The sequence below is a fragment of the Schistocerca piceifrons genome, chromosome 4 (genome assembly GCF_021461385.2).
Source record: "Schistocerca piceifrons isolate TAMUIC-IGC-003096 chromosome 4, iqSchPice1.1, whole genome shotgun sequence".
Lineage (NCBI taxonomy): Eukaryota > Metazoa > Arthropoda > Insecta > Orthoptera > Acrididae > Schistocerca > Schistocerca piceifrons.
In genome coordinates this window covers 291,034,788-291,178,966 of record NC_060141.1, presented here as the reverse complement: position 1 = coordinate 291,178,966, position 144,179 = coordinate 291,034,788, and the positions used below count along the sequence as shown (strand labels likewise).

General features: G+C 43.3%; 1 protein-coding gene across 1 annotated transcript; it reads right to left on the bottom strand.

The window, feature by feature from the left end:
• Nucleotides 1-39,672: 39,672 nt before the first annotated feature.
• Nucleotides 39,673-124,639, bottom strand: LOC124795802. Its single transcript, XM_047259883.1, has 6 exons — nucleotides 124,510-124,639; nucleotides 85,999-86,272; nucleotides 59,586-59,613; nucleotides 54,341-54,437; nucleotides 40,201-40,260; nucleotides 39,673-40,119 (listed from the first exon to the last, which is right to left on the bottom strand). Exons 1-6 carry the CDS (start codon nucleotides 124,637-124,639, stop codon nucleotides 39,773-39,775), a joined length of 936 nt encoding a protein of 311 aa, XP_047115839.1. The 3' UTR covers nucleotides 39,673-39,772.
• Nucleotides 124,640-144,179: the final 19,540 nt, after the last annotated feature.

The following is a 144,179-nucleotide window of genomic DNA, read 5'->3' as shown; positions in this document are numbered from 1 at the left end:
AGGAATATTATTTTATTCGCGGCTGTAACTTTCAGCAGCTGTAGTATTATTTTTTCATGATAACTTCAGTCATCAGTTGCAAATATTTTTTTTATTGTCTGTAACGGTTTCTCCAAATTAATTTGTCATTCTCTGAAGCTTAGTTTAGCAGAGAGTCAAGCAGATAGGCAATTTCTTCTACACAGAAGAGCAATGCCACGGTATGTTCAGAAATTTACATATCGTATGTGATTATTTTAAACTTCGTTTAACAATTTGCAATAACTCAATCACGTCTACGTATCTGTTGTATATATCAGATACATAGGCGCGATTCATTTGTTGTAAATTGTCAAACGATTTTAAAAATACATACAGTTTGTAAATTTCTGAACATACGCTAACATGATCCTTCTGTTAAGAAGATGGTTGGTTCAAATGGCTCTGAGCACAATGGGACTTAACTTCTAAGGTCATCAGTCCCCTAGAACTTATAACTACTTTAACCTAACTAACCTAAGGACAGCACACAAATCCATGCCCGAGGCAGGATTCGAACCTGCGACCGTAGCGGTCGCGCGGTTCCAGACTATGCGACTGTTACTTTCATCCTTAACTTGTGCACACCATTGTAGTGTCGAACATCGGCGTCAGTATGAGGAAGAAATATGTTAAAATGTACGTCTGGAGCACATCATTGTTTGTAAGTAAAGTGTGGACTGTGGCAAAACCGGAAAAGATCAAAGTGTTTGAGATGTGGTGCGATACGATGCTGAAAATTAGGTGGACTGACATGATAAGAAATGAGGAGGTTGTCCGCAATTTTGGCGAGGAAAGGAACATACCGAGAACACTGACAAAAAGAGGAGACAGAGTGATATGTCACGTGTCAAGATATCAAGTAATGATAGGGAGCTGTAGCATAAAAGCTGTAGGGGAAGAAGAATACTGGAATGCATCCAACGAATAACTGAGGATGTTGGGCGCAAGTGCCACTCTGAGGTGAAGAGGCTGGCACAAGAGAGGAATTCCTGGCAGGCCTCAGAGGACTCATGACCCAGGAAAACGTAATCAAAACGAATGTAAGCTGTGTGGAAACCATACCAGATATGGGAAGCAATAACAACGAAACCTACCAAAAATTACACTGAATTTCTTCGGAAAACAAATGACTCATTCCCGTCCTGATTCATATTAAGATAAAGTTCTTAAACGCAACATGCTTATGTAAGAGAACTACTCTCCGCCTTCACCACTACCTGCTGGAAGATATGAATACCAGTGTTTCAGATGGCGCCTTTGGTCGAGAGGGCTGTAGTATTATGAAACAACGGATATGGCCGACAGCCTCCTACAACCCAAGGGCAGCGAGATGCGAAGTATCGACATTTAATTTATGTATAAATTAGCTTATGATATATACTTACACGCTTATATTAATGTTTGTCATATGGCCTAAAGTGTCTCGCAAGGACGAGAAATAAAAGTAATAAAACCGCGACAGTTACTGACTTGTTACACACAGTGAAATAATTGCAACAGTTACGGAAGTAAATAAATCCGTCAACTCCCCATACTCAGATTCAACCAAAGGCATCAAACCTATGCTTATGGTTTCCAGACATTAGAGTGTAGTGTAGTACCATCCTGCATATGCAATAATATGCATACTCCCATGACTTTAGAAATATTCGAAATACACTGTGTATATTTCTTACGTATTGATATTTCTCCACTTATTTTGTCCGAATGATGTCACATAGTTTCTCGATATTACGGTCATTTATGACCATGTTTCTTTCGCTGAACGAAAGCGTGACATATTATTGCCACCTTTGCTAATCACATGCACGCACAAGATACATGAAACCAAGCTCATTAATCACTATTGGAAGGGGAACTTGCAAAGAGAATATAAGAGCGTCATAAAGTTCATATTTTCAAATACTGAGATTTGAAGTTGTCAGCCAAATTACTTTCTGATTCTACTGCGTAGGTCGTTAGCGAAGACAAAAAGATTTTAATCTAAAAACAAAGATTTTCGTATCACCAGTCTGCTATGAATAGTGAAGTATTTATATCCTCTTGCGAGACATCTCTTTGATCTTCAGTCATATAACATGACTATTTTGAAGACGTCATAATCGTATTTTCACATTGTAACGCCGCATGAAGGGAAAATATATTTGTGTAGTACCGTTTTGGGTCGAACGTAACAAATGTGTGTGAGATCCCGCTGCCCAGAAAACTGTAAAATTAACTGCCTATTAGAAGACAAATAATATGTCGGAAAAATGCTTCGTTGCTGCATTAGTTTATTCAGATCAAATTTAAACTAATTTCATTAGTTTTTCTCGTCCTGGCTGCGCTGTCGAAGCTATACTGCTATCATTACAAAGGTAGTAACAGATACAGAGGATCTAAGGAATAACCGGAATGTTCCTTGTTTTCAAACAATCTTATTCTATTAATGAAACATACAAATGCAGATATACACAAATAGAAACGAATAACATCGATTCAACAAGCGAAAATTAAGTACATAATCAAAGCCGAATTAAATCTGTACATGCTTCATGAGTACATTCCACAACTTGTCATTTTAAACACACATTAATTGTAATATTGTTCTACACATAAACATATGCTACAAAGTAAAGGTAGTACTGACTGAATGTGTTACATTCATTACGACCTGTTCTATGAAACTGCTTGATATTAAAACATTTTGGACTGTTTCTTTGGTGGGGCGAGGCATAAGGTAAGTGCATCTAATCAGTCTGTTATAAGGAGCGTTAGTTCAGTGAAGTTGCTTGTTGAGAGTAAGCTGCTTCTCATATATATTCAAAACATGCCACAGAAGTGCGACTGAAAACTCCTTTAATTCCTGCAGAACTATCAGTCTCTTCAATTTTTTTTTATTTCCTTAGAAATAGCAAAGGCCTCTTCGATACTAAAAATTAATTTTCAGTAAATTTCTTGCTTATCAAAATTGAACATATCCAAAATGTCTTATTATGAGCAGTAAGTCCAATCTATAATACTTTGTTGTATTACAAATAACACACTTGTATACACATAAAGCATTCCAACTTGTATACACATAAAGCATTCCAACTGGAAAGTTATACGGGAAATTTCTAAAACTATTAAACACACATATAAAGCGTCATTATATTAAGTATTAACATAGGAAAAACTACACAATTTAAAATTGTTCACTAAAACGACAGAAAGGATGTGTGAATGCTGCTGCTAGCTGTCTGATTCACTCTTATTCTGTTTCAGTATTCGCACTCGTCAACAACAACACAAAGCCTTTGAATTAGTTATGAAACTTATAGGTAACGGCAAAATCGCATTTGCAAAATACCTATAGCGCTGTCAATGGTATTGGAATATTCAAATTTTAAATTAATGCTGCATCAGAAAGAGTCTCAAAAAGCTTTGCCGCAAAATCACATCGCTATGATGCGTAATGTAAAGGGAATGAACGTAGCTCTTCGATTCGATATGGGACTTGTGCGTATATAACAGACTGAAAACGGGTTTCCACTTCACAGACTGTCCAAGTGGAGGACTAATAGACGGGAAATGAAAACCACGTTTCGACAACGGAGGTTGAGGAGTAGAGAAGAAAAGTGCACATGGCATCTCAGTTTGCCATAGTTTGAAAACTTGGCAAAATACTCGTGCAAGCAGCATTCATGTAGGTTCACAGCCCGCATATGAGCACAGTTGGACCAGCAAATTGCGCGTCGTTGGTGTCAGGGAAGCAACGGCGTCACTTAGCTGCAAAGGATACTCGTCTCGGTCGGAGGGAAAAGCCAGCATTAGAGTATGACGCCGGAAACTAGAAACAAAGTGGTATATTAGCCAATGGAAAAGTCGTAGAGAATGTTATATTTTGTGCAAAATCATAGTTAAAAAATTTTCTCATCGAATTATGTTTTCTTTCAAATGAACTGAAAGCCCGTAGTCCATGAAACGAAGAGTAAACATAATATCTCTCTTTTAGCAAAGTCTAGAGGCTTTGGTAGAGAGAACTGGTGGTTTCAAAAAAGAACAAACCAAATAAACCTGTCGCTTACGAATCCACCCCATCATATATGCGGTATTCCCATTCCCCAACACACAAAAGGAACTCGACGGCTTCAGCGGCTCGTGGCACAGTTAAGAAATATTAGGATTTTTTTCTGTTTAATTATACATGCTGTCCGATTGTCTCCTTTTGCAAAAAGATTTTTCTCTGTTTTCTTTTTAAATTTAAAATTACAAAAGGAAAATACTTGGATGAAGTGAAAAGTATCACGCAGTCCATAGGAAACAGTTAAGACCAAACTATCGTGGGTCTTCTATACACATTTAAAACATCTAGTACAACAATCACGTATTACAATTCGTAACTATTAAATATATGTGGGACCTGCCCTCAGATATATGAGACCTAAATCCATATTGATACATATATGTGCACCCTTGCACACGGTTATACACACTCACACACACACACACACACACACACACACACACACACACATACACATATATATATATATATATATATATATATATATATATATATATATATATATACATGTATAATAGATATATGTTGTATAGGTTATGCATCTAGAACATTAAAACGACTTCTCTTTGTCAAAAATACTCTAAACACATCTACACAACAACACTGAATATTTACTTTCGACAACTAGCACCTAGCTACAGCAGTAACATTTTCCACTTTGACATTCATATTATGTTGGTGATCTCAAATGAATTTGCAAGCATTTTTACGCTAACTTTTCTGTTCAACCATACAGGCGTGAACAACTAACTGTACAGATTTGTCCTTTCAGAAGTACTGGTTTCGGAATCCCTCCGGAAACCACAATGGTAAAAATAAAATCAATAATATAACTTGCACGCATATTATAAGGGGTAAAATTTTCACGCGTGAAACAGAGACTACAAGACTGCATACGTTCTTCCTCGATCTAGTCATCTTGACATACACACACACACACACACACACACACACACACACACACGCGTACACACGCTTCTTACGCAGTAAAGTAGTGACAGTGAACAGTCGTGTCACACTGCTGCCGTCAAATTGCTCCGTACACGCTACACATTCGGCCTGGCAGCGAGATCTGACCGTTGCGTTCATTGCAGCGGGTGACGCTTACCCTGTTCGCCGAGAGTGGCGTCACCACCAAATTGGCAGCTAAAACGCTAAAAATTATTTTCTCTTACAAATTCGTGTGCAGCGTTAAGCTGAACCATTTGCGGGAGGCCTGAAGAATTCGTTTTGAGAACTCGCCAGGCCTTCGCAAATGTACATATCACTATATCACTTCCCGTGACATTCAAGCGATTGTGCGATCGAAAGGAATCGCATTCTCTCTGTCTCTCTCTCTCTCTCTCTCTCTCTCTCTCTCTCTCTCTCTCTCACACACACACACACACACACACACACACACACACACACACACACACGTACATATTTGTTATTGGGAGCACTCCGAGAACTGTATTACGGCAAAGTTTTCCCTTTAATTACAAAGGTCACAAATGCTGTTAAAAGCGACACACTGACTTGTCTCGGACTCAGTGGCGCTGTAAGTGAGGCGCTGAAGTGTCCTCCAAATATCATCCGCAGAAATGAAGGAGATCTGCACCAAAGAAGAAGTGAATGCTCTAAAACTAATCGCTTTGGTGTATACAAAATTTTTGGTGAACGTTTCTTCATGTATTTGTAAGCGTTTAATGTTTTATCGCATGTCTTAAGCGGTGATTCTCTTTTTAAATTTTTTTACAACAGTATAAAAACATAAGGCTCACTGGTATACAAGAGCTACAGTTAGAAGCTACACAAATTTTCAAACATATGAGGACATTCTGGTATTAACTAGTGGTTTTGTCAAAAACTAGAAATATTCCTCTTGCGTTAAAAATGAAATAAAAAATACGAACAATCTCACCTGTAGAAATACGTCTCTTAATATCAGTGCTACAGATTTGTATTAAAAAAGTTCTGTACAAAAAGTCATTGGTCATCGTCAGTTTATGTGCTATTTAAAAATTTACATCGAATTGCCGGCCTGTAGGAGGCTGCGTTCTTCGGAAGTGTCCGAGGAACTGGGAGTCGAATTTCCTGCCACACGAGCACCAGGTGATGCCAGCGTCTGCTTAAGGGAGGGAGGGAGGCAGGGAAGGAGGGAGGGAGGAGAGCTGCTCGGCGTCGGGACGGAGGGCGTCAGCGTCGTTGGGGCGTGCGGTCTGCTCCAGAGCGCCACCCCACTGCCTTCGGAGCGGCTCCCTGGGTCAGCCTCTGTCCCCGTTCTGCCTGAAACATCAAACCACGCACTCTATATGCCAACATTTCAGTTCTGTCTTGAACGAACCTTGGGAATATAAACTGAAACAACAAGTAACTGTAACCAGTCACATTTATTATATTTTCGACGGTGGTTCCAGAGGGTTATACCACTGTACTTTGATAGAGTTATGCCAAATACAAACCCAAGCATTTGTCGTATAGAAGATTTTTGGGGAAGTTGGGTCACTGTCTAGCAGTAATAGTGTCAACCCTGGGTTACTAAGGTGAGATACTATATTTCCCACTCATTTTGCTTTTAAATATTTTTGCTCGTAACAGATCTCAGCGCTTTGATACCTGAGATTCCAACTAATCTTTTGACAGACGGTGACTTACCCCACAGTAGATATACACCCGTATTAAGTGGTTTTTCACTATCAGAATTGTTGGCACTCCACGTACCCCAGTGTAGTGTTACTCTACACACTTTCTACTTCTGTTTTTATGAGTCTGTTTTAATAACGAAATAAAACTGTTCTAGTGTTCCAATAACAGTCATAATGACAATAATTTTCCTAATGATAATAAACTATTCATGATGAAATATAAGCTGGTCAGAATAGAAGTAGGTGAAAGACAGATTATTGAAGAAACTAGGAGGACCCAGGTGAAACTTTTCCCCTTTTACAGTTTTAAGTAATGACAGTATTTGCAATAAGTGTATTCTTCAGAATAAGGGTAGTTGTGGGAATGAAAAGAAAACATCTTTAAAAATGAACCGAACGGGATGAAATAACAATCATGAATTTATGACACATCCTTCTATATACATTTATAAACGTCCAAAAATGGGTTTAGCAACTGAGATGCATGTCGCGGATTGTAAGATGGGCAGAGATTAGCGAATCTCAGTAGGGCCATATAACTTACAACTTTAACTCAACAAATATTTTCGGTTACAGAGCGCATGTTAGGCCGTAGTAGCAATATGTAAATCACAATTTAAAGCAGAAATGACAAATATGTTTGCCGTTTCGGGAAGCATATACGTTAAGGAAAGTTAAGTTGTGTAACAGACAGACATAGTGGATTATCATAGTGCACACGGTTATTATCTTTGAGGATGCTGTATAAAAATTATCCAGTTAATAAGTACTTTATAATTGGTATTTTCAATAAGATAGTATGAAAAGGGAGTCAAATTAGCTTTGTAAAATACAGGTATGAAGCTGGGCATCCATGATGTCCTTTTTCCTATGATAGTTACAAGACTCTTTTATGTTAAAATTTTCCGGAAATATTAAGTCTTAGCGCAGAATCGGTATGGAGTGTCAGAAGCTGGTTAAAAACTTTCTAATGATACCTCTTTCATCCTTGCACGATTAATACGCGTTGACAAAGAAGGATGATGACTTGAGAAATAATGTATATGACAATCGGTGCAATACCATAGATGAAGAAGAAGATATTTAGGAAAACATGGAGAAATTTTCGCTAGTAATTGGAAAGCAAAAATTAATCTTCTCTGAACATATTCAAATAAATGAGAACAGCCTAAGAAATAAGAAAAGAAGTAGGAAGAAACAACATCAAAGAATCGGAAATAACAGAAAGAAAATATTCCTACACACACGTGCTAACGAATTCACTCGAAAAAGTCTTGCCTAATTAATAATACTTGCGATCTGATTACAATAACAACACAATGATGTATTTTGCTCTGCAAAATTTCTTATCATGCCTGCAAAAAAGAGTACTTCAGAATCCATCATTAAATTCTCCATTTCTGCTGCCACATTGTCTTTGTAACTAAATAGAAATACGCCACTACCATACCAGGTACAGAGCCTGCTACAAAATCTACACCTGGGTCATTGGGAATGCCTTTGACATTAGTTCTAAGGGACACATTGCGGCACGGAAATACAATATAAACCGCTTATTGTTTAGAGACCAACTTAAGTAGGAATGTCGCAGGCCAAGCTGAACGGAAATGGTATGAGAATCATAAACACTAGTACAACACAGACAAACATATGTACTCTTTCCCTCCATTTCACCTCTACATGCCCCTTCCTCCCTTCTCCATCTCTGTAACATGAAGTGAACACAACAACCGGCAGTCATGTTGGCAACACCACACACAACTTAAGTAAACATTATCAGGGTACTTTCTAATACTTTATGTCAACAAACGAGTAATGCTACAATCAAAGTGAAATTAGGATTTAGAAAATCAGTTTCAAAGGCAGAAAAGACGTGAAAATATTTTTGCAGACAACAGTTCGAGGTGTGTGCGGAAATAAGACAAAATGCTGTAAGTAACCATCACATTTAAAAACGTTTTGAAACAACCTGTTGTTAGATCTACAAGCAAACAAAAACTCCAATTATATTTAATTACAGACTGTTAAAATTCATGGTGAAACCTTCAGCTGTCATTTCATTTGCACAATTCGCTACTAGTTTTGGTCAATGACCTTTATGAAACTTAGCTGGCATAAACTGACATAAACGGCAGAAAAGTAATCGTACAAAATAAATGAGAGCTGAAAGTTTCACGATGAATTTTAAGACTTATTTGGCAGCTGAATATCCCCACCTGCAAACATACATAATTACAAAACTTTGACGAAGTTTTAAGTGAAGAAAACAAAACATGCATGCCAAACCATATATGCCGTTTTGGAAAGCAATTGCAAAGATAGATTTGAAGTATCTTTAGTAACTATAAAAGAGCTTGGTCATTTTACTATTCCAGTCGTGATCTGCTATTCTGCCTCTAACAAATGACAAGAAATAATGATGATTCTAGATCGCCATTACGCGGTTACGAAAACCCGTCAGCATTGATTATGTGAAATCAGTCTACGTACAGTACATGTGAAAATAAATTAAATATATTTGTAATAAGTCAAAATTATTATTTTGTATTGTTAGTTTTCTTACTCTTTACACAATATACAGAAGTATACTAAATACGGTGCTCAAGATAGGGGCAACTGAACCGATCATGATTATCTATGCACTGGTAATGTAAGTTCGAAAACGCGCCATTGCAGAACTGCCGCCATAAGTAGCAGTGATTGCAGAAACGGTCTCGTAGGGGTTTGAGGCTTCATTCTGATTTGTCCCAATGTATAAAAGCTTTACAATTATTTCCCGAGTTACTTATATTCGGCAAGTTTAATTTGTTACTTCATTATTTAATTAATAATACTAGATGGCAGACGTACAAGAATGGACTTTACTGTGATAACAGATCGGTAAATGGAATCTAAAGCAGTGACACAAAAGAAAACAAACTAATTGTAAAATACTCTTATGTTCTATATATACGGTGTCTGTTGTTTTGGACGTGTGCGAAAGAATGGAGACCATTTTGATCCTCCAGCCACTATGCATCAAGACACAAAGGAATTAAAGACGTTAGCTGCCAGCTGGCATTCATTTATATGAACGGGAAAGTTGAAAATTTGTGTCGGAGCAGGAATGGAATTCTGGTGTTCTGCTTACTAGGCAGATGCGCTGAGCGCTGCAGCATCCGGACACAGTGGTCACTGCAACGGCACGGACTGCCCGTACGTGCTTCACGTCAGGCCCAAATTCTCAACTTGCACCACACACGCTACTGATGTAGTGCCGCTGCTCATTAGCCTCGTGGCATCTCGCCTATTCCCGTAAAAATTCTATCTTGATGTGCATCTGCACTGAAGGGATCAATTGGGGTCTGTTCTTTTGGACACGTCCGCAAGGATACACACCACATGCACGAGTATAATTAAGGCGATGACAGCCAATCATATATGTGGTGTGTGTTCGTCTGGACATGTCCGAAAGAACTAACACCATATATATGATGAAAACGATCACGGCCAATGATCCCTTGAGTGCAGACGCGCACTAAGCTGGAACTCTCAAGGGAAGCGGTGAGATGCCACGAGTAATAAGGTTAATGAGCAGCAGTAGTGTGTGGTATCAGTTGAAAATTTGGATCTGATGGGATCCATGCAGTTCCGGTTACCATTGTGGCCGGATACCATAGCGGTCAGCGCATCCGCCTGGTAAGAAGGAGACCTGGTCCGGCAGAAATTTACAACTTGCCTCATTGTTGTAAATCAATGGCCACTGGCAGCCAATGTCTTTAATTGCTTCGTGTCTTGACTCTTGTTTTCATTTATTGAACCACGGTAATGTTGGCTAAGCTCCGTATCTTTGGATCAAGTTGCTTGAAAGCATACAGAAATCGGTAATTTTGTGATCATTTATGCTAAGCCCGTTTCGCATTTCTCCCGATCTTGCGTAATAGTGTTAGATATTCGTCAGTTTTTGTTTCTTGTCAGCGCTATCTTGAATGCTGGGACTGCTTTCTAATTCGTATTCTGTAGCTTCTTGTTTCAATATTATGTACGTAGGGCATTCAGAAAGTTTGCGACAGATGTCATACCACGCTAAGATCACTGCCCACAAGAGTGGTGTATTGTGAGAATGAAGCAGGAGAGACCAGTGCACATTGGCCGTAGGGGCACGATGGCCAGTTGTAATTATTTCGTTAAACTGCCGTTAAAATACATCACAGACCACGGAGGCTGGTGGCAGTAACGCCGTCGTTTCACCACAAACGCTTCAGTGCAGACAGAACGACGAGCGAACAAGGGCACGCATATCGTTTTCTTGCTACTGAAAGTAAATTTCCCTTGTTCAAGATATTTTATTGGGTATCTTAACAGAACGTTAGTACAACGATTAAAGGCAATAAAGTAAGAATTAGTTTGACTGTATATACGGCGAAAAATGTCTGAAATTTTTTCGTAAACGAAGTAAAGTAAATGCAGTATGACAAGGGGTACAAGGGGAACGCCGGGTAACTTGGTCAGACTGCCCTGCTGTGTTTTTGTAAGGAAGTCTTTTATTTTCATTAATTTTTTTTGATACAATGTAGTCAAACTCTGGATCACATCCAATGTAACTTTTACCTAATCATATTGTAACAGAAGTAGCTGAGTAGCACCGTTGTGTAGTGATTCTATTACTAAATTGTTGCATGGATAGTCGAGAGTTCAAAATTCATCTCAACTGTACAATTTTAATTTCTATATTCGGTTCGAGTACGTTCTAGAAGTATCCACAAATGTCAATAATCAGTGTACTGGAATGTTCTGTAGCTGTATATTTACTGTATGTGTTCTGGCCGGAGGCTGTTCGCTCCGCGCTCTTGTATGTGCAAGTGCTGAATAAACCTTCTTTAAGTGAAGTTAGTGTTCGTCATTCATCTAATTACACTTCTTCAAAAAGACGTTATTCTGGTGGAGGCGCCGGGTATGGGACTTGTGACAGTGCACGTTATCGACGACACAGTGGCTCCCATCAGGTCACGACAGAACCGCCGTTTACGTGGCGAGAACCCGAGTTCAAGCCATATTCAACAGATCGCAGTCCATCGGAGACAGAAGAAGAACAGGACGTTACGATGACAGCAACTTTGTGCCACCACATGAGACATCCTTCCGGGTTCTCTGGTTACGATGGCCAAGATCCAAACAAGTGGTTGAAGGTATATGAGTGTATTGCGAAATTTAACAAATTGGATGACACCGTGTGTTTGGCTAACGTACTTTTCTACTTGGAGGGCACTACCAAGCAATGGTATGAGAACAACGAAGAAACGTTCACGAGCTGGGAAATAATCCAGTTGGAACTGCGCAAGTATTTCTGCAACACACAACGACAGAAGTGCAAGGCTGAATATAAATTAAAGTGCGGGGCACAGCGCACAGGACAAACTAGAGCATCCTACATTCAAGACGTCTTGGAGCTGCGTAAAATAGTAGATCTTAGAATGAAGGAGGAAGATCTGGTTGAACATCTCACGAAGGGTGTTGCTGAGGACATGTATCAAGCCCTACTCCTGAAGGAGGTTTCGACAGCAGACTACTTCATAAAATGGTGCCAGTATATCGAGACAATGCATCAAAAAAGAATTACACGCAAGAAGTTTGAACGACTTCCAAACGTGGTATCGATGTCTTTGATTGAGGAAGAAACTGATTTCACGAGTGTTCTTTGTTAGATAGTGGGGGAGGAAGTTCAGAAGGCACTTGGATTGCACGGCGAGCACAAATTCGAGAGGCTTCAACAGGTCATAACAGAGGCAGTGGAACAGACATTGAACAAAATCTTTTGTCCATCATTTCCTTTTAAAATGGTGAAAAAGTCGAGACCCAGGCGAAGTTATGTTCCTACAATGCCACTTGAAGAACCTGATTGGCCTCCAAGAAAGACTGACCTCTGGAGGACCCAGGACAACCAACCAGTATGTTTCCACTTCGGACGACCGGGACATGTAGTGCGCTGTTGTCGAGAAAGGCGGCGGATATTTGATGACGCCCGCGCCAGGAGACGGCAGACCGATCTTAGCCGACGCCAACCCCGGAACGACGTAGATGAACAAGAAGATGTGGGTGCAGGACGACGTAGGTCACCATCGCCGCAAGCTAGCCGCTAGAGAGGACGCTCCCCAACACGCCGATCAAGGTCTCCACCGCCGTTTAGAAGCTCCAGTAGATCACCTAGCCGGCGCAACCTGGAAAACCAAAGGGTGCGACCTTTCTTGGAGGTATGGCCGCTGAAGAGAAAAACTCTCCGCCGTCGATCACTATAAAAATGACAGGAAACTAAGTTGATATCCTCATGGATGGCCGACCAGCCCAAGCTCTTGTGGACTCTGGAGCATCATATTCAGTATTTCGGAGAAATACCGTCACCAGTTGCAGAAAACCGTATTCGTCGACAGCAAAACATCTCAGCTGAAGGTGGCTAATGGGAAATATGTAAAACCTACAGGAAGATGTACCATTCGTGTGTATATAAGTGGCCATACACAGCCCTTAGAATTCATCGTCTTACAAGAGTGTAGTCATGACATCATTCTCGGATGGGAGTTTTTGAAAGCTTCTCAGGCAATTATAGATTGTGGTCGCTCGAATATTATGCTGGACGAGATGAGATACTGTGGACAGGAAGATGCGCATCCGAATGTGTGGAGGCTATGTGTGCTGGATGAAGTGATCATTCCTGCAGTCAGGGCTAGAAAGGTAACTGTCACGTGTCATGCCATGCATCAACCCATGGATCTTGTAGTGGAATGTAAGAGAAGCATACCACTGAAGAATAGCTTGGTCATCCCAGCCTCTGTCGTCTCGTTTAAGAACGGATTCGGTGAATTGTGGATAGTTAATTGTCGCCGAGAACTGCAGATCCTTCCAAGATGCATGTGCGTAGGAAACGTGAGCCTTTAATTGAAGAACAGCTGAGCGTCATAGAAACCTCCCATGCCGAGTCTGTGGGCGATGTTAGCGCTACCACTACGAGACAAGATTTTCTAGCTCGACTATAACCAGATCTCTCTAAGGAACAACAGAAGAATCTGCTTGCCATTCTCAAGAGTTCTCTGAATGCTTTAATCCACAGGTGAAGAGCAAATTAGACAAGTCGACGGTGAAGCACTGGATTAGCACTGGAGACCATCAACCAATAAGCCAGAGAGCATACCGTCTGTCAGGAACGGAACGTCGATAATTCGCGACGAGGTAAAGAAAATGATGAAGAATGACATCATTCAGCTTTCGCAGAGCCCATGGTTGTCACCAATGGTCCTCGTCAGGAAGAAGGATGGCAGTTGGCGCTTTTCTGTTGATTACAGGAAGCTTAGTAAGATAACTAAAAAGGACGTTTAGCCTCTTCCACGAATTGACGATACACTATATTGAAGGGGGCTAAGTTTTTCTCACCCATGGACATGTACTCGGGATACTGGCAAATCGAAGTAGATGAGGCTGATCGTCAGAAAACATTCATCATCCCTGAGGGCCTGTATGAGTTTAAGGTAATGCCGTTTGGTTTAGTTAATGCACCAGCAACTTTTGAGCGGATGATGGACAATCTTCTAAGGCACCTGAAGTGGACGAAGTGTCATTGTTATTTAAATGACATTATAGTGTTCTCAGAGACATTTGATGAACATATAAAAAGACTGAGGGCCGCCCTTAAGTGTCTCCAACAAGGTGGACTGAAACTTAATCCAACAAAGTGTCTCTTTGGAGCAAAAGAAATCAAAATTCTTGGACACCTTGTTTCAAACGAAGGTATGCGGCCAGACCCAGGAAAGGTGAGATCTATAACGGAATTTCCTTTTCCAAAATTTTTTGCGATGTGAGAACCTTCCTCGGATTATGTTCTTATTACCGTCGTTTTATCAAAGACTTTTGTATGAAAGCCAGGCCACTCCAAGAGTTGTTGAAAGCTGATGCTAAATTTATCTGGCGTGGTTCTCATCAAAATTCTTCCGATGTGCTGCGAAAAGCTCTGACGACTGACCCCGTACTTGGTCAGTATGATGAGAGAGCACCTACACAACTACACACAGATTCCAGCGTGTATGGGATCGGTGCTATTCTGGTGCAAATTTCGGATGGAAAAGAGTAGGTTATAGCCTATGCTTCTAATACACTTACAGAAGCCGAGAGAAACTACTCAACTACAGAAAGAGTATGTCTTGCTGTGATCTGGGCCATGTGCAAATTTCGACAGTATCTCAATGGAAGGCCATTCACAGTTGTCACTGTCCATCATTCACTTCGTTGGTTGACAGGTCTTAAGGATCCAACAGGATGACTCGCCAGATAGACACTACGTTTTCAAGAGTATGACATTACCATAGTGTACAAAAGTGGAATAAAACACCAAGATGCCGACTGTCTCTCAAGAAACCCTGTGCAAGACCACCAAGACTTTGATGAAGATAATGACGGTCTCGCTGCACTCCAGGATCTCTCTGCTGCGCAGAAGAAGGACGCCGAGATATCTCAAATTATGCTTGCCTTAAATCAGTCAGACGATGTGAAGGGACAGTTTAAGGTAGTTAATGGATTACTTTGCAATAGAAACTTTGATCCGTTTGGAAAGAGGTGGCTACCAGTGATTCCTAAACAAATGCGCTTAGATGTTCTACAGAAATTCCATGGCACACCGGAGGCCGGACATTTAGGATTTATTAAGACACACGATAGAATCCTCAAGAGATTTTTCTGGCCAGGTTTATTTAGGAGTGTCCGTCACTATGTGTCGCCCTGTCGAGAGTGCCAGAGGAGAAAGGCAGTTCCTCAGAAACCACCTGGCCGACTCATGTCAGTTCCACCCCGAAACGCCTTTCCAGCCTGTTGGGATTGACCTTCTAGGACGATTTCCAACGTCTGCTAGTGGCAATAGATGGATTATTGTTTGCACTGATTATCTGACACGCTATGACATTACAAAAGCCGTGAAAACAGCCGAAGCATTCAAAGTAGCCAGATTCATCGTGGAAGACATTGTATTAAAACATGGTGTCCCAAGTTCGTTAATTACGGATCGAAGAAAGTTTTTCAATCGAATCTTGTGACAGAGATAAGTCGTCGGTGCAACATTACTCATCACATGACGACTGCCTACCATCCGCAAACTAACGGGCTTTCTGAACGCCTTTATAAGACCTTGGCCGACATACTGTCAGTGTTCGTCAATGTTGAGCAGAGCAACTGGGATGAGGTGCTACCTTTGATGACGTTTACCTACAACACCGCCAAATAAGACACCGCAGGATTTACGCCATTTTTCCTGGTGCATGGGCGTGAGGTGACTACGACGATTGACACTGTGTTTCCGTTACATCCTGATGACGTGGACGACGACTACATCGGGCAGGTGTTAACCAGAGCTGAGGAAGCTCGGCAGTTAGCTCGACTCCACACGCTGCAGGCTCAAGAAAACGATCGCCGAAGGTATGACGCAAACCACCGCCCTGTGGTCTACCAGGCTGATGACCTAGTCTGGATCTTCACTTCTGTTCCGAAGGATGGTCTCTCTGAGAAGCTCCTCGGGCGTTACTTTGGACCTTATAAGGTTGTAATACAGTTGTCTGATGTTACTTATGAAGTTGAAGATTTAGATCCCGACACAACACGACGAAATATCAGAGATACGGTCCACGACCTTCGACTGAAGCTCTATCAGGATCCTGCCACCCATAGTAAATTCAACGCTCCAGCGACAGGTAACAAGCGGAAAGGTGACGAAGAGCGTAGAGCAAAAGAAATTCAAAGATCACCGCCAGGGCGAGAATAGGTCATCGGGAGTCGGAGTATGCAGGACCGATGACTCGTTCCCGGACTAGGGAGACGTAACACGGAGACGCTGTTCTCTTAAGGAGGGAGCAATGTCACACAGAAAGCTGAGTAGCACCGTGGTGTAGTGGTTACGATACTACACTATTCCTTAGAGGGTCGTGAGTTCGAAACTCCCTAAAAGTGTACAATTTTAATTTCTATATTCATATACATTCTAGAAGTATCCACAAATGTCAAGAATTAGTTTACTGTAATGTTTTGTAGTTATATATATACTGTATGTGTTCTGGCAGGAGGTAGTTCGCTCCGCGCTTTTGTACTCGTATGTGCAAGTGCTGAATAAATCTTCGTTGAGTGAAGTTAGTGTTCGTCATTCATCGAATTACACCTTCTTCTACGTGTCAATATTATGTCCTGCATTGATTTAAAAACTTGCAACATCTATGCGATGTTTAACTTTTTTTCATTCGAAAACCTGTAACTTCTATTCAGAAGATGACGTAAACAGACTGTAATATAAACTGAAAATTATTAATTAAGGGACGTGGCAGGACATACATTTTCAAGTAACAACTCTATGTCTATCTAATGTAGTATTGTCTTTACTCTTCATCTTTTTCCCTTTTTGTTTTTACGATAGTTCTAAACTATAAAAAGGGGATGTTTCCGAAATAGCTGTAAGATCGTCAGTGATAGATGTGAAACGGCATGAAAGAGCAGTCAGGGAAATGAGCTGAGAGGTTTTCCTAGAAAAACTTTACAGAAGTACTAATACCAATTCAAAGATTTAGCACCAACTAAAACGCCAACAAAATCCTCGGACTGATTTGGCTTCGAAAGAAGATTTCATGTGAGACACTTCTTTGTTTAGTAGGATTATACTTAATATTTTCGCTGTTTTCATGACAACAGCAAATAAAATCAAAGTAATATATAAAACTATGTTCGCTAGTAACTTAATGTACTTGAAACATACGTGAGGTGTAACTTACTAAAGGTATTGACATATACTTCGGCCTTTCACCAAAAGAAATTCGGCAGTTTGCCTGCACCTATGCAGTTGCCTGCCAACGTAAAGTACCCCAATTTTGAATTGACTTTGGAAATGCAGGACGAGATTGATTTTCGGGATTTCTGCAACAACATACTTTCTCCATTCGAACTGCTCAGGAAACTAATTTGTCACGATGCATTAGCTTCGACAATCATAAAACTACCTTATTTCTTGACAACCTCAACAACGTTTTTACAAGACTGAAACTGACCGGTTTCTCGCAGTAGTACAGGTGATGAATGGATTCGATGCAAAATGTGTAAGCGGTGGGCACATCTGCCATGTGTTACAAATGACTCGAAAGGACGTTTTGTTTTAATGAATGTTTGAACTGTGAAAATCCGATCAAATATTCAGACAAAGATGGATAAAATTTTTGACCCCCTTTTTTGTAAACTGTTATTATAACAATGGTAACAGAAATTGTAATTAATGTCGTAAAGCTGTAGGAATTTGTATCAAAGTAAACAATGAGTACTGAAGTCGATATATTTTCAATTAAATAACCGATTTCGTAACTAATTAAGTGATAAAATCATGAAGGCCTAGTTGCCCCAACTGCTTGGACAATTTACCCGATGGTTCGGTTCTTTGCCCAAATTGGTTTACTCCATTAAATATTTTATCCATATTCATACTGGCAGAAGGCTTAATTACTTCCTTACAGACGTGGTAAAATAATGTAAAAATATTTCCACATAAAAATATCAATGTACACATGTAAAATACAAGCAGAGAAATTCAAGAAAACTGTAGGTCAACTTGCTTCGTTATCCCCCAATGTTCCGGCCTTGTTGCAGGCTCAGTTCTACTACGGTACGCATGACATGTGCATCACAGTCTGCAAATAAAATGGCGCGCAAATGTAAACGTACGCCAACATAGAGTACGATTCTTGTTGGCGAAACGTCTAAATTTGACGATGCCCCAGGGACAAAGGTGGTGTTGATAGGGTAGTCTAGACCTTCCACCATGCGTTTTCCACTTTTTCGGTAAGCTGAATGAGTATCTGGGGAGGGAAAGAGATTTTTTAAACGACGCCGACGTGCACAAGCGCTTTTGCAAACACTCCGTGACTAGGCAGCTGATTTATATTGTCTAGGATACGAACGACTGGCTCGATATTCTGACTGTGGTTTACTTGTTTGCAGAGACGTATTGCCTGTGTAGAATAATAGTGTCGCGTATCTGTGTCAGCTTGAAGTGCAGTGTAGCACTCAAAAAATGTGACTTGGCCTACCATAAGCGTATCTAGCATCCTATTTGCAGTCCTCTCATACGCATGCACCCTCATAAACATATAATGACGAAAAAATTCGCAATATCGAAAAATAATTATTCTACAGTAATGAAATTTCGGGAGTGCATTTGTCTAATAAACATAGGCCTATTTAAGTGATTAACATTGCAATATCACACGTTTATGTACTCTTGAGATAAGCCATTGCAGTTGTGAAATGCTGGTACATTAATAAAAGGTGTAACTGCCAGAATGTTGAATGGATGCATGCAGACACGCATGCACTGTGTTTTACGGGGGACGGATATCAGTTTCTGGAATGTAGCCCCATGCCTGTTGCATTTGGTCGGTCAATACAGGGTCAGTTAATGCTGGTTGTGGATGACGTGGGAGGTGTCATCCGATGATGTCCCATACGTTATCGATTGGAGACAGATCAGGTGATCGAGCAGGTGAAGGCAACATGTCGACACTCTATGAAGTACATTGGCTTGCAACAGCGATATGTGGGCAAGCGTTATCATTTTGGAATACACGAACTAGAAAGATGTTCACGAATGGCAGCACAACAGGTCGAGTCCCAGATTTGCAGTCAGGAAACGTGGGATTACCATAATAGTTCTCCTGCTGCCGTATGAAATCGCACCCGAGATGATAGCTCCAGTTGTAGATCCAGTGTGTCTACCACGCAGACAGGTTGGTTAGAGGCCCTCAACTGGCCACCTTCTACCCAATTCACGGTCATTACTGGCACCGAGACAGAACCAGCTTTCATCAGTAAATACAACACACCACCACTCTGCCGTACAGTGATCTCAGGTATGACCCATTGGTGATGGTTTGGAGTCAGTGGTATGCACGCTACAGGGGTTGTCTTGTTAGGAGCCGTCCTTGAAGTAACCGATTCATAACAAGTCATTGTTCCACTGTGGTGCCAACTGCTGCTCATATTGCTGCTACAGATGCAGTACGTTGCGCCAGAGACATTCGCCGAACACGATTGTCTTCCTTACGGTAGTGCCACGTTGCCGTCCGGAGACCGGTCTTCTTGCGACCGTGCATTCTAAAGACCACCGCTTCCTGCAGTCATGTGCAGCGGCTAGACTTCATAACGTGTCTCTGCAATATCGCAGAAGTGGCTTCCAACTTCTCGTAGCCCTATTACATGAACTAGTTCAAATTCAGTGAGGTAATGATAATGGTGTCTGGATCGCCTTACAAGCATTGTTGACGAACATCAACTCACCACGTCTAACGTCGCAGTTAATTAACGCTCACGATTCCTACACCTTACATTTAAAACAAACGTGATTTGGATCATCCTAGTGGAGCTCTAGTACCTCTCTTATGCGACTGGCGCAACGTTTTAATAGACATTAGCTTACAGATGCAGAAACACGCCTACCAACTGTCGTTTCTGTCGCACAATTCATTTTGGGTGGTGCGATTTCTTTTCCCGTCGATGTATGCTGTTGTAGAGTAGCATTTGCCTTAATGCCGAAAAAAGGAGCTACGGGATACGGAATGAAAGGAAGATACAGAGTTCAGAAAGCAGACGACAGGAACTTATTATTGGTGAATATAAAACTGTTTTATGCTAATTGAAGGGGGGGGGGGGGGAGGGGAACCCAAAATATTTTGGCACAACAGTGAACAGTTCAGTTATAGGGTGGTTCTCATCTGAGTCGACAGCAAACCATCACCGACAACGATAGTTTGGGGATACGTGTCGACGTCGCAATCCGAAGATGAAGAGACAGAGAACGTATGTGAGGATAATAAAGGTAGAGCTCCAACAGGGGGGGAGGGGGTTAAAATGCGGTTGTATGGGGAAAAGTGGAAGAAAAGAGAGAATTTGGACTTGTGTTAGGAATGATAGAGGAGAAAGACTAACTGAATTCTGCAATAAATTTCAGCTGGTAATAGAGAATACTCTGTTTAAGAATCACAGAAAGAGGTATACTTGGAAAAGGCCGGGAGATACAGGAAGATTACATAACGGTCAGGCAGAGATTCCGATATCAGATAGTGGATTGTAAGGCTTACTCAGGAGCAGATATAGACTCAGATCACAACTTAGTAGTGATGAAGAGTGAGCTGACGTTTAAAGTACTAGTCAGGAAGAATCAGTGCGCAATGAAGTGGGATACGGGAAAAGGCATGCTTGAAGTTCTATGAGGCTGAAGCTACGATAAGGAATAGCTCAGTAGCCGTTTCAATTGAAGACGAATGAGCGTCTCTAAAAAGGGCAGTCACAGAAGTTGGAACGAAAACCGTCGGTACCGAAAAGATAAAGGAGGAGAAACCACGGGCAAAAGAAGAAATGTTTCGGTTGAGCATGAAAGAAGGAAGAACAATAATGTTCAGAGAAATTCAGGAGTACAGAAATACGAGTCACATAGGAATGAACTAAATAGGAAGAGAAGGAGACTAAGGAGAAATGGTTTCATGAAAAATGTGAAAAAATCGAAATAGAAAGGGCTAATTCAGCATATGGGAAAGTCAAAACAACCTTTGTGGAAACTAAAAGCAAGGACCTTAACATTAAGCGCACATTGGAAGTATCACTGTGAAATGCTGAGGAGAGAGCGAATAGGTGGAAATAATACACTTAAGGCCTCTATTAGGGGGAGGACTTTTCTGATGACATGATAGAAGAAGAAACAGGAGTCGATATAGAACAGATAGGGGATCCAGTATTAGAATCAGTTGTTAAAAGAGCTTTGAAAGACTTCAGATCAAATAAAGCTTAAAGGATAGATAACATTCCACGAAAATTTCTAAAATCGTTGGGGGAAGTGGCAACCAAAAGACTATTCACTTTGACGTGTAGATTCTCGTAGTATACCACCTGACTTCCGGAAAATCATCTTCCACACATTTCTGAATCTCCTAGACGTGTAGAATCTCGTAGTGTACCAGCTGACTTCCGGAAAATCATCATCCACACATTTCTGAAGATTACAGGATTCGACAAGTGCAGGAATTATAGCACAGTGAGCTTGACAGATGACGCATCCAGACTGCTGACAAGAATAGTATATAGAAGAATGGGAAACACAATTGAGGATCAGTTAGGTGACGATCGGTTTGGCTTTAGGAAAGGTAAGGCACCACAAAGGCAATTCTGACATTGTGGTTGACAGTGGAAGCAAGAGACAAGAAATATCAAGACACGTTGATCGGATTTGTCGACCAGGAAAAAGCGATCCACACTGTGCAATGGGGCAAGATGTTCGAAATTCTAAGAAAAAGAGGTATAAGCGATGGGGAAAGACCGGTAATATATAACATGTAAAACAGCCGACATGAAATAATAAGAGTGGAGGATCAAGATGGAAGTAGTTGGATTCAAAAGGGTGTAAGACAGGGCTGTAGTCTTTCCTCCCTACTATTCATTCTATACATCGAATAAGGAAAGAAGGAAATAAAAGAAAGGTCCAGGAATGGAATCAAAATTCAAGCTGAAAGGATATCATTGATGAGATTCGCTAATAACGTTCCTATCCTCAGTGAAAGTGATGAAGAGTTACACTATCTCTGAATGGAATGAACAATAATGAGTACAAAATTTGGACTGAGAGTAAATTGAAAAAGTCGGAAGTAATGAGAAGTATCAGAAATGAGAATGGTGAGAACTAAACATCACGATTGGTGATCTCGAAGGAGATAAAGCTAATGAATTCTGCTACCTAGGCAGCATGATGGACGGAGCAAAGAGGACAAAAAAGGCATTCCCGGCCATCCAGAAAGCACTAGTATTAAACACAGACCTTAAGTTTAGGAAGAAATTCATGAGAATGTACGTTTGGAGCACAGCATTTTATGGTAGAGAAACATGGACTGTGAGAAAACAGGAAAAAAGAGACCCAAAGAATTTTGATTATTAGGTGGACCGATAAGGTAAGGAATGAAGAGGTACTCCGCAGTATCGACGAGAAAAGTAATATATGGAAAACATTGACAGGAAGAAGGGACACAACAGTAGGACATCAATTAAGACATCAGGGAATATCTTCCATCGTACTAGAGAGTTGTAGATGGCACAGAAGAGTAATTCGTGGCGCGCCGTATCAGACCAGTCAAGAAAACTGGCGACTCATAAAAAGTATTAAAAAAAGTATGCTTGTTCGACTTTTTAAGTAACATTTGTTCTCTCAATTCGTTTATTCCTACAGGTAGTGCTCGAAAGCTTTTCTTGCGACATGTCTACAAAACCAGTATAACCAAAAGATTTCATGACGCTTCAATGGCAACTGACGTGAGGCAGGTTATGGGCTGAGCTTATCTCTGGCAGAGTCGAGGTATCTGCTGGAAACAGGAAAGTTGCTGGGAAAGTACATTTAAGACGTGAGTGCGCTTGTGTAGAACAGCTGTTGGGCCCGTATGAGCGAAGTATTAACGCCACGAGGAAGCCTGTATGCGCCCGGTATCGGTGGGGAAGGTGCTACTAACAAGGGAACCTCCCCATCTCACCCCCCTCTGATTTAGTTATAAGTTGGCACAGCGGATAGGCCTTGAAAAACTGAACACAGATCAATCGAGAAAACAGGAAGAAGTTGTGTGCAACTATGAAAAAATAACCAAAATGCGTAAGATAGGCCATATCAAGGCTAGTGTAATCTTAGGAGCGCCGTGGTCCCGTGGTTAGCGTGACCAGATATGGACCGAGAGGTTCTTGGTTCAAGTCTTCCCTCGAGTGAAAAGTTTAATTTTTTTTTATTTTCAGAAAATTATTACTGTCCGTTCGTCCGATGCGAGGTAACTGCGCCGTAGTATGGGTTCGGAAAATATTCATTGACCTTGTTACACTCCTGGAAATTGAAATAAGAACACCGTGAATTCATTGTCCCAGGAAGGGGAAACTTTATTGACACATTCCTGGGGTCAGACACATCACATGATCACACTGACATAACCGCAGGCACATAGACACAGGCAACAGAGCATGCACAATGTCGGCAATAGTACAGGTTATATCCACCTTTCGCAGCAATGCAGGCTGCTATTCTCCCATGGAGACGATCGTAGAGATGCTGGATGTAGTCCTGTGGAACGGCTTGCCATGCCATTTCCACCTGGCACCTCAGTTGGACCAACGTTCGTGCTGGACGTGCAGACCGCGTGAGACGACGCTTCATCCAGTCCCAAACATGCTCAATGGGGGACAGATCCGGAGATCTTGCTGGCCAGGGTAGTTGACTTACACCTTCTAGAGCACGTTGGGTGGCACGGGATACATGCGGACGTGCATTGTCCTGTTGGAACAGCAAGTTCCCTTGCCGGTCTAGGAATGGTAGAACGATGGGTTCGATGACGGTTTGGATGTACCGTGCACTATTCAGTGTCCCCTCGACGATCACCAGTGGTGTACGGCCAGTGTAGGAGATCGCTCCCCACACCATGATGCCGGGTGTTGGCCCTGTGTGCCTCGGTCGTATGCAGTCCTGATTGTGGCGCTCACCTGCACGACGCCAAACACACATACGACCATCATTGGCACCAAGGCAGAAGCGACTCTCATCGCTGAAGACGACACGTCTCCATTCGTCCCTCCATTCACGCCTGTCGCGACACCACTGGAGGCGGGCTGCACGATGTTGGGGCGTGAGCGGAAGACGGCCTAACGGTGTGCGGGACCGTAGCCCAGCTTCATGCAGACGGTTGCGAATGGTCCTCGCCGATACCCCAGGAGCAACAGTGTCCCTAATTTGCTGGGAAGTGGCGGTGCGGTCCCCTACGGCACTGCGTAGGATCCTACGGTCTTGGCGTGCATCCGTGCGTCGCGGTCCCAGGTCGACGGGCACGTGCACCTTCCGCCGACCACTGGCGACAACATCGATGTACTGTGGAGACCTCACGCCCCACGTGTTGAGCAATTCGGTGGTACGTCCACCCGGCCTCCCGCATGCCCACTATACGCCCTCGCTCAAAGTCCGTCAACTGCACATACGGTTCACGTCCACGCTGTCGCGGCATGCTACCAGTGTTAAAGACTGCGATGAAGTTCCGTATGCCACGGCAAACTGGCTGACACTGTCGGCGGCGGTGCACAAATGCTGCGCAGCTATCGCCATTCGACGACCAACACCGCGGTTCCTGGTGTGTCCGCTGTGCCGTGCGTGTGATCATTGCTTGTACAGCCCTCTCGCAGTGTCCGGAGCAAGTATGGTGGGTCTGACACACCGGTGTCAATGTGTTCTTTTTTCCATTTCCAGGAGTGTATTTAAGTCGCGAGCTATATTTGCTGGATTCCTATTGACCACGGAATACATCTCACCTGTTTAATGCACTCTCGTCCAAAGTAGCGAACAGTCAACTGCCAGCCAGGGAGCCTCGTTAGCACGAATAGTCTCTCTTCCGTGCGCTGTAATCGACTGACGTCGTGTGTTTCGATGTTTGTTTAGCTGTAGCGTCCCCATATTACGGGGCAGTTACCTCGCATCGGACGGACAGACGGACGGACAGATAATAATTGTCTGAAAATAAAAAATTAAACTTTTCTCCCGAGGGAGGACTTGAACCAAGGACCTCTCGTTTCGCAGCTGCTCACGCTAACCACGGGAGCGCGGCACTCCTGAACTCGCGATCTCCTTGACGTTGCCTATGTTGCGCATGGACTATTCAGTTTGTACATTCTGCTTATTTTTTTCATAGTTCCACACAACTTCTTCCTGTTTTCTCGATTGATCTGTGTTCAGTTTTTCAAGGCCTATCCACTGTGCCAACGTATAACTAAATCTGAGAGGGGTGCGATGGGGAGGTTCCCTTGTAAGCCACAGAGGGTTGAATATTGCCAATGGCTGCAGTCGTTGGAAGCAAGAGTTGTTGGGCATCGAAGCAATTATGGCGAGTGGCTATATGTGTCGGAGTTACCCGAAAGAGTTAGATTTATTGTTGTCCTACCGGACATTTTCGGCGAGAACTTTTCTGTTTTCGCCTATGATTAGGAAGTGCTAAATCTTGGTCAATTTTTTTAAATCTGTAGCGGAATATAGTTTTAGAAGTTCTCACTGAAAATGAAGGGGTTGGTCCGCTAGCAAAATATTAAATCTAACTGTTGTACCTTCATCGTATTTGTTCGCGTGTGCCTCAAGTAAATTGTATGGCATGTCGTGCGGCCGTTTTAGGTGCCGCCTTTGTTCAAACAGCGAGTGACTGTGTACTTGCTTTGGTATACTTCACTGGCTTTACACGTGGTTCTACTGTACCTTGTGTCAGGATCTTATTTAAATTTTTTTATGCTCGTTGGTCTTCAGTAAATTGTTTGCTAAGGCGTGTGGCTGCTGTGAGTGCTTCCCTCTGCAGCGTGTTCGGATTTGTATAGCGAGCGGCAGTGTAGTTTTATTTTTCTTATTTAATACTGGCTCTTTACACGTGAGTTGCAGTTGCTTTACGGTACGATCAGCAGAAAACTCACGCCTTATTTTTTGGCTTCAACTCTTGTTAGTGAAGAAGATGAAGCACTGGAAACTGAATGAATCTGTAAACAGCAGGGTCTCACACCAGGGAGAGCACGCACGCGGCAATAGAAGGTATACACCCATGCCCGAGGCAGGATTCGAACCTGCGACCTTAGCAGCAGCGCGGTTCCCGACTGAAGCGCCTAGAACCATTCGGCTACAGCGGCCGGCCTTAGTATGTCACTCTGTCTGGATACTGGTTCGGTGTTGGGATGCTTACTTAAAACTAGTACTTGTATTTCGGTGCTTAAGCGATGGCGTGTTAAATGTGGGGACGCCTGTTTGCTCCTGATTTGGAACATGGTAGACGTCCGTTACCATATTGCTTCTAACGTGCCTTGAGATTTTCAGTGTGTTTGCATTGATGTGTAGTTCTTGGTTTGCGTTATTAAGGTTGTTGTTTTATGCACTGTCTTACTACTAGGTATTTGTCTTGGTCTTTGAGCTACTTTCATGTTTCTTAAGTCCAGGTCTTTGTGGCCGTTCGAAAGACGCTTTACGTGTAGAATGAAGGGCGTCCCTTCTAAGCACTTTGGTGAGTGGAAACTCGACCATGAGTTTTGTTACCTCGAGGAGTGTCCCGGCCAGATAATTACATTAAAGTTCGTCATACTGAAATTCTTTTCACACGCTCCGGCGCCAACGCCAAATGTGGGAAGTTGTAGTTTACTCTTACTGATCACTAGTCAAGCTTTCAAATAACTTCCGGGAATTAAGCCAGGTAACACTTTCAGCGACCGCCGATATTTCGGCGGGAGGACACCTCGCCATTTTCAAGGCAAGCTGCAACGGACAGGCGACGTACATGCAAATAGACAGATTGAACGTGCGTTGCGCTATCGACCAACTGTACATCGGGTGATTGATGATAGTTCTGAGTCAACACCTAAGTCAACTGTCTTTTTGCCTTAAGTAGGAAACACGTCCAACAAGATCGGTCGTATTTTACGGAAATACGATGTGAAATGTGTTTTCCGGCCTCCATCTAAAATTAGAGCGCTTTTTAGTTCCGTTAAGGAAGATCTTGGACTGCGTAAGGCGGGTGTATATCGTATTCCTTGTAGCTGCGGCGTGGCACATGTTGGTCAATCTACCAGGACCGTGGAGGACCGATGTACTGAGCATAAACGGCGCACACGGTTACAGTAGCCAAGTAGATCTGCTATTGCCGAACATTGCTTGGATACTGGTCACCCCATGTTGTATAATAACACCGAGATATTGGTATGCACGTCCAACTATTGGGACAGTGTTATTAAGGAGGCAGTTGAGATTAAATTAGCGAGCAACCTCGTTAAGAGGGATGGAGGTTTCTGTTCAAACTCTGGAATCCGACTCTCTCCGTTGTCAAGAAACAGAGAGACCGAGTCAATGCTACCTCACCTGTGAATTCGTAGTCTCACTATCGATAGCTCTGACTTGTGTCATCTTTGGTGGCACTAGTGTTCAGTGTGTGTGTTGTCTTTCCTGCTTCAGTCCGAGAACCGAGGTTTTAAATTTGTATGTACGTTCCCTGTCCGTTGCAGTTTGCCTTGAAAATATCGGCGGTCGCTGAAAGCCTGAATTCCCGGAAGTTATTTGAAAGTTGTATACGCCAGGAGAAACTCAGGTCTCACTGGTTAAGCTGTTAGCAACATGACGTAAGTATTATTGTAGTGTGTTGGTTACACTGAGAATTGTTGCTTTGTGTTTGAGATTATGAATATTACGGACTTGTGTTAGCCGCTCCTGTTTCTTTACCGTGTTGACTATGGTAATTATTGTTGTGTGGATTGGGTTATTTGATCGTTGTGTCTCCAATTATACAGCCGTTAATTACTGTAGTGCTGCTCCACCTTTTAAATGTTCCTATTTCAAACAAATTATTAAAAATCTGGTGAAGTATGGACGCAGTATGAAGTTAAAGTGAGACTTACTTTTACTTTTTTTTTTTTTTTTTTTTTTTTTTTTTTCTGCTGGCTGCATATTTGCTATCTGAGATATGTGGACCTCTGAAAAGAATTTCTGTTTTCCTGAAATTGTTAATAAATTTGTTGGTAGCCTTATACTGTGTTTGTTTTGGTACCAGCATCTTGCCGCTGCAAAACTACGGTAGCTCACTAACGCCAAAGTGATAATACGCAGTTCGGCAATACCGCGTAGCTTGATACACCTAGTCTGGTCGGCATACCAAATGAAGTTCACGCACCCTTTGCTGGTTTCTCCTTTTCCACGATGGTCTTTCCACAACGGTGCATTTCTCACCAAAACACAACAGACCCTCCGCTGCTGACGAAGAGAATGAAATGATGGGTGCATGATGGTAGATAGTATGGAATCAGCTCAGTAATGTGGGTCGACGTAGAAACATTGCCGAATGACAAAAGGAAGCCATCGTGTTTGGTCGTACCCACGACCACACAGTGAATGGAGCTACCCGATTTGTTGGTTCATCAACAATGTGTAGCAACGCTGTAGGACAGTGGACGTAAATGCTTATAATCGACAGGCGGCGAAGACGAGTATCTCTTTTCATATAGACATTTTGTGTGGGATGCCTGATGAAAGGAAACTGAATGTCTTCTGTGGGTCAAGCAACAGAGATGTTGGACAGCTGCTGGCTGGAGGCGTGTAGTGTGCTGCAATAAGCTGCCAATTCACCTCTTTAGACACTCGGTATTCAGGTTCCGCCGAGACTGGAGCACTTTCATTGCGGGAGCCCTCACTTGGCTAAGTTGAAATCCATTGTCCCTGTTTATTAGATTCTCATGCAGCGGCATTTCCATGTCCTTCTTGTGTACATCGTCCCAAGAGTGGGATGTATTTCGCAGAATATTTGTATCTTCGTATTTCATTTCGTGGTTTGTTTCACGGCAATGTTGAGCATTTACTAATTTTGTGGACCACTGGAGGTCGGTTTCCTACTAGTGTTCCGTGTACCTTCCTTCAATTGCGCAATGGTTTGCCCGATATCTTCATCCTGCATTCGCATGGTATGTAACTCATTACAGATTTCCCGAGTCCCATGTCGTCTTTTAGTGTCTCTAAAAAGGAGGAGGAGATATCGCACACAATGTCGAAGTTACCCGTCACCACTATCCATCGTCGGTTAAGACAATATCGAGTAAAATCACGATTTAACGTAAAGAAAAACCACGACCATCACGAATTTACCGTATTCACACAATGATAGGCCGGAGGACAGGCTCTCCAAGCCGTTACACACACTCATACCAGTTTTCAGAATCCCTGGTCAGCTAAGCGGAAGACAAACTGTCACAGGATGCTGGATCTTCCTAGACAAAGAAGTGAAAACCCAGCCAATTCGGTCAACAGTAGAAACCTGATGATGACGGGAAGTTACGCCGTCTAAAATTCGTCCTGGAACGATCAATCAATCCGGCTGCATGCTCGAGTGAATTTCAAACAGCATATTTCCCGGGAAAACCTACCAACACATGAACCAGCACGTTTATTTCTACATTGTCGTCGACCATAATTTGCCCTGTAATACTGCAGAGCGTCACGTAGCTTCAAACGTGTTTTCATAAATAGCAAGCAACTGTTTCACCTGCCAAAGTGAAAAAAAATTGATACGCTTCGTCTTAATTGAAGCATTATCTATTGGAACCACATGGTTGATTAGTGTGTTGCCTATTCTGCATAATTAATTGCAGTTTCATGAACATATAAAGCTAAATTTCTGTTTGGTGTCAATTTCAATGACATTTGTCACGTGAAATACTATTGTGGATTAGTTGCACCTTCCGTTTCGTTGAATGCGAGATAAGCTAGATATCATTGCAGCGTGAAGTCACTTCAAAAATTAACGGACAGGAAGACTTTCAAGAACGGAAACAAGCTCATCATGATTTTTATATCACGGTATAATTTAGATGATGATGGCTTTAAAGGTGGGGCGGCAACACTTGAGATAGGGAGCATAGGTGATGGAAATGTATGGAGATAGTAGTTGTTGAAAAAAATGGCTTCATAACTGCTTAATAGAAGGACAGAAAATGTAACTTGTTACTACAAGGCTCATATATAGCACTGGTCCAAATCCCGCAGCCAGTAAATATTTATATATCCTTCGTAATTTCAAGAGCGATTGCGAGAGCATGTAATAACATGTGTTCTAATATCAAATGATACCAACAGACATTTGTACCTTTTTTGTCACCGGAGTGAGTAATAGATCCGTTATGCCGTCTCTGTGAAATAACTGTGTTCGTATTTTGGCAGTTAACAGAAAATGTAACTTGCTACTACAAGGCTCATACATAGCACAGGTCCAAATCTCGCAGCCAGTAAATATTTATATATCCTTCGTAATTTCAAGAGCAATTGCGAGAGCATGTAATAACATGTATTCTAATATCAAATAATACCAACAGACATTTGTACCTTCTTTTCACCGTAGTGAGTAATAGCTCCGTTATACCGTCTCGGTGAAATAACTATGTTCGTATTTTGGCAGTTAAGAAAATGTTTATTTAGTGAAGCCAACATGATATGAGCAATTACACAGGTCAAACTACCGCTGTAGTACAACTTTGATCCAGAGGAATTCGTTATTAATTATTATACGTACACTTGGCTACAAGCGTCAAACAAATCTTTAAAGCAATATCGGAATATGCTACACCACATAGGCGTTAATTGTCATTTGCAGAAACAGGCTAAGTATAAACCAAGCAAATGACTTATATTCCAAGTTTTGGCGTACAAATGAAACAGCTAATGTCGGAAAACATTCTTCACTGACATTTGTTGACTTGCTGCGAAAACAATCTTTTCCAGTGTAAGACACGGGTCATGTGACACTGTCAACATCAAGGCTATGTCAGTTAGAGCTCAAGTACAATCTAAGGAAAACAAAAAAAAACGACGCACCACTAAGGAATTATCGAAATTTCACGGATATCGCTAGATCGATGTGCATTCACAGGGAAACAAATGATTACAATTGTAGAAAAATCAGGTGATTTATTCAGGAGAAAGACCTTCAAAAACTGAGAGTCAGCAATGGGCTGGTCCACGTCTGGCCCCTGTCATCTGGGCATTAATTGACAGAGCTGATGGATGTTATCCTGAGAGACACCGTGCCACATTATGTCTAATAGCTGCGTTAGATCGTCAAAATGCCAAGCATGCTGGGGGGCCCAGCTAATAATGCTGCAAGCGTTGTCAGTTGTGGAGAAATACGGCGACCTTGCTGGTAAAAGTATGGTTTGGAAAGCACGAAGTCAAGGTGTAGAAACTCTCACCGAGTGAGGGCGGGCATTATCTTTCCGAAATGTAAGCCCAGGATGGCGGGGTGTACAATGCCGTCAACGTACCGGTGTGCTGTAACGCTGCCGCGGATGACAACGAAAAGTGTCCTGCTATGAAATGAAATAGTAATTCGGAACATACTCCTGGCTGTAGGGCCATACCGCGGGCGGCATCCAGCTTGGTGCGCAACAACTCTTTGAGCTTCTTCAGACATGTCTTCCCTTGTCGTGGGGACTCCATTCTAAGCTGGACCTAAGGACATCACAAACACCCATGTCCGAGGCAGGATTCGAACCTGAGACCGTAGCAGCAGTGCGTTTCCGGACTGAAGCGCCTAGAACCGCTCGGCCACAGCGGTCGGCTCGTTGGTTGCCATCCGCGGCACCCACTAAGCGGTGGTACGTCGGTGATGTTCTACGCTCCTTTTTGTTGCCTTTCATAGCCATCCTGGGCTTACATTTCAGCAAGACAATGTCCGCATGCACATGCGGGTGTTTCTACTGCTTGTCTTTGCGGTTCCAAACCCTATTTTGGCCAACAATGTCGCCGGAACTCCCGCCAATTGAGGACGTTTGCAGCGTAATGGGCAGGGCTATTCCATCAGCTCGGGATTTTAACGATCCAGCACGTCAATTGGACGGGATCTGCCACGATATCCCTCGAGAGGACATCCAAAACATTAGCAATCAATTCCAAGCTAAATAACTGCTCACATGACGCTTAGAGATGGAGTAACGCGTTATTGACTTGCTAAATTTGTAAAGCTCTTTCTCTTGAATAAATCATCTATTTTTTTTCTAGAATTGTAATCATTTGTTTGTCTGTTCATGTACATCAAATCTACCGATTTCCATCCCATTCAGACATTCGGATAATTCCTTCGTGTTGGTTAGTCTTTTTCTTTATTTCCCCTTAGAGTGTATTAATACTGCACGTTGCCGACCCTTCCCCTAAAATTTTTTTTGTAATCAGATTTACAGAAGTAAAACTGTAGCACGAATAACAGTATAAATTCATATTTACAGAGTCATAAACATTAACAGACACCTCTTACATATTATATGGCCAAAAAGTGTTCAAAAGTGGCACAACAAAATAACTATACTATAACTAAAAATCAAGTGGCTCTGAGCACTATGGGACTTAACATCTGAGATCATCAGTCCCCTAGAACTTAGAACAACTTAAGACTAACTAACCTAAGGACATGACACACATCCATGCCTGAGGCAGGATTCGAACCTGCGACCGTAGCGGTCGCGCGGTTCCAGGCTGTAGCTCCTAGAACCACTCGGCCACCAGCGGCCGGCATACTATAACTGGCAATTAATTATTATGAGATGCTTGCAGTAATGAAGGGGGCAGTCGAATGAAAACGAGACATATGGAAAAAAGTAAGTAAAATATTTGGTATTTCAAATATAGTCACCAAAACTGTTAATATATTTATCCCATTGTGAGGCAAGGCAGTCATGCCTTCATCGAAAATTGTTTGCGATTGCCTACGGAACCACTATTGTACATAGCCGTGAACCTCTTCCTCCGTCCGCAGCTCGTGGTCGTGCGGTAGCGTTCTCGCTTCCCGCGCCCGAGTTCCCGGGTTCGATTCCCGGCGGGGTCAGGGATTTTCTCTGCCTCGTGATGACTGGGTGTTGTGTGTTGTCCTTAGGTTCGTTAGGTTTAAGTAGTTCTAGGGGACTGATGACCATAGCTGTTAAGTCCCATAGTGCTCAGAGCGATTTGAACTTCTTCGTCCGAAGCAAATCTATGGTCATGAGTGTCTTTCTGTAGGACTCCACAAATATGGAAATCGCGGGTGGAGAGATTGAGACTATGTGGAGGGTGTATAAGTGCTTCCCAGAGGAAGTTCTGCAGCGTAGTCGAATCAACCTTGGCAACGAGTCGGTCCGCGAGTACATTCATGATTCCAGAGGCCACTTAACAGTTGGATGAATGTATTAACAATTAATGACGATTACATTTGAAATAATAAACGGTTTACTTTTTTCCACCTGTCTTACATTGTTAAAAGCTTTCACGAGACAGCCACAAGTAATTGTTAAAGCTACGAAATTACAATTGTCCTGGCCAGGAAGCTCACCAGATCTCCCTCCAGTTCAACACATATGGGACATAATTAAGGAGGAACTTACTCGTTCTCCACTGCCTGCGATACCAGTTGCCGAATTGGAACAAAAGGAGGAAGATGCATTGGTCAATCTATCGTAGGATGCCATTCGCCATCTTTATGATCGTTTACATGCCAAAACCCATGCCTGCGATCCCGACAGAAGCGGTACGCTGTGCACTAATGGGACTGTTTGAGCGCCTTTTACCGTGACCTGTCTGTGTCATTTGACCTGCTTTTGTTACTGTATAGTCATACAATGATGAACTACCCATCGCTTCACTTGTCAATAAAATGTCCTGGCCCCTCAGAGAGCTGCATTTTTTTCGGCTGTATATGATACTCGAGATCTCTTGATTCTGAATAAAGTCCATTATTTTCTTGACATCTATTTTCTGTTGTAGCAGATACTGTAAATACATGCGCTGTAGGATGTGAAAAATCTGCGCACCAGCCAGCACGAGGTAAATACCATATGTCATTCCACTTCGGGGATAATTTAAAATGACTGGTTATGTGATTACAAATTGGAGGTTTTAAAGAAGACAATGAGTACGGGTTCAAGGGGCTGAAATCTCCATATAACTTTTTTTGATAAGACATTAGCTTTTTTGCCTTGTTGCGGAAATTTCTTGCATTTATCATTGTTCTGACATTGACTAACATTTATTGTGGGACAGATAGTTTCGTTAAGAACTACTGTTTTATGTTATGTATCAAATTTGAATCATTATAATTACTGGGAGTTGCAATGTATAACTACTTTTAGCGTTACATGGAATGGAAGTATGAGCAAACTCCATTCCCACGTCATCGGTCGTCAACCCCTTCACTGCTACCGTCCGACACAGAATGAGTTGGCGTCGCTTCAAATATTATATTTTGTATACCGTATCAATTGTTTAGGTGGAACATTTAGGTTCCCTACAATTGTTTCTGGTTAGGCTGTGTCAGGGAAGCATGTGTAATATATTTTATGTTTTTTTCATTAAAGTTTAGTTACATTCAGTTTTGTTGTTCTTTTGTAATGTTGCGTTAAATTAAAAGCATAAGTTTTCGTTTTCTTAGAAAGTTTATTTCTCACAGACATAAGAATATTCAGATTTAAGAAAAAAATCCTTTTCTTTAAGCGGCAGGATAAGTAAGGTGACCATATCCTCGGAGATCTCAGGTGTCATCTCATATTTTTATTAAAGCACGGATGATTAAGGAATTCTTTGAATATCCACATTGGGGCTGAACTCAGTGCCCCTGTAATAGAGCTGTTTGATCATAAAAGAACCTTGAAGAAAAGAAATTGTACAGAAGAAGATTACATGCTTTGACGACTACGGAAAAGGCGCATGTTTGTTGCTTTGTCGTTGTCAATCCCTGCGAGTTTCGTATATAATTATGACGTGCAACGCAGATGGGTGTACCCGGCGGAAATGACACCAACTGACTGTCGATCAGACAGTAGCAGTGGAGGGATTGACGACGGATGGAATGGCAGTGTGAGCAGGAGAGTCACCACACAAGGAGCGAGGCACTCAACTAGGGCTTGTGGCCATCTTGAAGGTAAAAAAGAGCTCATTATTCTCATGCTCCAGTAACCATGTTTTCAATCATAGAAGATTGATCATGGTACACTTTGAACAAAAGACTGTGGGAGTCAGTGCTCAAGTATAAATACTGGACGTTGGAGATAATTTCACTAATATTTCATTCTGCTGTCAGATTAGACAACACAGGATTAAAACCGTTGTCTGAATAAAAGTAAAAACTGACATTTACGGGGTTGTAAACAACAACAGACAGTTCTTATACGGCAGAACAATCATTCGGAAGTGGTGCTATTAACTAAATATACTACCATGGCCAATTTTGCGTGCGCGAGATTCATGCAGCAATACTATACATGTCTTACCATGGCAAATAACGATACAGCAACCAAAAATCATTGTAAATGGAGATAAACTATACTGATTACGAAAACCTGACTGTCAAGAGATAGAAAGAAATCGATCCTGCGTCATTGGTGAAATCTAAACATTAATATCCGCGCCGAGCCTCCTGGATGGCTTACCTTCACACCTCGAAAGGGCCTGGCACCGGATTGTCCGGCGATGCTGTGGCGTCAGGTGAGAATGCAGCTCTTGTATTCTGCTGTGATGCCAGGAAAGATAAGTGTCCATCTGCCGACACGTAGTACAGGCGCGGTCACCAACACTGGATACTCTAATGACCCAATTTCAGATTGAAGAAGAGTCAGTCACTTGCACCACCGTTTGAACTGCCACCAGTCGAAGAACTGCAAGACTTGCTCATTGAGGAGGTAAATATGAATTTTTCTGATTTTATCCATAGTCCATTCTTCACACCGCAAAGTTTTGAGACATATCTCTTTAGTTCAATTAACGGTAAGTGTTAGTTTCTCAGGGAGGAAACGACGCACCTCTTTTCAAATATTTTCAGCTACATTTGTAACCAAATAATCAGTTCGTCTTATATACAACATTGGCGGACAAACCAAAACATTTGATTAGGCGCACATGTCAACAGTTTAATTCCTGAGTGTCTAATTGTGACGTTGAGATGCACAACACCGAATATGTGTATACACATAATACATGTAAGATATACATATGTACATATATTTATACATGCACAGACTTACTCAGACAACATTTACACCTACTACAACATGCATACCCGTGTCGCTACAGCGAATGACTACTTTCGCAGATTGACGACCGCATACAAACACTACAGCTTCTGAAAATGCAGTTTGGTACGAACGTTTTTACGCGCTGGGCGGAGGGTTTTGCTGTATACAGGTCAAAGAACAAATCCCTTGAAATTTCAAAGGACTTTGAGTGGCAAGTCTCATTTCTAAGCAAACTCTCGGCTACATGGCTCACAAAAATCTAAGAAACATCGAACAAGCTCTTATACACGCGGTGAGAGGACTAAATGAAACATAAAGAGCTATTTTCCTATTCTGCATTTCTGTCTACAGAAATAAGTATCCACGACAATGGAATTAAATAGTTCTTAAAGGTTTTGACGTGCTGTAATACGAAACAAACAACGAAATAGTTTATACAGGTGCCTCACTGAATTTGTAATCACTGCTGTCAACCACAAAGTATCTTAACGGCCAACAGAACCGATTAACTGTAACCCACTGTGTTCTACGGTTTTCCCATATTCTTCTGAAGTCCAGCAAAGTGAGATTAAATAGGGAATCATGACACTCCAAGGCTTATTAGACCATGAAATAGAAATATGGATGAGATAAATTTCTCAAGCGATTACCAGACTTTTACAGAATGAATTTCCACTTTGCAGCTGACTGTGCTCCGATTTGGAATTTCGTAGCGTACTAAAACCGTGCGTAGGATCAGTTTCTAGTGCCGAAGAGGAGCAGATTTACAATGACAGAAATACTTTTAAAGAAATAAGGAAATAAGAGTAATTGTCGACTTAGCTGGCATCTAGTTATTCTGCTTTCATGAACCTGAAGGACCCGTTGGACTAGGCATACCGTTTCTAGTACGGTTACTGGACCGAGAGTATCTGTACAGAAACAAACTGAAAACATTACATCCTGATGCCAGTTCTGATATTGCTCTTAAACGCTGTATGTCACCATTACAGTCGTGAAAGAGAAGAGATGAGCAGTATCCAGAGACTACGACTATTGCTTAGTCAGCAAAAGAGGTGATACTGTCTCCAGAATGTTATTGTTTCTTTTATTTTTGAAATTAACAGCTTAAGATTTTGAAAGAGGATGAGTGAGCGCTACTGCTTTGCGGGATAAGACGAGTGTTCAGAATGTAGAATGCAGTGCCTGCTTCGTTCGAAGTTATACAACACCGAGTGCAGAATGTATGTAGCGTTGGGGGATGGTGGCTTGCGAGGTGGCCAAGTATCATCCATTGAAGTAAGTCAATAAATTTAAAGTGGTGGGTTAAATATATATGTCGCAACTACAGTGAAAATACGATGAAAACGGTTTGAGAATACTGGGAAATATTCCGAGTAGTGTCCACGAGTGATTTCAGTGTGAGGCTAGGGTTACTGTATGGCGTTAACCCTAGCCCTTCCCGACCTGTTAGAACGAGCTTTTCCGGCGGGCCGTCATCTTAATGAACAGCTGTGTCACCGAAGATAGAATTTGTCCGAATATGTTTGGCAGGGAATTAGAATTTGTCCGAATATGTTTGGCAGGGAATCACTCAGAAATAAAGGGTCATAGGCTGCTTGATAAAAACCTCGTATCTGATCCCGATCAGAGGAATTTTGTACGCTTATTTCGACGTCTTGAGGCATTGATGATTCAAAAATGTTGTTCCCTGCATCTGAATTTTTATCTAGTCTATGTTCCGGAAAACTATAGCTGTTAGAAAGACTCAATGAAATCTTACTTGCTCTTAGGACGAAGGTGACGATTTTTTTTCATCCGAAGGGCTCGGGGTGTTCTTTGAAAAAATTAGAACATATTACTTACACTTTTGCATGTGAAAGTTGGAAAATATCAAGAGCTTAGACATCAAGGATAACTTACTTCTTTTGAAACATTTTCTCTGCTAACATCAACATTGACAGCAGCTTATTTAAAGAACGTGATATTCAAGTTCCGGCCGTAGACATTTCGATCATATGATGCAGACTTTCATAGCCTTTATTTTCATCCTTGGTGATTTTCTTTTACATAAGCCTCAGGCCGTGGTGTAAGGCACGATCTCGCACCAAAGCAGATGTACACAGAATTCCTTGCAGCTACGGTCAAGTGTAAATTGCAAACAGTAAAGGAAGCATTAAGTTCCTGCTTAGAGAACAGAGGACTGATTGTCACATGAGCAACACGCATAAATAATCAGTAGTAGTAGCACCAAATGGGTTTTTTGGATACTATAGTTTCATCATGATCGAATCATTACTGTGTTAGGATGTACAGGGATACAATAGAAATTCAAAAGCAGAAAAGCATTTAATAGAAATAAGATACGAGCCTTAAGGCAAATTAAAGGAAACAGCGCCAGCTATTCCACAGTACAAGCACCAAACAACACGTGGGCGTCCCTCTGCGATCATAATCGGCAGTATAATGACGTCACGACCCGACTTTTGCGCTGTGACGTATAAACAGTTCGGTTTCTATAGCTAGCCTAACTGAGAAAATACGGATGTCTCCTGCGTTAAGAAACGAAAGATTGGGCACGGAAATATGCCTTGGACCAAGGTCTAGCGATTGTAAAACAAATATACCCAGGATCTTGAATTTCCGTACGTCCATCTTCTAGTGGGCTCTAGACGCCTGTTAAATTCATATGTAGTAACGTTAACACCATTAACTACATCCACTGGAGTTATTTAGATACATCCGATTTCCGTGTCACAGTACTTTCATGCCCCTCTATTGGTCTGGGTAATTAGGTTTACAAAGGGAAATCAGTTCCATATGTTTTGTGGAAGACCCAGACACTATCGGCGCCCGCAAAACTCCACACATGAGAAGTAGGTTGTAGAGTTTTGAGGATGCCGATGGTTTCTAGGCCTGCTAAAAAAAAAGGTCCGGTGATATTTCCTTTGATTACCTGGGCTCACAGAGGCTCCTGAGCTCCTGAAGATCGTAATACCGAACCAGTTGCATATAAATGAAGCCAATAATACAGCTCATGGCGTTAACTGTGCTACATAGAACCTTGTCGAAAATGTCATGGTGTCTTCGAGACGCAAAAGTTACCACCAACGATCAGCTACACCTATTGTGCAACCAAATGTTTGAGAGAAGATAGCGTGCTACTCAATTCCACACTCTAATGGGGAGGGGGAACAAGGCTGTATCCGACGGCACTGTTGACTCAGTTTCTACACTTTCTAGTTGACGGGCAGTGACTTCGCTGTTCTGAGGCGCTCTGTAGTGGGTGAGCGATCTAAGCAAAGTTATAGTCTCTTGGTGTACATGACTTACACGTTTTCGATTTTTGTTCTCCTTATTTATACAATAATAGACATAGACTTACTACTTAAAGTAGTATTAGGTGCAAAATATACAATTAGCCGTTAAAAGTTTCGTATTATTCCCTGCAGTACAAAATACTAGGCGTCTACCGAACTGCAGACACAGAGCGGGGCGTCGTTTCCTCCCCGGTGGGGGCGCGCGGCGGCGCTTAGAAGCCGAAGTCGCCGCCGCAGTCCATCCCGTAGTCGCCGTCGTCGAAGCCTAGGTCGGCGTAGTCCTCGTGCACGTACGTGGCCGAGTGGTGCTCGTTGTTGATGACGGTGTTGTTGACGTCGTAGTGGTTGTGCACGTGCACGTCGCTGGCGCCGTGGTGCCAGCCCCAGCCGTGGCCCCAGTTGGTGAGCGCCGCGCCCATCATCAGCCCCGTCGCGAAGTCCGCGCCACCGTTGCCGCCCACGTAGTGGTCGCGGTCGCGCACCACGATCGTCGTGTTGCTGGCCGGGGCCGGCACCGGCAGGTAGCCATTGGCCGGCACCGGGGCGGTGAAGGCGCCCGCGCCCACACCGCCGCCGACTCCGCCGCCGACGACGCCGACGCCTCCGACTCCGCCGACGCCGCCCACGGTCGCCAGGGGTGACGACAGCAGTGCCGAGTGCTGCTGGTGCGCGTATGGAGGCGGCACCTCGCCCGGCATTGCTGCGACAGACCACAGCGTCAGTCACCACACATATACAAGCTAAAAGAGCTTTACATGTAACGTGTGCAGGCATAGTCTGCAGGGGTAACAGAGACCGTTGCAAATTGAAATTACGCAGCAGTGACTTGTAAATACCTTTTATCCACTGTTTCACTCGACACATGCGCGCAGCTGCAGAAATTAAGCAGACTAATATGGAATGGGGGTGAGGAATGAAAGAGGAAGCCGCCTTGTAGAATTTGGCACAGAGCATAACTGAATCATAGCTAACACTTGGTTCAAGAATCATAAAAGAAGGTTGTATACATGGAAGAAGCCTGAAGATACTGGCAGGTTTCAGATAGAGTATATAATGGTCAGACAGAGATTTAAGAACCGGGTTTTAAATTGTAAGATATTTCCAGGGGCAGATGTGGACTCTGACCACAATCTATTGGTTATGAACTGCAGATAAAAACTGAAGAAACTGCAAAATGGTGAGAATTTAAGGAGATGGGACCTGGATAAACTGACAGAACCAGAGGTTGTAGAGTGTTTCAGGGAGAGCATAAAGGAACTATTGACAAGAATGGGGTAGAGAAATACAGTAGAAGAAGAAAGGGTACCTTTGAGAGACGAAATAGTGAAGGCAGCAGAGGATCAAGTAGGTAAAAAGACTAGGGCTAATAGAAATCCTTGGGTAACAGAAGAGCTACTGAATTTAATTGATGAAAGAAGAAAATACAAAAATGCAGTAAATGTAGCAAGCAAAAAGGAATACAAACGTCTCAAAAATGAGATCGACAGGAAGTGCAAAATAGCTAAGCAGGGATGGCTAGAGCACAAATGTAAGGATGTAGAGGCGTATATCACTAGGGGTAAGATAGATACCGCCTACAGGAAAATTAAAGAGACCTTTGGAGAAAAGAGAACCACTTTAATGAATATAAGAGCTCAGATGGGAACCCAGTTCTAAGCAAAGAAGGGAAAGCACAAAGGTGGAAGGAGTATATACAGGGTCTATACAAGGGCGACGTTGTTGAGGACAATATCATGGAAATGGAAGATGACGATAAAATAGGATATATGATACTGCGTGAATAGTTTGACAGAGCACTGAAAGACCTAAGTCGAAACAAGGCCCCGGGAGTAGACAACATTTCATTAGAACTACTGACAGCCTTGGGAGAGCCAGCCCTGACAAAACTCTACCATCTGGTGGGCAAGATGTAAGAGACAGGCGAAATACCCTCAGACTTCAAAAAGAATACAATAATTCCAATCCCGAAAAAAGCGGGAATCGACAGATGTGGAAAATTACCGAACTATCAGTTTAATAAGCCACGGCTGCAAAATACTAACACGAATTCTTCACAGACGAATGGAAAAACTGGTAGAAGCCGACCTCGGGGAAGATCAGTTTGGATTCCGTAGAAATGAAACACGTGAGGTAATACTGGCCCTACGACTTATCTTAGAAAATAGATTAAGCATTTGTAGACTTAGGGTAAGCTTTTGACAATGTTGACTGGAATACTCTGTTTCAAATTTTGAAGGTGGCAGGGATAAAATACAGCGAGCGAAAGGCTATTAACAATTTGTACAGAAACCAGATGGCAGTTATAAGAATCCAGGGGCATGAAAGGGAAGCAGTGGTTGGGAAGGGAGTGAGACAGGTTGTAGCCTATCCCCGATGTTATTCAATCTGTATATTGAGCAAGGAAACAAAAGAAAAATTTGGAGTAGGAATTAAAATCCATGGAGACGAAATAAAAACTTTGAGGTTCGCCGATGACATTGTAATTCTGTCAGAGACAGCAAAGGACCTGGAAGAGCAGCTGAACTGAATGGACAGTGTCTTGAAAGGATGATATAAGATGAACATCAACAAAAGCAAAACGAGGATAATGGAATGTAGTCGAATAAAGTCGGATGATGCTGAGGGAATTAGATTAGGAAATGAGGCACTTAAAGAAGTAAAGGAGATTTGCTATTTGGGGGGTAAAATAACTGATGATGGCCTAAGTAGAGAGGATATAAAACATAGTCTGGCAATGGCAAGGAAAGCGTTTCTGAGGAAGAGAAATTTGTTATCATTGGGTATAGATTTAAGTGTCAGGAAGTCGTTTCTGAAAGTATTTGTATGGAGTGCAGCCATGTATGGAACTGAAACTTGGACGATAAATAATTTAGACAAACAGAGAATAGAAGCTTTCTAAATGTGGTGCTACAGAAGAATGCTGAAGGTTAGATGGGTAGATCACATAACTAATGAGGAGGTATTGAATAGAATTGGAGAGAAGAGAAATTTGTGGCACAACTTGACTAGAAGAAAGGATCGGTTGGTAGGACATATTCTGAGACAATAAGGGATCACCTATTTATTATTGGAAGGCAGCGGGGAGGCTAAAATAGTAGAGGGAGACCAAGAGATGAAGACACTAAACAGTTTCAGAGGGATGTAGGTTGCAGTAGTTACTGGGAGATGAAGAAGCTTGCACAGGTTAGAGTATCATGGAGAGCTGCATCAGACCAGTCGCTGGACTGAAGGCCACAACAACAACAACAACAATGTCACACGTTACATATCCATTGTCGGGAAAAAACCGCAACTCCAAAAAAATAAGTAATACAGAGTAATGAAACTTTTGGGAGTGTATTTGTCTAGGTAATATACATGATTAACATTGCAAGATCATATAAGCGTAAGATAAGCCATTGCAAATGTGAAATCCTGGTACACTAGTAACCCGTTTAACCACCAGACTGTTGAACTCGAGCATGCAAACGTCCATATATTGTGTTGTACAGGTGCCTGGCGTCAGTGTGTGGGCTCGAGTTCCAAAATTATTAGACTTGGTGGGCTGTTTGTGGATGATACTGGAGCTACCGTGTGATGATGTGCCATATGTACTCGACTGGAGACAGATCAGGTGAACGAGCAGGATGAGACAAACACTGCAGAGCATGTTGTGTTACAACAGCGGTTTGTGGACGAGTGTTACCCTGTTGGAAAATACTCCTGGAATGCTTTGCATGAATGGCAGCAAAACAGGTCGAATCACGAGATTAACTTACAGATTTCTAGTCAAAGTAAGTGGGACAGCCACGTGAGTGCCTCTTCTGGCTTATGGAATAGCAGCCCACACCATAACTCTAGGCGTAGGTCCAGTGTGTCTAGCAAGCAGACAGGCCCTGAACTGGTCTCCATCTAATCAGCACACGGCCATCACTGGCACCAAGGCAGAGCCAACTTTCATCAGGACAGATCTCCACCCTGCTCTCCAATGAGCTGTCGCTTAACACCGATGAATTCGCAAAACTGTGTGCCAGACCGAGACTCGAACTCGGGACCTTTGCCTTTCGCGGGCAAATGCTCTACCATCTGAGCTACCCAAGCACGACTCATGCCCCGTCCTCACAGCTTTACTTCCGCCAGTACCTCGTCTCCTACTTGCCAGACTTCACATAAGCTCTCCTGCGAACCTTGCAAAACTAGCACTCCTGGAAGGAAGAATAGTGCGGAGAGATGGATTAGCCACAGCCTGGTGGATGTTTCCAGAATGAGATTTTCACTCTGCAGAGGAGTGTACGCTGATATCAAACTTCCTGGCAGATTAAAACTTTCTCCCAGGGCTGAAAATATTCTGGCGGTTGGAATGCACGCTACAGGGAGTCTGGTTCGGAGCTGTCCTACAAGCAATCGATTTGTAACAGAACTTTATCCAATCCATGGCGGTGTGGTACAGCAACCAGTGGTATCAGTATGAAAGAATCGCTCTGCCACAAGGACTGCATTTGCAATAGCAATCTGAGCCGCAGTTGCCCCCACAATGACAAAACGAAGAGTTACAAATCGATTTGAAAGAGCAAGCAGTCTTGGTTGCAAAACTGGATTTTTTATTTTATTTGTCCACCAGTGACGCGTTTCGGCGAATACAAGGCATCTTCAGATTCACCTAAGAGAAAAATGTCCTACCTTTCGTATGAATGGCGTGACTTACATTTAGGAAAATTGGCTAGCAACAAAAAATAAAACAAGCTACGGACAAAATGTGATGCTAAGCACATACGGTGCCTGCTGGAACATTTCCATGCGCGGTTAACACCATATTTTGCGTTTGTTGTTTTATTTTTTCTTGGTAGTCCAATTTTTCTGAATGAGGGTCATGAGATTTATATAAAAGGTTGTATGCTTTTCTCGTAGGCCAATCTGAAGGTGCCCTGTATAATGTGAAACACCTCACTGTAGGATAAATAACATAAAAAGATCCAGTTTTCCAACCAAGATTGCATGTTCTTTCAAATCGATTTGTAGCAGTTCGTTGTGTCACTGTGGTGCCAACTGCTGCTCCGATTGATGTTGCAGGTGCAGTCCGACGTGCCAGAGCTATTCACCGAAGATGATGGTCTTTCCTCTCGGTAGTCCCATGTGGCCGACCGACGCCCGGTCTTCTTGAGACAGTACTTTCTCGTGACCATCGCTGCCAGCAGTCATGTACAGTGGCTACACCCCTGCCAAGTCTTTCTGAAATATCGTAGAGGGATGTCCAGTTTCTTGTAGGCCTATTACACGACCTGGTTCAAACTCAGAGAAGTTCTGATAATGGCGTCTTTGTAACCATAAAGGCATAGACTAATATCACCTCACCACGCCCTGTCTCAAAGGTAACCACCTTTCACGACCGTTACAGCGTGTTTTCAAAGCAAATCTGATTTGCATTCTCATAGTGGCCCTACTCTTTTGTAATTGGTGCGAAATTTGAACAGACACCACCTTCGAGATGTATAAACACGCCTACCAACTTTCATTTATGTTGCACAATTCCTTGGTGTTACGATATTTTTTCGTCAATGTATGTAGCGAACACAGGCGTAGTCTACAGTGGGAACAGCAACCGTTGGAAATTAAAACTGCAGAGCAGCCACAAGTCATAAGTAAATGTCTCTTACCGACACGTTTCATTCGACATACGCAAGAAACTGCAGGTATTAAGCAGCCAAGCGCCACACATTAAATATATGTGGCCGTGGAGAGCACCGCCATCCTACATAAAAATTACGTATCAAGCCGCCGCTATACACAGGGTAATTCCGTGATGGTGTTACGAGTTTTCATGGATGATGCAGAAGGGCAAATGTGTCGATTTGGAGATAAGAGTGTGGGGGAGGCAACCTTCAGAAGTGCTAGTATGGACCAAAACAAGAAAAAAATGACTCGTAAACAAGGTTCTAAAATGTATACCTTAAGAGATATGAGCACTTGTTCATCTTCGATATTGCGAATCACGTCTCTTCTACTGTGCAAGCTTATAAGGAAAGCATTTTAGAGCCTTATTTACTGGACAATTCTTTTTATCCGTACTTCCTCCTCTAAAAATATGAAAACCAAAGAGATAATTGTTGAAGAGATACGTTTCACACTATCGAAGATGAACAAGTCCTCGTACCTCTTAAGCTACGAGCATTAGAGCCCATATTTTCTAGGCTTCCTTTTCTTCTTTCATTCGACACTATCACCTGCGAAAGTTTCATACTCCACAATATTAGTGAAAACAGTTTGGTATTGCACTCTGCAACCACGAGCTGCTACTCGTTTTTAATGTGTAACTGCCACATGCTGACTTGTTAAAACACCTACCACGGTCTAACACACTCGGATTTACTTAGCATCTAGATGCACACATCAAGTCAACTTGTAACCACGCACTGAGGTCCCTCACTCGCCTTCGAGTGCGCTGGATTATAAAATCGTTAATCACTTTCCTCATATAGCTTCTTTTGCATCCAGATATTTCTACGGGCATGGTACATTCACCATACAATACGATTCCTTCATCCATCACCAACGCTCAAATAACTAATACAGTCAACCTGCAGCTACGTCCAAGTGGTTTCAGGACTTGGTGATAGCCTGTCCTGGTCCTTCAACAACGAAACACAATCCAACCATCCATAACCTACTCCCAGATACCTAATTTAGATGATCTGTGACTACGACCAAGCGCCTTGTTGATACCCTTTCTTAATTTGAGAAACCTGCGGTACAACAGAATGCTTCATACGACCCATAACGTCACCGTCCTTCCTTTAACCACACTTCAAACCAGCTGGCCGCTGTGGCCGAGCGGTTCTAAGCGCTTCAGTCCGGAACCACGCTGCTGCTACGGACGTACGTTGGAATCCTGCCTCGGGCATGGATGTATGTAATGTCCTTCGGCTAGTTAGGTATAAGTAGTTCTACGTCTAGGACACTTATGACCTCAGATGTTTAGTCCCATATTGCTTAGAGAAATTTGAACCATTTGAACTGCAAACCATTCACAGTTTCTTCTCCAAAATACGAGGGTTGGAACTATAATAGTGGCAACTATTTATTTGCAGCTCGTACAAAATAGATACGTGTTTCAAACTTTCACTAACCACCAAAGTAGTCACCAGAATTGTTTATAACCCGTTGCCAGCGATGTGGTAGTCTTAGGAAACTCTCAGCAGTGCCAGTTATGTTGAGAGTTCGAGCGGCGCGGTCTACTGCCCGACGAATTTGTAGCAGTTCTGAAGCGAATGTCGTGAAGTGTTTCCTTCAGATTAGAAAGCGAGTTGAACTCACGAGGTCTTAAGTCAGGGGAGTGCAGCAGGTGGCATAGCACTTAGCAGGCCCATCAGTCAAACAAATCAGTAACAGCTTACACTGTACGTGCTTGAGCATTGTCCTGCAAAATGATGGTCAGGTCCTGCAGAAAGTGCCATCACTTCTGGCTCTATGCTGTTCATTTTTGGAAAACAACCTACGATCAGCTTAGAGACAGAAGTGATGACAATTTCTGCAGGACCTGACCATCTTTTTGTAAGACAGTGCTCAAGCACGTACACTGTAAGGTGTTACTGATTTGTTTGACTGATGGGCTGCTGAGTGCTATACCACTTACTAGACTTCCCTGACTTCAGCCCTCGTGAGTTCAACTCGATTTCGAAACTGAAGGAAATACTTCACGGCATTCGCTTCAGAACTGCTGCAAATTCGTCGGGCAATAGACCGCGCCGCTCGAAATGCCAACACAACTGACACTGCTAAGAGTATCCTAAGACTTCCACGTCGCTGGCAACGGGTTATACACAATGCTGGTGACTACTTTGAATGTCAGCAAAACTTTGAAACACGTATCTATTTTGTACGAGCTGTAAATAAATATTTGCCACTATTGAAGTTCCAACCCTCGTAGTATCCTTTCGGTTTTACGTAGCACATATTACCTATCGCTGAGAAATTATAGTGAAATCTGACTGCTCTCTTCATATCAATTACAGTATCAACTTGTTGGCAAATGTAGATCTTCCTATATTAAATTTAATCTTTAGTGTGATGTTGAGTCAGTAAGCAACTGCATGTTTAAAAGAACGGGTATGTATCTGTAGATCGTAAAAAGAATCACTTAGTCCTAATTGCTAACTTACCGGTTTTGATTTTTGGCACTAGACAATCATATTTCGACTGTTTTTCCTCGTGTGCATGTCGTCTTCACTAATCTTGTATACGCAGAAAGTGAAACTGCTGGTCCAGTCCATAGCTGTACAGCAAATCGACGTCAGTGAGGTAGATCTGTGCATCTTTCTAGCAACCATTCTTAAAATTTGGAACGAGCTCCCCCGTTTTAAAATCCTCTAAGAATCAAACGTTTTTCTAGCGACCGCCGCCGGACTCCATCGAAAAAGAGAGAGCGAGAGAGAGAGAGAGAGAGAGAGAGAGAGATAGAGAGAGAGAGAGGGAGGGAGGGAGGGAGGGAGGGAGAGAGAGCGCAAGAGGGCAGAGGGCGGGGGGGGGGGGGAGGGGGGCGCGGGGAGATGGCAGTTCTTCAGCATATTCGATACAAAATGTGCTGAGCATGCTATTAGGAGGTCCTATGGCATTCTTTATATCCATTTCAGTTGTTTGTCATTTCGTTTCTCACTTACATACACAACTGTAATTTCCGCATACCTGCGACCGTCTATCACAAATGAAACAAAAATATAAAATATTGTCAACAGCGAGCGCACCAGACACAGACGTACCTAAACTGTGCTATTGCGTTCCGGAAAAAGGGAATGTGTCGTTACTAGCATGTTCCAGGAGAGCGTCTCGGAAATTAAACGTGGTGCTAGAGCTTCTTTGTCGGACATTGGAACGATGATATTACGTATTTTTAGGGCCAATTGCATTTGAGGTTTCAGGTATTCTGCGTAGCCAATCATCAGAAAGAACGGTTCACTTTGGTAACGTGGATGTGATGAATAGTGGGCTGACAGTAACTATGTAGATTTATTAATCATATGTCCCACGATATCATTAATTTGCACCAAAAGCTCGTAAATAGGCTCATATTCGAAAGCACAAATCTTTGTCCGGCCATTAAGATTTTGGTTCTCTTACCTAACCTACGTTTCCTTACATGACCCCCCCCCCCGCCCCCCCCTCCCCCAATATCGAACGAGTGTTAAGTATCGGTCTTGTAGGAATGAAGACATTAGCTTGGAGTGCAGTCTGCTTCTTCCTCTATTGTGCACTTATCCCACATCGGAGCAAGGTCGGCGTGGTTGTTAACAGATTTGGCACGGTTCGTTTAAGGAGTTTCTTGTCGCTATTACTGCAAGAGCAATACGCTTAGCTTTAGAAAGTTTGAAGTTTCTTGTACTGCGACTTAAGGCGCTGAGGGGCAGATGACCCCTACAGTTTCATCCTTGGTGGCGCACCGATGTTCCTAGTAAAAAGTGTTACGTTAAGCTCAGATTAGAAGTACATAACTACAAGATATCCCTGGAACTCGCTCTTTCTATACTTCCAATGCAAGTAAGTGCAGAGTGCAAGAGATATGCAACTTCGTTGCAGCTCATCATTTTCACGTGCCAGCGACGGTCGTCTGGCAAACAATCGCGGAGCAAAGTTGTCGAGCTGATAAATGGCTCACTCGGGACCAGTTGCCAGCTAACGACTGAAGCCACCAGTGAAACGGGGGATATCATGTAATGGAGACGAGGCGAGACGTGGGCCTGCGCGTGTTTCACTGGAATTTCCCAGGGGTGGGCGGAATGAGTGGCACGACAGACTTAACAATTGTTAGCTGAGAACTGCGCATCAAGACTGGTTAGCAGCTAGGAGCGCGCGCAGTCCTTCCGGACTTGTGGCTGTAATTGGCTGCCTGCGCTGTTCGTATTCCCCTCTCGAAGTGCAGACAGCGTGCTTCATCGCGCTTCACGCTGCATAGGAGTTGATAGTTGCAATGCGTGATATAAAGCACTAATGGATGCCCTTGTTTAAATTAACGCGATATATTCGCTAGCAGCGCACTGAAACCGCGACGAAAGTTTAAGGGAACTAAGCTAAGAGTTTTTTCAAATGGCTCTGAGCACTATGCGACTTAACTTCTGAGGTCATCAGTCGCCTAGAACTTAGAACTAATTAAACCTAACTAACCTAAGGACATCACACACATCCATGCCCAATGCAGGATTCGAACATGCGACCGTAGCGGTCGCTCGGTTCCAGACTGCAGCGCCTAGAACCGCACGGCCACTCCGGCCGGCAGAGAGTTTTTTTTAGATTGATCGTATTACAGACCAATCCGAGTTAACAAGAAGTTCTCACAGCTAGTTAAACTATGTGTTACTGTTGTTGCTAGTTTTCGCTTCCCATTTTCCATTTCTTCATGTCCATCCAGGCTCCATATTCCAGATCTCTAGTTAGCATTTCTACATCTACATCCTGTTTCCATATTCTTACTGGTCTACCTCATTTTCTTCCTCTAGGGGGTATCCACTGCAATAATCGCTTCGGCCATCTTGTGCTTTGCATCTTGAAAGATGAATATTTTTTCGCGATACCTATTGCAAAGTAGTCTTTCTGTTTCAATTGTAGCTACAATAGTCTTCTTAACTTCCATTTTCCTCCGTACTTCCTCATTTTCAATTTTGATGTTCCGCTCTTTCTCCTCAAGTACTCCACTTCAGGTAGTATAACTATCGCACATTATGTCCGGCATTCTGGGCAGGCAGCAGCCAGCGAGAACGTGAGTCTGTGGGAGAGCGTTACGAGACAATAGCACAGTATTGTAATTTTAAGCAGACAGCTGCACCATAGACGAGAAATTACAGTGAAAAGATAAGGAATTTGTAGACCATATTTTTCACTTGAGTGCAATCGTGAAATGAGAGCATATTTCCTCAACAGTAACTCAAAATGGTATTAGAATCAAGTAACAATTTATTATAAGACTTTTGGCATATGATACTGTCCCAAGCAAGTAATTAAAAAGTTCTGAAATCAGTTCATGCTAATAAAAGCTATGGGGATCATCCTCGAAAGTTCAAGTTTCTACTCAGATTTGATGTGTCAACATTTTGTGTGAACGACGCTACCGAGCGGAGTTTCAAACATTTAATGTATTTCCATGAAGGCGTGAACATCAGATGAACGAAACAACTAATAAAGCGAACAATACGCAGTAGGAATGGTTTTCTCTACACACTAAATCCTTATAGAAGGCGTACAAAACATTTATGGAATTCTCGCGGATTTGATTTACGTTCTAGATTATGGCAGACTCTTACCGTGAGTGTACTTACACGTCCATATAACTTGTCTAACAAAAACACTTCATCAAATAAACGACAATTAGTCGAAACCCTCAGATATAACCCGGGATCTCCTGCTTACATGGCAGATGCTCTATCCATTTTTTTTTCCCGGTATTTGGTCTGGGCGGACGTCACAAGACATCCGTTCAAGTTGATCGTTGATTCCTTTACTTTTTTTTGTATTACAGAGGACGAGCAGCCCTCTGACCGAACACGCTGAGCTACCGTGCCGGCATCCATCTGAGCCAGCGAGGACACAGATGAATAGCGCGACTGCAGGGACTTATCCCTTGCACGCTTCCCGTGAGACCAACATTCCCAACTATCTACAACCTACATTCGTAATGTTCCTAAAGGACATTTTCCCATTCACTCATTACTCGTGCCAACTAAGGTGACGATTCCCGTACGAGTTCGGGCAAAGTGTGCGCATTCGCACAGAAGAAGGTCAATGGCCGGGTGGTCTTTAACTATATGAAGATAATAACTGTTCTGAAAGAACAGATACCAATGATGACCATGGAGCTTCTCTAGAAAGAAATGATAATTAATCGATACCCTCAGCTGTCAACAGATGTTGTTGATATACCTCAATGGGGACAGCTGAAAATGTGTGCCCTGACCGAGATCCTCGCATCTAAGGGTTTCGATTAATTATAATTTCTTTCTAGGTAAGCTGCATGGTCATCATTGGTATCTGTTTTTTCCTAACAGTTACTATCTTCACTTCGTCAAATGCCTTTTTTAAAAGAACTGGAAGGGCTTGTGAAACTTTTCCTCTTTGCCATATTCGAGGGTCATGCAACAGTTAAACAAGTGGCTGTACAGCAGTTATGGTGTACTAGATCAAGACAATTTTCTGTTTACTCCTCCAAGTAATCGCCACCAATTCTGTGCAATTGTTCCGTATTCTTAGGCACTTCTTATCGTATCAGCGAAGTTTTCTTGACACTGATCTAGAAGCCAGTTTTGTAATATACTCCTACATCTCGTGAATAACGTCGAGGCACGCCCTAAACTATTTAGTGTCTGAAAACAGGTGTTACTGATACAAAATTACGTTAAAATGCATATGTGTCAAAAATGACCCACATGGTACTACTGGTATAAAAGGTAAATTTTTCATACTTCTACGTTTGCTATGGATATGAAATTTTGATATATTGTACCAACACATAAATGATGAAAATTCACGGGAGCGTTTGGTGCTACGACGATTACGGAGAGGAGTAGGGTCCTCGAAAACCCCTCATGGGTCAGAAATTACCCACGTGATACGTCTAGTGTTAACGTAATTAGTTTTTGTATAATTCTTTAAAAAGTGTTATTTCTTTCACTGCCCTCAAAGGATAGTTTAAACTAGAAACTACGGTTACATAGCGTTTTAGTTGAAGACATTTTATTTGTCCAGATCGCATGAATTACAGACGTGGTCGACTGGTTTCCGCAAACTTTAATTGCTATCTTCACATCCTTAACATACATCATTTTAACGATAGTAATTAAAGTAACAGCCAACTAAGACGGTGACGTGACAGGGCGAGGGGATATTAAATATCTCTCACGGTGCACTTGCGCGATGGTTTAGGTGGCTTCTGTAGGACGATTAAAGGCTGTTTCCCAGCTTGGCGGACCGTAAGTATCCTGTATCAAATTGTTTTTTCGACTTTCCGTAAACGACTGAAGTAAACAGTAATCAGTTGTCGTTCATACTGTGTGAATGCATGCCATGACAGCACCGTTCCGTCGGTGCCCACTGGGCAAAATAGAATTTCGCGGCTGCCCTGTTGCCTGGCGAGCTACAGATCTGCGGTGAGCGCGAGCTGGAAAACAGCGAGGAACTAGTGGACACAATGACTCCTGGGTCAAGCTGCAGAACAAAGGACACAATGACTCCTGGGTCAAGCTGCAGAACAAACACTGGACGGATGATTGCTGCTGGACAGAGAAAGGCACACACATCGGTTGGGACATACTCTTGCAACTCTAGCCGACTTATTCTACAATCTGCACCGTCACGTGAAAAATATGCAACTACCAGCTACACAAGAGCAACCTTGAGATGAATTTTCTTTAATCAGGCGATGAAGGTAATCTCTGAGCTTTTATCATGGCAACTTAGCCGTTCATATTCCCCTTGTTTTTGTACAGGTGCCAACGGCAGCTCTACTGTGGCTTTCATAGTTTTAAACGTTACACCTAGACTGTGGGATTGTTAGTTAAACATATGAAGATGGTATCTATTCTTTCGGACATGTCCGATAGAACAGATACCATCGGTGACCATCCAGCTCTCTTAGAATGAAATGTTAATTAAATCAAGACCCTAAGCTGTCAATAGGCGTTGATATACATCAACAGTGACAGTTGAAAATGTGTACCCTGACTGGGACTCGAATCTAGGATCTCCTGCTTACATGGCAGACGCTCTATCTATCTGAGCCACCGAGGGCACAGATGATAGTGCGGCCGACTGCAGGGATTTCTCCCTTGCACGCTCCTCGTGAGACCCACATTCCCAACTTAATGTCCACACACTACATTCGTAGTGTCCCTGCCCGTTACACTCATTACTCGCTGCAGACAATCCTACCAAGTCCCGTAAGAGTTCGGGCAATGCGTGTGCATCCAATACAGAAGAAGAAGGTCAATGGCCGGTTAGCCTTAACTATATTAAGATGTTATCTGTTCTTTTGGACATGTGCGAAAGAACAGATACTATCTGATATGTCCAAAAGAACAGATACCATTTTATATAGTTAAGGCTAACCGGCCATTGACCTTCTTCTTCTGTACCGGGTGCACACGCATTGCCCGAACTCTTACGGGACTCGGTAAGATTGTCAGCCGTGAGTAATGAGTGTAATAGGCGGGGACACAACCAATGTAGTGTGTGGACATTAAGTTGGGAATGTGGGTCTCATGGGGAATGCGCAAGGGATAAATCCCTGCAGTCGCACTATCGTCTGTGCCCTCGATGACTCAGATGGATAAAGCGTCTACCATGTAAGCAGGAGATCCCGGGTTTGAGTCCCGGTTAGAGCACACAATTTCAACTGTCCCCGTTGATGTAAATCAACGCTCGTCACTAGCTTAGGGTCTTAATTTAATTATGATATGAGTTAAATTGTCGTAATTGGTGACATCACCGCCTATGCTTTTTTTTTTTTTTTATTTGGTCGTTGCGCCTAAACAGTCTTGGTAGTATTTTGTAATTCTTTAAACTGTGCCACTGGAGACATGTCTGATCTGATGGTATTAAAATTATTATTAAGTATTGTGTTAAGTTGTGTGTGCTGTTGAAACCTGATGAGAATATCTCACTTAATCAACCCGCCCTTCCAATATTCTGTCGCTCCTGTACAATAGGTTTTACTCATTAATTACTGAAGGACTCCGTAAAAAGTAAAATGCCAGTGTTTTGAAAAGGTCGGCATATGGAGTTGGCAGAGCATGGTTGGCAGAGTGGAGCAGCCGGCAGACACTCACAGTAGTAGGGGCCGTGCGGCAGCCGCGGCGCCATCGGGTCCAGCAGCTTCGGCGTCGAGGTGCACTTCTCATCCGGCGGCTGCGGCGGCGGCGGCAGCTGCCAACAAGCACGACGTAAGCCGATTAAACGACGCCGGCCGCTCTCCTCTGGACACGGGTTATAACGCTCAAAGGAAAACGTTATCATTAAAATACTAACACACAGGTTGTAACGGGTACATGTGCAGATATCTTTATATATAGCACTTTAATATGTAGACAGATCAGTGAATTAGTTGGTTTTTCCTTTGCGTCAGTCTCCTCGCAATTCACATAATTTGCGACCTCATGTTTTCCGCGTGGTCGTAAATGCACCACTAAGTGGACTGCCCCTACAGTATAGACTTCCTGTTTTGCATCGTGCATCCACAATTCAACACCTAATGTGCTACCTAGCGGAAATTAAGCATTAATGGCTTACCCTCGTCACATGCACTTGGAACTACTAACCAACCTAAAAACATACTACTCCTAGTAGCTGTAATTATTAGTCAGCAAATTAAGTAAATACTGATGTAATGTAGTTCAGTACACAGTACTCAGAAGAATATCTGCACTTACACCTATTACACTCGGTATTAAAACCAGGTATTATTACTCTACCAACGACAGCCGTTACAATAGTACATATAAACGCAAGTTTTCGTTATAAACAACCATAAGTAAAACACTGACACTAAACAAGTTGTAGTTACACAGTGGCAGACATGTGCCGTTACTGTAGAAGCTAAACCTCTAAATTGGAGATACTCTTAAGGGAAAACTTTGCACAAGAAGAAACAACGAAGAAGAAACGATTGAAAAAAGCTGAGGTTGTGGTGACAACAGGAAAAACCTGCTACTCCGGTAATGGGGATGACTGGTATATGGCAAGGGAATAGCTGCAACAGTAGTAACGTAAAAGATCTAGCACCATCTTGAATCGATTACAGCTTGGAGCGCACACAGGTAACTTCGTAGTTTCCAATACAGAAATGTGCCTGAAATATAGAAGGAGATGGTTGAAGATTTACATTCATGCAAAGGTACAGCCAGAACGCTGGAAAATATTTTTTGTTTGTCCATCCTTGTGATTATAGGTCTAACGAATTTCAGCCGTCATTTATTTTATAGCTAACAGTTTCGGTGCTTCAAAGCACCATATTCAGGCCTTAGCTGACGCTGATGGGGATAACACCATCCATGTACACGATGCATCAGTGGACAAGGTCTGTAACTGATTCTCGCACACGACCTGCCACAACGATGTTTGTTGTCTCGGCAAAAATCTACTATCAACTCAGTAGCAGAATGGGTATTGTGTTTTCGCAGTGTATTAGTGAGGAATCCAAAGACTAAGAAACCAATGATGAAGAAATGACAGGGTGACACTGCTTATACGAATGAGTCTTCAACAACGTTTCATGAGAGTGTTTAGAACGATCAGCAAGAGAGACCACTGCACAAATAGCAGACTGTCTCAACAACCCAAGTTACCAAACCGTTTGTATTGTTCGGCTGCTATCCAAGGCTTTAGAATTAAGAGACAGCCACCAGCGTACCCACTAGTTAACGACAAATAGTTTGCTAGAGGAATAGCGGACCATTCAAGCAACGACATCGTAAAGCAACGTCTGCCTAATAAAGCAACAGATGACCTGAAGTTAACTATCGACAGACTGCAAAGCCGCATTCAAGTGGTGAAATTACTCGTCTCATATATCACTGTTTTTGATTCATTTTATTCATGCATATTGGTGACATCACTGATTACAAATATCGAGCCTCAAACACGTCTAAATTTCCCAATGTCTCTGTACAGAATTCCACTGTCCTGTAATTGGTGCCCTGTATGAGGTACATGACGGAGATTTGGATGGGTAGTCACGGTAGGAGGGGACAGGGGGCCACTGGGAGAAGCCCCCAGAGCACTCTAGGGAGAATAGGCAGCTTCTAAGAACTTCAGAAAAGTCAAAACAACCTTCGGTGAAATTATAAGCAAGGGTGGTAACATTAAGAGTGCAACCGGATTTCCATTGTCAAATGTAGAGGAGAGAGCGGATTGGTGGAAAGAGTACACTGAAGGCCTCTATGAGGGGGAAGTCTTGCCTGATGACTAGAGACTGGATTATATGCATTTGCATATGCATGTGTATATTTGGCTCCTTTTCACCGGTTATTACATATTTTAACTAAAAACTAGAGACAATGCATATTTCCGCTCTATTTTACAATATTTTAAAAATTTAGACGGACGGTCACTAGCTCGATCTAATTTTCATGTCTCACAGATTGACCGCGAGCTATAACTGCGTGAAATCGCTAACCGAGAGGCCACTGCCTAGCGAAATCATTACAGAAGAGGAACAGGAACAGGCAGACAGAGTCAATGCGCCTACGCCTGCGCCCCCAGTTAATCCCCTCCGCTGTCATAACACACGTGTCGGCAACAATTAAATTAAACTTCGCAAGTTTTTAGTCGCCCGTCCATTGTTTCAGTTTAGCTTTCTATTTACTTCTACACAGTTGAACGAGCTTACGATGTGTAGTGCGTAACGTGTTGTTTGCCATGCCTCCCAAAAGAAGAAACGTCTTTTCGTCGATAGCTGACTATCCTGGAACCGTGTCATATTGTCGAGTTTTCGAGAAAAATATTTCACGCAAAAAAATGTTTCAAATAGACCAGCATGTCAACTTCTGACGACATCAAGTTGCTGTAGCAGGGATTTGTCCTTTGGTAGCCAAAAAAGTCGATTTAACATGGATGTATGTGAAGCATTTATTGAAAGCAATATTTCGCTTCACAGAATTGCAAATCCTATCCTCGAAGGTTTCCTGCGCAAATATTTATTAAATCAAAATATACCAGATGAACCAACATTGCATAAAAATTACATACCGACAATTTACGAAAACTGGGTGACTTGCGACTCGGAGATGGGGATGAAATGATGATGAGGACAACACAAGACCCAGTCGCTGAGCGGAGAAAATCTTCTGCCGCAGCCGGGAATAGAACCCGGGCCCCTTGGCAAGGCTGCCGGGGTGGCCGAGCGGTTCTAGGCGCTACCTTCTGGAACCGCGGGACCTCTACGGTCGCATGTTCAAAACCTGCCTCGGACATAGATGTGTGTGATGTCCTTAGGTTAGTTAGGTTTAAGTAGTTCTAAGTTCTAGGGGGCTGATGACCTCAGAAGTTAAGTCCCATAGTGCTCAGAACCATTTGAACCATTTTTTGTACCCTTGGCGTGGCAGTCCGCCGCGATAACCACTCAGCTAACGGACGCGGTCCGAGAAAACACCACCCACACATTTATGAAGCTTGAAAGAGCCGACAAGTGCGAGAACCGTAGCACCATCAGCTTAATAGATCATGCATCTAAGTTTCTCAGAAAAATAATATACAGAATAATAGAACAGAAAATTAAGGATGTGTTAGCTGACGATCATATTTGCTTGAGGAAAGCCAGAGGCAATTAAGACGTCACGGTTGATAATGGATGCAAGATTAAAGAAAAATCGAGACACACTCATTGGATTTGTCGAGCTGGAAAAAGCGTTCGACAGTGTTAAATGGTGTAACATGTTCGAAATTCTGTGAAAAATAGGAGTAAGCTACAAAGAAAGACGGGTAATACACAATATTTACAGAAGCCAAGACGGGACAATAAGAACGTAAGACCAAGAACGAAGTGCTCGAATTAAAATGGGTGAAAGACTACATCCCTTCTTACACCCTTTTTAATATACAATATTTACAGAAGCCAAGACGGAACAATAAGAACGGAAGACCAAGAACGAAGTGCTCGAATTAAAAAGGGTGTAAGACAGGGATGTAGTCTTTTACCCCTACTGTTCATTCGATATGTCGAAGAAGTAATGACGGAAATAAAGCAAACGTGAAAGATTGGAACTGAAATTCAGACTCAAAGGATATCAATAATATGATTCGCTGATTACATTGCCATTATCAGTGAAAGCGAAGGAGAATTAGAGGATTTCCTAAATGGAACGAACAGTCTAATGAGTACAGAATATGGATTGAGAGTAAATGGAAGAAAGGCGAGAACTATGAGCAATAGCAGAAATGAAAACAGCAATAAACTTAACAGCGGGATTGGTGATCACGAAGTAGATGAAGTTAAGGAGTTTTGCTACCTAGGCAGCAAGGTAACTACACAAAACAATACTGTGCCAATGAAAGGTCTCCGCTAAATGTTTGCCAATGCGACATATTTTTTAAAACCTCGGTCCAACGCCACACCAACGAAATGTTTTATACTTAATCCGATGAATTGTGTTCTGGCGCATACCACTCCGAGGAAACTAAGAGCTACAAATTTCCCATTCCCAAATATTCTTTTACGATGCCCAATCAGCTATTTTTCCGCATGAGAAAGTCTAGAAATTGTCTTACTGAATTGCCACTTACAAATACGTTTTTACATCATCCAATGAGCTGTCTTCCCATCTGACAAGAGAGAGAACTTCTCACTCCATTTATACTGATATTTAGCTGTTGCACTTTCTCCTCCATAAGGGCGAAAGGGAAAAGATTTTAACATGAACAGCCGATGAGCTTCCCACGGAAAAGCAGAGACGAATATCTCCCGACCAGCCTGGCACCCTTCGGTTTTCTGGGACAAGCGTTACCGCCGAAAGTCAGCATTCCACTACGGTGATCTTTGAGCAGAGAGATAAACTTATAAATTAATTTATTATGCACTGGCTACATACATGATACGACTCATTAAACAAGCCATTTTCTACAGAATCAATGACCACATTGCGTGTGGCTATGACCAACACACTTCCGAGCATTTGCACCTCGCCAGAATACGGGGTTGAAACACAATCCATTAGAAACTCATGCAGTTCTGATAGATCATTCTATGTATATTATCCCCAGATTTCGAGAATTTTGCCTACAGGTAGGTCTGACGCCAAGACTCAGCCAGGTAAGTTGCATTCACCACGTAGATGTCAGCTTTAAGACTGTAAGACAGATAAAATTTCACTGAACTGCAGGAAGAAAAGAAACAGACAAAGAGATGAACTATGAGTGAGAGAGCTACCAAGGGTAGAACTAAGAGCGTTGCTTAGAGTTCATTAATGTTACAACTGCACCTTATAAACAAAAACAAATCTTTAATTATAATATAACGCCCAAAAGACCAGCCCTGAAATGAACATTGTATTAATCAGAAAGAAAGTAAATCATACTTACAGTGTTGCTGATCGCTGTCATCCAGTCGCTGGAAAACAAAAACAAAATCATTGTTATAGGATCAGAAAGTCAAACATTTATTCACAAGTATTATAATTTATGATGTGTGTTGCTTTGTAGTTATAAGCAGAAAATCAGAATCAGTTATAAGTAGAAAATCAGAATCAGTCATATTTCATTCCGTCTGAAATTTCACAACAGTAAAAGAAACTGAAACATGGAATACAGTGTCCCCTGTTCAGTGATATAAATTTTAAATAATTTTACTGCCATTTTAGTCCAATACCATTAATTAGCGAATTTTTACCAAAAACGGGACAACATCGCAGAAAAACTGTAAATAACGGATCGTCGCTTATGCTAAACATACAATGTACAAAGTACCAAGAAAACTACTGGTACCATTGTCATAAACAATGGGGACGGGGTATTTCGAGAGGGAGTGGTGGTGATAGGAGTGACAACTAAGAAATTGCTGGTATTGGAAATAGAGTCGATACTGAGCAGCGAATGAAGTTGGAACAACTAGTGTGGGAGATCAAACAACTGAGAATTTAAAGTAAGTAACGTTTGTAATATTAATTTTTAAAGTAGTTCAAACACTAACCAGTCTTTTTTTTAATTTTTCAGCTGCGTCGGACAGTGATTTAATCATTTCTTGCGCATGATGCTTGGATTATGTGAACAGATATAACCTTTGCTGTTAAAATGGATCATCTTGGCATTTTCCCCAACGATATAGATAAACGAATTTGGTGGTACTGCGCTGTTCTCAGCCTCTGAATAGAAGCAGACAATGAAAGAAGTCTGTCTAGTACCGTTGAAGAACCTATCACAGGCTTGAGTGCTCCTGCAGAGAGTAATTTGAAAAGAACGCGTCCATTTTGTGGAAATTTTAATCGCTGTGAGTGCTGAGAGAGTATCGCGAGCCTTTAGCGGAGCCACGGCAGTACCGTTGCGCGGGCCAAGGGCCGGCCCTTTGTCCAGTGCCATTCAGCCGTCGTCAAAGCGGTGGCCCTTTGCAGGCGTCGCTCTCGGGAGCCGAAGATCTACGTTCATCGCATCGCTTAGCCAGGTGATTCTTTACTGCCTTAATGCCGCTGGAAAGAGTTCTTCAGACGGACTAAGGCCGTCGGTCAAGTACAAGTGGTTCACGGATCCAGACTAGCTGCTATAAAGGAAACGGAGCAGAAATTCTAATTTTCCGTGCGCTTCTCAAGGCCAGAATCTCAGACTTTAAGGGAAAATATAGAATTAAATCGTACCCATCTACATACCTCATACTTTTTATTTATTTATTCGTCAGACAATGATAATATTCGTTAACATAAGGCAATGAAAATAAATAGCTAAATATATGTACACACAGAACACAAACGGATGTTTGTGCTCCTTACTGAAGGGACCACACCGGCATTCAGGAACATCAAAATCAGGACGGCCAGACAGGGCAAATTCCATCCTTCTGAATGTAGGGGGTCAGTGTCTTAAAAACTAAAATGAATCATTAGGCTGCTCCCTGTTATACAGTGTTCTTTAGATCATACCGATCTTGCACAAAATGCACAATATAACTTACAATGGTGTTGTACTGTTTCTTTGCATCTGTTTAAACCATTCCTTTAGATTCCGTGGACACGGTGTAGAGACTCCAGGACCACGAACATGCTGTTATGCTCTTTTCACTTCCTTTAGTCTGTCCAAGAAACGGATTCGAGGACCGGAAACATGATATTATGCTCCATGCAAGTCATACTACCTTCCCTTCAGTTTCTCTGGAAAACAGAGGCACTATCCCGCCATGATGTGTGGGATGTTGAGCTCAGGGGAATGACATTAATATCGTGTTCTTTAGATCAGGACACATTGAAAACCATCGACGTAAATATCTATATTTACTGTGTAGAATTCTCTGGTATACTGTATTCGGTGTAGGTATTACGAACCTGTTTCGCTGTGCATTGTTACCTGAGCGTTTAAGCTGTTCGGAAGAGTCAGTCAGCTATATGCTGGTAGGTTGTTGAAATGAAAAACTCAACAGATTTGTATAACAGTATCGGTACAAACTTGTGGTTAAACGGTTACTTTGTTCATTGTGTCCATGAAGAGAATTTGTGCTAATGTTCCTTGTTGGTAGTCAGTGTTCAAGGAAATCAATAACATCGCAGAAGCAGCTGCGTCCGCAGCTCGTGGCCGTGCGGTAGCGTTCTCGCTTCCCGCGCCCGGGTTCGATTCCCGGCGGGGTCAGGGATTTTCTCTGCCTCGTGATGACTGGGTGTTGTGTGATGTCCTTAGGTTAGTTAGGTTTACGTAGCTCTAAGTTCTAGAGGACTGATGACCATAGATATTAAGTCCCATAGTGCTCAGAGCCATTTGAACCAAGAAGCAACTGATGGTGCGGGAAGTGGAATGGTCTGTGAACGCCATTGTTTCTCTTTCGAATGGCAGACCGTGGTGAGGCAGAACTGCTGCGACTACTGCGGAGATGTTCAAGGATTTCATGTGAAAAAATGAACAGAAATAAGTTTATTTAGGTCTGTATATACTGTAAGTTGCAGACGAGTTCTGCGGTTCGACAGGGCACAGATGTATTATGGACAAATGTGAAATTTTCTCAAAGTCAGCTCCATCGAAGCCCAAGCCCGATCAAATCACCCAGACGCCCTTGACACGGACAAAATAACAAATAGGAAGAAACTCGACACTTTGGAAAGCAGAACAAACCGGGAAGAGATTTCCTCACCCCACGCAAGTGAGAAGCTTGAACCGTACACTCAGAAACATGATCTAGGTGAGCAGAGGACATCACATCATTCTATCAGCACTGTTTGATCTCAGAGCAGGGAAAAAGTCTCACAAGAACACCTATCAACCCGCTGATATGGCGGAGAAGCAACAAACTGAAGTCCGGAAAGCCATTCTTACTAAATCGGAGAAGACCGCTTCTGAGCCCAGAAAAGTGGGTCATCACAGATGCGAAACAATGTCACGGTTTCAAATCGGTAGTAACAAATACCCAAACTTTTGTGTCTTTGTGTCAATTTTTAAGTTGCAGTACATCTGCTTCGAGCAGCAACCTAAACTGCTCGCCAAGATGATTTCCTCCTCCGAGGCTGGCACACGTATTGCCTACCATACTTGGTCGCTGTAAGCTGCCTACCTCGTAAGCACTGATGAGACTTGGATTCTTCTACCTATGGCTTTCTGAACCAAATCCAATGTGCTTGGCACACTGTCTACATGACCCAGTATTTGGGAGGCGCACTAACCACTGTTACCCCCGACTGGTACCTGTAAGCAGTCATACATATTCCTTGCCTTCCTTGGTGGAAGGGATGTACTGTGGGTCCTCTCCTCAACAAGCAGAGTTGTTCAGGGATTACCTGAGCACACCTGTTCGATATCAACGAGAGCGCTCTGGCAGTTCACAGTCTCTGCCCTGCGGAGTCACGCTTCTCGTATCGGCTATACCGTTCGCCCACGAGGCCTGCCCCCTGCCCAGCACAGTGGGCGACGTCGCGGCAGTTTCCTGGGACTGAATCAGCAGGTTCCACGGTACTACATGCTCCGACGACAGTACAAGTCTCAACCCAGACCCCTACAGCTGGCTGGGAAACAAAATTACTGACAATGGTAGACCAGAATGGGTATAAAATATTAAGAAAAGCCTTTCAGAAAAGGAATAGCACGACAACATCTAATATTTAAGTGCAGGTAAGTATTTTTAGAAACTATCTACCTGGCATGTAACCTTGTAGACAAGTGACATGTCGACAAGGAATAGTCCAGAAAGGAGAAGAAGAGAGGATTTTGAAATGTGGTGCTATAGAAACACGAGATGTACTTTCTTTTGGACTTTTTGCTTTACTCTCCAAGGAGTAGAGCAGGCTGTTGTGGGTCCAAATCATTGCAGAGTCACTAGGCGACAGAGGACCAATTAGGAATGAATAGGAGGGGCTGCCCTGATACGGTATTTACCTACCAACAAATTCTAGGTCGGAATTGGGGGGTTGGGATTAACTTAGTTTATATTTTGGAAAATATCATTCTTTTTTTCCAGGAAAAATTAAAAGTTTTGGATATATATATATATATATATATATATATATATATATATATATATATATATATATATGTATATGTGTGTGTGTGTGTGTGTGTGTGTGTGTGTGTGTGTCTTGCTGTGCGGAGTGATGCGTCTAATGAAAGATTAAATTGGTAGATCTAATAAGCAATTATGAAGTAATAATTCGAAGGCATAACTTGACAAAAAGGAGGGATCAGTTAATACGACACATTGGACCGCATCAAATGGCTCTGAGCACTATGGGACTCAACTGTTGAGGTCATAAGTCCCGGACCGCATCAAAGAACAGTTAAGCTGATGACGGAGGGGTGTAGGCGGCAAAAGTCGTAGAGGGAGACCAATGTTTGATTACAGGCGGGTACAAATGCAGGGGTAGAGAACTAGCGCAAGACAGACTAACACGGGGAGCTGCAGCGAATAAGTTTTTGAACTGAAGACCACAACAGCAACATCAAGAAGACACGTTTCTACGGTGCCTTCTTTTTTCTCGGAGTCAAGTGAGAGAACATGTGAGAAGATAAAACGTTTATTTGATTCAGACCTTTCTGTAGGGTCACTTCCATCTGTTTCTTTGGGGCTTTCATCAGTCTCTTATTCTCTATGTCTACAGTACCAGTTATCTCTTAACTATATATGCAACACATTGAATTTATTTTCATATAATTTTTATACTCGGTTACACTGTTAAATTAGATGAGATTTATGACCTAAGGCATCTCTCTTCGTCTGGTAACGGTTTCCAACCATCTGATCTCAAATCTCCCCCTTTTGTGCTTGTTAGGAAATGCACGGATGATCCAAAACATTTAGACTACCTGCACAGCAGCGTGGTATTCCATTTTTTGAACACAATACGGCTGCGATTCTTTGCGGCATGGATATGACAAGTCCTCGTAACGTTTCCGGAGGTATGTGGCACGAGATGTCTACGGACGACTCAAGCAATTTCTACAAATTACGGGCCTGTGATTTGTGCGTCCGAAGGTGGCAATCGGTAGCGTCCTAGATATGTTCCATCGGGCTCAGATCAAGCGTATTTCGTGGTCAAGAGACCAACAAGCGTTCACTATTATGCTCCTAAAATCATGGCACTATTCTGGCTTTGTAAAAAGGACAGTTAGCCTCGTGGAAGATACTATCACCATCTCGGAACCCATCAAGCGTGAAGGATGTAGGTGGTTCGCAACGATACCAACGAAGTCCACTTTCAAGCGGCCGTTTGCGTGGATGGCGGAGCATCCTGACACGACCATCGACATCGTATAACAAGAAACATGTCTCATCCGACCAGGTGACAAGTTTACACTGATCCACAGTCCACACCGAACAATCATATACAACCGTTCGCTCGACGAAAGATCCGTACCCAAAGACTGGAAAGTTACACAGGTCACACCAATTTTCAAGAAAGGTAGTAGGAGTAATCTAATAAATCACAAGCCCATATCACTAACGTCGATAGGCACCAGGATTCTGGAACATACATTGTGTTCGAGCATTACCTCGAAGAAAACGGTCTATTGACACACAATCAACACGGATTTACAAAACATGGTTCTTGTGAAACCGAACTAGCTCTTTACTCACACGAAGTCCTGAGTGTTATTGGCAAGGGATATCAATGGATTCCGTATTTCTGGATTTCCGGAAGGCTTTTGACACTGCTACACACAAACGCCTTGTAGTGAAATTGCTTGCTTATAGAATATCGTCTCAGTTATGTGACTGGATTCGTAATTCCTGACAGAAAGGTCACAGTTCGTAGTTGTTGTTCTTGTGGTCTTCAGTCCAGAGACTGGTGTGATGCAGCTCTTCATGCTACTCTATCCTGTGCAAGCTTCTTCATCTCCCAGTACCTACTGCAACCTACATCCTTCTAAATCTGATTTCTGTATTCATCTCTTGGTCTCTCTCTAAGATTTTTACCCTCCACGCTGCCTTCCAATACTCGATGCCCCAGAACATGTCCTACCAACCGATCCCTACTTCTTGTCAAGTTGTGCCACAAATTCCTCTTCTCCCCAATTCTGTTCAGTACCTCCTCATTAGTTATGTGACCTACCCATCTAATCTTCAGCATTCTTCTGTAGCACCGCACTTCGAAAGCTTCTATTCTCTTCTGGTCTAAACTATTTATCGTCCTTGTTTCACTTGCATACATGGCTACAATCCATACAAATACTATCAGAAACGACTTACTGACGCTTAAATCTATACTCGATGTTAACAAATTTCTCTTCTTCAGAAACGCTTTCCTTGCCATTGCCAGTCTACATTTTATATCCTCTCTACTTCGGCCATCATCAGTTATTTTGCTCCCCAAATAGCAAAACTCATTTACTTCTTTAAGTGTCTCATTTCCTAATCTAATTCCCTCAGCATCACTCGATTTAATTCGATTGCATTCCAATATCCTCGTTTTGCTTTTGTTGACGTTCGTTTTATATCCTCCTCTCAAGACACTGTCCATTCCGTTCAACTGCTCTTCCAGGTCCTTTGCTGTCTCTGACAGAATTACAATGTCATCGGCGAACCTCAAGGTTTTTATATCTCCTCTATGGATTTTAATTCCTACTCCAAATTTTTCGATTGTTTTCTTTACTGCTTGCTCATTATACAGATTGAACAACATCGGGGATAGGCTGCAACCCTGTCTCACTCCCTTCCCAACCACTGCTTCCCTTTCATGCCACTCGACTCTTATAACTGCCAGCTGGTTTCAGTACAAATTGTAAATAGCCTTTCGCTCCCTATATTTTACCCCTGCCACCTTCAGGCTTTTAAACAGAGTATTCCGGTCAACATTGTCAAAAGCTTTCTCGAAGTCTACAAATGCTAGAAGCATGGATTTGCCTTTCCTTAATCTATTTTCTAAGATACGCCGTAGGGTCAGTATTGCCTCACGTGTTCCAACATTTCTACGGAATCCAAACTGATCTTCCCCGAGGTCGGCTTCTACCAGTTTTTCCATTCGCCTGTAAAGAATTCGTGTTAGTATTTTCGAGCCGTGACTTATTAAACTGATAGTTCGGTAATTTTCACATCTGTCAACACCTTCTTTCTTTGGGAGTGGAATTATTATATTTTCCTTGAAGTCTGAGTGTATTTCGCCTGTCTCATACATCTTGCTCACCAGATGGTGGAGTTTTGTCAGGGCCGGCTCTCCCAAGGCTATCAGTAGTTCTAATGGAATGTTGTCTACTCCCGGGGCCTTATTTCTACTTAGGTCTTTGAGTGCACTGTCAAACTCTTCACGCAGTATCTTATCTCCCATTTTGTCTTCATCTACATCCTCTTCCATTTCGATGATATTGCCCTCAAGTACATCACCCTTATATACACCCTCTATATATTCCTTCCGCCTTTCTGCTTTTCCTTCTTTGCTTCTTCATTTACTGCTTTTTTATATTTTCTCCTTTCATCAATTTATTTCAATATATCTTCCGTTACCCAAGGATTTCTATTAGCCCTCGTCTTATTACCTACTTGGTCCTCTACTGTCTTCACCATTTCATCGCTCAAAGCTACCCACTCTTCTTCTACTGTATTTCTTTCCCCCATTCTAGTAAATCGTTCCCCAATGCTCTCCCTGAATCTCTCTACAACATCTGGTTCTGTCAGTTTATCCAGGTCCCATCTCCTTAAATTCTCACCATTTTGCAGTTTCTTCAGTTTTATTCTACAGTTCATAACCAATAGATTGTGGTCAGAGTCCACATCTGCCCCTGGAAATGTTTTACAATTTAAAACCTTGTTCCGAAATCTCTGTCTTCCTATTATATAATCTATCTGTAATCTATCAGTATCTCCAGGCCTGTTCCATGTATACAACCAGTGTTAGCTATGATTAAGTTATGCTCTGTGCAAAATTCTACTTGGTGGCTTCCTCTTTCGTTACTTAATCCCATTCCATATTCACCTACTAGGTTTCCTTCCCCTCCTTTTCGTACTATCGAATTCCGGTCACCCATGACTATTAAATTTTCGTCTCTCTTCACTATCTGAATAATTTCTTTTATCTCGTCATACATTTCATCAATCTCTTCGTCATCTGCGGAGCTAGTTGGCATATAAACTTGTACTACTGTGGTAGGCGTGGGCTTCGTACCTATCTTGGCCACAATAATACGTTCACTATGCTGTTTGTAGTAGCTTACACGCATTCCTATTTTTTTATTCACTATTAAACCTACTCCTGCATTACTCCTATTTTATTTTGTATTTAAAACCCTATATTCACCTGACCAGATGTCTTGTTCCTCCTACCACCGAACTTCACTAATTCCCACTATATCTAACTTTAACCTCTCCAGTTCCCTTTTTAAATTTTCTAACCTACCTGCCCGATTAAGGGAGCTGAGATTCCACGCTCCGATCCGTAGAACGCCAGTTTTCTTTCTCCTGATAACGACGTCCTCTTGAATAGCCCCCGCCCGGAGATCCGAATGGGGGACTATTTTACATCCGGAATATTTTACCCTAGAGGACGCCATCATCATTTAACCATAGAGTAAAGCTGCATGCCCTCAGGAAAAATTACGGCTGTAGCATCCCTTGCCTTCAGCCGTTCGCAGTACCAGCATAGCAAGGCCGTTTTGGCTAGTGTTACAAGGCCAGATCAATCAATCATCCAGCCTCCTCTGCCCGGTGCTTTCCGTATATGCCTTTTCTCGCCGATATTGCGGGGAACATTTCCGAACCTTATCAGCTCACCTGATCATCAACATTCACTGTAGCACCACATCTCAGATGCTTCGATTCTCTTCTGTTCCGGTTTTCCCACAGGACATGTTTCACTGCCATACGACACTGTGCTCCAAACGTAAATTCTCAGAAATTTCTCTCTCAAATAAATGTTTATGTTTGACATCAGCAGACTTCTCTTGGGTAGCAATGCTCTTTTAACCATTGCTAGTCTGCTCTCTGCGTCTTCCTTGCTCCGTCCGTCATGTATTATTTTCCTGCCTAGGTATCGGAATTCCTTGTCTTTGTGTTCTTGGTGATCCCCAATTCTCATATTAAGTTATTCGCTGTTGTCATTTCTACTACTTTTCATTACTTCCGTCTATCTTCGATTTGTTCTCAGTCTATATTCTATACTCATTAGACAGTTTATTCTTTCTTCACTTTCGCTGAGGATAGCAATGTCATCAGCGAATCGTATCATTGATATCTTTTTCACCTCGAACCTTAATCTCACTCCTGAACCTTTCTGTTATGTCCATCATTGCTTCTCTGTTATATAGATCGAACATTAGGGGTGGAAGACTACATCCCTCTCTTACACCTTGTAAATCCGAGCGATTCGTTCTTGGTCTTCCACTCTCATTGTTCCCTCTTGTCTCTTAGACATATTTTGTGTTAACCGTCTTTCCCTATATCTTACTCCTATTTTTCTCAGAATTTCGAATATCTTGCCCCATTCTACATTGTCGATCCCTTTTTCCAGGTAGAAAAAACCCATGTATATGTGTTGATTTTTTTTTAGACTTCATTCCATTATCAACGGCAACATCAGAATTGCCTCTCTGGTGCTGTTAAGTTTCCTACTTATCGTCATGGTGGTAGTTTACATTGAAGAGAGAGTCCTAAGAAAAAAATTGCTATAGCGATTCATCCTGAGTTGAATAAATTAATCTGTCAGTGACCTCAGGACATCACACCCATCCATGCTCGAGGCAGGATTCGAACCTGCGACCGTAGCGATCGCGCGGTTCCAGACTCAAGCGCCTAGAACCGCTCGGCCACATCGGCCGGCCCGTTTGGGCCAAATCGAGTAGGATCCACCTACTGGGAATTTATAAAGCAATAAAAGATTTTACTTTGTTTGGGTTAACAGATATACTGGCAAAAAGGTGTACCTCATTATTATGATAATTAGAAAGCGGATGAGAATTAACCACGAACATTCCATCAGTACGATGGAGGGCGTTCTATTAGATCTCGATCACTATCAGCAATGTTTATACAGAATATAGAAATGGGAAATAACGAGACAGTCGATATTTTTAAAAGAACATCACCTTCAACGGTTCCAGCTGCGGAATGTTCCACAATTCCTGTTAAAGGCATAGGGCTGTGGAGGGGATTTATAGATAGTTTTGAGAAGGAAGCCATAACCAGAAATTTACCTTTTGTATGTGAAACAAGTATGACAGTCAGATCACTTCACGATACGCGCGTAGCAGAGACAATAAGCTATGACCTGTGTGCTCTACAGAAGCTGTTGTAAGTGACGACCCTTTTGTTCATTGCAAGGTTTACCTGCTGCGCATGCTTCTTGTGCACGGCTCAGAAATCCTGGTGGGTGCTGAATGTTATCTGCTGCCGCCAGAACCCGTACAAGGTGGTCTTCTTCAGAGTGTACAAGAGTCTCATGCACAAAACTTTTCATATGGTCTCACAAGAAAAAGTCAGGAGGAATTAAGTCTGGCTACGGTAGTGGTCCAAACCTATCCACCTTTCACCGTACGTCTGATCGAAAAGTTCACAGCCGCTACGTGCCAAATGGTTAGTACCATAATGGTGGAACTGCATTTGCTTCCAATAACTCCACCGGTGCCTCTTGAATGAACGTCAAGTATCTGGGGCCCGTCACGTGGCAAGGACGAACGTATAGCACAATAAGGCGATCGTCAGATTGTAGGATTATGAAACATGTTTTTTGCTCAAGAATTATGACGTTCTTGGAAAATGAACATCTCCTCTATAAAAATCAACATGGATTCCCGCGAAACTCAGCTCGCTCTGTTCCTCCATGAGATCCACAGCACAGTGGACAACGGCCATCAGGTTGATGCCGTGTTCTTTGATTTCAGTAAGGCATTTGACACTGTCCCGCATTGCTGTTAAATGAAAAAAAATACGAGCTTACGGAGTATCGGAGCAGACCTGCGATTAAATTCAAGACTTTCTTGCAGATAGAACTCGACACGTTGTTCTTAACGGAACTAAATCGGCCGATGTAAAGGTAATATCCGGAATACCACAGGGAAGTGTGATAGGACCGTGCCTGTTAACAATACACTCCTGGAAATGGAAAAAAGAACACATTCACACCGGTGTGTCAGACCCACCATACTTGCTCCGGACACTGCGAGAGGGCTGTACAAGCAATGATCACACGCACGGCACAGCGGACACACCAGGAACCGCGGTGTTGGCCGTCGAATGGCGCTAGCTGCGCAGCATTTGTGCACCGCCGCCGTCAGTGTCAGCCAGTTTGCCGTGGCATACGGAGCTCCATCGCAGTCTTTAACACTGGTAGCATGCCGCGACAGCGTGGACGTGAACCGTATGTGCAGTTGACGGACTTTGAGCGAGGGCATATAGTGGGCATGCGGGAGGCCGGGTGGACGTACCACCGAATTGCTCAACACGTGGGGCATGAGGTCTCCACAGTACATCGATGTTGTCGCCAGTGGTCGGCGGAAGGTGCACGTGCCCGTCGACCTGGGACCGGACCGCAGCGACGCACGGATGCACGACAAGATCGTAGGATCCTACGCAGGGCCGTAGGGGACCGCACCGCCACTTCCCAGCAAATTAGGGACACTGTTGCTCCTGGGGTATCGGCGAGGACCATTCGCAACCGTCTCCATGAAGCTGGGCTACGGTCCCGCACACCGTTAGGCAGTCTTCCGCTCACGCCCCAACATCGTGCAGCCCGCCTCCAGTGGTGTCGCGACAGGCGTGAATGGAGGGACGAATGGAGACGTGTCGTCTTCAGCGATGAGAGTCGCTTCTGCCTTGGTGCCAATGATGGTCGTATGCGTGTTTGGCGCCGTGCAGGTGAGCGCCACAATCAGGACTGCATACGACCGAGGCACACAGGGCCAACACCCGGCATCATGGTGTGGGGAGCGATATCCTACACTGGCCGTACACCACTGGTGATCGTCGAGGGGACACTGAATAGTGCACGGTACATCCAAACCGTCATCGAACCCATCGTTCTACCATTCCTAGACCGGCAAGGGAACTTGCTGTTCCAACAGGACAATGCACGTCCGCATGTATCCCGTGCCACCCAACGTGCTCTAGAAGGTGTAAGTCAACTACCCTGGCCAGCAAGATCTCCGGATCTGTCCCCCATTGAGCATGTTTGGGACTGGATGAAGCGTCGTCTCACGCGGTCTGCACGTCCAGCACGAATGCTGGTCCAACTGAGGCGCCAGGTGGAAATGGCATGGCAAGCCGTTCCACAGGACTACATCCAGCATCTCTACGATCGTCTCCATGGGAGAATAGCAGCCTGCATTGCTGCGAAAGGTGGATATACACTGTACTAATGCCGACATTGTGCATGCTCTGTTGCCTGTGTCCATGTGCCTGTGGTTCTGTCAGTGTGATCATGTGATGTATCTGACCCCAGGAATGTGTCAATAAAGTTTCCCCTTCCTGGGACAATGAATTCACGGTGTTCTTATTTCAATTTCCAGGAGTGTATATAGAAATAATCAAGTAGAAAGCGTCGGATGCTCTTTAAGGCTATTCGCAGATGATGTAGTTGTCTATACCAAAGTGCAACGCCAGAAGATAGTAAGAATTTGCAGAACGACCTGCAGACAATTAATGAATGGTGCAGATCTGGCAGTTGACCCTGAACGTAAATAAATGTGACATATGAAAAGTAATTCACCACTGTACAGCTACACTGTTGATGACAAACAGCTGGAGACAGCGTCCGTCGTAAAAATATCTAGGGGTAACTATCCAGAGTGACCTTAAGTGGAATGACCATATAAAACAGATATTGGGGAAAGCAGACACCAGACTCAGGTTCATCGGAAGAATCTTAAGGAAATACAACTCATCAACGAAAGAAGTGGCTCATAAGGTGCTTGTTCGCCCGGTTCTTGAGTATTTTTCATCTATCTGGGATCCCTATCAGGTAGGACTGATAGAGGAGATAGAGAAGATCCAACGAAGAGCGGCGCGTTTCGTCGCCGGATCGTTTAGCTGGCGAGAGAGCGTTACGGATATGCTAAACAAACTCCACTGGCAGACGTCAGAGGAGAGGCGTTGTGCATCACGGAGAGATTTACTATTGAAATTTCAGGACAGCACTTTTCAAGAGGAATCAAACAACATATTACTTCCCTCCACAGACATCTAGTGTATTGACCACGAGGAGAAAATCCGAGAAATTAGAGCCAATACAGAGGCTTACCGACAATCATTCTTCCCACGCGCTATTCGTGAGTGTAACAGGGTTGGAGGGTGCAGATAGTGGTACGGAAAGTACCCTTTGCCACACACCATTAGCTTGCTTGTGGAGTATGATGTAGATGTCAGATACCATCGATATATTGATACCGAACCGTTACTTAAATCCACGTGCATGTACAAAATCAGGATTTTCGTGGTCCCAAATCTGGCTGTTTCGATAGTTCAAAAGTCCCTGGTGAAATGAGTTTAATCCGTAGCAAAAACGCGGCGTCGAAATGTGGGTATGTCGACTCAGTGAAGTAGAACCATGTAGAGAAACTGACCCGTACGAAAATCTGCCACAATCAGTGCACGCATGATCTGTTGGTGGTAAGTATGGAGTTGCAGGTCATCCAGGACGCGACTGATGCTCGCTTGGGACATGGCATGGACAGTGTTTCCACAACTTGTCGTTCTGCATGATGGGGGACATTCTCTTCAAAGGCGCGAGCGTGGTGCGTTCTTGGAGCATCGGAGTCGACCCTCCTGGCTGCCAACGTACCGGTTTCTCACAGTCTCTGTTGTAGTCAGGCGAAAATGATATGTGATGCACTGCACGGATCCGGAAAATGTTCTCGAGACACGCATCGTACAGCTCTACCATTATCTTCTGCTTCATCGTAAATTATCAGCTTTTCTGTGTATTCTTCAAGCGTGTTATTCGCCATCCTATACTGTTTCAGGAGTCCTTACTGCTCACTGACGAATGATGACGGAATGATAAATGAGCAGAGCTCTGAAGCAGCGATTGCAAGCGAAGGGCACATTACGTAAGGGCACTGACGACAGCGTCCTCTTCTCAGCTTGTGTAGGTATTGTGAAGAGGGAGATTTGGAAGTGATCCGGTCTCCAAACTTGCTTTATGTCCAAACGGCACATTTCCTGACATGAATTCCGCTACTCTGTATACTACGTCACCTCTACAACGCATAGAAACCTGTGACAGGAATTGCAAAGCACCTTGTATATAGAATAAGACGAATAGTAACATTTCCTGACTAAACTGTAGTTCCACGAAATGTGTTGTTTTAACGTTATATTCCTAACTTTGATTAACTTACACTTGTAATTTGGAACACGTTCAAACACTGGAAAACACACTATCCTCATTCATAGGTAAATTCGTAGTAAGTAATCATTAATGCTCATTGCTCCATTTGAATAAGCAAATATTTTCATTTCTTCTTAGTGGGTACAACAGCAAGTAATTTATTGAAAGAAGGTGGCATTTGCCACTTTTGCTGTAATAATTTTATTAGTTCACAACCATTTTTCAGTCTTCTAGGCCATTTTCAGTTGATTCTGTGATTCCGTACAAAATTGATTCAGAATATATTATACTACCTCCACGAAAATAAATGTAATGCTGTGAATGTAAACTTACTGTATATCCACGTATTTGCAATAGATAGCTATATTTTAACTCTCCTCGAATACGCATATGAATGTAGAGTCCGTGTTTGAAAGTACTGTTCCTTTTATTCCGTGCTTAGCTTTACTCTTTGGTCAAGGTAATACCTTTATAAATATCAAAATGTCAAAATAACAACACGGCATTTCCGAACCAACACGAACAGAAGAAACAAACTTCAGGAAGCTGCCTTTACAATACGTATGCCATAATTTTCAATTCCAAGTGAATGTATTTGGAATAAGTTGACATTCACATTGTAAGTAGGCAGTTTATGTGTTTGTATGTTGGTAGCGCTATGTAGCGCTTTGTATTATATCACTGACTGCGCTGTGGCAGTCTGTAAGAGACTCTGTGGCTGGTCGGACTTGGAGGTGAACAGCCAGCAGTGATGGAAGTTGGGTGTGAGTAGTCAGCAATGATGGAGGTTAGAGGTTAATAATTAGCAGTGTTGGAGGTTTGCAGTAGTAGCGCGGGCGGACGATCTGGACGTGTCCAACTTGGAGACTGAATATTATTCATGATTATATAATTTTTGGAACTGGATTTCACGGACGATTATATATTTTTTTTGAAATGGTTGTCACATTATTAAGGTAAAAAATATATTGTTCGTTTTGGAACAAAATCTTTCCTTTGCTAACCGTATGCCTATTAGTAGTTAGAGCCTTCAGTAGTTAGAACCTCCTATTTATCTGGTTGTATTGGCGTTTGCTTTATTGCTGTAGTTCGTGTAATGAAGATTCTTGTGAGGTATGTGAATGAATAGGCTATCACCTACCTACATAGGGAGAAATGATTATCACGATAAAATACGAGAAATCAGGGCTCGCACAGAAAATTTAAGTGCTCGTTTTTCCGCGTGCCGTTCGAGAGAGGAACGGTAGAGAGACAGTATGAAGGTGGTTCATTGAACAGTCTGCGAGGCACTTTATGTGAATAGTAGAGTAATCACGTAGATGTTGATGTCAGGATTTCTTCTTATTCAGGGCCATTCTTTTGAGTTAATTTAAAGCAGTCAGATCGCGTTACCGTTAAATATTGAGGGTAATTAATGTATAAGAAAAGTTTGAGTTCTGTTAGTCAGGGCAAATTCTGTAGGTCAGTATCGCAATGATAAAGACCAGCAAAGTGACACTTGCATTCCATCTCACTCAGCAGTTTCAGAATCAAATTATGTAGGAGTTTCACCTTCTCAGTTATTTCAGTACAAGTAAGTAAAATTTTATAAAGAAGTTTCAACATCATTACACTTCTAATCGTGGAGGTAATATATCCTATATTGTACAGAATGGCAAAATCAGTTAACAATGCCCTAAAAGGCTGAAACCATTTGTTAACTAATAGAACTATTACAGGAAAATGTCTCCTTCCTTTAATGCATTAATATTACTTTGTCTTTCTCATTTGCGTCGGTTTCTCGTTGCCCCTAATGTTCCACAGCCTAGGAATTTACACAACCGGCAGCGTTGTTGGATTTTAATAATTGGTAAGAAGGCTACCGTTAGAAAATGACAAAAGGTAAAACCAATCAACATTCCTGGTTTTGCAGAGCTTATGCCTCATTTGTTCTCAGTGTAAGTTTAATTGTCCTACTTAGTCTATCAACAAAGGAAATAAATTTAAAGAACGTGAGACAGGGAATTTGAAGAAAAAGAGTCGAAAACTGGACACGACTAGCCCATTATTAGTTAGTTGCTGTAGTTTATTACTAGATGTATGAATGATATGTCTTTGGAGAACACATCAGCATCGAAAGCATAGAAGAACGTGACAAGAAGACAGCTGAGGTTAAACTATGGTGATCCAAAGTAATCAATTTTAAAGTAAGGTATTTAGTGTCAACATTATTTTAAAATGTGTCCTCCATCGATATCAAGCAACAAATCATTAACATCAATATGATGAAAAATCTGAAATTTATCTGTTAACGTGCAGGCATGGCGAAAATTTGACTGATCTACAGAATATCATGCAACGGCTCTTAGAAAAGGTAATAGTTCTGCAGTTATAAGAAACATGTTAACACGCTTATTCCATCTAGGTTCTGCATTATCGCCACTTCTTTTCATTCTGGTAATAGACACCGTGACAGCTGACCTGCACCTGCTCTTACCATGGACCCTACTGTATGCTGACTACGTGATGCTGGCAGCAGAAAACAGGCTTGATCCGCAGAGCCCAACTGAAAAATGCAGTGAACGGTTGCCGCGACATGTTTTGCGCCTTAATTTGAAGAAAACCGAGTACATGATATCAGACAGACATGAAATGGAAACCATCACGATTAATGCTGAAGATCTGATTCATGTAAGTAAGTTTAAGTACCTTCGTTCCACGGTCACTGTTGACGGTCGACTCAGCGAAGAGGTCAACACCAGAACTCAGCAAGCCTGGATGAAGTGGCGAACAGCAACAGGAGTCACTTGAAACCGCATGATGAAAGACAATTTAAAATCAAAAATCTATCGCACTGTCGTCCGACTAGTCTCCTTGTATGTTTGTGAGTGCTGGCCGACTACAGTTGACACAGAATACTGCCTAAGTGTAATGGAAACGAAGGTGCTAAGGTGGACAGCGGGCCTCACTAAGATCACGTTTCCAATGACAGCAGTTTGGTGTTGCACCGATCCAAGAAAAGATGCGTGAGATTCGTCTTCGATGGTTTGGGCATGTTTTACGGGCCGGTGATGACTCTATGGCGAAGGCGTGTTACACACTTGAAGTCGTCGGCAGAAGACCCAAAGGACGCCCTAAGTAATGTTGGGCTGATAAGATTCATGGAGACCTTAAATGCGTGAACATCCACCCAGATGCAGCCCGTGACAGAGCGAGATGGAGACAACGGACGCATATAGCGGACCCCACAGGCACGCGGGACAAACGCTGAAGGAAAGAAGAAGATTCGAGACTGGTTAATGTCACCTAAATGATACTTCGTACGATATTGGTGGGAAACGGCTACTAGATCGCATTTTGTGTGACATATTGACATTAAAAGCAAATAGTTTATTATTTGATAACACCTTTTACGAATATTGTTATTGACAACCTAATTAACTAGCTCTGGTCTTTTACTATCCACGCATCGATAAGTCCTAATTAAGCAGTCCTTAACGCGTAAATCATTTGAGAAAAATTTCTATGCCTATATTCACGATTTTCCTTAAGCAGCTTAACAGGCCATTATCCCGAAGACGTCGTTCTCGCCCTTTTCTCTATGAGATAAACATCTGCAACTCTAATCGTTATCTTTGTAATATTTCTCTCAAATACTCTTCTCTCTACACCTTCATTTTCCCTCCTGTTCACTGTTTACGTAAAGATGATCATTTCCTTCCGTTTACCTCCCATAATCTTTTTCCTGCTCAAACCACCGGTTTTTGTTCTCTATTACCCACGTGGTGCTCTAAAAATTGGAACGTGTGTGTTAGTATGTGTTCTTGCTTGCGCGCACGCGTGTTTGTGTGTCTGTGTGAGAGAGAGAGAGAGAGAGAGAGAGAGAGAGGGAAAGATAGAGGTAGAGAGAGAGAGAAGTAGGAGGGGGCTGGGGGAAGAAACGGTCGATGCTCTCATCCACAGAACCGAACTGTCATTAGCAGCTGTCGGGCCGACCGCAATCTAAATTTCAAACGCTGTAGACACCTGCACAGGCATATCGCCACCGATTCTCGTAACACTGCCACAAACTTATCGATCAGTATCTCATCATGGCCTTTCGTCCTAGGGTTAATACAGCATATTATCATACCACTTTTAAGCTATGTGTTGCAATTTTTTTCTGGTAAAGAAGTCTCTATCACTGAAAGCTACACTGTTGAATTACATCATCATCTTCTTCTTGTGATGCCTACAAAGTATATAGAATGACGTAATTCGCTGATAATCTGGGCGAACGCTGAGGCTGTCAGAAGGAACGAATTCCCCACACAACTGTCGCGGTAAATGGCGTGTCCGACAAGAAATTTTTAAGGGCGCATCCCGGTAGGAAATGCATAGGAAACGGTGGTACTTCTGGAAGATTACTTCATAGCTTTCCTTTGCCTCTCTAAACCTTGTGGCGCATAACATCCACTACAGTGGACAGCTATTCATGGTCACTTCACTGACGTTTTCAATCAGTCCAGAGGCTGCAAGTCCATTCAGTCCATTGCAGTGATCACTCCCTTCTGGTGTTGTGCCCAGCATGCATTTTAAGCCACATGACTGATTGAAAACGTCAGTGACTAACAAAAGCTGTCCACTGGAGTGAAACGCATGCTCCACAGGACTAATCTGCATAGAACGAAACATCTTAACGCAGTCAGAGATGCGTTCTCGTAAGCAGGTTCATATTTCCAACAGAAAATGGTTCCATTCAACATCTACACTATTACTCCACCAGCTTATGATGTGCGACGAAGGAACTTCAGGTAGCACTATCCGCTTCCACCTTAGCTTTCCATTTATGAAGAGTCATTGAACTTCCTCTTTACCTCTTTTTCTTTTGTGTCATCGGCCTTGTAAGTGGTTTGGTGCGGCCCGTCACGAACTCCTCTCCTGTGCCACTTCTCCATCTCAGAGTAGCACCTACAACCTCAAGAATTTTTTTGGTATATTTCAATTTCTGTCTTCCTCCACAGTTTTTTACTTCTACAGCTCTCTTCAGCACCACAGAAGTTATTTCCTGGTGTCTTAAAACATGTCCCATCATCCTAACAGTTCTTCTTATCATGTTTTCATATCTTTCTTTCATCGCGGATTTAATGGAAAACTTCTCATTCCTTATTTTTTTTAGTAGATTTAATTTTCAACGTACCCGGTGCTACGATTCTATCATGTTCCGGTTTTTCCACAGTCATTGATTCACTAGTAAATAGTGCTGTGCTCCAGATTCACCTTTTTAGAAAATTCTTCGTCAAACTTAAGCCTATATTTGACAGCAGTATACTTCTTGTGGCTAGTAGTGCCTCCTTTCCTTGTGCTAATCACTATTTTATGTCCTCCGTTCTTCATGGATTTATTTTGGTTTCAAGGTAGCAGACTCCGTTACTTTGTCTACTGTGTGGTCCCTAATTTTTATGTTAAGTTTATCTCTAATTTCATTATTCGTTACTTTTGCCTCTCTTTGGTTTACTCTCAATCCATATTCGGTACTCATCAGACTGTTCATTCCAATCAACAGATCTTGTAATAGTTCTTCGCCTTCACTGACGAAAGCAATATCATCAGCGAATCTTATAACCTATTACCTTTCATATTTAATTTTAATCACGCTCTTGATCTTTCTTTTATCTCCGCATTGCTCCTTCGATGTTCTGATGGAACAGTAAGGCCGAAAGACTGGATTCCTGTCGTCCACTCATTCTAATCCAAGCACTTTGTTCTTCGTCTTACAATTTTATTGTTCAGTCTGGGTCGTTGTGCATACTGCATGTTACTCATTCTTTGTTTTAGCTTACAGCTGTTTATCTAAGAATTTCGAACATCTTGCATCATTTAACACTGACGAACGAGTTTTCCAGATCGGCAATGAATCTCGATTTTTATTCAGTCTTGTTTCCAATTTCAAGAGCATCGTCAGGGCTGTCTCTCTGGTACCTTTACCTTCTCTACAGCCATACTGATCGTTAAGTAACAGTTCCTCATTATTCTATTCTTCTGTATATTACTCTTGTCAGCAATTTGTGTGAGCTGTTAAGTTGATTCTGCAATCATTTTCGCATTTACCTGTTCTTGCTACCTGCAGAATTGTGTTGATGATTTTTATCAGAAAGTCTGACCGTACGTCGCCGGCCTCATCAGCTTAAAAAGTCATTTGGTTGAATTTTTCCCAAAAGATTTTAGAACATCCGATGGAATGCTCTCTGTCCCTTCTGTCTTATTTGACCTCATGTCTTCCAAAACTCTTTTAATTCTGATTCCCACACTCGATCCCTTAAGTCTCCTATATCAACTCACAGATGCCTTCAGCATCCTCTTTTCACCAATCCATTCTCTCCTCTGAGTTTAACTATGTAAATGCCTTTAATTTCACCGAAGGTAGTTTTGGCTTTTCTTTATGCCGAGTAAGTCCTTCCGACGATCATTTCTTTTCTTCGATTTCTTTACGTTTTTCCTGGAGCCTTTTAACTTCGACTTCTCTACATTTCCTGTTTATTTCATGTCTGAGTGATTTGTATTGCTGTATTCATGTCTTTCTCTGAACACTTATATACTAGCTTCTTTCGTCAATGGTTCGAAGACATAGTCACTTCAACTAAAGTTTCTTCTGTGGTATTCCCTACCGCAGTAGTCACAACTTTAGCGAACTTCAAAGGCATTTCATCGTTCCCCAGTATTTCAGTTTCCCACTTCCTTCGGTACTGATTCTCCTGTACAATTCTTTTAAACCGCAGTCTACTTTTCATCATTACTAAATTGTGGTCCGTGTCTGTATCGGGTCATAGTTACGCCTTAAAATCCAGCTTCTAATTTTGGAATCTCTGTCTTCCCATGATGTAATCAAACGGTGATTTCTCCATATCTCCAGTCAATTCTAATTATATCTCACTCTCTTGTGACTTTTGAACAATGTATTTGCGTTTAGTAACTGAAATGTGTTGCTGAACTTAGTTAATTTTTCTCCCGTACTACCAAGTCCGTATTATCCAGTAGGCGTTTCTTCCACTGCTTCGCCTAGAACCGCACTCCAATCTCTCATGACTATTACGTTTTTCATCTCCCTATATGTACTGACCTACCCGTTCAATATTCTCATATAATTTTTCTACTTCGTCGTCCTCTGCTTGCGACGTCGGCATGTATTCCTCAACTATTGTCATTGGTGTTGGTTCAAAATGGTTCAAATGGCTCTGAGCACTATGGGACTTAACATCTATGGTCATCAGTCCGCTAGAACTTAGAACTACTTAAACCTAACTAACCTACGGACATTACACAACACCCAGTTTGGTGTTGGTCTGCTGTCGATTCTAACAGCAACAAACCTATTACTGGATTGTTCTGACTCTTTGCCATACCTTCCTATTCATAACTAACCCTACTGCCGTTTTACTATTTTCAGCTGCTGTTAATGTTAACGTGTACTAATCTCACCACAAATCTCTGTCTTCTTTCCACTTCACTTCACTGACCCGCATCATATCTATTTGAGCCTTAGCATTTTCCTTTTCTAGTTTCCCTGCCACGTTCAGACTCCTGACATTCCTCGCCCCGGCTCGTAGAACGTTATCCTTTCGTTGGTTTTCTCATGCTCGCGTCCCTCTTGGCAGTCCCCTCCCAGAGATCCAAATGGGGAACGTGTCCGGAATCATTTGCCAATGGAGAGATCATCATAGCACTTTTTCAGTTGCATGCCACATGTCATGTGAATACATGTTACGCGTCATGGGCGCATTGTCTTGTGCATAAACATGCCGTTAACCACTGCTGTTCTTCTGGCTTTTAATGGCACATTCCCTAGAAAAGAGCAAGAGAGTAGCTGAATCTCTGTCCACCCCTCCGCCCTCTTTGACAACGCCACTGACAGGACGAGGGTTATTTCTTTTGCCGGAAGTCTTCTGCCGCCATTGCCGATTTTGTTTTTTTCAAATTTTAAGCAGTTGCTAGATTCGAATTCGGGGCCGGAACACTCGGATTCGTTGAAAAAAAAATGCTAAACGTAGACCACTTTATCAGACTCATTTCTTATGCTTATACTGTTGTGTCATTTCGCCGGACGTGAGCACGACGAAGATTTATCCTGTCGAAATCTTCTTGGATCGTACATTCTCGGGTGTGCGACAGTAAATGCTTCTGTGATGCACTACGCCTTTCCTGTACGTCTGCAAAGTCTCGATAACGCTCTGGTGCTTATTGAACGCTTGAAGAGCAACAGGAAGATTTCCTGTAAGTTACACTGACCAGACAAATCAATATGACCACCTATCAGTCCACGCGATGGCAGCATCGTCTGGCGAGGAATGACTACTAGTCAGACACGTGTGTAGAATGTAGGCGAATTGTGGAGAACTAATATGAGAACGTATTGCTGGGCAGAGTATGAGTGTGTCTGAAAACAGAGTGCACCCAACACTCTTAACGATGGCTCATCGCAACCAACGACCCATGCGAGTGCCTACGTTAACACCACAAGATCGGTAATTACGACTGAAATGGGCACGTGGCCATCGACACTGGGCGTTCACGCAGTGGCACAGGGTTGCATGCACTGATGAATTCTGATACCTTCTTCATCACGCCATTAGGAGGGCGCGAATCCTTCGTCTTGCAGGGGAGCAGTTCCTTGACGACTATATTGGGGGGGGGGGGGGGGGGAACAAGCTGGCGGCGGCTCCATTATGCTCTGAGGGGCATTCACATGAGTATCCATGGGTCCATGGGAGCTCGTACAAGGCACCATATTAGCCAAGGAGTATCGTACACTGGTTGTAGACCACGTACACCCCTTCATGACGATTATGTTTCCCAATGGCAGTGGCATTTTCCAACAAGATAATGCACCGTGTCACAAGACCAAGAGAGTGATGGAGCGGTTCGAGGATCACGATGACGAGTTGCAATTGATGTGCTGGCCACCCAACTCGCCCGATCTGAACCCTATCGAACACATCTGGGATGTGACGGAACGTGGCGTCAGAGGTCATCGCCCCCGTCGACGGAATTTATGGCAATTAGGTGAGTTCTGTGTGCAGATGTGGCGCCACGTTTCTCCAGGGACCTACAAAGGTCTCACTGCTTCCATGCACGACGCGTTATCCGGCTTTTAGGTAGGTGGTATTAATGTTCTGGGTGACTGTATATTTTCCTACAATTTTCCTACGTATTTCAATCAGGCATCTATTTATACTGCAATTAATGTAATCATTGCCGTTCTGAAAAGTTATCGCTATGTGTTTTACGTCCGTAATGGAAGAGTACTAGATCTCTTCTCTCATTTACAAGTATTACGTTGCATTTGTTTGACATCTTGGTCAACTTTCAGTCTCTGCATCAATCATCAGTCCTCTGCAGTTAGTATTATACTTTTCAACAATCTCACGACTTCGCTAACTTCCTCTGGACTGACTTTCAGTGAAGTAATGAGTCTTTCCAAGTGGTGAGATGTGTTTAGAACAGGAAAATAAAATATTTCCCCGATCATTATATTCTATTGATTTAAGCCCGATTAACTACCTGTGGAACCCTCAACCACCTTGTTACCTCGATACGAATTCGTGTACCGCTTTACATCTGTGGGGAACCGTACAAACAATTTGAAACTTGCGAACAGATTTTAGCCTAATTCTCAATTAGCCTTGCGGCTGTCTGTTAGAGTGCCAATTGACACAAAGCAATAAAGTTGGTATTAAAGAGACTCTCCTTTTATAGTCAATATTCAAGGCATGCATTACGACATGAAACATAATTAATTTCGAAGGGATAATAATAAATTACTAGTCAATGACCAATGACTACAAAGTTGATATTGGACTAAATAACAATAAATAGGCGAAAACATTATCATTTAAAAAATGACACATAAATAGCATATTCCCTGTAGCTCACATTTTCTTCCATGTTAAGATTTGTGAGGTACACGTTCCTGTCTATATTGCTAATATGTAAAAGGGTCAGACAAATGAACCATGGAATGGTTCCACTCAAAGGTAAACCCCACACACGTTAACACATGTACCTCACTGAGAAGAGAGATGATAAATCTCGGTTTTGCATAAAGCGAGCGGCCACTAACTGATCCAAAACCATACCAACTTCTGCACTTCCTTGTCCGATTGAAGTCAACGTCCACGCTTGTGTTTCTTGAGGTCGCTTAAGGTGTGAAAATCACATCGTGAAAGGCCCGGGCTGTACGGAGCATGTTGCAGCATTTACCAACCAAATCGCTAAAGCGTAGCCTTTGTCCGATTGGCCCTGTGGGGGCGGGAGTTATCGTGCAACACGGTGATTCCGCACTACAGCATTCCTGGGCTTTTTGTCTTTATGGCAACTCACAGTTTCTGCATAGTCTCTTCATAGCGCTGCGCCTTGATTGTGGTTCCAGACTCGAGAAACTCGACGAGCAGCAGGCTCCTGAAGTTGAAGGAGAAGGCCATTGTGACCTGGTGCACAGCTTGGAATTTCTTTGGCGGGGGAGATATTGGATGCTTCCATTGTTGGCTTTGCCGTTTTCGCACGGGCTTTCGGAATTCTCTCGGATGGAATCATTCCGCTGCACGATAACTCGCGCCCATACTGTCGATTGGACGAATGCTACGCTTCAGCGGTTTTGTTGAGAAACACTGCAGCATCCTACATAGGGTCCGGATCTTTCACCGTGAGATTTTCAATTTTTTGGTGACATGAGGAAAGACATGCGTGGACGTCGGTTTCAGTCGGAAGAGGAAGTGCCAGCGTGGGTGAGGCTGTGGATCCGTCAGCAGGCGATTGCTTTCTATGAAACAGAATTTGATCGACTTGTCTGCCAGTGGGATAAATGTCTTAATGCATGTGGTGATTACTTTTGAATAGAGCCATTCCATGGTCGCATCATGGTGGGTGTTCGGTTTTCATTTGACTGCCGCTCACAGTCTACTCCGAACCTGTGATTTTATGCTTTTCCAGCACTGGAAGATTTTGATTATTTCTGGGATTCTTTCTTTTTTTATTGCACTGGTGACATGTCCCGCGCAGACGCAGGTTCGGCATTGTTAGGAACGGATTTGGCAAGGTTAGGGGAAAAGGGTGGCCGGATGCCCTTCCCGCCGCCACCCTGTACTCCCCAGGATGGAATTAGTGTACCCCTGCTGTCTGCATCTAGTGTAATTCATGGAATAGTGCGAACGTGTTCAGATGTCTGCGAGTCGTGTATCTGAGGCGGAACGTGGGGACCAGCGCGGTATTCACCTAGCGGGATGTGGAAAACCGCCTGAAAACCACATACAGGGTGGCCGGCACACCGACCGACGTCGGTAATCCGCCGGGCGGATTCTATCGGGGGCCGGTGCGCCTAGCCGAGTCCAGGGAGCAGCGCATTAGCGCTCTCGGCTAACCTGGCGGGTTTTGATTATTTCTCAGATAATCATCCGTAGAGAGGTTGACGTCAGCTGGCCCAATACCCGAGATGTGTTGAAAATACTTTGAATTCGATTAACTTATTGTTATTAACCACTATGTATCATCTTGTGTTAGTGTGGAGTTTTTTTTTTGGGGAGGGGGAGGGGGAGGGGTCTTACGTCGCCCAACTTGCAATTAGGTGCAGTATGTCATATGAAAACCACATACTGTGGGGTAAGGGGGCGAGTCTTAAATAGCCAATCACCAAATGCTGTTGGTCTCTTTCCTATTTTGTGTGTTGGAGGACAAGGGGGAGGGATGTATTGTCATGGAATAAATGGTACCTCTACTGGGGTGGACACTGTGTTATCTGTTGGTCTTTCTCTTATTCTGTGTAAGTATTCGAGTTGTGGGCCATGTTAAGTCACGAAATGAACCATCCCTCTATTGGGAATGATGCAGAAATTGTGTTACCTGTTGGTCTGTATCGTATTTTGCTTAAGTGTTGAAGGTATGGGGTGTGTACAGTCATGAAATGATGTGAACAATTATCTGTTGCTCCTTTTCCTGTTCTATGTGAATACTGATAGTAAGCGCCATGTCCTGTCATGAAATGAACCATGCTGATGGTGACTGTGTGATCTGTTCCTAAGATTTGTGCTGTTAGCTGGCGGTGCGCGGGTACTCACTTGACCTCCTGCTCGGACTGGGCGAGCAGCCAGTGGACCTTGTCGCGGCGCCGCGTGCCGAACGCCATGAGCTGCACCACGTGGCAGCCGGAGGGCAGGTCGGGCCGGCCGGGGATGCGCGCCGTCCACTGGCTGACGGCCATCATCTCCGGCGCGTCCTTCACTCTGACGCTGCCCTCGGGCTGCCCGCGGCCCTTCTCCTTGAACCACGCCAGCGTCGAGTCGTCGTACAGCACCACCCATTCCTCTCGCCATGCTTTGCCGAATAGCCTCTCTGTAGAAACAGAATTAGCGTCTTCTGCAGGCCTCGTCTTAACTTCCACACAAGGACATTCATGTTATGCTACACATGGATGGAAAAGTTTTTACACATTGATCGACATTAATAGAATAACGACTAGCAGTCATAGCATAATTCTGTTGTGTTTGACGAATTCCTCGGGAAGAGTGTCTTACATCTGGAAACTCATTTTTATTAAATGCTTCCTTATTTCCTGTACCAACATACACACTAAGACAAAAGAAAATAAAGAAAGCCGACGCACGACGAAGGAATTATTCCGAAATGGACGGGAATTGGTAGATGTGATGCACGTGTGCAGGGCCGGCCGGAGTGCCCGTGCGGTTCTAGGCGCTGCAGTCTGGAACCGCGAGACCGCTACGGTCGCAGGTTCGAATCCTGCCTCGGGCATGGATGTGTGTGATATCCTTAGGTTAGTTAGGTTTAAGTAGTTCTAAGTTCTAGTGGACTTATGACCTCAGAAGTTGAGTCCCATAGTGCTGAGAGCCATTTGAACCGTTTGAACGTGTGCAGGCAAACAAATGATTACAATTTCAGAAAAAAGGACGGTTTAGTCAAGAGGAAGAACTTCACACATTCAGAAAGTCAATAACGCACTGGTCCACCTTTTGCCCTTATGCAATCACGTATTCGGCTTGGAATTGATCGAGAGACTTGTTGGATGTCCTTCTGAGGGATATCGTGCCAAATTCTGTCCAACGGGTGCGTTAGATCGTCAATATCCCGAGGTGGTTGGAGGGCCCTGCCCATAATAATCCAAATTCTCGTGGTGTGAGTGCGAAATGTAAGCCCATGTAGGGCCACAAAACAAGACGTAGCATATCGTCGACTCACAGTAATGCTGCCTGTTACGAAAGGAAATGACGACCAAAACTATCATTCCTGGTTGTAGGGCCGTACAGAGGGCTACAGTCAGATTGGTATACCACCGTTGAAAGGTGTGACTCGAGACACGTCTTTGCTGAACATCGGAGCTCATTTGTAAGTGGAACTCCTCACGGAAGAGAATTCTCCTCCAGTCAAGGAGAGCCGCGCGGGATTAGCCGAGCGGTCTCAGGCGCTGCAGTCATGGACCGTGTGGCTGGACCCGGTGGAGGTTCGAGTCCTCCCTCGGGCATGGGTGTGTGTGTTTGTCCTTAGGATAATTTAGGTTAAGTAGTGTGTAAGCTTACGGACTGATGACCTTAGCAATTAAGTCCCACATTTGAACATTTGAGTCAAGGAGATTCCAGGCAGAGGACGTGTCTGGAGACGCCCTGAACAGTGGTGGGATACCAGCTTGGCTGTCGCCCGTCATACGTCCCGACAGACAGAAGTGATGGTCTGGGGTCCCATTTCTTTTCATAGCAGGATCGATTTAGTTCTCATCTGTGGCACCCTTACAGCGCAGGTGTACGTCGAAATATTCTACGACCTGTTTTGTTTCCCTCAATGCAAGCTATCCTGGGCTTATATTTCATCAAGATAATGCTCGCCTGCACACAGCGAGAGTTTCTATTGCCTATCCTCGTGCTTGCCAAACCCTTCCTTGATCAACAGGGTCGGCGGACTTATCTCCACTTGAGAACGGGGGCCTCCAACCAGTTCGGGATTTTGACTATCTGATGCACCAGTAAGACAGAATTTGGCACGATATCTCTCAGGAGGAGATCCGACAAATCTTTCAATCAATGTCAAGCCGAATTAGTGCCAGAGGTAGACCAACGCGTTAATGAATTGCCAAATTTGTGAAGCTCTTTCTATTGACTAACTCATCAACTTTTTCTGGAACTGTAATCATTTGATTGTCTCTACATTTACATCACAGCTACTGATTTGCGTCCCAATCAGATAATTTCACCGTGGTACAATGTTTTTTTTGTCTTAGAGTGTATTTATAAAACAAAACAGCTGTGCTCATTGTTACATTGTGAAACAGAGATATTCACAATTTCTGCAACGTTGGTTTAGCTTAACGAAAGAACTTACAAAGGTGTGTGTACAGAATGTCATGAATTCATTTTAATTCGAGAAATCTGAAGAAAAAACTGCCACTTATGATGGAGACGATCGAAGAAAGAGGGATACAATTATGGAGTGGGAATGAATGCAAGCACGACAAAAATATTGAGAGTCACCAAATATAAGTGTTCAGTCAATGAAAAATGTTGAAAGAAGTAAAATCTTTCAGGTACTTAGAACGTTTTGTGATATGAATGGAAGCCGTGCGGGGGATATAAAAAAATATTCATTGTTAAAAGTGCTTTCTGAAAAGGTGAAAGTTTTCTTAACTGCAAAAAGAATTGTATCAGAGTTAACAAAGCCATTTGCCATGTGTTTTACCTTGAATGTAGCACTGCATGGCAATGAATTTCGGACTTTCAAAAGGAAAGAGGAAAAGTTCTTGGATGGTAATTAAATGTATTTGTGGAGGAAAGAGCTGAAAGCAGAATGGGCTGACACAACGATGAATTAAGAAGCACAAGGAAAGGAGACGAACGAAATCTAGTACAAATAATGAAAATAAAGAGAACATCTTGTCTGTGACGTGCTCTACGAAATAAACACTGCAACGAAGAGTCAATGAAGGAAAGGTTGCAGGGACGAGAGAGAGGGTAGGACGAAAACTTGGAATTCTAGATGGCTTTAATAATGTACAAAGTTGACAGCAGGTCCAGGGAGAGGCAGAGAAGGGAGGAAAATTGACAGAGATATATACCACAAACACGACATAGAAAATTGAGAGCAAGGTATACAGAAATAAAAGTGCTCAGTATCAGACTATCTGAAGATGAGATGCTAGGATTTTATAAACATGATATTTAGGTAACATACAGGACTGTAAGAAGTATTGTACAATTTTCGGGCAATAAAAATAATAGGTAACTCTTCAAAATATACTCTTACCCTTCCCTCCATTAATGTTACTAAACACCTTGCATCAAGAGCTACACACTTGTTATAATTGCGGCATCTGCAGGCAATCTGTGCAGTGTGATTGCACACTGATTCTGTCTAGACTCTTTCATGTATTCTGTCGACAAGTTAGCTTGTCTACAGTGTTCAATAGCGCAAGTGCAGTTCCCTTGTGTTCAATAAGTTATGTGGCACAGAAACAGCTACTAAAATTCTCATGCAAATCTCATACGTCATCCCGCTGAATACTGTAGCAAACACGCCGCAGAATAGTCATAATATTTGGCTCAGTTTACCCATATTATGATCATTCTTCAAGACAACAGTAATTCAATCCCAATTAAAACAATTTATATTAAAGTGATTTCCTTATTGCTGTTTGTAGTATAATGTCGTTTCTTGCATCTTTTTCACCTACATTACTTTCATTGGTTGTTGCTGTGATCCTTCTCACCCAATCTTTTGTCTTGTGATCTCACAAGAAGCTTGTATCCAATAAATTTCAGCAATCTGCTGAAGTCGTGGGTTACTCTTCTTCCGGTATTGTGGGCAGTACGAATCGCCTGGATCGCTTTCATTTCAGTTTTTTATTCTTCTCAAGTTTTAAGAGAACTGATTCCATTCCTTAAATGTTTATTAGCGCCCACGCGATTAGACTCAATGAAGACTTAAAACCGTTTTTCTGAAAGTAACGTGAGAGTAAAGGTGGCAGGCAACTCGTTCATTGCTAGGCAAATAGATTTGTTATTCCCGTGAAGATTATTTCATTGCTTTTTTCGATACTTATGTTTCGATGATATCTCAAATTAATTTTTGTCCATGTTTTCCTACGCCATTTCAGGCGGTTCTTATGCCGGAGGTCCTCCGGCGACATGTGTGTTATAAGGATTTTAAACATTGAGCTGGAATACGCCTACACAGGTAGCACATTACCACATTTGCAGACGATATTTTCGTTTCCTCCGAACCTAGGGCAATTTAAGCAATAACGGAGAAGCTGGACAATCACAGCAGTAAGTGTGAAGATTATATACAATAAGATGAAAATACTATACAATATCATGCCGATAACAAGAGAGCAAAACATAATCTGAAGCTGTTGGGACAATCGGCGGTTTGTGCATTGAAACACCTGAGAATAACAAAAGAAGACTACTTGAAGAAATAAACAGGAGATTAAATATGGCTTGAAGTTCATTTGGGAAAGTGAATGCTGCATTCAGAACTAAATTCCCAATCTGCATTAAACAGTCTATAACCGGTGGATAGTGCCAGTTCTACAAAAGTGACACATGGGTGTTCATTGCACCAACAGTTCAAAAATAGAAGCTTGCTCAAAAAGGAATAGAAAAACGCACATTCGACATAACAGGAAGGTACAAATTATGAGATAGATGGAGAAGGGAAAAGTCATACGGCGTAACTAATTGATGATTGAGGGACTAAAGGGATTCGATGTAGGATTCTGTAGACAGATACAGGAAATTGTAGCGAATTGCAGGAAGACTTGCTGAGGATCGGCATTTGGTGCAGGGACTAGCAGTTGACTTAGAACGTAAATAAATGTAACGAAGTGCGTATAAACAGACGAAGAGATCCACTGTTGTTCGTTTACACTCTATGCGGCAAATTACAAGAAACAGTAATTACCGTAAAATACCTAGGAGGAACCACCGGAGTGACCTAAAGTGAAGTGACCACGCAAAATAAATAGTAGGAAAAGAAGATTGAGATTAATTGTGAGAATCTTGAGGAAATGTAATGCATCCATGGTAGAGGTGACTTAGAAAACACTAGTTCGACCGATTCTCAAGTGCTGTTCATCATTCTGGGAGCCATACCGAGTAGGATTAGTAGAGAAGATAGAGGAGCTCCAGTGAAAAGGTCCGCAACTCGTGGTCTAGTGGCTAGCGTTGCTGCCTCTGGATCACGGCGTCCAGGATTCGGTTCCCGGCGCTACAGTCTGTAACCGCGCGACCGCTACGTCGAAGGTCGTATCCTGCCTCGGGCATGGATGTGTGCGATCTCTTTAGGTTAGTTAGGTTTAAGTAGTTTTAAGTTGTAGGTGACTGACGACCTCAGAGCCATTTGAACCATTTTTTCGGTTCCCGGCCAGGTTGGTGATTTTTTTTCTCTGCCTGGGGAGAGAGTGTTTGCGTGGTCCTCATCATTTCGTCATCATGATCATCCGTGCGAGTAGATAGGTTGGACTGTGAAAACAGTCGGACTTTGTACGGGCGCTGATGAGCGTGCAGTTGAGTGCACCCCAAACCAAAAATCATCATCCAGTGAAAAGCGGCGCGTTTCGATCGGGATTGTTTACTAGACAGGAGAGCGTTACGGAGATGCCCAACAAATTCCACTGCATACGCTACAAGAGAGACGTTGTCATTGTCGGAGAGCTTTGCTGTTGGTATTTCTACATCTACATCTACATCTACATCTACATAGACACTCTGCAAGCCACCATACTGAGTGTGGTGGGAAGAACGCCGTATCACTACTAGTCACCTCCTATCTTGATCCATTCGCAAATAGAACGGCGGAAAAACGACTGTCTGTATGCCTCTGTATGGGTCCTAATTTCCCGTATCTTATCGTCGTACTCCTTACGAGCAATTTTCGTTGGCTGCATTAGAATGGTTCAGCACTCAGCTTCAAATGCCCGCTCTCTAAATTTACTCAGTGGTGTTCCTCGAAAGGAATGTAGCCTTCCCTCCAGGAATAACCATTTGAGTTCCCGAAGCATCTCCGTAACACTCAAGTGTTGTTCGAAACTACCGGTAACAAATCTAGCAACCCGCCTCTGAACTGTTTTGATGTCTTCCCATCCGACCTAAACGGATCTTAAGCACTCAAGAATAGGTCGCACTAGTGTCCGATACGTGGTCTTCTTTACGGATGAGCCGCACTTGCCTAAATTTTTTGCCATAAACCGAAGTCGACCGTTCGCCTTCCCTGCCACAGTCTTCACATGCTCGTTCCATTTCATACCATTTTGCAACCCACTTTGCAACGTTACCCCAGACGCTTAAATGACGCGACTGTGTCAAGCAGGACCTTACAAACGCTGTTTAACTGTGAAATGCGCCAAAGAGCCGTGCGATTGTGAAGTTATTTTATTTTACCCACCAGTCTCGGCAATTCATTACGCAGGCTCCAAATCTGTTCTCAAGTGCTTCCTTCGAAGACTTGACTTGGCTTGAGAATTCACGACATCAAGAAACATATAGCCCCAGTATGATAATATCGATTATTATCGAGAGGTGCATATGGGGCCTGAAGCTGTCATAATGAATTGATGAAACTGATAGCTAAAATAAAATAACTTCTCAATTGCACGGCTGTTTGGCGAATTTCGTTGTCAAATATTTGACCAGCCGCTGTCCCATATCCACAATGGATCAACAGAGACTACTAATGCTGTATACCAACGTTACGGGTTTATTTCTCCCATTCATCCACATTAGATTACATTTTTACACATTTAGAGGAAGGTGCCACACATCACACCAGCTAGTAATTTTGACTGAGGCATCCTCCAACACTCTCTCAACTTTGACACATTATCGTACACCACAGCATGATCAGAAATGGTTCAAATGGCTCTAAGCACTATGGTACTTAACATCTGAGGTCATCAGTCCCCTAGACTTGGAACTAATTAAACCTAACTAGTCTAAGGATATCGTTAACATCCATCCCCGAGGCAGGGTTCGAACCTCCGACCGTAGCAGCAGTGCGGTTCCGACTGAAGCGCCTAGAACCGCTCGGTCACAAAGGCCGGCACACCATCTTCAGCAAGCAACCGAAAATTGCTACCCACCCTCTCCGGAAAATCATTTATGTAGACAGAGAGCAGCAGCGGCCCTATCACTCTTCCCTGGGGCCCTCCTGACGATATCCTTGACTCCGATGAACGCTCGCCTTGGAGAACAGACCGGGCTCTATAATTTAAAAAGTCTTCGTGCCACTCACATATGTGTGAACGTATTCCATATTCTTGTATCTCCGTTACCTGCCTGCAATGGGGCACCGTGGCAAATGCTTTTGGGATATCTAGAAATACATAATCTCCTTCTTGCCCTTCATTCTTGTTTCGCAGGATATCGTGAGAAAAAGGCAAGCTGAGTTTCGCACGAGCGTTTCTATAAATGAGCTGATACGTGGACATACGCTTTCCCGTCTCAAGAAAATTTATTATATTCGAACTGAGAATATGTTCAAGGATTCTGCAGCATAACGAATTTAGTGATACTGGTCTGCAATTTTGCAGGTCCGCTCTTTTACCCTTCTTATGTACGGAAGACCATATTTTGGGAGCTTATCTTCCAAGAAGAGTCGAGAAACAAATTACATCCTTAATACGTCTCGCGAAATGATCGCGACGAGACAGAGAAATTAGATTTCATACGGAGCTTTATCGACAATCAATTTTCACACGCACTGTTCGTGAATGAAACACGCCACACACCGTCAGGTGGCTTGCGGAGTATGGATGTAGAAGTAGATGTAGAAAAGGCAAAAAAAAGAAAGAGGTATAACTAATATTCTCGACCACGCACCGTAAGGTGCCTTCCAGAGTATAGGTGTAGACGTAGATACATATTATTCATGACAAGAAAAGACATAGAGGATGACGTAATTGAAAATGGATGTGCGACATAAAGAAACAGTTGGTGAAATTAAAATCCGAAAAGCTAAAGTTCTGGAATAGACCTACACCCAGCAGTGGACGATAAATGAATGAGAAAAATGCTATTGATAATTATGCTAACGCTATTTATGATGAGCTAAAATCAATGTCCCTTTCCTTTTTTATGAAATAATCCAGACGGTCGTAACGAAATTATTGAGTTTTGAAGAAGTTACAGGAGGTGTTACCAGTATTCTCATTGTGCTGATGTTGGTAGTAGGTGGAGCGTGTACCACTCTGAAAGAATTAACAAGCTATTGTTGACAAGGACAATTTTTTTCCTGCCTTCATGGTAACTTTCACACAATTAAAAATTTCAAAATGTAAGTGTGATAATGAAACATTGATCAAAAGGAGAAGCGATATTGCACTGAATAAAACATCAATTAAAAAAAGCAAAATAAATATTTCATCAATAATTCAGCTTCTATGTATAATGTTAATATTTATCACCGGCCGTGTACGAGATTTAAATAATGTGAACCAAGCGATGTAGAAAATTTACACGATATGAATAACGTAAAACCTACGTTAGGCCGCCAGTGAGTATTACATGCATGATATCGCCAATTTCACTCCCATGGCCCACAATGACAAGTAATTTAAACTTTTGAGCATTTGAAATATATTCTGATTAACAAATAAATGCATTCACTTTCCAAATATGTTTCATTGATATAATTTTTCGCGGCAGCATTGCTGAAAAATTTTTCAGATTCTCGGAGGTAGGAGGATTTGGTACAGTAATTTCACATTTCAGTCCTACTACTGTCTTTACTTTTTGGTATATTGTGTTCCTGTAGCCTAAAATGTTGATATTCTCCACAAAAGTCATTCCGGTTCATGTAATTTTCTTTATTTGTAAGTGAAAAGTAAGCAAATACGACTCAGTGTTTTACATTTACGACTTGTTTTTCATATTTTAGACACATACAACATTGAAACACAAGTTTTAAGAGCTTCAGAATAAGACCGCTTTGACCGGATATTTTATAGAACGGTGTCACATAGCTGTAGAAATCTTTTAAATCTACTTACAATTGGGGTTTCTGACTTTCGAGTTTAAAAAAATTGCTTTACCATAGACAGAAAAACCCTGCATCGTCTCTGCAAGGTGTATCATCCATCGGTTTGTTATCCTTTGGCATCTTTACAGACTAAATAATTACGGGGTAGCTTTTGACCTTGTCTCCCACTGTTCTCATACACTGCTATCCTAATAAGTGCAGTTTGGTTCCATGCAAGTTGTAGATATTTCTTCCACTTACTACACTTTACTCCTGCTTCCATCATATTTTCCGAAGCTTTCGCTAAATGTAAAAATACTATGAACATACGTTTACCTTTATTCGGTCTGTTTTCTAACGTAAGTCGTAAGATGAACTTCGCGTGTTCTTCAGTTTCTCCGGAAGCCAATCTAATCTTTCCTGAGTTTGGCATCTACAATCGGTTTCTTCATTTCTAAGTATCGTTACCCAAGAATGTTTGTAGATAGTTCACGTTTATTCCAGTCCGTTAGGTTATGTACACTTCACCGATTCAGTCTTTTAATTTTATTAGGTATATGTTTTCCATGTAAAGTAAGAAGACTAAGAATTCAAGATTTCTCTTTAAAACAATTATTAATAATTGTTCTTTCATAAGAAAGAAGTTTTGGGTGCGTAGCTTTCCTATTGAGAGTACGCATATTGGTGTACGCATATTGCTTTTAATGGTCCTAAGATAAAACCTTTGGAAAGCCAAACAGACCTAGTGTGGTTAGGAGTTCGGATTTCGTACTGGTGAAGTAGTGTTATGTGGGGTCATTTGGCGGGAAATAATTATACTCACAGCTACAATGATATTGGTGCACTGCAAACAAATCTAGGCAACAGCGGTGAAAGACATGTTCACAGCTTGAAAACAGCTACATATAAAATCTTACCCTATAATAATTTCTTCTGCGTTCGCGGACAATTGTTTTGTTTTATTTTATTAATAGAGGACAATACTGCGTCCTATCGAGCAATATGGCACTAGTCTGTAAATAATTTTGTGCTTGGTAAATGATTCCAACGTAGTTGCTTCATTAGAGTAGCTAATTTCACGAACTTAGTACCTACGTTGCATCGAAACGTGGTCTGTACATGTAACTTCATTAGATCCTTCAAATGATGTTAAACTTATTTCCCTATGTTAAAGCGAGGAAACGATATTGTCACACGTTACCATTTTTGACATAAATGTGCAGAATTTATGATGCGAAACGTGACCTTTCTTAGAGCACTTTGGTCTGACGTAACGAGAGGAGGTGATGTTCAGTTGATTGAAACTCATGAAACACAGCTGTAGCAATCACAAAGCTTAATCTTCACCTTCGATCTGATTTACTTCTTCAGTTCTTGGGCGGAGAGAAAACATGAGTCATGGTTTCGCTGTTGTTGGGTTCATAATCTTATAAAAGTTTGAATATGCACAAAATACAAAACGATGTTTACATCAACCTATTTTCACGAAATAACACACTAAAGGTTGTAAATGAAAAGGCTACTGGTTAGTTTAGCCAAATTTCGTAGCAATGCTCTACCAAAGTGTGAATGAGCTACAACTAAAGTGATATGATATCTGAAGGCACATATGTCAGCCGAGGAAACGGACTGTGTACTAAATGTTGTCTGCTACCTCATATTTTTACGGTACGTTTTCTTCAGTTCCAGAGGAGAAAAAGAGAGAAACACGGGACATGTGAAGTATTATAATATCTTTTTACCACAGTGAAACAGTAGACAAGCAGAAAGACATTATAAAAAGGAGCGCTGTGGTCCCGTGGTTAACAAGAGCAGCTACGGAACGAGAGGTCCTAGGTTTAAGTCTTCCCTCGAATGAAAAGTAATTTTGGGACTGCAACTGCTGTGTTCGGATGCAGGCTGAGTTGGCATCCCTTCACTTCCAGCTTCAGGCAGTGTTGGCTTCGGTCACACAGCTTTAGGCTATTGCCAATGGGCATCACTGTGGGGGTCCGGATGGGGGTTTGTCGTGGACGGCCAGCTCGTCCCACGCATCCCCCGATCGGACTACGACAGTGGCAGCCCGGGATACTGCCCACATTGAGGTTGATCCCTCACCTGTGGTGGAGTGGGAGTTCGTCTCGAGGTGTGGCAGGGGGGCGAAAGACATTCCAGAGGGCTGAACGGAAGGCCTCTCCAGTTTGTCTGACGAACCGGTTTCAGGCTCTGTCTCAGGCTGATACTGATCTTCGGCCGGACATGGCTGCTTGTCCTGTTCCAGAGGTTTCCCCTCAGTCTGTAAGATCCAGGCGGTCGCAGAGGGTGGGCTTACTGGTAGTTGGGAGCTCCAACGTCAGGCGCGATATGGGGCCCCTTAAGGATGTGGCAGAAGGAGAGGGGAAGAAAACCAATGTGCACTCCGTGTGCGTACCGGGGGGAGTCACTCCAGATGTGGAAAAGGTCCTTCCAGATGCCATGAAGGATACAGGGGGCACCCATCTGCAGGTGGTCGCTCATGTCGGCACCAATGATGTGTGTTGTTATGGATCGGAGGAAATCCTCTCTGGCTTCCGGCGGCTATCTGATTTGGTGAAGGCTGCCAGTCTTGCTAGCGGGATGAAAGCAGAGCTCACCATCTGCAGCATCGTCGACAGGAATGACTGCGGACCATTGGTACAGAGCCGAGTGGAGGGTCTGAATCAGAGGCTGAGACGGTTCTGCGACCGTGTGGGCTGCAGATTCCTCGACTTGCCCCATAAGGTGGTGGGGTTTCTGGTTCCGCTGGATAGGTCAGGAGTCCACTACACACAGCAAGCGGCTACACGGGTAGCAGGGGTTGTGTGGCGTGGACTGGACGGTTTTTTAGGTTAGATGGTCTCGGGGAAGTACAGAAAGGGTAACAGCCTCAAAGGATGCGGGGTAAAGTCAGGACATGCGGGGACCAAGCAGCAATCGGTATTGTAATTGTAAACTGTCGAAGCTGCATCGGTAAAGTAAAGGAACTTCAAGCGCTGATAGAAAGAACCGAAGCTGAAATCGTTGTAGGTACAGAAAGATGGCTGAAGTCAGAGATAAATTCTGCCGAAATTTTTACAAAGGCACAGACGGTGTTTAGAAAGGATATATTGCATGCAACCGGTGGTGGCGTGTTTGTCGCTGTTAGTAGTAGTTTATCCTGTAGCGAAGTAGAAGTGGATAGTTCCTGTGAATTCTTATGGGTGGAGGTTACACTCAACAACCGAGCTAGGTTAATAATTGGGTCCTTTTACCGACCTCCCGACTCAGCAGCATTAGTGGCAGAACAACTGAGAGAAAATTTGTAATACGTTTCACATAAATTTTCTCAGCATGTTATAGTCTTAGGTGGAGATTTCAATTTACCAGATATAGACTGGGACACTCAGATGTTTAGGACGGATGGTAGGGACAGAGCATCGAGTGACATAATACTGAGTGCACTATCCGAAATTTACCTGGAGCAATTAAACAGAGAACCGATTCGTGGAGATAACATCTTGGACCTACTGACAAACAGACCAAAACTTTTCGACTCTGTAAGTGCAGAACAAGGAATCAGTGATCATAAGGCCGTTGCAGCATCCCTGAATATGGAAGTTAGTAGGAATATAAAAAAAGGGAGGAAGGTTTATCTGTTTAGCAAGAGTAATAGAAGGCAGATTTCAGACTACCAACAGATCAAAACAAAAATTTCTGTTCCGACACTGACAACGTTGAGTGTTTATAGAAAAAGTTCAAGGCAATCGTAAAATGCGTTTTAGACAGATACGTGCCGAGTAAAACCGTGAAGGACGGGAAAAACCCACCGTGGTACAACAACAAAGTTAGGAAACTACTGCGAAAGCAAAGAGAGCTTCAATCTAAGTTTAAACGCAGCCAAAACCTCTCAGACAAACAGAAGCTAAACGATGACAAACTTAGCGTAAGGAGGGCTATGCGCGAAGCGTTCAGTGAATTCGAAAGTAAAATTCTATGTACCGACTTGACAGAAAATCCTAGGAAGTTCTGGTCTTACGTTAAATCAGTAAGTGGCTCGAAACAGCATATCCAGACACTCTGGGATGATGATGGCATTGAAACACAGGATGACACGCGTAAAGCTGAAATACTAAACACCTTTTTCCAAAGCTGTTTCACAGAGGAAGACCGCACTGCAGTTCCTTCTCTAAATCCTCGCACAAACGAAAAAAATGGCTGACATCGAAATAAGTGTCCAAGGAATAGAAAAGCAACTGGAATCACTGAACAGAGGAAAGTCCACTGGACCTGACTGGATACCAATTCTATTCTACACAGAGTACGCGAAAGAACTTGCCCCCCTTCTAACAGCCGTGCACCGCAAGTCTCTAGAGGAACGGAAGGTTCCAAATGATTGGAAAAGAGCACAGGTAGTCCCAGTCTTCAAGAAGGGTCGTCGAGCAGATGCGCAAAACTATAGACCTATATCTCTGACATCGATCTGTTGTAGAATTTTAGAACATGTTTTTTGCCCGAGTATCATGTCGTTTTTGGAAACCCAGAATCTACTCTGTAGGAATCAACATGGATTCCGGAAACAGCGATCGTGTGAGATCCAACTCGCTTTATTTGTTCATGAGACCCAGAAAATATCAGATACAGGCTCCCAGGTAGATGCTATTTTCCTTGACTTCCGGAAGGCGTTCGATACAGTTCCGCACTGTCGCCTGATAAACAAAGTAAGAGCCTACGGAATATCAGACCAGCTATGTGGCTGGATAGAAGAGTTTCTAGCAAACACAGCATGTTGTTATCAATGGAAAGACGTCTACAAAGGTTAAAGTAACCTCTGGCGTGCCAGAGGTGAGTGTTATGGGACCATTGCTTTTCACAATATATATAAATGACCTAGTAGATAGTGTCGGAAGTTCCACGCGGCTTTTCGCGGATGAAGCTGTAGTGTACAGAGAAGTTGCAGCATTAGAAAATTGTAGCGAAATGCAGGAGGATCTGCAGCGGATAGGCACCTGGTATAGGGAGTGGCAACTGACCCTTAACATAGACAAATGTAATGTATTGCGAATACATAGAAAGAAGGATCCTTTATTGTATGATTATATGATAGCGGAACAAACACTGGTAGCAGTTACTTCTGTAAAATATCTGGGAGTATGCGTGCGGAACGATTTGAAGTGAAATGATCACATAAAATTAGTTGTTGGTAAGGCTGGTACCAGGTTGAGATTCATTGGGAGAGTCCTTAGAAAATGTAGTCCATCAACAAAGGAGGCGACTTACAAAACACTCGTTCGACCTATACTTGAGTATTGCTCATCAGTGTGGGATCCGTGCCAGATCGGGTTGACGGAGGAGATAGTGAAGATCCGAAGAAGAGCGGCGCGTTTTGTCACAGGGTTATTTGGTAACCGTGATATCGTTACGGAGATGTTTAACAAACTCAAGTGGCAGACTCTGCAAGAGAGGCGCTCTGCATCGCGGTGTAGCTTGCTAGCCAGGTTCGAGAGGGTGCGTTTCGACTTATACCTCCAAAGGAGATCACGAATGTAAAATTAAAGAGATTCGAGCGCGCACGGAGGCTTTCAGGCAGTCGTTCTTCCTGCGAACCATACGCGACTGGAACAGAAAAGGGAGGTAGTGACAGTGGCACGTAAAGTGCTCTCCGCCACACACCACACATCCATAATGTATTTTCTCTGTTTATGTTCTGCGAATTTGGTAATAGGCCGTTTTTCATATTCTAATGTTCTGTTCCTAATATCCATACGACTCATTTACAAAATATTTCGCACTCGTTTGTGCTTTGCACTCGGTTAATAATTTCATGTCAGTTCTGTAACAACATATTGCAGACGCATTGTTGGCTACTTGGCAAAAGAAAACAAGAAAATTTCGAACGTTGTGCAAATTTATATTTAGTTCTGATAAGTTATTTTTTGATGTCTCATGACAGCAGTTACGACGGTTTACATACTGGTCTGCGTTAAACGAATGTCTTGTGCCATTTTAGAGAAGACAACGGTTGTTATTTAAGTAGAGAGTACTGTAGAGTGCTGTACTTAGAAGATAGTCACCTAGAAACAAACTAAATTACATTTATTAGTCGGCACGACAGTCCTGTAGTAAACACAACAGCGGGAACGCTTTGGGCTGGGCGGGGAAGCCGCCGGCGGTGGAGCACGCACCACCGGGCAAACACAGGACGAGTCTGACGACAGACCAACGACAACTGACAGCGACCGACCACGACCGACTATGAGCGACACAACAAAGAAGAGAGAAACGACGGAGGCTTGTGGAAACCACAACACCAAACACCAAACGTAAATCCACTGGGAACCAGAGCCAGGCAATGTCAACAACGAGCAGAAACAGTGCCACCGAGATAGGAACGAAATCCAGAGCGAGTACCAGACTGGGTGGACTACGCCAGAGCGGGTCCCTATATACGAAACCGGAGGGAGCGGCTATTGGCCGCTGTCTGCACGTGGCTTAGCGGTGGCGCCCTCGCTGCGCGAGAGCCGCTGCGCGGAATAGCCGCCGCGGAGGCGGAGACCTCTGTGGGCTGACCACGTCCATTTTTTCTGCTGCGTGTTCGACTTCCGCGGCGGAAGGTACTAGAAGTCCGATTTTAGAATCACACGAGGGCTCAAATGGCTCTGAGCACTATGGGACTTAACTTCTGTGGTCATCAGTCCCCTAGAACTTACAACTACTTAAACCTAACTAACCTAAGGACATCACATACATCCAAGCCCGAGGCAGGATTCGAACCCGCGACCGTAGCGGTCGCGCGCTTCCAGACTGTAGCGCCTAGAACCGCTCGGCCACTCTGACCGGCAATCAATCACATGATGGATTTCGCACTTCCGTCATTTTCTTACACGCTTAGTTTTTACTGTGTACGAGGATGTATTATGCGCAGCATTTGTAACTATTTCACGTTTTACACATTTAAGGCCTTATAATGTACGATAAAGCTATTTGGAATGTATTAAACCGACAGTTACAGAATTATATGATGACTAAAATTCCATACATTTTGAGAATTATTTATATAACATGAGACCAGTTAAAGCCGTACTTCGTCTGTCATCAGGCATCTTGCACCATGAAATAGAAGAAGCTCTATTAACATTGAACATGTGACACTTGCAAATGAACTAAGGCTATTTACTGCCTGAACAATTTTATCTGTCTTGTTAATTTTAATAGATTCTGCTTCAAAATTTAGTTACCTTGTTACTGTTTCACTGACTGATTATTAGCGTTTAGTAGGGTAATAATTTAATAGATAGGCGATTAAATACAGTACTGATAAGATTTCTTGGACTGAAACGCTTTTAAATTTCAATGCAATATTTGTTCCTGGGTAATTGACAATGTTGTACCTTGTAACATGTTTTCACATTTGAAGAAACGTTAGCTTTCCAGAGTATTTTTTTGTAATTTTAAGAAAAGTCTGCCGAAAATAAAAAGTGAACGCTAGGTTTAAAATCTGAATAAGTTCTATTGCAGAGGTGATAGTCTGATAAAAATGTGCAAGTCCCTTGTCTTGGCCGATCAACGCTGGGGCCCCGTCACTTGAAACAGACATCATTTTATCATAACTAATGGTCGATTTTGTCATGATGTCATCAAAAGTCTCGTTTGAATCTTCTCCGTGAGTCCCGTTTTTAAACGGCAATATTGCTAGCAGTGTACCCTAATGTGCTTTACTTTCAATACCAAAAAATCGCACGAGAGTAGGCGTTTGTTCTTCATTGTCACATGATTCATCAAGTGCTATGACGTGGCAATGCATCTTCTGCAGAAATTCGAACAAATTAATTTTACTATCAGCAGCCAAAATTTCATTTTCATTTGGATTGCTTGCTGCTGACATTGAATATTATGAACTGCGACAACGTTCTTTTTCTCGTCCAAATGTGTGGCGGCTGCTCCCAACATAAATGTTATTACTGTCCCAGAGTCTGAAAATGGATTCCGGTGTTTATTAAGCGCCCAACAACCGATTTTGGTTGCCCGCCCATAGAGAGATTTTGTAAGGCCGAGCTTTTTTTTTGTAAGAAGGTAAATATGCCTAAAGATTCTTTTGACGATCTTCATTATCCAGCGGAAAACTTTCTTGAAAGTGTTAATGAGCTGTTCGGTAGTGTCACTTTAAATTGGCACGTTTAACAGAATCGATAGTTTTGTTGCTTATGAGGCACACTGGAACAGTTTAGGCCTATAACGAAGCATAATTTTTTTTCAGTCCATTGAGTCAGTAACTTCCAATGTTCACTACTATATTTACGTATTTTAGGATCCATATCGATACAAAGAAACGATATAAGTTGCTTGTTATTACAAGACAAATTAATAACAGCTCTGTACGAGATCGAAACAACTTTTGACAAAGTGACAATAAAATTTGTCCATTTTATTTCGATTCGTTATTTATAGAGGTACCATTGCCCGCCTCGAAGCGCATGTCGGCGCACTACAAGGAGTTGCCTGCGTGTCGACGCATTGCAAATAATCCGTTTCCATGGCACAGTCGTCGCCGCCGAATACACCCTCCCAAGAGATAAAATAGTAATTGCCATCAAAGTTTCATACAGCGGCGTTAATGCAAAATTGTATTAAGATGAACAGACCTGCTCCGGGCCTTCATTGATTGCCAGAGCCAGAGATCGATTTCTAAAGTTTCCTATTTCATTATATAGAATTCCTGTATTGCCTTAGCGTGTACAGAGCTCCTGTGTGAATCAACACTACACGCTGTGCCGGCCGGCTACCTAGCTCCGCTGCACCCCCACTTCACAGCGAAGCCTCCCGCGCTACACAGCAAAGCGACTGTGCATTTAACCTGCCTACTAACCATTAAGAACTCAAATGAGTCTCGCAAATACTTGTACAATGCTCTTTAAAGTGGTAAGGGTGGCAGTCAAACGTATATTCTTGTGTTTACTTCCAAAATATTTTTGGCGGTCCAGTTTTTGACCTTCTGCAGTCCGGACCTGGATCGCGGTCCGCCAGTTGCCGATTATTCATCTACAGCAAGAGTGCGGTGTCAACTTATTTCTCGTAACTGTTGAGTTACCTATCATTACAATGGTTTTCAACTTTTGACAGGGTTTCGACTATCCTAGTGCCAGATGAGGTGGCAGAGTGCTCCCCACCGGAAGATGAAGCACTTTTTGCATGTTAGCGAAGGAAGACGGAAGACGAGACTAACAATTAAGGATGCAAACTGAAGAATGGGTCGTGGAAGGATCCGACAAGGTGTATTGTGCCTGCTACCCAGCACTCCGTCTTGCAGTGGAAATAAGGGACCTCGTTCGATACTCTCGAAATGAGCTGAGTTGAAATTCTATGAGATTGTCCTAAACAGTTCTAAAAGATTGCGGCCATTTGTCAGGAGACGTATATGCAAAGCTGCACGTCGGGAGTGGAGAAAATAGGACGTTTATCTTAGCCATTAAAGGAGCATTCCTGAAGCACCTTCTGGCCAAGAACTTGAGAGAACGCACAGTTCACAACTAAGATTGCTGATGACAGACCGATTAATTTCCTTGTGCACGTTTCCCAGGCCTCTGTGACGTTTTTGAAGGTTAAAACAATTTTGCACCCACAGCTGATCATTTTCTTTTAAATTAACCTTCCTATGATTTATCGTCAACTGATGGAAATCAAAGGGAGGTTAAGGAGTGTGACTGGAATTCACACTGAGAGGATATCAACGATCAGATACGCTGGTGACGTTGCTACCCTCGGTGAAGGTGTAGAGAAATTACAGGACGTGTTATATTGGCTAAAGAGTCTATTGAACACAGAATGCGGACTTAGAGTAAACTAATAAAAGGCAGATATAATTATATGAAAGCGTGGTGTCTGTTCCTTCGAACTAACAGACGCTACGTTGAACGCTTTGAAACATTATTATGTAAATGGGAGGGGAATCCCTGCAGTCAGCTGCAGCGGAACATTAAGTGGAATCAGCAGCGACGGGCAAAAATGTGTAGCGCACCGGTGATCTCCTACTTACTAGAGCGATGCACTAACCACTGCGCCATTCGGGACACAGCGTTACCGCAACTGCACGCACGTCTCGGTACGCCTCACGGCAGATCCACAGTCCCACAGAGCGCCACCTATCAGCAGTTCCTGTTCATTATGGATCTGTGTAGTGTTTGTTCTTTCGAAAGAACAGACGCCACACATTCATATAATTAATGAGCCTGGATGGGCAATGGATCCACTTTCTTCATTGCGAATGCACGAAAGACGTCCGACGTTCTGTGGGAATCTCTGAGTAGAGAACATGAGGAAATGGACAGGGATTGCGGATAAGTGGCGCTCGATGGGAGTGTGGACCGGTCGTGAGGCGTACCGAGACAGTCGGTGCAGCTGCGTTCCGAATGGCGCAGTGGTTACCGCACCTGCCTGGTAAAAAGTGGATCAAATGGCCCTGGGCACTATGGGACCTAGCATCTGAGGTCATCGGTCCTCTAGAACTCAGTACTACTTAAACCTAACTAGCGTAAGGACATCACACACATCCATGCCCGAGGCAGGATTCGAACCTGCGACCGTAGCTGTCGAGCGGTTCCAGACCGAAGCGCCTAGAACCGCTTCGCCATTTGAATCCTGGTCCGGTCCTCATTTTCGCTCGTCGTCGCTGATTTCGCTTAATATCCCGGTGCAGCTGACAGCAGTGATTCCCCTTCCGTTTACATGCAGATGTAATTATGAGTAACGGAAACGATATTAGCGATAACATTAACAAAAAATTGGACACAAAAAGCAGATGACGTGGTGTTATTTTCCTACCTAGGATGGCAAGTAATGCGTGACGTATAAAGGAAGCAGGATATAAGTAACAGGCTAGCACAGCCAAATAGAGTGAGTTGTTCCAGGAACGACTCTGCCATTGGTTTCACATTCACAGGGGCGTGCTGTGACCGCTGTGTGGTGAGTGTTTTGTGTGGTCGAGATGGAAGTGGAGTCTCAGTCACAGTCTGCCTGCGGATGACAAACACAACACACAGTCGATTGGGCTGCGTTAGGTAGCAGCCAACCTATGTACTGTGCCACTGAGATGCGACAGCTCGCCTACGTCAGAGTGCCGATCCTAGAGCAAGAGGGGGCGGGCGGGGGGGGGTTGGGGGGGGGGCTAGAGTGACTGTGATTTACTCGCCGCCGCGTACGTAGTAAGTCGTCCGGATGGTTGATGCACAGACGGGGCAATGAATGCATGCTGCGTGCCTTCCGTTTTTCGCTGCCGTGTATGGAGCATGAGTGGAGGCTGTCTGCCTGCCTTATTCTCGCTGCTCTCACGAAGAATAGCATGCTTTCGAATGGCTGTGGAAGTGATGAAACATATTAGCATTGTTTGTGGCTTTGGTTCCTTGTGGCTAGATCGCCAGTGATCGACAGAGTGACGTAATGTTCAGTTTACAGTCTTCTGTGAGAGGCTATTTGTCTTCGTTCCTCTGTATTGCCGCGTGCAACTGCAGCAGTGTGGCGTGTTTTTGTTACCAGATTTTAAGCAACGCCGAGACCATCCTCTGTGGCGCAGCACTGAGATACTTTACTTAAAAGGTAGTTTGACTTGTATTCGTACTAGTGGCACGGTTCTCAGTTATCTCGTTGTCTACTACTGCGTTAGCCTCGTCAGTGATGTCTTTCGATCATGTTTGTGTATTGGATCGTTGGATCGCGTTGTAGTCTACTTGTGATTCGTGTCTTTTTAATTATACATGTTACAGGAATTGTGTCTAGTGTAAATAAAGCGTTTCACTGCATTGTTTCCTCGCCTTTGGTAATTTTATTTAATATTAAGATTGACTTTCCCTGTCACCAAACGTAATATGGGTAATACACTACTAGCCATTAAAATTGCTACACCACGAAGTTGACGTGCTACAGACGCGAAATTTAACCGACAGGAAGAAGATGCTGTGATATGCAAATGATTAGCTTTTCAGAGCATTCAAACTAGGTTGGCGCCGGTGGCGACACCTACAACGTGCTGACATGAGGAAAGTTTCCAACCGATTTCTCATACACAAATAGCAGATGACTGGCGTTGCCCGGTGAAACATTGTTGTCATACCTCGTGTAAGGAGGAGAAATGCGTACCATCACGTTTCCGACTTTGATAAAGGTCGGATTATAGCCTATCGCGATTTCGGTTTATCGTATCGCGACATTGCTGCTCGCGTTGGTCGAGATCCAATGACTGTTAGCAGAATATGGTATCGGTGGGTTCACGAGGGTAATACGGAATGCCGTGCTGGATCCCAACGGCCTCGTATCACTAACAGTCGACATGAGAGGCACCTTATCCGCATGGCTGTAACGGATCGTGCAGCCACGTCTCGATCGTTTGCAAGACAACAACCATCTGCACGAACAGTTCGACGACGGTTGCAGCAGCATGGACTATCAGCTCGTAGACCATGGCTTCGGTTACCCTTGACGCTGTGTCACAGGCAGGAGCGCCTGCGATGGTGTACTCGACGACAAACTTGAGTGCACGAATGGGAAAACTTCATTTTTTTTCTGTTGAATCCTGGTTCTGTTTACAGCATCATGATGCTCGCATCCGTGTTTGGCGACATCGCGGTGAACGCACATTCGAAGCGTGTATTCGTCATCGCCATACTGGCGTATCACCCGGCGTGATCGTATGGGGTGCCATCGGTTACATGTCTCGGTCATCTCTTGTTCGCATTGACCGCACTTTGAGCAGTGGACGTTACATTTCAGATGTGTTACGACCCGTGGCTCTACCCTTCATTCGATCCCTGCGAAACCCTATATTCAGCAGGATAATGCACGACCGCATGTTGCTGGTCCTGTACGGGCCTATCTGGATACAGAAAATGTTCGACTGCTGCCCTGGCCAGCACATTTTCCAGATCTCTCACCAATTGAAAGCGTTTGGTCAATGGGGCCGAGCAACTGGCTCGTCACAATACGCCAGTCACTACTCTTGATGAACTGTGGTACCGTGTTGAGGCTGCATGGGCAGCTGTACCTCCACACGCCATCGAAGCTCTGTTTGACTCAATGCCCAGGCGTATCAAGGCCGTTATTACGACCAGAGCTGGTTGTTCTGGGTACTGATTTCTCAGGATCTATGCACCCGCATTGCGTGAAAATGTAATCACATGTCAGTTTGAGTATAATATATTTGTCCAATGAATACCCGTTTGTCATCTGCATTTCTTCTTGGTGTACCAATTTTAATGCCCAGTAGTGTATTTTTATTTATAAATGATAGCTTGCAACTCGGTTCAGTAAGGAGTCCCAGCGCTCTCCACTCCTCCCGACCCACATTCCTGCCATATCAAACGGCATTCCTCACTGAAAAAAGACTACTAACAAACAACGTAGGCATTAAATATACCATGAAATTTCTGATAGTGCTCTTCTGGAGCACAGAGTTATATTGACCTTGGGAAAACCGGAAAATACAAGATTCGGGGTGTTTGAAATTTACCGTGTGCATAATGATGCCGAAAATTTAAATGGACTTAAGATAAGGAAATAAGGAAAATAATACGCCAACAGAAGAAGCGCCAGGATGACTGCACATGTGTTAAGACTTCAGGGATTCACTTTCACAGTACATGAGGAACGTGTAGAGAGTAAAACTCCTTTTTAGCTATATTACGTCAAGATGGCATTATCACAGAGATGGCGCAAGCTGAGTTGCCACCCAAACGACATTTACAGCCGATGTCGAAAAGAACTACAATGTTTCGTGCTGAACGATTTCTATGTTATTATTTCTCAGTAGTCAAGAGAAAAGTCTATATGATGGCAGCAAAGTATTTCTACTAACATGTTCACAATTTTGAAAAAAAATATAAAAAGTATGAATACACTTATTAAATTAATTTACAATTGCTCTAAAATGAGCGCGGTACATATGGCGTTCAGATGAAATCAACCAATTTAATGTGGTGCGACCGTAAACACTTGGCTCCGCTATCGGACAATGTGTTAACACAAACTTTGTTTGGCTCTGGTTCAAATGGCGCCGAGCACTATGCGACTTAACTTCTGAGGTCATCAGTCGCCTAGAACTTAGAACTAACTAAACCTAACTAACCTAAGGATATCACACACACCCATGCCCGAGGCAGGATTCGAACCCAGATTGTAGCGCCCAGAACCATATGGTCACTCCGGCCGGCTCTTTGTTTGGCATTCACACTTGTTGACCAACCTAGACGTAGGGATGCACTTCAGAGCAGTCTATGAACGCAACCAAATCTACTGTAAGTAGCATGTTTATATGTTTGTGTGTTGGCAGCGCTTTAGACAGCATTAATATCACTGAAAGCACTGTGCACCCTCTGTAAGAGTCTCTGTGGCTGGTCGGACTCGCAGTTAGAAGTTAATTGTTAGCAGTGATGGCAGTTAGAAGTTAATAGGTAGCAGTGATGGAGGTTAGAAGCAGTGTTAGCGCGAGCGGACGGTCTGGACGTGTGTCCGTCTTGGAGAGTTAATAATGGTTCGACATGGATTGTAAAATGTGGGCAATGGTATTACTGACGATTATATAGCTTCTCGAACTCGATGTCACATGATTAAGGTAAAAATCTGCTAAATACGATGGTTGGAAGTTTAATAGTGGCAATTATTTATTTACAGCTCGTACAAAATAGATACGTGTTTCATAGTTTTGCTAACCTTCAAAGTAGTCACCAGCATTGTGTATAACCCGTTGCCAGCGATGTGGAAGTCGTAGGATACTCTTAGCAGTGCCAGTTGTGTTGACAGTTCGAGCGGCGCGGTCTATTTCCCGAAGAATTTGTAGCAGTTCTGAAGCGAATGCTGTGAAGTGTTTCCTTCAGTTTAGGAATCGAGTTGAACTTGCGAGGGCTTACGTCAGGGAAGTGCAGTTGGTGGTATAGCACTTAGCAGCCTTATCAGTGAAACTAATCAGTAACAACTTGCAATGTACTTGCTTGAGCATTGTCCTGCAAAATGATGGTCAGGTCCAGATGAAAGTGTCATCACTTCTGTCTCTATGCTGTTCGTTTTTGGAACACAACCTACGATCAGCTTAGAGAAGAAGTGGTGTTGCTTGTTAGTGAATTTTTTGCCAAAAACCATATTGTAATGAGATTCTAGTTCTAGTCACTATATTCGCTAGAGATGGCAACATGTGAGATTTTTCTTTGCTCGAAAATAAATATAACATTAAAGGATCGGTGGTTTTTTAAGTGTAAACATGAGTATGGACGCGTCACAAATAGAGCTAAAATTATATCCAAGGTAAGCTCCAGAAGGGTTTTGAGGATTGGAAAAATCTCTGGTGTAACTGTATAATACCTCACGAGGACTATTTTGAAGGAGTTAACATTGGAAAAAATAGGATTATTTCCAAAAAATTAAAATTCTCTTTTCTTTTTCGACACATCACGTAGACGCGGAAAGTACACTACTGCGCGCTCTTCCTCCTAACCGGTACCTGAGTGCGAGTGGGCAGATGGATGCGTATTCAATGGCGGAGCCGGACTACGCGGGACAATTTGTCAGCTGCGAGCGCCCGGCCGCACGCGGTCATGGGGCGGAGCAGATCCTGGGGCGATCCGGGGCGGCCAGCTTCCCCGGCCATTCGTCTGCCAGGTTGGCGCTGTCACGCCCGCCACACGCCCTCACTCGCGTCCCATCCAGATAGGCTTCCCAGCACAACTCAGCCGCCCTCATCTGGCCCATCCACAATAGGGATGGCGGTCATGCCAGAAACAACTACTTTTCGCTTGTATCGGTTGTTCTCGACGCCAGATTTATCTGACTGTTAAAGCCATTTAAAATAACGGGTTCCTGAAATGAACGATTTTCTTTTTTTCATTCCTAATTTTTCCTGTAACAAAAGCAGAAATTGTCAAAGACTGAAACATTTCGAGTTCTTCAGATTCAAGATATTTAGAAACAAAATATTAAATTAAATATACAAGTAAAACTCTATCCGTCAGCCGTTTGCTGCTTTTCTCGAAAAGTGATAAGTGATTGAATACCACAAGAATTCATTTTTATTCTCCTGCTCAAAAAACACTTTGAAATCGTGGATCATACCGGTGTTTGTTCATTATCAATAGTCAGTGATAAAGAGTGAAAACCGAGGTTGGAGAACTCTATTTTTCGGGTTCATTTGTCCTCTTTCAAGGGCTACAAATATATAAGACATATTATGTAGCACAGGAAACGGAGCACATACTTTCTGTTTTTATTGTAAACAGTGAATGAATTTTTAAGTTCATCGCGGGTCCTCCCGTTCTTAATATTTTAAAGCAAATACAGTACTGTACTTCACTGATAACACACTTCGTAAAACGCTTCCGAACTAGGTATGGTTCCATTCTGTTACACAACTAACGTCCGACGTCCATAGCGACGATCTACCATATACACCGGCTAGGTCAAGTCCGGACACAGCGTGTACATGATTACCATCTAACAGGCCACGTCACATGGTAGTGGGAACATAATTGTCTCAGAAATGTTGTACCAATTCTTACGGCATGTATTTGTTGCTCGTTTCTGTTGGCATTGTTGTTAAAATGGCACGGACATCTTTTCCCATTTTTATAATAAAGCAGTATTTCAAAGCGATGCAAATTTTACGAATGAAAATTATTCTTTTTTTGGTTGTTCAAAACTAAAAATTTTAGCACTGCTGCTATCGCTAATTGATATCTCGTTTTTCTTACCACATTGACAGAAAAAAATTGTAGTTGAAACCAAAGAAATACCGATAAATACTGGTTATTCAGGACTAAAAACGTGGTATCGGTTTTAATCGCTCGGCTTTTCCCATCTCTAACCCACAGACAGCTACAGGCAGTCTGTACTTGCTACCCTAGGATTTTCTCTTGTTTTCTGTGGTCTTACAGTTTCATATACAGTCAGTTCCGCAAGAAAGTGTACGCCGTTATCTGTATGAAATAAAAGATGCTATGATATATATATGTTTGTATGAAAATACATGTTATTAATAATTGCACAATTACTTAATAATTAATCCTATAGCCACCATTATCGATTATAGCTTGGCATTTTAGCTGTCTCTCCGATAAACCACCCATGGTTGCAACCTCTAAATATCGTTTGACCCACTTCAAAACGAATGTCTTTGACTTTCCAAGAATTTTAGCAGCAGCTCCATAAGAAAGCTTTGGTGCATTTGGATGATTTACAAGGAAAACTGCCCCGTGACGGTTCAGATATTTTGCACTCATTTTAAACTGCGACCGACAAAACAAAACATTCAATTCTCACGCTGTTTATCAACATAGCGTGCAAAAACGCATTGATTACATATTCGAATCTACGACCGAGATGTCGCTGCGCACGGTACATTCAAAAGTATGGAGTAGACTTGCTTGTGGAACTGCCTGTCATCTACGTACACTGAAGCCTGACAAGGGATTGCAGAATTATTACAATTAGAGCTTGCAGCTGTACGTTGCGCTGTCTTCAAGTTTCATGGCTAACACTCTGCTCCGCAACGCTCTGTATTGTCGCTAAGATTTAGTTGGCACATGCGGAAATGTAACATAGTGAAAAAATTTGCAAATCGGGCTGCTGTAACGCCTTCCCGGACAATACGTGACGATGAACTGCCCACGTCGAGCACCTGTAGTGTGAGTTAAGAACTGGAGGATACTGTCTGTTTTCTCTATGTCCTGTAGCTTTTGTATAGTCGTCCGAAACACTGGAGGTACTTATGGCTAACCCAGTACGTCCCACGGCCCCACGAATTTGAAAACGGACGGCAGGGAATAGTTTTTTCATATTGCTACTTCCAACTACGACAGTAAGTAAAATAATTTTTGAAAGCATTTTTATGGATAATAAAACAGCAGTTTTAATGGAATATTTTAAAACTGAAATTAAAATAGTACTGATCACAACACCAAATTTATTGAAAAATGGCAATCGTTTTCGGTCAAAAAGCGACCATATTCAGACCATAAGCATTTAAATGTAGGCAAAATATAGATTTAAAGAGAAATCTATCAATAACAATTAATATAAGACATTTAAAATGGGACGAAACCAAAATTAAGTTTACCCATGATGGCAGGCAGTGGCGGTGACCAGAACAGGAGTCGTGGATACACGAAAGTTAGCTGCTGATTAGTCAAGAGGGGTTATATGTTAAGTACTGGATGCTATATCTACCGTTTGTCGCATTACATGAATAACCGCCGAAATGGCATTTAATATGTAAAAAGCATGAATAAAATAATGTACAGATAAGACAGTCGAACAAAATTAATAAAGAGGTTACATAACATCACAATAGCTGCTATAGTAAACAGTTTGTCAAAATGCATTTAAGTAAATGAGGAGAATAACCAATTGCAGTCAGCTGTAAGTACGTAGATTATCCTCCAGGGGTGTTCGCAGAAAACTCGTAGATCGTATTCATAGCATAGGTAGAGCTATGTGACGCTGTTTGTTTTATGCACATCAACAAATTTTCCTGCTTGCATGCTGCTATACTGTGGCGGTAAGTTGCTGTGGCATCTTTGACTTCCGCCAGTCCTGGATGGTGCATATCGGTATCTTCACGCTATTTTCGTGGAAGCCAACGGCGTCACATAACTCTACCTTTGTTGTGGTTACGCTCCACGAGTTTTCTTCAAATGCCCGTAGACGGCAATATATATACTTACAGACGACTACAATTGTTTATCCTTCCATACATTCTCATATTTATTGAAACGACTTTTGACAAAAAACTTTACATAGAAGCTATTTATATTATGTAACTTTTTTTTAATAAATTTTGATTTTCGTACAAGAGTTTTACATTAACATCATTTTGATAACACTTTTTACGTCTTGTATGCCAGATTTCGGTTATTAGCTGACGCTGTTAGATTTCCCCCTAGATACGTTTTGTACTTACGTTTCAGTTCAAATACACTGAAGCGCCAAAGAAACTGGTTTAGGCATATGTATTCAAATACAGAGATATGTGAACAGGCAGAAGACAGCACTGGTAGGGGGGGGGGGGGGGACGCCTGTATATGAAACGTGTCTGGGGTCTGGGTGTCTGGCGCAGTTGTTAGATCGGTTACAGCTGCTACAATGACAAGTTTTAAAGATTTAAGTGAGTTTAAGCATGTTGTTACAGTCGGTGCATAAGAGATGGGACACAGCATTTCCGAGGTAGCGATGAAGTGGGGATTTTCCGTACGATCATTTCAAGAGTGTACCGTGAATATCAGCAATCCGGTAAAACATCAAATATTCAACATCGCAGCGGCCGGAAAAAGATCCTGCAAGAACGGGACAAACGACGACTGAGGAGACTCGTTCAATCAGACAGAAGTGCAACCCTTCTGCATATTGCTGCACATTTCAATGCTGGGCCATCAACAACGAAACATCATCGATATGGGCTTTCAGAGTCAAAGGCCCACTCTTGTACCCTTGATGACCGCACGATACAAAGCTTTACGCCTCGCTTGGGTCCGTGAGCACCGACGTTAGGCTGTTGATGACTTGAAACATGTTGCCTGGTCGGACGAGTCTAGTTTCAAATTGTATCGAGTGGATGGACGTGTACGTGTACGGAGACAACCCTCATGAATCCATGGACCCTGCATATCAGGAGGGGACTGTTCAAGCTGGTAGAGGCTCTGTAATGGTGTGGAGTGTGTGCAGTTGGAGCGATATGGAACCCCTCATACGTCTAGATACGACGGATGACAGGTATGTAAGCATCCTGTCTGATCACCTGCATCCGTTCATGTCCATTGTGCATTCTGACGGACTTGGACAATTTCAGCAGACCAGTGCCACACCCCACAATCAGAATTGCTACAAAGAGGCTGCAGGAACACTCTTTTGAGTTTAAACTCTTCTGCTAGCCACCAAAGTCCCCAGACATGAACATTATTGAGCATATTTGGGATGCCTTGCACCGTGCTGTTCAAAAGAGATCTCCAACCTCACGTACTCTTACTGATTTATGGACAGCCCTGCGGGATTCATGGTGACAATTCCCTCCAGCGCTACCTTAGATATTAGTAGAGTCCATGCCACGTCGTGCTGCAGCACTTCTGCGTGCTCGCGGAGGGCCCTACAGGATATTAGGCAGATGTACCAGTTTCCTTTGCTGTTCAGTGTATAAGACAATGGTCATCGGTTGCTATTTAACAATAAATGTGCTATTGCGGTCAAGACTGTTTTACTTTTAATTTTAATGAATTGAAATAACAATTCAAGTCATGCAACTCCTGTAAATTATGGACCGCTGCCTTGTGAGCCCATAGCTGTGACCTGATAGTGGCTCAGATGTCTTCCAAAGTGGTCTGTGACAAGGAAAGTTGTCCTGCAGGAAGCTGTCCCTGCCGGGAAGAGTTCATACGTGTAGGGTTGCAGTTGGTTTGTAACAATATTCACGTAGTCCAAAGACGTCATGGTGCCTTGGGTTGCTACCACATGTTCCATGGAAGCCAAGATGAATCCTCCCATAACATATGAATGCTTTTATCAACCTGCGTTCCTGTCGCGGGACACGTCAGTGCCGACTAGCCGTTCGGCTGGATGACGGCGTGTCCCTGCATGACTATCGATCTGATGTACCAGGAGCACCTCCGAAGATGTCGAACGTAGCTTTGGACGAAACGTCAGGGATAGAAGAGTTCCAAGGACTACGGCCATACATCACGGAAGATTTCATGGCAGGTAATGTTCTCCACGCATTCGACAAACCCAGACTCTTCCATGGCGTTGCCACAGGGTAGCGAGATTCACCACTCCAAACCACTCGTTTCCAGTCATCCACTGTCTCTCTCTCTCTCTCTCTCTCTCTCTCTCTCTCTCTCTCTCTCTCTATTAGGTTGGTGCAGTTCTTCCTAGCGTTTTTCTTTATAATTTTGGTATTCCGACTGCCATGGGTTCATTTATCGATTGTCACTTTTTATTTGTTTTTCACTGTTGTTATTTGGGATTGTCACTTTGTCATTTGGAGATAGTGAGTGGAACTGTGGTCGCTAGAAAATGGATTGCTAAAGTGGAGAAACAAGAACACTTTAGACATATTCTTCTGTTTTTGTTCGTTGGAAGGGTGACAGCAGCGAATGCAGCCAAGAACATTTAGGCCGTGTATTTGGGTTATACCGTTGGACAGAGCAAGGCGAGAAAATGGTTTCTTGTTTTAAGGAAGATAGTTTCGACGTTAGTGACTCTAGATGTTCAGAAAGAGATCAATGAAGATATTTTAAACTCATTAATTCGCAGTGATCCAAGTCAGTGTACTCGAGAACTGGCGAATGTGATGAATCGTGATCCTTCGTCCGTCATTCGACATTTTCCTGCAACGGGGAAGGTTCAAAAATCTAGTGTATGGGTACCGCATGCTCTAAGCCAAAGCTACAAAAGTAAGATGTGTCCATATGTGCATCTCTGCTTTCTCGACATGAATTGGCTAGTGAATAACACCGACTTTCAAATAACTTCCGGGAATTCAGCCAGGTAACATTTTCAGCGAGATATTTCGGCGGGAGAACACCCCGCCATTTTCAAGGCAAACTGCAACGGACAGGCGGCGTACACGCAAAATTTAATACCTCGGTTCTCCGACAGAAGCAGGAAAGATAACACACACACACTGAACATTATTGCCACCAAAGATGACCAAAGTCAGAGCTATCGATAGTGAGACTATGAATTCGCAGGTGAGGCAGCACTGACTCTGTTCCTCTGTTTTTTGACAAGGGAGAGAGCCGGATTCCAAACAGAGTTCAAACAGAAACCTCCATCCCTGTTAACGAGGTTGCTCGCTAATTTAATCTCAACTGCCTCTTTAATGACACTGTCCCAATAGCTGGACATGCATGCCAATATCTCGGTGTTATTATGTAACATGGGGTGACCAGTATCCAAGCAATGTTCGGCAATAGCAGATCTATTTGGCTGCTGTAATCGTGTGTGCCGTTTATGCTCAGTACATCTGTCCTCCACGGTCTTGATAGTTTGACCAATATATGCCACGCCGCAGCTACAAAGAATACGATATACACCCGCCTTACGCAGTCCAAGATCATCCTTAACGGAACTCAAAAGTGCTCTAATTTTAGATGGAGGTCGGAAAACACATTTCACATCGTATTTCCGTAAAATACGACCGATCTTATTGGACGTGTTTCCTACGTAAGGCAAAAAGACAGTAGACTTAGGTGTTGACTCAGAATTATCATCAATCACCCGATGTGCAGTTGGTCAATAGCGCAACGCACGTTCAATCTGTCTATCACTATAACCATTTTGACGAAATGTAACTTCAAGATGGGACAGTTCAACTGGCAAAGTCTCAGCGCCAGAAACGACATGTGCCCTGTGTACCAAGGTACGAAGTACCCCTTCACGCTGAGCCGAATGGTGACAACTATTAGCTTGTAAGTACAAGTCGGTGTGAATACGTTTCCTGTAGACTGCATGTCCCAATGATCCATCATCCTTCCTCCTAACCAACACGTCGAGAAAGGGAAGGCAACCATCTTCTTACACCTCCATCGTAAAACGAATGTTCGGGTGGATCGAGTTCAGATGTTCTAGAAAGACATTCAAATTCCCCCTACCGTGAGGCCAAACAACGAAGGTATCGTCAACGTATCTAAAGAAACAGGCGGGTTTTAAAGGCGCCGACTCCAATGCACGTTCCTCGAAGTCTTCCATAAATAAATTTGCGATCACAGGAGACAACGGACTACCCATCGCAACTCCATCTGTCTGCTCGTAATACTGGTCATTAAATAAAAAGTAAGTGGATGTCAACACATGCCTAAAGAGATTAGTTAAATCAGCACCAATCCTGGCTTCAATTAACCGCAACGAATCAGACAGAGGAACACGAGTGAAGAGAGAGACCACATCGAAACTCACTAAAATATCAGAGTCATTCAGCCTCAGTCCCTCCAAACGACGTAAAAAATCAGCTGAGTTCCTGATATGATGTTCACACCGTCGTACTTGTGGACTCAACAGAGAAGCAAGATGCTTGGAAACACGATATGTCGGAGCGCCGATGTTACTCACTATAGGACGGAAAGGAACCCCTTCCTTATGAACCTTTGGAAGGCCATATAACCTAGGGGGAACGGCACTATAGGTGTTAAGCCTCTTTATTGTGTCCTGCGACAAACCACTTTTCTTCAGGAGGCTATTGGTCCTTCTCTCAACACTTTTCGTGGGGTCAGCATCGATTCTGCGATACGCTGAATCAGATAGTAAACGTTGCATCTTTGTACATAATCATGTTTATTTAAAACAACGGTGGCATTGCCCTTGTCAGCAGGTAAAATAACAATACTGGGATCAACTTTGAGAGAGCGTAAAGCAGCCCTCTCTGCTGCTGTTACATTACTCTTGGGTGGACGAGCCCTAGTCAAAACACGGCATGCCTCCCTCCTAACTTCCTCTGCAGCGTCAGGAGGTAGTTTGCAAACTGCCTGTTCAATCGCACTAATAAAATCAACTACCGGCAGATTCTTCGGAGTGGGTGCAAAATTTAAACCCTTCCTAGCACGGATATGGTTGCCTCGTCAAAAGATTTCTCTGTGAGATTTATCACAGAAAGTCGAGATATAACATCCGACTCCGCGCGATGAAAACGTTCAAACTTTGCCAAATGCCGGGCAGTAACGGAGTTGTACTCCCAGTCGGCTTGGGTCCATGAGGCACCGTCCAACCAATCCCAAGTGAAATCAGACACTTCAGATGCAACCATTAAATGAAAACGATACAATTCTTTGGAAACAGAATCCAAACGTCGACGAGTAAAACGAATCCTTTCGCGAACAAGAGCCAAGCCTGCACGTTGCTTGATACGATTGGCGGCAGGAGAATTAATATGGTGCACAACCTTAGCAAATGTTGGGACATGATTTTCATCACGACACCTCAATAAAAACGACAAAGCACATTGCAGTCTAACTCGACTGCTACGAAGTTTATCCAACTTACGTAAACACCGATACATTTCCTCCCCGTAGAGGTAAACAATGTGAGACCTGAGTTTCTCCTGGCGTATACAACTATTCCTATCCTGTTTAGTTACTGGTGACGAGAAATGGCATTTTTATGCTAACATAAGAAATAGAAAGGAATTGATGACCCGAAACGAATCAGCAATTCCTCGTACACAGACCTGTGCGCATCCAAAAAATATAGTTTTACGCATCCGGTGGATCAGCGATGGCGTGGTGTACTAAGAATTGCTTACCCGGTGTGTAACCATCACTGCAGACATTTATTATCAACAACTGAGACGTCTTGCAGATGTAACCCCAAAATAACGACGAGGAAGACTGCGTGAAGTGATGCTACTACACAATAACGCCCGCCCGCGTTCTGTTAGACTGACAAGAAAACAGTATACTAGAGTCGGATTGGGAAGTCATTCCGCACCCACCTTATTAACCTTTTCCCAGTCTCTGTCGAGAAACTTTCAAAGAACTTGCTTTCCGGATGCAAATCCGCTCGGAACATGGCTCGTCGTTTTATTCGCCCCAAAACCACGTGATTTTGAAACGCGCGGAACCGAAAAGTTACTCCAAATCGGAAGACTGCTGTAAACCCTGAAGAAGGATTTATTAATGATGACTTAAGTCTCTGTTATGTGTATCCTTTGTATTTATTAAACGTACGGAAAAATGCTACGTGCTTTTGCACCAACCTAGTATCTTAGAACTACAGTGACCGAAAATATTAGTGAGAATATGGTCGCGATAACTGGAGTATTGTAGGGATAACTGACAGGACATTTGAAATTCCACACCTACTTAATCTGAACTCTGTGTTGCGGATAACACTTTATGACAAGAAATAAAAGGCAGAAAACTTATATGTTCGTTCAAAAAGACTGGAGACACATGTATAAATTTTTCAGAAAATCTTTTACCACTATAATCTCCAATTTACTATACGTTTGTACATAAGATACTTGGAAGTACAGTGGCAGATATTATCCTGACAACCGTGTGAACGGCTTGAAATTTACCTTGTCGTTTTTTTTTGTTTTTTTTTTTTTTTTGCACTTGGTAGTAGCATTATCATAAATAGACATAAAATAAAACAATTCATTTCCTCAATCACTCATTTGAGTCTAAAATTTATAAATGATGAATGTCTCCTGTTACTAAGTGATAAGCGTAACAACCTCACGGAAACTGTGGATTCAATTCCTAATATTACCAACTGTCTTTCCTCGGTGGAAGGATTAAAATATTGTTATTTTACATTTTATTTTATTTACACGTCAATTGGATGACTGGAAACGAGTGGTTTGGAGTGGTGAATCTCGCTACCCTGTGGCAACGCCATGGAAGAGTCTGGGTTTGTCGAATGCGTGGAGAACATTACCTGCCATGAAATCTTCCGTGTTGTATGGCCGTAGTCCTTGGAACTCTTCTATCCCTGACGTTTCGTCCAAAGCTACGTTCGACATCTTCGGAGGTGCTCCTGGTAGAACCAAATTGAGGAACAAATTTCCAAGGTCATGGAACGTGTCAGTACATGAAATTACACATAAAAGTAGTAACAGATAAAAAAACATGTTTATGAACCCGAAAAAGTCAGGCCATAAGTTTAAGTAAACGAAATCAACAATACAGCAAGAACCAGTTTAATTTTTCAAGGAACTCCTCGAAAGAATAGGAGTGACCCATGAGGAAACCTTTCAGATTCGAAATGAAAGCGTGTGGATTACTGCTAAGATGTTTGAATTCTGGTGGCAGCTTATTGAAAATGGATGCAGCAGTATACTGCACACCTTTCTGCCTAAGAGTTGAGGAAGTCCGATCCAAATTCAGGATTGATTTCTGCCGAGTATTAACTGAGTAAAAGCTGCTTATTCTCGGCTATAAGCTAATATTGTTAACAAGAAATGACAGTAAGGAATATATATATTGAGAGGCCAATGTCAAAATATCCAGGCTCATGAACAGGGGTCGACAAGAGGTTCTTAAACTTACACCACTTATTGCCCGAACCTCCCGTGTCTGAGCCAAAAATATCCTTTTAGAATGGGAAGAGTTACCCCCAAAATATAATATCATATGACATAAGCGAATGAAAATAAGCAAAGTAGACTAATTTTCGTGTCGAACGATCACTCATTTCAGAAACCGTTCGAATAGTAAGAATGGCAGCATTAAGTCTTTGAACAAGAACCTGAACGTGCGCTTTCCACGACAGTTTACTATCTATCTGAGCACCTAGAAATTTAAACTGGGGTTTCACTAATCACATGCTCATTCTGTGAAATTAAAACGTCCGGTTTTGTTGAATTGTGTGTTAGATACTGTACAAACTGATGCTTACTATGATTTAGCGTTAGTTTATTTCATGAACTGCACTATTTGAAACCGAGCCAATGTTGAACACAACATCCTTTATTACCAAGCTAGTGTCATCAGCAAACAGATATATTTTAGAGTTGCTCCTAATACTAGAGGGCGTATCATTTATATAAATAAGGATCGGGAGTGGCCCCAACACTGATCCCTGGGGCACTCCCCACTTGACCGTACCATATTCATACCCCATTTCACAGCCATTCTCAACACTGTGAATAATGACCTTTGTTCGCAGGTATGATAGGGCTTCAATACAAGAAACTAAAATCGACAGTTGTGACGTCGGTGTGTTACACAAATTCGTCTCTGAAACTCAAATGAAATTGTGTATTTGGCAGAACATGGAGCAACAGGCGGTCAAATAGCGCCGACCCGCGAACGTGAGCGACCGAGGTGGTGCAGTGATGAGGCAACTGATTCATATCTGGGTGACAGCAGGTGAGACACCTGTATTTTAGTAATTTCTTAAGGGAAATGAGAGGATGATTCCTTCGATGCCCATTCTTTCCGCATGTTTTCTTTTCCTTCTTCCTCGCCTTTTCCAAGGAGTGGATTCAATCCAGGGTACGCTCGCCTCTCCGAAACCCGAAAGCGGCGCGTTAACGCGCTCGATTATCCAGACGCGTCTCCATCCTTTTCTCGTGTGAGTTTTGAATTCTTCCTTTTAATTCTCAATACTGTATTTATCGTTTAAGCTCGGAGTGTGACACTGAACAGCTGTGAGAGTTTGACTGGGAATTTGGGAAAGGAAACGACTCAATTGTTTTGAGATGTGGTGCTCAGGTGTATTCTGAAAATCAGATAAACGGATAAGATCACGAATCACGAAGTCATTAAAGAGCTGAAAGAGAACAAAAGTTTAAGTAACACTATCGGAAAAAGAAGAGTACCAGTTATCGGTCATCCACTGAAAAATACGAGTGCCTCCGAAAACGGTAATAAAGGGATATGTCAATGGCAAAGGAACGGGATGATGACCACGGCTGAAATAGACAAGTCAAATTACAAAAAAAATTCCAATTGTAACTCCAATATGTGAAATTAATTCTGAAAGGCAGTACGCCAGGAGATCTGTTGGAAACCAACTGCTACTCATGAAAGAAAGATAACTTAAGTGTTAATATGTTGAAGGGGCCCTTTAATAAAGTTTACTTTCTAGGGTATTAAAAATTAAAATAACAAGATCACAAATATGCACTAACTCCACATTGACACCTGCTCATTTACTTTATGAAAGCAAGTTATCACTTGGCACGACCCAAAAAGAACAAATAACCCCTAAGTTTTCTAAATATGTTTGCACTGAAATGCTTAACGGGTTAAGCCCATCAAACAAGTTTTGTAATATTTCTACCTGCAGTAACCATTTTACTGTTCAGCCTTGACACACTTCATTGTTAACACTGTTTCTGCACCTCAGGTAGGTATTCCATTGCACTTTTCTTCTCTGAATACAATACTTTTGCAACAGTGACCTTACTGAATGTGATCGTTTTTAAATCCTCACTTCGCCATTCTGTCTCAATACTCTTATAATTTCTCGTCCATCTATTGTATCATTTTTTTATCTGATGTCCCCCATGCGTGGTGGTTTAAATCCCTGAGGGAGAGCTTAACCGGAGTTGTCTTAAAGATTATATCAGCTTCTTGCTCAAAGTCCATAAAATAGGTGCCCTTTATCTGAACCCCTTTAAGTGGTTGCTTATTGCGAGCTGTTGCTATGGTATTCAGTACATCATCGGTAACACAATGATTCCTCATCTTTGCCCAAACATCCTTTTAGAGTTACTAGTTTTTCTGTTACTTCCCTTTATTGATTTTTTCATGTTCTTTTTTTTATTTTTCACTAGCCGTTGTAACGCCACTGAAGACAGGCAGGACAAGCGAAATGTGTCCACTATAGGCAACTCGCGTAACACATTCAGCACTTATCTCATCTACCGTAAGAATTCATAGGAATTACTTTTCATGTCGTCTATTAACTTTCGGAGCGCGTAAATCAGTCATTATTGGAGATTACCCTTGTAATATATTGAAGCCCTGTTCACATTCCACCTAACGAAGTAGAAAACACTATTTAAGCAAAACTTGCAGTTAGCTCCTCTAGCATGATAACCTTCAGTTTAAGATTACTTCAGATAAATTAATTTACGTTTCTCGCTTGTAAAGCCAGTAAATTAATAACGCTTGAATTTAAACTTTCGGACTTTCTAATGGCGTAAGTAGGAAACAGTAGTTGTGGGCAAGCGGAAGGATATACATTTGACACAGTAACCTGAGTTATTGAGCATCGTTTTCGTAACAATTTCACTTGCGGAACGTTTCAGAGATCCTGTACATAATTGGAAGCATACTCAATTTTGCCGCCTGATTTAATGTAGTGATTATCCCTTCTTTAGACGACGCCAGATATTTAATATACGATTAAGATAATTCTAGTTATGCACTTAAAGGAGTACGTGGGTCGCTTAGTAACGCTGCACGTGTTAAAGAACTAGTATCCGGTGGTCAAAGGACCCTCTACAACTGCCGTAGGTCGTGTAAGTACAGTGGTGTGTAAGTGGCAAGCGGCTATATGGAATCAGCGCAGTATGATGAAGATGGGTCGACGTGGAGACGTGACCGAATGGCAGACAGAACCTGTGGTGTATAGATGGGCCCATGGCCGCACCTTGAATGAAGATACCTGATTAGTCGGTGCATTAATTGTACAGCACTTGTGTGTACCTCACAGCGACCTTTCAGCGTACAAACGCTTGGTGAATTACTGGCACTTACTTTTGCCTAGTTTCTCGGGAACAAGCTGAGAGGAGAATGAGGTAATTTTTGTACTGCGAAGTAGTTTCAGAAGGACTCGAGTGTTGCCCTGGTCGGGCCACATTTTAGTGGCAGCCTGCTGTGTTACGCTGTTCCGCGAAGCGACGAAATTTCGTCTCCCATATCCCCTGCGAGAGCTGCATTAAGCTATAAAGCAATTAAACGAACCGCGAGCCCAAAGTCTGTGGAATAACGGCTCACGCTCATAAATAATTTATAAAGCTGTGTGACGGGCTCCTAAGCGGAAACAAGGGCCGTGGCGACTAAATTTTCACGGTGTGGTCGCCTACACACACACACACACACACACACACACACACACACACACGTACATAAACACACGCGCACAGAGGGAGGGAAAGAGGGTGAGAGAGAGAGTGGTGGGGAGGACGAGCGTGGGAAGTAATTTGGGCAGACTGAGGCTCCCTCCCCCACCCCTCTCCAGCTCCGCTGACGAGCGGGCGGGCTGCAGCCGGCTGCCGGCTGCCGGCGCTGACGTTGATGGATTAAAGCGGGCCGCGTCGGCCAGGGTGGGGCCCGTAGACTGGACGTCTGCACAGCCCATCTCCTTCCAACAGCGCCCGGAAATAGACGGCGACTCTCCGCTTTCACCAGGCACATATCTGCACAGCGGTTTTCAAAACTAACGGCACTGCTAAGTGGGTATTGTTTTCGAAAATGGTATGATACCTGCGTTCATTGGCTAGCAAGCGTTACCGAAGATCTGTGGACGTACTCTCCCTCTCATTCTCTCTCTCTCTCTCTCTCTCTCTCTCTCTCTCTCTCTCTCCGTCGGAATAGGCCTTGGAAGGCCCAACAGTATCGACCGACCGCCGTGTCATCCTCGGCCAACAGGCATCACTGCATGTGGATATGGAGGTGCATGTGTTCAACGCACCGCGCCCCGCACCATTTACATCTCACGAGGACTGAGTGTACCCGCTTGTCAACAGCGCTCGGCAGCCTGGTCAGTGACCCATACATGTTGTAAATAGGCTGTTTGGTTTTTATGTTGGTAACGCCACATAGCGCTCTATATGAAAATCACTGACTGTGCTGTGTGAAGTCTGTGGCTGGTTTGCATTGTTGGAATATTGGCTATTGTAGTGTTGGGCAGTTGGATGCGAACAGCGCGTAGCGTTGCGCAGTTGGAGGTGAGCCACCAGCGGTGGTGGATGTGGGGAGTGAGATGTCGGAGTTTTGAGAGCGGATGATCTGGACGTGTGTCCATCAGAGAGAGTAAATTTGTAAGGCTGGATGTCATGAACTGATATATATAATGACTTTAGAACACTCTTAAGATAAATACATTGTTGGTCTCAATCAAAATCTTTCATTTGCTAACTATGCCTATAAGTAGTTAGTGCCTTCAGTAGCTAGAATCTTTTATTTAGCTGGCAGTATTAGCGCTCGCTGTATTGCAGTAGTTCGAGTAACGAAGATTTTTGTGAGGTAAGTGATTCATGAAAGGTATTGGTTATTGTTAGTCAGGGCCATTCTTTCGTAGGGATTATTAAAAGTCAGTTTGCGTTGCCCTAAAAATATTGTGCGTCAGTTTAGTGATAATCAGAATAAGTAAAGAGATAAATGTCTGAGTACGTTCAGTTTTGTTCAGCTGTTTGATAATCAAATAACGTAAGGGGTTTACCAGCACAGTAATTCATTAATTTTTCTAAGGGGACGTTTCAATTTGCTAGTCCAGCCTGACAGCGCTCAAGGTCGGTGGTCTGACGGGAACCGGTGTTACCACTGCGGTACAGCCATTGGCATATAGAGCTACAATGTCGGACAAAGAAATAGTCCATCTGGAAAGACGACGTCGGTTTCGATCCGATAACGGCATAGGCCATCTGGAGGATTGTAGAAGTGATAATGATTTCAACGTTGTCTACCAACAGATAGCGTGGTGGCATACCTACCAGATCGCTTACAGTCAGAAGGCAAAAGGTTCAAATGGCTCTGAGCACTATGGGACTTAACTGCTGAGGTCATCAATCCCCTAGAACTTAGAACTACCTAAAACCTAACTAACCTAAGGACATCACACACATCTATGCCCGAGGCAGGATTCGAACCTGCGACCGTAGCAGTCGTGCGGTTCCGGACTGAAGCGCCTAGAACCGCTCGGCTATTCCGGCCGGCCGTCAGAAGGCACAATGAGGTGCAAACACATGAACCAATCAAGCAACTATTCAATAGAGACACACTCGTACTTCCTACAGACAATGGTCACAATTTTTTTGTCAGACTATCGGTTTCGGTCTATAATGACCATATTCAGATCTGTTTTATAAAAAGTTTGTTTTGAACAGTAGTGCTGCTGACAAGACGACTCTTGCATATGCTGTTATTTATATATACATATATCTGACGATGCTGGTGCTAATTTTGTGTTTAACACTTGACGATGCCACTATGGATGCAGTACATTAGGACATGTTTTTTATAAAACAGATCTGAAGACGGTCATTACAGACCGAAACCGGTAGTCTGACGACAAAAAAATTGTGACCATAGACGTAAAGGAAATTTATTCTGCATTCGGGTCGCTGTTTTATTCGCGACCATGTCGCAACTTGAGAAGCTTTCTACAGTTACTGAGCGAAATTGAAAGGGCTCAAATTGCGACCTTCCGTGTAGCAGGGTGGCCATGTCGGAGAACTGCAAGCAAGCTGGACGTGCTGCGTCAGTTGTGCAACGATACTGGTTATCAGTAGGCACGAGAACATTGTCACACTCGTAGGAGAGTTTCTGGACGTCCACGAAACACAGGCGCCCGCCAGGATCGTCGTATTATAAGGGCAACAGTGGCAGATCGTACAGCTAGCACAACGCAGTTAAGAGGGCTCAAGAGCTGTCAGAACGAACTGTTGCAAACTGGTTATTAGCAATGGGATTTCTAGTCCATCTTCCACTCAAGCCACAGCATCGATGTGCATGACTCGACTAGTGCCGTCAGAAGATCACTTGGAATGGAGCACCGTGGTCTTCAGCGATAAAAGCAGGTTCTGCCTGTACCCAAATAATGGTAGTTCGCGCGTGCACCGTGGACCTGGTGAGCGCTGTCTCCTAGAGTGCGTTAGTCCAAGACACACTGGCCCCAACCCATGCGTTATGATCTGGGGTGCAATAAGCCACAACTCTCGTTCACCGTTAGTGTTTCTCATGGGGGCGCTAGCCAGCGCTCTGTTGGCGTAGATTATTGTTAGACACGTTTGCCGTTCTTGAAACAAGAAGGTAATGTGTTGTTCCAACAGGATAATGCTCGCTCACACGCTGCCTCTGAAACTCAACGTGCTCTGCAAGATGTGCTGAAACTTTCCTGACCAGCACGATCTCTGGACTGGTCTTCAATGGAGCATCTATTGGATGTGATGGGACGAGAATGACATGTGCAACTCGTTAACCAACAACTCATACAGCCGTGTCAGCTCATCCTATATTCTAATATCTTTTGCTAGTGTCACGACCCGTCTCTGTCAGTTCGCCGGGTGGCACTTCGGTCGCCTGTTAGTTGACTCTTTTGTTGTAGTTTCTCGCAGCGGATTGTTGACCACATGGGCAGGCAACTAGCCGCTTCAATGAGAGAAAGACAAGAGGCACATGTGACGTACGGTGAGTTGTTCACGGAGCCAACGGGCACACTATTGCCTAAGCGGCCGATGGTGCGTAGAGTTGTGTTGGACGGCAATACCTGGGCCTAATGTCGACGCGGCCGGTTTACCCTAGACTAATGAGGCATAGTTGCGGATTTGGGTACTGGAGTGCTTCATTTTATGGTGCCATCTGTTCTGCGCTTTGGGGGTAAGCTACTCGTTACTTGATTGTCATATCTGCTCCCACGTCGAAGTTTCTCCGGCTACGCTGCATTGCCTGTGGTTCTCCTTCACTCTGTCTCAAGTATTAAATTTACTTTCTTGTGCCTCTGTTTAAAATTATCGAATTGCCATAATTTTTGGGTGTTTTAAATCTTTTTTTAATTGCAACTTGTTCAAAGCCTGCTTATCTTGTCATTCGGGCGTGAAATTAATTGTGTCATATGTTCTAGGCTGCCACGTGTATTAGCGACCACTGATGTCGAAAATGAGTCTTATTTGTATTGGAAGTTGTTGCTTCCCTGACTGATGTAACGACTATGAGACTGGCTACGGCCGTGGTAAGCAAAGGCTAGCGATCCAGTTAATCTTGGCTCATTTGGGTAATTAAGTTCTCTAACTTAGGTGAGATCTTGCTCCTTTCAAAGAAATTAATGTTTATTGTTCTAAATGCAATTACTATTGTATTTTTTTGGGTGTTATCCAACAAGATTTAACTCTTACTTTTTAAGTCATTTAATTATATCTTACATTAACTTCTTGTTATATTTTATAGTAAGACTAACCGGTTAATTGTCTTAAGTAATCCTTATCCTTGTATATATATATATATATATATATATATATATATATATATATATATATAGATATAGATAAAACTCTCGTGTCACAGTGTTAGTTGCCATACTCCTACGAAACGGCTCTATCGATTCTGATGAAATTTTACAAGTATATTCGGTAGGTCTGAGAATCGGTAGTAATCTATTTTTCATACCCCTAAGTGATAAGGGTGGTCCATCCCAAAAACTTTTTCTTATTTTTTGGACAGAACGTTTTATTTTTGATTTTTATGATGTGGCATTAAAAAATGCACATAACCCTAAATTTTCACCCTTCTACCATCGATCCCTATTTTTTAACAGCGATTTCAGTAATTTAATAATTTTGAACCCCAGTCGATAACTGATCAATTATAACTTGATCAACGGCTCGATCGATTCTGATGAAATTTTACATGTATATCCGGTACGTCTGAGAATCGGTCGTAATCTATTTTTCATACCCCTTAGTGATAAGGGTGGTCCACCCAAATTTTTTTTTTAATTTTTGGGAAAGAACTTTATTTTATGATGTGGCATTACAAAATACACGCAACCCTAAATTTTCACCCTTCTGCCACCAGCCAGTATTTTTTAATAGCGATTTTAGTAATTCAATCATTTTCAACCCCAGTCAATAACTGATCAAATATCACTTGATCAGTTATTGCCGCCAGGTGTCTACCGGTGATAGTCTTTCACTATTCGGTAGACACGTAATTGATGAAAACGTATCAAAAGCAACGACTCGAATGTCCCTCTTTTAATCGACTTAACTAGACCGAGAATTTTAACTAGGTAGCACGCGTAATTTGCCAAACCGACATTTAGGCCTGTCGTATACGCATCGGTTTTTATCGTACGGAAATACACTCCTGGAAATTGAAATAAGAACACCGTGAATTCATTGTCCCAGGAAGGGGAAACTTTATTGACACATTCCTGGGGTCAGATACATCTCATGATCACACTGACAGAACCACAGGCACATAGACACAGGCGACAGAGCATGCACAATGTCGGCACTAGTACAGTGTATATCCACCTTTCGCAGCAATGCAGGCTGCTATTCTCCCATGGAGACGATCGTAGAGATGCTGGATGTAGTCCAGTGGAACGGCTTACCATGCCATTTCCACCTGGCGCCTCAGTTGGACCAGCGTTCGTGCTGACGTGCAGACCGCGTGAGACGACGCTTCATCCAGTCCCAAACATGCTCAATGGGGGACAGATCCGGAGATCTTGCTGGCCAGGGTAGTTGACTTACACCTTCTAGAGCACGTTGGGTGGCACGGGATACATGCGGACGTGCATTGTCCTGTTGGAACAGCAAGTTTCCTTGCCGGTCTAGGAATGGTAGAACGACCTTCCGTGTAGCAGGGTGGCCATGTCGGAGAACTGCAAGCAAGCTGGACGTGCTGCGTCAGTTGTGCAACGATACTGGTTATCAGTAGGCACGAGAACATTGTCACACTCGTAGGAGAGTTTCTGGACGTCCACGAAACACAGGCGCCCGCCAGGATCGTCGTATTATAAGGGCAACAGTGGCAGATCGTACAGCTAGCACAACGCAGTTAAGAGGGCTCAAGAGCTGTCAGCACGAACTGTTGCAAACTGGTTATTAGCAATGGGATTTCTAGTCCATCTTCCACTCAAGCCACAGCATCGATGTGCATGACTCGACTAGTGCCGTCAGAAGATCACTTGGAATGGAGCACCGTGGTCTTCAGCGATAAAAGCAGGTTCTGCCTGTACCCAAATAATGGTAGTTCGCGCGTGCACCGTGGACCTGGTGAGCGCTGTCTCCTAGAGTGCGTTAGTCCAAGACACACTGGCCCCAACCCATGCGTTATGATCTGGGGTGCAATAAGCCACAACTCTCGTTCACCGTTAGTGTTTCTCATGGGGGCGCTAGCCAGCGCTCTGTTGGCGTAGATTATTGTTAGACACGTTTGCCGTTCTTGAAACAAGAAGGTAATGTGTTGTTCCAACAGGATAATGCTCGCTCACACGCTGCCTCTGAAACTCAACGTGCTCTGCAAGATGTGCTGAAACTTTCCTGACCAGCACGATCTCTGGACTGGTCTTCAATGGAGCATCTATTGGATGTGATGGGACGAGAATGACATGTGCAACTCGTTAACCAACAACTCATACAGCCGTGTCAGCTCATCCTATATTCTAATATCTTTTGCTAGTGTCACGACCCGTCTCTGTCAGTTCGCCGGGTGGCACTTCGGTCGCCTGTTAGTTGACTCTTTTGTTGTAGTTTCTCGCAGCGGATTGTTGACCACATGGGCAGGCAACTAGCCGCTTCAATGAGAGAAAGACAAGAGGCACATGTGACGTACGGTGAGTTGTTCACGGAGCCAACGGGCACACTATTGCCTAAGCGGCCGATGGTGCGTAGAGTTGTGTTGGACGGCAATACCTGGGCCTAATGTCGACGCGGCCGGTTTACCCTAGACTAATGAGGCATAGTTGCGGATTTGGGTACTGGAGTGCTTCATTTTATGGTGCCATCTGTTCTGCGCTTTGGGGGTAAGCTACTCGTTACTTGATTGTCATATCTGCTCCCACGTCGAAGTTTCTCCGGCTACGCTGCATTGCCTGTGGTTCTCCTTCACTCTGTCTCAAGTATTAAATTTACTTTCTTGTGCCTCTGTTTAAAATTATCGAATTGCCATAATTTTTGGGTGTTTTAAATCTTTTTTTAATTGCAACTTGTTCAAAGCCTGCTTATCTTGTCATTCGGGCGTGAAATTAATTGTGTCATATGTTCTAGGCTGCCACGTGTATTAGCGACCACTGATGTCGAAAATGAGTCTTATTTGTATTGGAAGTTGTTGCTTCCCTGACTGATGTAACGACTATGAGACTGGCTACGGCCGTGGTAAGCAAAGGCTAGCGATCCAGTTAATCTTGGCTCATTTGGGTAATTAAGTTCTCTAACTCAGGTGAGATCTTGCTCCTTTCAAAGAAATTAATGTTTATTGTTCTAAATGCAATTACTATTGTATTTTTTTGGGTGTTATCCAACAAGATTTAACTCTTACTTTTTAAGTCATTTAATTATATCTTACGTTAACTTCTTGTTATATTTTATAGTAAGACTAACCGGTTAATTGTCTTAAGTAATCCTTATCCTTGTGTGTGTATATATATATATATATATATATATATATATATATATATATATATATATATATATAGATAAAACTCTCGTGTCACAGTGTTAGTTGCCATACTCCTACGAAACGGCTCTATCGATTCTGATGAAATTTTACAAGTATATTCGGTAGGTCTGAGAATCGGTAGTAATCTATTTTTCATACCCCTAAGTGATAAGGGTGGTCCATCCCAAAAACTTTTTCTTATTTTTTGGACAGAACGTTTTATTTTTGATTTTTATGATGTTGCATTAAAAAATGCACATAACCCTAAATTTTCACCCTTCTACCATCGATCCCTATTTTTTAACAGCGATTTCAGTAATTTAATAATTTTGAACCCCAGTCGATAACTGATCAATTATAACTTGATCAACGGCTCGATCGATTCTGATGAAATTTTACATGTATATCCGGTACGTCTGAGAATCGGTCGTAATCTATTTTTCATACCCCTTAGTGATAAGGGTGGTCCACCCAAATTTTTTTTTTAATTTTTGGGAAAGAACTTTATTTTATGATGTGGCATTACAAAATACACGCAACCCTAAATTTTCACCCTTCTGCCACCAGCCAGTATTTTTTAATAGCGATTTTAGTAATTCAATCATTTTCAACCCCAGTCGATAACTGATCAAATATCACTTGATCAGTTATTGCCGCCAGGTGTCTACCGGTGATAGTCTTTCACTATTCGGTAGACACGTAATTGATGAAAACGTATCAAAAGCAACGACTCGAATGTCCCTCTTTTAATCGACTTAACTAGACCGAGAATTTTAACTAGGTAGCACGCGTAATTTGCCAAACCGACATTTAGGCCTGTCGTATACGCATCGATTTTTATCGTACGGAAATACACTCCTGGAAATTGAAATAAGAACACCGTGAATTCATTGTCCCAGGAAGGGGAAACTTTATTGACACATTCCTGGGGTCAGATACATCTCATGATCACACTGACAGAACCACAGGCACATAGACACAGGCGACAGAGCATGCACAATGTCGGCACTAGTACAGTGTATATCCACCTTTCGCAGCAATGCAGGCTGCTATTCTCCCATGGAGACGATCGTAGAGATGCTGGATGTAGTCCAGTGGAACGGCTTACCATGCCATTTCCACCTGGCGCCTCAGTTGGACCAGCGTTCGTGCTGGACGTGCAGACCGCGTGAGACGACGCTTCATCCAGTCCCAAACATGCTCAATGGGGGACAGATCCGGAGATCTTGCTGGCCAGGGTAGTTGACTTACACCTTCTAGAGCACGTTGGGTGGCACGGGATACATGCGGACGTGCATTGTCCTGTTGGAACAGCAAGTTTCCTTGCCGGTCTAGGAATGGTAGAACGATGGGTTCGATGACGGTTTGGATGTACCGTGCACTATTCAGTGTCCCCTCGACGATCACCAGTGGTATACGGCCAGTGTAGGAGATCGCTCCCCACACCATGATGCCGGGTGTTGGCCCTGTGTGCCTCGGTCGTATGCAGTCCTGATTGTGGCGCTCACCTGCACGGCGCCAAACACGCATACGACCATCATTGGCACCAAGGCAGAAGCGACTCTCATCGCTGAAGACGACACGTCTCCATTCGTCCCTCCATTCACGCCTGTCGCGACACCACTGGAGGCGGGCTGCACGATGTTGGGGCGTGAGCGGAAGACGGCCTAACGGTGTGCGGGACCGTAGCCCAGCTTCATGGAGACGGTTGCGAATGGTCCTCGCCGATACCCCAGGAGCAACAGTGTCCCTAATTTGCTGGGAAGTGGCGGTGCGGTCCCCTACGGCACTGCGTAGGATCCTACGGTCTTGGCGTGCATCCGTGCGTCGCTGCGGTCCGGTCCCTGGTCGACGGGCACGTGCACCTTCCGCCGACCACTGGCGACAACATCGATGTACTGTGGAGACCTCACGCCCCACGTGTTGAGCAATTCGGCGGTACGTCCACCCGGCCTCCCGCATGCCCACTATACGCCCTCGCTCAAAGTCCGTCAACTGCACATACGGTTCACGTCCACGCTGTCGCGGCATGCTACCAGTGTTAAAGACTGCGATGGAGCTCCGTATGCCACGGCAAACTGGCTGACACTGACGGCGGCGGTCCACAAATGCTGCGCAGCTAGCGCCATTCGACGGCCAACACCGCGGTTCCTGGTGTGTCCGCTGTGCCGTGCGTGTGGTCATTGCTTGTACAGCCCTCTCGCAGTGTCCGGAGCAAGTATGGTGGGTCTGACACACCGGTGTCAATGTGTTCTTTTTTCCATTTCCAGGAGTGTATATCGTAAGACCAAATTCTTTTAGTGGAACAAAGAAGTTGCTTTGCTCTCCTTTGTTCCTCTAAATGAATTTAATCGTACAATATTTTTACGTACGATAAAAATCGATGCGTGTGCGCTTGGCCTTATTTATAATGCTGGCGAACACGTTTCGATACGGAATTGCCACAATGTTTGTATGCTCATGGACGAGCATTGTATCAGCTGCAATTGTTAAATCCGCGCTATCTCTCGTAGGAACGCTAGAACTAATAGTGACCGATACTGCCGGACTTCCCCCTAAGCCTTTTCTCACTCCCTACACAGTTTTCTGCCACTACTATTGTTTGTGTCACGAGCTCCCGCCAACAACGGCTATTGTGTTACACGTATACATTATTCTTATAGACTAGAGATAATTTAAATGGCAAAACAACGTTTGCCGGGTCAGCTGTAACATAGAAAGATTTTCAGAGGCGGAACGAAGTTCGCCGGGTATAGCTAGTTCTTATTATAATGTTCTTGTCGTAATACGTAAGGTTTGACTGGGGCTTGGGGCCATACCAACATTTAGTTTCTTGTCTTGGTTTGAGCATTTTCGTATGTTCTATGATTATTCCACATGAATCGTATGTCTGCTTGTTTGCTCTCGGCTTTCCGAGCAGTTTGTAGCGTTTGGAGGCGCTACCCCGGGGTGTTACCCGTTACCCGCCGGTTCATCGGGCGCAGGCTGTCCGCGTCGGCTGTGCACAAGCGCGCAGGCGGCGCGCCGCTTCCCGTCTCACCGTAGCCTTTGAGACGTAGCGGCCTCCTGGCCCGCTAGGGCATCGCTCATAAGTCGAGCTTGTATCTCTTAGCAATCGGGCATTAATTTTACATGAAATGCCCGTTATTCTAAACCATCTTATTTATACCTTCCATGTTTTCCTTCTCTGAAGTCTGGTTTTAACGCAATAGTTTTAATTTTGGTGTAATGCTCAGTTGCCCTCCCGGTTGGCCGTGCGGTCTAACGCACAGCTTTCCGGGCGGGAAGGAGCGCCTGGTCCCCGGCACGAATCCGCCCGGAGGATTTGTATCGAGGTCCGGTGAACCGGCCAGTCTGTGGATGGTTTTTAGGCGGTTTTCCATCTGCCTCGGCGAATGCGGACTGGTTCCCCTTATTCCGCCTCAGTTACATCATGTCGGCGATTGCTGCGGAAACAAGTTCTCCATGTACGCGTACACCAACATTCTACCACGCAAACATAGGGGTTACACTCGTCTGGTGTGAGACGTTCCCTCGGAGGTCCACCAGGGCCAGAACCGCACAATAACCATGGGTTCGGTGTGGGGCGGCGTAGGGGTGAAGTGGACTGCGGTAGCCGTCGTGGGGTTCTGGACCACTGCGGCTGCGGCGGGGACGGAGTCTCTCCGTCGTTTCTAGGTCCCCGGTTAACATACAATACAATTCTCAGTTTGTTCAATGGTATTTTATTAATTTTCCACGTCAGTATCTTGATTACGCCCAAAGGGTTTCTCTGATTGATCAAGTACTGAATATTTGCGTTGCGAACTGTTCCTGTGTTCGTTGCACAAAATATTTCTACTTGACGGGCATCAGTTCAGGAGATACCAGACTTGTGAAATTTCGTGTTACTACACTTTTTGTAAGTTGTATTCATTAATGTTAAGCACCCCAATATACTGTTAAATGTTGCGATTGTAATGCTTAGCATCATTGCTGTCATTGTTCACTCAACGCTTAGGGCGTGTTTGAGTTATATTTGATTGTCCTACTTGCTTGAAAGTACTTCCTAAATCGGTGCATCTTATTCGTTCAAATTAACTAATTAATCAGCAAATAGTTTAATTGACAAAATTTTGGAGTAACTGCCTGAATGCCTCTCCTTAATTAATTTATCTAATTTTCTGCTGAAATTTGAGCTGCTTTTAACATTTCATATCTGCTGCTGGCGCTAATTACTGTCACTCATTAATTGTAACTTCTTAATTACGTTCATTGCAAGCAACTATTATCATCTGCATTTTATTAGTGACTTTGGTATCTGTGCAATAAAAGATTGTTGAACTCTTGTGAAGTAACAAATGACTTGTAATAAATGACCTACACCTTTACCGTGTCCGTTTAGTTGTTCCTCTATCCTGGAGCGTCCACTGACATTTCAAGAACTACCTTTCATAACGTGCTAATATTGGTGTTTCAGCATGGATCGATACCTAATACCTTAGAATCGCTTGTGCGAATGATTTGTAGATGTAACCATATCATGTACTCCATATTTACTGTTGCAACAGTAAATCATGAGTGAATTGCATACCTCTAAAACGGTGTACTAAATATTTTCCGCCACCGTATTTGCCTATTAAACGCCTTGGCCAAAGTTTAGGAACGCCTGCTCTCTGACTGATTGCAGGCGCAGAAGGATCTCTTGGGTCTAAATCAACATCAATATTGATTCAGGAAAGGAAAGTCTGTAAATGAATAAAATTTGGCATAAACGACATTTTGGAGAGCGTTCATGGTGTCGTTAATGAGCTCTTTAGACTGTAGAAAATTCGACAACCAAGTATTCAGTCGCTCTCATGATTGACATAGAAGGCACATTCGACAATCTTAAGTGGCCTGCGATATTCGCAGGTCTCCGTGAATGCAGGGTCTTCAAACATATGTATAAGAACTTCGTTACTTATTGTAGTGAACGTAGCGTCCAGTGCCTTGCGGGGCAGAGCAAGGTAATCAGATTACCAAGGGCTGTGCTGCAGGTTCCATAAGTGGTCCATTGTTCTGGGTTATTATTACAGAACCCCTATTACATTTGTTAGAGGGGGCAGATGCTATTGAATATGTTGTTGCATATGCAGACGATATGCTATTACTTGTGTCTACAGACACGAGGACGTGACTTGGCGAAAAGACGAATGAAGTGCTTGCTCAGATGCAGCATTGGTGCAGTGGCAGCAAACTGAATATAGCTGTTTATAAAACCGCAGACAATCTTCGGAAGGGAACACTTTCTCTTGACAGAAATCATTCCCTGGAGCTTGAAGGTACCCCTGTAAAACACACCACTGTTTGTAGATATTTAGGCATTTTTCTAGACAAGGAAAGAAACTTTCTTAAACATGTACAATCAGTTACTCACAAAGCTCTAAATCACGCACAAGACTGTCCTTGCTGACATTACTGACTATAAATTACCGTTGCATGTGGTGTAGTCATATAATGAAGGTATCTTCAACGTCATTGTGGGATGCATCGCTGTCGGTCTAGGCGCATCGCTTTGCAGTATGCAGCTAGAAGAAATTACTGCTACGAACTGAGCAGAGCGTACTTCTGAGACTCCCTGGTGCCTTTCGCAGAGGGTTTACTGATGAATCTTGGGACATGGCTGATGGATATTGTGGTATATTATATGGAAACGTTTTTTGATTGGGGCGTGAACAGTACGATCGTTTCTACAAGTTCACAAGAATTCAGACTATTGATGGAAGACATTTAAGAACGTGGAAGTTGGGTCAATGGCAGTCTGCCTTGATCACTTGAAGCACTGCAAGGCGGGTTTACTGCATTTTCCCAAGCGTCCGAAACAGGTTCAAACTGCTGGACATTACATATACATCTACATCCATACTCCGCAAGCCACCTGACGTTGTGTGGCGGAAGGTACCTTGAGTACCTGTATCGGTTCTCCCTTCCATTCCAGTCTCGTATTGTTCGAGGATACAAGGATTGTCGGTATGCCTCTGTGTGGGCTCTAATCTCTCTGATTTTATCCTCATGGTCTCTTCGCGAGATATACGTAGGAGGGAGCAATATACTGCTTGACTCCTCGGTGAAGGTATGTTCTCGAAACTTCAACAAAAGCCCTACCGAGCTACTGAGCGTCTCACCTGCAGAGTCTTCCACTGGAGTTTATCTATCATCTCCATAACGCTTTCGCGATTACTAAATGATCCTGTAACGAAGCGCGCTGCTCTCCGTTACATCTTCTCTATCTCTTCTACCAACCCTATCTGGTACGGATCCCACACTGCTGAGCAGTATTCAAGCAGTGGGCGAACCAGCGTACTGTAACCTACTTCCTTTGTTTTTGGATTGCATTTCCTTCGCATTCTTCCAATGAATCTCAGTCTGGCATCTGCTTTACCGACGATCAACTTTATATGATCATTCCATTTTAAATCACTCCTAATGCGTACGCCCAGATAATTTATGGAATTAACTGCTTCCAGTTGCTGACCTGCTATATTGTAGCTAAATGATAAGGGATCTTTCTTTCTATGTATTCGCAGCACATTACACTTGTCTGCACTGAGATTCAATTGCCATTCTCTGCACCATGCGTCAATTGGCTGCAGATCCTTCTGCATTTCAGTACAATTTTCCATTGTTAAAACCTCTCGATGTACTACAGCATCATCCGCAGAAAGCCTCAGTGAACTTCCGATGTCATCCAGAAGGTCATTTATGTATATTGTGAATGGCAACGGTCCTATGACACTCCCCTGCGGCACACCTGAAATCACTCTTGCTTCGGAAGACTTCTCTCCATTGAGAATGACATGCTGCGTTCTGTTATCTAGGAACTCTTCAATCCAATCACACAATTGGTCTGATAGTCCATATGCTCTTACTTTGTTCATTAAACGACTGTGGGAAACAGTATCGTACTCTAAATACGATTCACTTGTTAATATATCGCTGTGCAGTTCCCGAACGTTTGCATCGAGTGGTTCAAATGGTTCTAAGCTCTATGGGACTTAACATCTGAGGTCATGTCCCCTAGACTTAGAACTACTTAAACATAACTAACCTAAGGACATCACACACACCCATGCCCGAGGTAGGGGTCGAACCTGCGACCGTAGCAGCGCCGCGGTTCCGGACTGAAGCGTCTAGAACCGCTCGCCCACAGCGGCCGGCGCATCAAGTGGTATGTACTAATACACCAGTATGTGAATGTAGAGAGGAAGGTTTCGCTGATCGTAGTTTTCAGTTATCCTCGCTTTCAGACAGCGGAACTGCGATCAGGAAACAAATGTAGGAGACCAAAGCTTGTAGACTACAGTTAATAACATTGCTAATCGAATATCTAAAAGGCAATTGCTCCACTTTCAGTCAATAAAATCAAGTAGACGTACTGAATATCGAAGTGACATCAGTAATTCACACGAAGCGTTTCCTCCGTTATAAATAATGATAGGCACGTTAAAATTTAGTTAAGAGAACCTTTAATATATATACACTGAGATGACAAGAGTCATTGGATTACGATATGTACATATACAAATGGCACTGGTATCGCGTACACAGGGTATAAAAGAGCAATTCATTCGCGGAGCTGTTATTTTTACTGTGGGGATTCATGTGAAAAATCTTCGACGTGATGCTGGCCGCTCTAGCGGTTCTAGGCGCTCAGTCAGGAACCGCGCGACTGCTACGGTCGCAGGTTCGAATCCTGCCTCGGGCGTGGATGTGTGTGATGTCCTTAGGTTAGTTAGGTTTAAGTAGTTCTAAGTAGTTCTAAGTTCTAGGGGACTTATGACCACAGATGTTGAGTCCGATAGAGCTCAGAGCCATTTGAACCATTTGATGCTGGCCGCACGACGGGAGTTAACAAACTTTGAACGCGGAATGGTAGTTGGAGCTAGTCGCTTGCGATATTCTATTTCTGAAATGGTTAGAGAGTTAAATATTCCAAGATCCACAGTGTCAAGAATGTGCCGAGAATACCAAATTACAGGCTTTACCTCTCACAAAGGACAACGCAGTGCCCGACGGCCGTCACGCAACAACCGAGCGCAGCGGCTTTTGCGAAGTCATCATTGGTAACAGACAAGCAACACTGTGAGAAACAGCCGCAGAAATGTGAGGCGTACGACGAACATATCCGTTAGAACAGTGTGACGAAATTTGGCGTTAATGGACTATGGCAGCAGACGACCGTCGCAAGTGCTTTGCTAACAGCACGATATTGGCTGCAGTACCTCTCCTGGGCTCGTGACCATATCAGTTGGATCCTAGATGACTGGAAAACTATGGTCAACTCAAATGAGTCACGATTTCATTTGGTAAGAACTGATGGTATGGTTCGAGTGTGGCGGAGATCCCACCAGGCCATGGACCTGTCAAAAAGGCACTGTCCAAACTGGTCGTAGCTCTATATTGGTGTAGGCTATTGAACTGGGTCCTCTGGTTCAACTGAACCGATCACTGACTAGAAATAATCATGTTCGGCTACTTGGATACCATTTGCAGCCATTCATAGATTTCACATTCCCAAACTACGATGGAGCGCCACATCATCGGTCCACAATTGTTCGTTATCGGTTCGAAGAACATTCTGGACGATTGGAGCGAATGATTTGGTGACCCACATCACCGGACGTGAATCCTATCGAACATTTATGGGACGTAATGGAGCCGTAATTTCGTACACAAACTTCTGCACCGGCAGCACTTTCGTCGTTGTGGACGGCTACAGAGACGGCAGCAAGGCTCAATATTTCTGTAGGGGACTTCCAACGAGTATCTGAGTCCATGTCATGTCGATTGCTGCTACGCCAGGCAAAGGGAGATTCGACACAATATTAGGGCAGAACTCGTATATATATATATATATATATATATATATATATATATATATATATATATATATATATACACTCCTGGAAATTGAAATAAGAACACCGAGAAATCATTGTCCCAGGAAGGGGAAACTTTATTGACACATTCCTGGGGTCAGATACATCACATGATCACACTAACAGAACCACAGGCACATAGACACAGGCAACAGAGCATGCACAATGTCGGCACTAGTACAGTGTATATCCACCTTTTGCAGCAATGCAGGCTGCTATTCTCCCATGGAGACGATCGTACAGATGCTGGATGTAGTCCTGTGGAACGGCTTGCCATGCCATTTCCACCTGGCGCCTCAGTTGGACCAGCGTTCATGCTGGACGTGCAGACCGCGTGAGACGACGCTTCATCCAGTCCCAAACATGCTCAATGGGGGACAGATCCGGAGATCTTGCTGGCCAGGGTAGTTGACTTACACATTCTAGAGCACGTTGGGTGGCACGGGATACATGCGGACGTGCATTGTCCTGTTGGAACAGCAAGTTCCCTTGCCGGTCTAAGAATGGTAGAACGATGGGTTCGATGACGGTTTGGATGTACCGTGCACTATTCAGTGTCCCCTCGACGATCACCAGTGGTGTACGGCCAGTGTAGGAGATCGCTCCCCACACCATGATGCCGGGTGTTGGCCCTGTGTGCCTCGGTCGTATGCAGTCCTGATTGTGGCGCTCACCTGCACGGCGCCAAACACGCATACGACCATCAATGGCACCAAGACAGAAGCGACTCTCATCGCTGAAGACGACACGTCTCCATTCGTCCCTCCATTCACGCCTGTCGCGACACCACTGGAGGCGGGCTGCACGATGTTGGGGCGTGAGCGGAAGACGGCCTAACGGTGTGCGGGACCGTAGCCCAGCTTCATGGAGACGGTTGCGAATGGTCCTCGCCGATACCCCAGGACCAACAGTGTCCCTAATTTGCTGGGAAGTGGCGGTGCGGTCCCCTACGGCACTGCGTAGGATCCTACGGTCTTGGCGTGCATCCGTGCGTGGCTGCGGTCCGGTCCCAGGTCGACGGGCACGTGCACCTTCCGCCGACCACTAGCGACAACATCGATGTACTGTGGAGACCTCACGCCCCACGTGTTGAGCAATTCGGCGGTACGTCCACCCGGCCTCCCGCATGCCCACTATACGCCCTCGCTCAAAGTCCGTCAACTGCACATACGGTTCACGTCCACGCTGTCGCGGCATGCTACCAGTGTTAAAGACTGCGATGGAGCTCCGTATGCCACGGCAAACTGGCTGACACTGACGGCGGCGGTGCACAAATGCTGCGCAGCTAGCGCCATTCGACGGCCAACACCGCGGTTCCTGGTGTGTCCGCTGTGCCGTGCGTGTGATCATTGCTTGTACAGCCCTCTCGCAGTGTCCGGAGCAAGTATGGTGGGTCTGACACCGTTTCCAGGAGTGTATATATATATATATATATATATATATATATATATATATATGTATGTGTGTGTGTGTGTGTGTGTGTGTGTGTGTGTGTGTGTGTGTGTGTGTGGGTGTGTGAAGGATTTCGAGGGAAGAAAGAATCGATGCTACCACACTGGTAAGCGTAGCCGCGCGGGGTGGCCGCGCGATCTTAGGCGCCTTGCCACGGTTCGCGTGGCTCCCCCTGTAGGAGGTTCCAGTCCTCCTCGGGCATGGGTGTATGTGTTGTCCTTAGCGTAAGCTGTTTTAAGTTCGATTAAGTAGTGTGTAAACCTAGGGACCGATGACCTCAGCAGTTTGGTCCCATAGGAACTTACCATTACCACTGATAAGCGGAGACTCGAGATACCAAGGCACTCACATAACAGTGCGTGCAGTGGAAAATATAGTAGCAACAACAGATTTAGAAATAGGTATGGTTGTAGGTAGTTGGCAAACCTCCAGTTACTTTGTGACTGGCAGTAACATAACTACTAACATAAGCTAATAATTATTCACTTGAAGTTTGAGTTAGTTTCTTTCATTTTTTTTACCTTTCTATTGATTCATATTTTCAATATTCTGTTTTATTTCTACAGTCGTAATAGCAATAGTTTCTGTTAACATATTACTATATAAATAATTTGAAACACTGAATGTCGCCATGATTATTGAATATGTATGACCTACTTACAGTTTCCAGCTAAGAGGTCCAAAATTCGTGGCAGTAAATTGTATTGAATTGATCTGAACAGTCGTTCGCAGCCAGACGATCTCGAATCCTGTCAGTATGATGCTCCACCTCTACTACGGATATCTACATCTGCACACATACTGCGCAAGCATGGAGGGATATCCCGTACTACTACCACATAATGATATCCTTTCCTGTTCCACTCGCTAATAGAGCGACGTAAACTGTCCATAAGCCTCCGTAAGAGCCCTAATTTCTCTTAAATCTTTTACTCTGTGCATTGGCAGCAGCAGCATGGTTCAGCCGTCAGCTTCAAATGTGGTTCTCTAAATTTTCTCAATAGTGTTTAGCGAAAAGCACTTTATCTTCACTCGAGGAATTTCCGTTTGCATTCACAAAGCATCTTCGTAACATTTGCCTGTTCACCAAACCAACCAGTTACTAAATGTCTCCGGCCAGAGTGGCCGTGCGGTTCTAGGCGCTACAGTCTGGAGCCGAGCGACCGCTACGGTCGCAGGTTCGAATCCTGCCTCGGGCATGGACGTGTGTGATGTCCCTAGGTTAGTTAGGTTTAAGTAGTGCTAGGGAACTGATGACCTCAGAAGTTAAGTTCCCTAGTGCTCAGAACCATAAGCCTTTTATCTGGATCGCTTCTTTTATTAAGCTACCCCAGAAACAATTGGCTGCTTAATAACATATGTCTCAGAGAATACTATTCGGTATCAGTTGTCTACAGCATGCTCTGCTAGCGTTGATTTCTCAGTACACCGTACGCAGGAACACCTAACGTGTTCGATTCGGCGGTGTTCAATAGTTTGGTCCCCGCGGAGGTTCGAGTCCTCCCTCGGGAATGGGTGCGTATGTTTGTCCTTAGCATAATTTAGGTTAAGTAGTGTGTAAGCTTAGGGACTGATGACCTTAGCAGTTAATACCCATAAGATTTCACACACACATTTGAACATTTTTTTTTTTTGTTCAATAGTTTACACAGTGTGTCCGACATAAAATTTTCGACACCCACATGGTATTTTATAGTCGGTACTCCTGGCGTTCTGACGTCTTCATCGTTTTTCTGAGGCTTTATCAGCTGTAGAATTGTATCTGGAAGCGAGACGACCCAAACTATTTTCTGCTTCTTTAGGAGCCGGCTAATGTTTCCACTTAGTGGGCCACGGAGCGGCAAAAATGCAAACTTTCTCGTGTTCTCCTCCTGGTCCTTCTGCTTACGTGTCTTCGGAGATACCTTTGCGACAACTGTCAGTTGTTGTATCCGTGTCTTGAATAATTTCCGTAAGTGGTTCAGTTCCTCCGCGTGTAGACCGTTTAGAGGGAACAGACTGCGCGTGCTAACGCTCAGTCCCATGTAGAACACAGCAGATATTTCTGCCTACTATATTCTTAGCAGCCATCGGTAGCAATGCATGCTCTGGAAAAAGGGCACCAAACAGCTTTTAACGAGACGCCCGTTTCTAAACAGACTAAATGTTTCTGGGATAGCGCTA

Bases quoted from the DNA above. Each gene is read 5' to 3' on its own strand.
- LOC124795802 (XM_047259883.1), bottom strand. From the start codon at position 124,639: ATGGGCTGTGCAGACGTCCAGTCTACGGGCCCCACCCTGGCCGACGCG. The intron at 59,614-85,998 runs GTGAGTACCCGC...TTTGTTTTCCAG, and splicing joins CAGTCCGAGCAGGAGGTCAA to CGACTGGATGACAGCGATCA. The intron at 54,438-59,585 runs GTAAGTATGATT...GCTTGTTGGCAG, and splicing joins TGACAGCGATCAGCAACACT to CTGCCGCCGCCGCCGCAGCC.